This window comes from Microtus pennsylvanicus, chromosome 18, assembly GCF_037038515.1.
Source record: "Microtus pennsylvanicus isolate mMicPen1 chromosome 18, mMicPen1.hap1, whole genome shotgun sequence".
Lineage (NCBI taxonomy): Eukaryota > Metazoa > Chordata > Mammalia > Rodentia > Cricetidae > Microtus > Microtus pennsylvanicus.
The window spans coordinates 32,022,976-32,167,154 of NC_134596.1; the positions used below are offsets into that span (position 1 = coordinate 32,022,976).

At 44.5% G+C, this 144,179-nt stretch overlaps 3 protein-coding genes and 1 long non-coding RNA gene across 14 annotated transcripts in view; 2 read left to right on the plus strand and 2 right to left on the minus strand.

Moving 5' to 3' along the window:
* The first annotated feature begins 1,055 nt into the window (after window positions 1–1,055).
* Ctxnd1 (cortexin domain containing 1) lies at window positions 1,056–49,506 on the plus strand. Of its 2 annotated transcripts, XR_012908247.1 has the most exons (3): window positions 1,056–1,261; window positions 42,594–42,726; window positions 44,069–49,506. XR_012908247.1 is itself a non-coding variant. In XM_075952351.1 (2 exons), exon 2 carries the CDS (start codon window positions 44,128–44,130, stop codon window positions 44,305–44,307), a length of 180 nt encoding a protein of 59 aa, XP_075808466.1. In that variant the 5' UTR covers window positions 42,595–42,726; window positions 44,069–44,127; the 3' UTR covers window positions 44,308–44,394. The 2 variants fall into 2 exon arrangements, 1 of the variants encoding a protein (XP_075808466.1); XM_075952351.1 differs by lacking the exon at window positions 1,056–1,261 and having other exon boundaries at window positions 42,595–42,726; window positions 44,069–44,394.
* A 1,681-nt stretch (window positions 49,507–51,187) lies between these two features.
* On the minus strand, window positions 51,188–73,322 carry Fah (fumarylacetoacetate hydrolase). Its single transcript, XM_075952352.1, has 14 exons — window positions 73,099–73,322; window positions 69,196–69,306; window positions 68,155–68,276; window positions 67,920–67,969; window positions 66,344–66,434; window positions 64,679–64,776; window positions 64,519–64,571; window positions 62,679–62,778; window positions 61,608–61,738; window positions 59,912–59,987; window positions 57,598–57,644; window positions 56,402–56,503; window positions 55,706–55,823; window positions 51,188–51,374 (listed from the first exon to the last, which is right to left on the minus strand). Exons 1-14 carry the CDS (start codon window positions 73,177–73,179, stop codon window positions 51,295–51,297), a joined length of 1,260 nt encoding a protein of 419 aa, XP_075808467.1. The 5' UTR covers window positions 73,180–73,322; the 3' UTR covers window positions 51,188–51,294.
* Window positions 73,323–78,787: 5,465 nt separating this feature from the next.
* Window positions 78,788–143,873, minus strand: Zfand6 (zinc finger AN1-type containing 6). Of its 10 annotated transcripts, none has more exons than XM_075952288.1 (9): window positions 143,742–143,873; window positions 111,886–112,046; window positions 101,401–101,555; window positions 93,458–93,628; window positions 93,009–93,117; window positions 91,746–91,846; window positions 85,376–85,420; window positions 81,910–82,017; window positions 78,788–79,716 (listed from the first exon to the last, which is right to left on the minus strand). In XM_075952288.1, exons 4-9 carry the CDS (start codon window positions 93,609–93,611, stop codon window positions 79,568–79,570), a joined length of 666 nt encoding a protein of 221 aa, XP_075808403.1. In that variant the 5' UTR covers window positions 93,612–93,628; window positions 101,401–101,555; window positions 111,886–112,046; window positions 143,742–143,873; the 3' UTR covers window positions 78,788–79,567. The 10 variants fall into 10 exon arrangements, with proteins under 10 accessions (XP_075808403.1, XP_075808405.1, XP_075808404.1 ...); XM_075952290.1 differs by lacking the exon at window positions 143,742–143,873 and adding an exon at window positions 132,397–132,449; XM_075952289.1 differs by lacking the exon at window positions 111,886–112,046.
* Window positions 143,874–144,137: 264 nt separating this feature from the next.
* Window positions 144,138–144,179, plus strand: part of LOC142837705 (uncharacterized) — a 4,252-nt gene continuing 4,210 nt past the window's right edge. The window contains exon 1 of the long non-coding RNA XR_012908312.1: window positions 144,138–144,179. This exon is cut by the window's right edge and continues 143 nt beyond it. This is a non-coding gene — a long non-coding RNA (uncharacterized LOC142837705).

The window sequence follows — 144,179 nt, forward strand, 5'->3', positions numbered from 1 at the left end:
ACCGTCAGCTGCCTTAGAGAAGGAAGATGGAGACGAGGAAGAGAGAAAGTTCTGTTATTTGTTAGAGGCCAAATGGCGGACAAGCAGCCGCATGGCAAGGGGTTACAGCATACCCCAGCTTTGTCCAGTACCAAGTAGAAAGAGTGTGAGAGAGGACGTGTTGAAAATGAGGGTTTCTGACCTTAGCAGAGCCACAGGGCACAGCTATGACTGTGAGCAACTCCCTGGGAATGCTCTCTAGGAAGGAAAAGCATACTATCTCCTTAAAGGGATGATTATTCCTCCCATGTCTTTAGCACGCCTTAAGGCGAGTTAGCCTTCCTGAGTGGTGGTCCCTCTACCAGGCAACTGACTGGTACTGCCTCTGGATCAACTCTCCTGTTTTGGATAGCTTGGAATGTAAGGTCTCCACCCAAAGCCATAGGCAGAGTCCATCCTTTTTCCAGAGGGAAATAGCTTTCACTCAATAGGTCTCAACAGAGCCCTGAGCAAGACTACTGTAGCAGGGAATTCCCATCTCCAGATATTTACGATTACTCTATTAGTGAAAAGAGGATTTATTATCCCTACTACTGACAATAACGCTATGTGTTTATGTCATGCCTGCTCATTGTTGCCTTTATTTTGAATTTTCCTAAAGCAATCATGTCCCAGCAAACCACAATTGTTTTCCACCTGGCTCCCAGCTTAAACTCATGGCATCCACCAAGACACGGTAATTTATACTTCATTGCTTTCTTTCGTCTTCTTCTTTCTTGTGCCCAATTGCATCCAGCAGACTTCCTAAACAGGCCTCCCAATCTCATCCCTAACTTTAATGGGCATGTCTGTGTAGGTACTGAGCATAAGGCAGAGAGAGATCCTCACAGAAAAGCTTCACAGTTTGGAGTTCTGGTTTTTGCTTTTTCTCCTTAGAGAGGAGGGACTTTTGCAAAACCGGTACGCCCTCCCCGAGTCGCGGCGCTGCACTGGGGGCCGAAGTTTCTCCCCGCGTTTCCGCTTGAACAGCGTCCAAGCTTCGCCTTTAAAATGCCAGGGCAGCCTCAGCTGGGCTCACAGCCGCTCTCGGCGGCTGCCCGGGGCTCACCGCGCCGCCGCTGGGCGCTGACTCAGCCGCAGTCGGGCTGCTCCGCGGATCAGGACCTGGAGAGCGCGCGCCCTGGAGCCGCCGGGAAAGCACCGCAGCGCTTGAGACTCAGGTTTCCGGAGCTGGGGGGCTGACCCTTTTGGGTCCCCGTGCGCACGGGACTCGCCTGGCCAGGTAGGACTGCGGGAACATTACCCTGAGCATCCTTCCAGCGGGGAGGGCGAACAGCACCGTCCGCCCTGCGGGAGATCAGTACCAGTCCCAGGTAGCAGGAGCGGAATCTTGCTAATGCAGTGGGGCCTGGCCAAGCACTGGCGACCAGGAGACCTGACAGGACTAAACAACAGGACCCCTTGGCAGTCCAGTGCCTATTACCTTAGCCATCGTCAACCTGGGGAGGGCCAGTCCGGAGCAGCCCATAAGTGCAGAGCTTGGGGTGAAATGGCTCAGGGCTATGCTTAGCAGCAGACAGCTGCCTTGTGGGGCTTGGGTCTCAACACCCAGAGAGCTGGTAATGCTGGGTTCAGATTCATCTCCTCCCAGCGGGAAGACCTCCACTCTGGGCCTTTAAGAAATTCAGAGTGTGTGTTGAAACTGAATCAAAGTTACCAATTCCCTCTGGTCAAGTTCAGCGCCTAAAATTCTGTGTGCTTGTGACTGCCAGCAGCAGAGAACAGATTCTCATCAGTGTAGTTGATGAAGGTCATGATTGACGGGACTTCTGGGGAAAGTTCTGTCGGTGACAGTCTTTCTAAAGAAATGTCAAGTCTCAGGATTTTTGTGGTGATCTGTGTGAAAAGCCCAACCCAAGTTTTCAATATTTTCCCCCATGTCAGTGAAGAATGGTTTGTGTAGTGCTGCGAGAAGTCTGTTATGGTGCTAAATTTGATAGTAGTGTCTTTGGTTGCCCGTGGGAAAAGTTCTGGAATGGGAACTCTGAGTCCAAGGCTATGCGTCTTCTCACTAGATGCACCCTGGGGTCCTGGTGTCATATGGATCTGTCAAGACAGGGCTGTGTACCCAGAAAAGAAGCCTCACGCAGCCTCCCTGCCACCTTCCTGGGAGAGGCTCCTTGTAATCATTTCCGTATCAGCTTGGAGGTTCTGTCCCCACATCCTCTGAGATTTCTCTGGTCTTCCAAATCTCATCTTCTGGTCTGACACTGGAAACACATGCAGTCTTGCTATTCCCCTCCAAGCATGCTGTCTAGTGAATCCTGGGTCCAGCACCACAGCCCCTAGGTTTCCCTCGGCCTCAGTAAGCTGCTTTCTGAGCAGGGCTGTAATAATCTGATTCGTTGCAGTTCATGGTCTTCTTCTGCAAGGTGGGTTTAGGTGATCAGAAAGCCAAACACCAAGCCTTGGTGTGATTTGTACATTGGGCTTTGGTTACGGTTATATTTTTGGAGGTAGCTCATGGTATGATATTGTGCCAACTTTGAGAACACATGGAGGGTGTCATGCAAGCAAACCCCCTCTTTAGGAAAGTACCCAGAAGCAAATGGCCTTACATTTACTCCGACAAGGGACGTGAGTTAGCTAGTCATCTATTTCTCTGTACCGTTGCATTAAGATACTCTGGTTCCCGGGAGTTAATTCCCTAATCACTCTTCCAGTTACGCCATTTATTATTTCTGAGCAAAGTGTAGATAACGCATGCACTACAATATGTTTCTGAGACCACCTACATGTGGAAAGTCATGGCAACTTTCAGGCTGTGAAAGGACAAACATAAGTCTGCAATGAACGAGGTCAGGGTGCAAAGGGGAGCTATATACACATTGGTGAAAAGCAGCCATGTATGTGCCTGGGGAAAAAAATAACCAGAAATTCACTAGCTGCTGATAAACTGACTTAGTGAATTGTGTATCTTTCCAGTCTGTTTCCTGGCTGAGTTAATGAAAGATGCAGTCATTCTGAATCTACTGCCTCCCTAGTTAATCTTCTCTTTGACAAATATTTACACAATGCGGGCCCCATATCATAGCACGGCCTCACAATCGGCAGCGCCGTGGCGATCCGCGGACGGTATGGCTCTGGCTCAACACTATTTCCAAGACTTAAATGGAAGCTGAAATGACATGAAGGAAAATGTCCTTACATTATCTCGCCTGGCCACAGTGGGAGGGACAGTGTTTATGAAGCTGACAGGGTTCCAAGTCTCTGAGGTTAATGCTTCTAATAAGTTCAGATGTAAAAAAGAGGTATAATGGCTCTGGACTCAGGCCCCGAAGGCTCTGGAACTACTCCATGCCTGGGAGGGTTTTAGGATACTGGAGTTTGCTTTTGGAAGTGACATTTTTGAGCATTAGTTTTTGGAAGGAAATATGCCCAGTGTGCCGTACTTGCCTCCTCCCGTCAGAGGGCTGGCAACTGGGAATCTGGGGTTCCTGCTGACTCAGAGTGGCTGTCGTGAAAATCAGTCATCCTGGGCCCCTTGGGGAGAAAGCTCATGGGTGTGTGTATCAGAAAGAGTGGCCAGAGTTTTGTTTGGGGGGTCTCTAACTAATCACATGACCTCAAACAAGTGACCTTTCTGGTTCCCTTGTTTATTAAGCCCTAGGATAATCAATACCAAGTCAGGTGCTCTTACTAAGGACCTGCCGCACACTAAGTATTTTGTCTATGCGTTCATGTAACTCTCATGGTCCCATTTTTATGTCTGTGTATGAGTAGCGTAGCATATGTGTGCATGTGTCCGTGTGTGTGCAGGTGTGCCCATACATCGTGGAGTGCATACAGAGCCCAGAACTCCGCATCAGGTGTCTCTCTCCACCACTCCCCACCTCACTTACTGGGGCAGAATCTTTCACCGAACCTGGCGTTCATTGATTCCGCGAGACCAGAAGGCCAGTGAGACCCAGAGATTCTCCCGCCTCTGCTTTACGTCCTAGGATGAGCTCTTATATTGGTTCTTTACCAACAGATCCATCTCCCTGGCCCTTGGCATCCGATTTTTAGCTCCATTTTCTGATGAGGGTTCCAATCTGGGATGCCTTCCTCCCTGAACTGGACTCATTGCATGAAGTTGCTTAAAGGGAAAAAAAAAACCCTCTGATAAAAAAAAATCAGCACTCAAAAATTATGGAGCTACTGTTAGTGGTGATAACCAGTTCCACTTTCTGAAGACTGAATGGCATGAGATTTTCCAGGTTTGGGTCCTATGGAAGAGCCCCTTTGTTACGGACTGTGACTTACCCATTGTCTCCTGAGCTGCGCTCTGCCTCTAGGGTTCAGTTTCTATATTTACAGACTACTGGGGAAATGTGGGAACCGGAACTGGTGATTTATGTGAGTAAGTCTAGCACACAGCAGGTGTTTAACACACAGTGTTTGGAACCGGTTCTTCCTGCTTGGCCCCTCCCATAGTCTGCTCCTATCACTGCATAATGGAGACGGTACTCAGTAGACTTCCGGGGCACGTCCTTCAACACAGACTTGTGTAGATAGATGTTCCTCGGAGGGTCCCCTGATGTGCTCCCTGTTTACAGTGCGTCAAGCCTTCGCAGGTAAAGTGTCCTTGTCGAGTTCATCCCTAGAATCATGCAGGGAAGTAGTGTCACTGAGTAGAAGGACTAAGGTTGGGATACCTAGTCCCAGAATCCGCCTAGAGCCCCAGGTTTAGAAGAGGTCCCTATAGCTCACAGAGACTGCGCAAACAAGCATCCTCCAGCGCTCATGTAACGTTGGACTGCGCCCCCTTTCATGGTACCCCATCTGGTTGCTTGCCTAGGATTGCTTTTGAACCACACTCCCGAGTGGAGAGCAGAGGAAGCCCTGAGTGGGTGAGTGATATTGACATGGGCGGGGCATCAGACCCGTGGGAAAACGCAAAGCTTCCCAGCCCCTGGGATGAGGTCCGTAGAGAAACCGCAAAGCTTTCCTCCGATCCACGTGTGAATGCTAATAATGGGTGCAGAAAATGGCCACCATAGCTTCCCCGCCGCCACCAGCTGGATGTTTATAGCCCGAAGACTGCTTCTCTATGGAGACTGCTCCTACCAAAAATAGTTAAACCTGTCTCCTTGGTCCAATTGTATACCATAAGCCTTGCCTCCTTGTTCAGTCCGGATCATAAAGATGCTGCATTTCTGTAGTACCACAGTGTCTCTAGCACAGAGCTGAGCCCACCTCCCCCACGAAGCCCACTTTCTGTCTGTGTCTGTCTGTCTGTCCTTTCTTCATTCCCTCACCAACCCAGTCAGGTCAAATCCTGGAGTAATGCTAACCTAAGTAAGACACCCCAGGTTTAGATTAAGAACAGTCCAAGTGCCTCCCTGGCCCTCTCCTCGGGGTCGAACCCCAACCTTGGCACTCAAGACTTTTTTAGAATTTTTAAAGTCTATTCTTTTGTTTTGCTTTTAAGTGACTCATAATAGCTCCACATATTTATAGAGAGACTTCCTAATGTTTACCATTGACGTGGCAAGGACAGGCCCAGGCAGAAGAACGAAAGGAAAGGGCACCTTAACCACTTAGACTCGAACCTCTCAGATGTCTCTACTGAAACCTACTCGTGACAGGAGACGCGACCCTGGGTAGTCGGAAAATGGCCTCAACAGCATTTTGCTTCCGTGTGGAGCTTTTGCTCTGACCTTTGGGAAATTGTGTATTCTGTCTCTAGCAGAGCTGACTCCTAGGGCTTGGCCCCATTAGAATCCCAAGGACTTCATCCCTGCCCTTGGGACAGAATGATGGGAGGTTGAAACAAGTCAGGATTGTGCCCCTGCTCCTGCAGTCCCGGCCGGAACAGACAAGGTGAATGAAGTGGGCAATCCTTCCCATGGGCGTGAATTCCCTGCTCTGTAGGCATGATGTCGTGTGTTTGTCATCTGGAGATTGACAGCTGCCAAGTGACCTGATCCTGCATGTAACCATCACACCTCTCTCTCTCTGACAATGTGGGTTCTCCTTGGCACAAGTAGAACTTCTGGCATTCTAGAAGACCGTAAATAAATGGCTTGTGTTTGCCACACCTTCATGTGCCCAGAACAAACATTGCTGGTTGATCGTGGTGCTGAATAACACCTTGGCATCCTCCTTAAGAGTTACTTAGAGTTGACTTGAGAAATGATCCCTAGTGGGGTTCCATGGCTGATGGGAAGCTGTGAGGAGTTTGAAGCCAGGGGAGCAACATGAAAGTGAAATTTCTGAAATGTTTTGCCCTTCCTGACATCCTTGCCTCTTCCAAGCCGAATGAGCATCCTACAAAATCTGCCCCTCCACAGTCCAGCATGTCCCAAGTGTCCACAGACAGACACATCCCTGCTAGGTTATTTGATGCTTTTCTGCTTGGCTTGATAGGCGACTGTGTCTGCCATGAGCTGTTTTAAATTACATGTGACTTATACATCTAAGATATCTGAGAGGATGAGACTTAAGGCTCAGAATGTTTACCCTTGTGAGGAGGTCTGTATGCAGGCATAACAAGAAGGCTTCATGTACGAGAACAGGGACTTCTGGATCTCTGAAGGGCTAGGTGGTCCTGCCAGCCAGACCCTCATTAGCAGCATGGCCCTTATCTTCCAAGATGACCCCACTCCTGGAAAACTGTGTTGCCCTCTCTTATTAACTGAAGTCTCAGAGGGGCCCTTGTCTTCCCCGGGCCAATTGATTTGACAAATAGATATTCTGGGCCCAACTCCCAGGAAGGGAGTTCAATTCCATTGGCACCAGCCCGATAGCAGCGTTGTTCAGTCGGCAGCAAAGCCGATGTCCCCTTCCCTGTGTCCCAGTTACAATATTAACATATTCATTCTCAGCTCTGCGGAAGAATGGAGGGAAGCTGCCACTTTCAGCAAGCAGAGCAATGAAAGTCGTGCTCTCCCCGGCGGCCACATCTTCAAGTGAACAAGGACATTATTGTTAATCAATATACACGCTCAGTGAAATCCAGCACTCTGAGAATTCATGTTCTTCTTTAGCAATTCCCCTGATTTCCAGGAGAGCTGGAAGATTTTTACGCCATTGTGGAAAGGGGGGATGTGAGTACTGCTATTCCCACGCTGTCCCCAGGATCCCTGCACTTCAACAAGTCAAAGGATGCCTTCCAAACCGCGATGCCAGCCTCCCTGAGAAACCAGCAGTCAAAGCCTAACTTAACCCTTTATCTCTTCCAAAAGAGATGAGGTGTGCTTCTTAGAGGTCCCTCATGAGTTCCAGTCGCGAGGGGATAAGGGAGGGTCTAAGAGAACTTCCTACATGGGCACTGCTCTAAGATGGAAGGATCTATTGCAAAGACCCATCTTGGCATATTGCCCAAGTTCAGACTCCTGTGAGTAATTATCTTGGAGATGCCGGGGAACTTCTGTCGTCGAACTCTCCTGCTGTGACTTCAAGTCCTAACTCCACTTCCAAGTGAGTGGCCACACACACATCCCCCCTGATGCTCTGAGCACCTCTTCCCCCAGGATGAAATGGAGGTAGGGACATGGTCTCCTAAGCTTTAAGAGAAGCTTACAGAGAACAAGGTCTGGCTAATCTAGCACCATGCCCAAGGAAATGTGTTTGGCAAACTAGCTTGATCGTGAGATAAAGATAAGGCAGGAGAAGTGGTACCCAAAGAACCACCCAGAAGGCTCATTGTAAAATACAGTGAGGAGCCCAATCCCTATTCCCTAGACCAGAACTTCCTGGCACAGAAGCAGCAATGCACTTTTTAAACAAACTGATAGAATTTAAGAGTCAAGTACGAGAGTCACTGACCCAGCTTGGGCACCCGCATCAGGATGTCACGCTCTTGATGTCTGCAGTTCAACATCTGGACAGAAAATCAAGTGCCCCATTCCCCCCTTCTACATGCACACATGCACATTAGTTCCCACCGCAGGCTTTGAAAGGGCATTTGTTAATTTTCTGCTTTCTACAGAAGTCACGACACCATCAGTTGTCAGCTGTGCCGGGACTCAGAGTTTCCCGCTCCAGCTGATGCAGCCCCAATCTTCATTGCCCCTGCCTGGAAACAAAATCACAGGACCAAGACAAGACCTGGATCTGGAGAGAAACCACGGGGCTCTTAGCTTTGATGCTATTGTCTCTTTTAACAGTAGCTACTGTGCAGCAAAAGCCCAGGGTTGCTCCAGATTCAATGTCCAAGTAGGGAGTCTGTCTTCATTCTAGGACTGGTGTGTGTGTGTGTGTTCATCTTTATATAAAATGAATTTTGGAGTTATAGACAGACAGCATGCTCCTTTGGGAGAACAGGTATTCGAGTAGCTGAGTTCTGTGGATTCACATAGGAAGCATTTACCAGTTATATTTTGTGGCAGTCACGGTTAGGTTATGATGCTGGGGACTGAGCCCAGCGTCTTGTGAGGCTAAATGTGTACTCTATCCCTAAGTACATAACCAGTTCCCCGCTAGAATATTTTCTGAAATTTTTTTTTGGGAATATACAAGATGAGCCATGTGGTGCCTTCAAAATATTCTGGAGACTCTAAAAAGAGGAAATGACTACCTGTTATCCCAGACCCATGATTAGTATCTCTCATTATTTCCTTTTTGCCTTCTCGCCTTTCTGTATCTTTGTGATGTTTTCATATTAAAAAGATCGTATGATTGGGTTATGTAAAAAGGAAGCAGAGTAGACTGTGTTCCTAAGTGCTGAGACCCATGTGTCCTGCAGCCACATGGGGCAAGGACAGGCAGGACCCTGGAGAAGGGTCTATGCAGGGGGTGGGATATGAGCCACAGGGCCGGGCACAGTGTTTCAGGTGGAGAGACCAGAGGTGAAAGGGACTAAGCTCAGTGTGGCTTCTTTCTAGTCACTCACCATGAGGTAGAGGAGTCTATCCCCCTCCCCCAGACACTGGGAGGAATCACTGAGGCCGCCTCAATGGGCAAACAGGAATGAAAAAAATGCTACGTGACTTTCAGGGCTGCGGAGGCAAAGGCCATGCCACTGTTTTGCGGGTCTCTCTTGGGACATCCACTCTGTGATCTTTGATCTGCCGTATCAGCTGCCCTGAAGTCCCCAGGTGGGGCCACATAGAGAAAGTGAAACCTGAAGGACCCCAGCTATGAATGTCCCCAGGACAGGGACTGGCACTGTGAGTAAAGACCCTAACCTCAACCACCATATGACAAAACACAAAGAACCACCCCCCTAGCAGAGTCCAGTCACCTTCCAGATTCATGAGCAAAGTAATGATTGCCACTATTTTTAAAAATAAATAGCCAGGACAACGTCTTTGGAAATGGCTCTTATTTTAGACTTGAGGTAAACAGACTGCCAAGGACAACAGGCCTGGCGAGGCTGTCTGGGGACAGGGTAGAGTGGCCTTGGGGCTGTAGCATGGCAAGGTGACAGTGGCTCTCCTGCGGGAGTAATTTGATGACATCTGGTAGGAATAATCCTCTCTGGTGGGTTCTGTCCACAGTGCCACCTTGCCATCCCTGTCATCCTGACTTTAGGAGGTGGACATTCTGATCACCCACCCATGAGCATCCTGGAATCTGAAGGCAAACATACAGAAGGAGCCACTTAAGTCCTGCTGCTCATACATGGTGGGACCATTTCTTAAAACCCAAGACGTGGCTCTGTCTCCACTGCCCACTTTTATATTTGTTTCAAGTTGGGTAGAGGCTTTTCTGGTACACTGATGGAACACCACGTGAGAGACTTGATAAAGTATAAGGTGCCTGGATGACTTGGCAGGGGCTGAACTTTTTCTTCCCCTTGGGAAAGATCCAACTGACAGGCTTTGGGACCCATGGCCACGGCACTGCCAGGAAACTGAGTTCTCAGAGAGCAATTTCTAGGCATTTGAATTTCCTTGGCTCCAGCCTCAGAGAGTGACATCTGGGCTGGACCCATGCCTGCTGCCAGAACTGTCCAAATCCCAGTCCCGCACTTTTGATTTGGTCAGAACAGCTGACTATAAGGAAAAACTACCACCAGCTTTGCCATTCCCCAAACTAAGGCCTCTCCAACGCCCGCACGCATGTGCAGTCTCCTGCATTGCCTGACTAGTGACTTTCCTGAGAAATAAGTGGTTACTGACCCAGGCTTCTTCGACCAACCTGGATTCAGTGTGTAGAGAACACCGTAAGGATCCCTGCAGCTCCTGCTGATTCTGACACATCCTGCCACTACACAGCCCTCACTGCCGTGAGCCTGGATATTCCATACGTTCTCGGACTTCCTCTAGCCCCCGGAGGCTTGCTTGCTGGGCTCAAAAGGAAGAAAGCATTGGTAGAGGCTGAGCACAACTACTTGATGTTCATCCACACCTAGGCAGGCGTCTCCAAGGACTCCCGCAGCGGACGGTAAATAAGTAGACGCTGGATTGATCTTTCCACGTCTCACACCCTCAGTGACTAAGAGGTGGAAACAGATGGATGAGGATCAGATAGCTGGAGGCAGACACGGGGGAACCTTGGCAAAGCCACACTCCTTTACCCTCTGGATGGTACTTGAGTGTTAGGCTCCTCTGCCAGCCACTACTCTGCCCCTGGACGCTGGCAAACAGCCCTTTCCACTTAGACAAGACACACATTGGGCTACGTATTCCCATCAGGCTGTCAGTGGCAGAGATGGAGTGTCACAATATTCATGAGAAGGTTTGAGAGGACTCTCTGACCGGCGATGGGTGGGCCCAGCCTACAGCCCTCCGTCCCCAGCCCAATACAGGGCAGTGTCAACAGCAAAAGGGGAGAGGGCTCTGTTTCTAAATTTTGTAGAAAAGCTGGTAAGGAAGATGAGAATGGCAAAGAACCCCACTGAGTTACCCCATTATTTGCCCTGGAGAGTAACTCTGACCACGTGTGTAAGGCGTGTGTGTATGTGTGTGCATCCTGGGCGTACCAGCCTGTGAAAGACACTGCCTGCTACAGGACTCAACCCCACCCCTTACCCTCAAATGGTCACCCTTCTTCGCCTTCAAGAGTTCTTTGGCTTATGTCAGAGATCATACTAAGCTGAAAGTTGGCAAATGGAATCCCCAGGTTTCCCTGCACACATCGGCATCTTTACCATCTGATGTGCGCCTTGAACCCCAGGCTCAGGTAACATAACTTCAGCTTGCCAACCTGGAGTGGTTTCTAACATCCCCTTCTTCTGTAGGCCACATAGGAGTTCCTGGAACCCCTTCCCCACAGACAGGCCTTGCTGGCAGTACTGACTGGCATCTGTTCTGGGTGTCAGGTTAGGGGAGAACGACAGGCATCCTTGGCGTCATCTTCCTGAGTGAAGAGGACTCTGGCAAGTGGCAGGTAGAAGCCACTATGCCTGTGGCTGTCCAATAAATCTCTTATGAATCCCAAGATTCCTGAGCTCTCAGAACAGCAAAGCTTGAAGGCTCTCATTCCAAGGTTGCTCCTTGATGTCAACACATTCCTGAGATGGCAAGACCAGATGCCTGAGGAAGCCAGGCAGACGCCATGATGACTAAAGCAGATGAGTCTAAGGGACAGGGAATGGTGGATGATCTTGGAGAAGTCTGAAGGGTGCTGGTGACTCAGCTTCAGCCTTGTGTTGCTGCTTCAAACTGTAGCCCAAGCATAGCCGGACTATCATCCAAAAACAACGAGTATCATGTGACATCTCCCAGGGGTCAGCACCTTCAAATGAAAACATTACCTAACTTTGTTCAAAGCAACGTGACGGCCGCCATGTTGCGGCCTTTGGTTTAAGTGCTCTGTGGAAATTGGCTAGTGAGCTGCAGTGGCTGCAGAGTTTTGATCTCGGGGGTACCCCCATACAGAGACAAACCAGAACTGTTCTGGTGGGTGAGGACTCAGACGGAGCTTTAGGTTGGCTTCTCAGGGCTCTCCACTAGCCTCTGCTCTCAGACGGAGATGGTACATGCCTGTATTCACAACACTTCAGAGGTAAGTTAAAGGCCAGCCTGGGATACTTGCCAAGTTCAAAGCCAGTTTAAAGGGTATAGCAAGACCCAGTCTACCTTCAAAACGGAGGGTTGAGGATGTAGCTCGGTTGTGATTGTATAGCATACACAAGGCCTAGATTCAATTCACTGCATCATGAGGAGGAAAGAAATAGAGAAAGAAAAATCTGATTGCCCTGGCTCAGTGAACCCTCCTTCCCATTGTGGACCAGGAGTTGCTGCAGGCTTCAGAGATTCGAAATCGCTGCCAAGTCCTGTAAGCACAAGGAAGGACTCCTGGGTTGCAGCAACTCCTTTTAGACAATCTCTCGGAGCTGCCATCATGCAGGTACAGGGGCATTGCCTGTTTCTTTACATGCCCGCACAGCATAAAACACAAATAGATGTGGTGACCCGCCCCTGTCTCATTCCTGCCCTGCTCACCTTACCAGAGTGCTACTGAAATGAGAAAGTGAGATATGGACTGTCTTCATTAAGGTTTCAATTGCCGAGATGAAACACCATGACCAAAAAGCAGGTTGTGTAGAAAGAGGTTTATCTGGCTTCCACTTCCACATTGCTGTTCATCCCTGAAGGAAGTCGGGACAGGAATTCAAACAGCAGGATCCTGGAGGCACAGACCGTGGAGGGAAGCTGCTTACTGACTTGCTCATGGGTTGCCCAGCCTGCTTTCTTATAGAACCCAGGACCAGGGATGACATCACCCACCATGGACTGGGCTCTCCCCCATTGATCACTAATTGAGAACATGCTTTATAGCTGAGCTAGCTCTCATAGGGGCGTTTCCTCAACTGAGGAGCCTTCCTCTCTGATGACTCTAGCTTGTGTCAAGTTAACACACAAAATCAGCCAGCACATGGACATCATAGTGTTTCCAACAGGGCAGCCTGGCAGGACAAAGGATATGCTATCATTCTGCTCAATTATCTTCCTTACTTGTGGGAAGAGAAGACAGTGACTTTGACATTTCTGCTCCTCCTTCTCCAATCTGCTTTAGACAGATTTCCTGGAGGAGGCCTGGCCTCCTTGTTCAGAGTGCACTGACCATCAGAACTCACAGCCTTGGCTCACAGTGTGTTACCATTGTGGTGTGGTGGGTACAAGGGGAAAGACGGCAAGCTCTCCTTCGAGACATGTACACCCAGGACCAGCGGTGCTGGGCACCTGTGACTCTACAGCCGCTTCGGCCCTGCCATGGGGGAGGGTGGGAGGCAGAATGTCCTTATCCCGCATAGTGACAAGAGCCCATTAATACCAAAGTGGAGAGGATGAAGTGCAGGGTCCCTGCCCTCACAGCTATCAAAGCCTTTACGTGTTTGATCATGAGTAACCCAAGAGAGAGCCTTCTGTTTTGGCTTCCGCTCATCAAGATTTCCTGAGGTCTTTAGCCAGAATGGTCTGTTGAGCAAGACATAAAAGTGGGAAAACCCATATTGTAAACGTTTAGACATGTAGGGGTTAGAGAATATCATGTGAGAAGAAGAGGTGGAGGAGGGAGGAGAGGGGCAAAGATAAGGCAGCTCTCCACACCTAGAGGCACACTGCTCTTAGGAAATTTCGATTTGGAAAACTGGGATGCATCTTCTTCCACCTCCTTTCCGAACCGCACTCATTCTCAAGAGTGGGGTCACTTTTTCATGGGTTGCCTCCTCCAGTGATGGCCTTCTGGAGTTCCTCTGTCCCCGACTCTGGGGAGGGGCCAAGATTATCAGTCACCCCATAGGAATGTTTGGCCCTAGCTCCATCTCCTAATCCTTGGTAGCTAGCACCAGCCTTCTTCCTCTCTTTCTGCATGAGGACCACACAGCTTTCTTCCTAAGTCTTCTCCAGAAAGACTTGGTGAGAGCAGTTTTACAGGAGTTACAGTGAACAGGTCACAGCCAGGTTGGTTTAGGGGTTCAGCATCTTTAGGGTATCTAGTTGTCTCTGTAAGATGTGTGTCCCTAGTGGACTACTTCAAAGCCTGATAGAACAAGATGAGAAGACAAAGGAAGCCGAGCTTTTTCAGGGGAAGCTCTGGACCCCTAGAGACCCAAGAGCCTGGAAGGAGAGTCACATTGCTACCCTGTTATCTCCAAGTGACAGCAACTGTTGTGTGTGCCTTTATTAATCGTGCTTATTTTCTTGAAGTGGCATTTGCTCCTGATCTTGGTGTCTTGTACAGAGTGTCCCCAATAAGCAGATGCATCTTCAAGGGTGCTTATCAATGAATCAGCGAGATGAATTAGCTTCGAAGATCCTGTTCCCCTTAACAGCATGTCTGGAAAGTTCTCAGGACTTCCAGATGGGAGAGACTCGACTTTACAGGATGAATTAGAATTGACACAGCAACTAAGAGTTGGGGTTTGGGGAGGGGGCGGAGCACCAGCAGTAATGAGACGAAGCTGTAACTGAACAAGTAGTGCATTCTTGCATAGCAGGTGTGAGCCATGTCCCCAAACGGTGCACTGATTAAGACAGGCAAATGAGAGATCAAGGGAGATGAAGCGGGGGGGGGGGGGAGAGAAAGAGAGAGAGAGGATCTCTCTAGGACACAAAGGACAGAGGCAGATGCAGGGTTTATGACTCCTGAAGGTTAAGCAATTTGGGAAGTCCTTTATAATAACTGAACAAAAAAAAAGCAAACATTTGGAATGAGAAAAATCACAGCAAATTGCAAATAATAAAATGATTTATTTTTATTCTTTTCTGTAAAAGGAAAAGACTATCTATGAAAATGAATAGTCACAACAGAATCTATGAAAAATGAACACCCTTTTTAATGTCTCATTATTTATGTGTGTGTCTGCACGTGCGTGTGCATGCATGCAAGTGGGTGCCTGTGGAAGCCAGTTAGAGGGTTTCAGATATCCTGGAAGTGGAGTTACAGATGGTTGTGAGCTGCCTGACATGGGTTCTGCAAACTTACAAACTTTACAAAATCAGGACACACTCATAACCACTGAGCCATCACTCCAGCGCCCAAGAATCTTTTTTTAAACAAGTAGCTGTTGAATAATTCCATGATATTGTCAGAATCTCACGCTCTACATACACTTCACTTCCATGGCCTTTAAAAGCATGTTTTGGCTGATCTTTGTTCTACTATTTATATTTTAATAATTTTATATAACCATTTCTGTAGAAAATATAAATACTGTCAGTCTTCCTAAAGAGTTGATCATATTTTATTGGCTTAGCTCAGAAAAAAATAAGTTCATAGCTCACAATGCCAGATGGAAACTCCTATCAATGTTCTTTCATGATCAAACTGAGCCTTTTAGGCATTTCCAATTTTCTCAGGCACCGGGAATCTCGACGACTCTGGGAATTGGTGCGATTCATTAGCGGGTCATCTTCAGTGTCCACACTAGTGTGAGGATTGGGTGAACTGTATCTTGTCTTCCTGGGAGTCAGTATTTCATGTAAAATAAACATGAAGTTCCTAAAAGTTCACAGATGACTGAGCCACTTCAGCTCAAGGGACGAGAGTGGGGAGAGGTGACGCGTCCATGCGGGGTATCCCAGCAAACATGGGGATGCGGGCACGGGGGAGGGAATCCGTGGGAACAGGTGAGGGTGGGAAACCTCGTTAGACACTGGTAAGCCTCTAAACCCAAACTAGCCTGCCTTTAATTAAGGAATCAGGGCCTGTCGATAAGCTGCTGAGCATGCAACAGCAACGAAAATGTTTTCCTAAAACAGTTAGCTAGCAGAAACGCCAGAACTCAAATCCTCCTTGCCACCAAATACCCTTTGAAACCTTGCTACGTATGAGCTCATTATGCAAAGTCCATCTTGAACTAAATATGTGGCTTTAGGTCAACGTGAAGTACAGTCCAAACTCAACTTCTCCACACCCAGGTCCCAATACTGTAGATTCTCAAGGGTCTGCAGATGGGAGCTCAGAGTCCGGCACAATGACTATGCTTCTCATCAGCTGCAGTCACTGTATCTAACTTCAGGAAAATTTTCTAAAACAGGGGATCACGTGAATGTACTCTTTCAGCGTGTGGCCCCTCAGCCTTTATGAAAGACTCATGCGCATAGGGACTCTGGGTTTTAAGCTCCGCTACCCCAACAGTAAAGTGTACCTCTGTAGGGGAATCCAGAGAGGAAGGCTTTGGAAGGCAAGAGGCCTGAGGCCTGGCATGAGACTGGTAAGAAAGAGGGTCCAACATGCTCCGGCAGGCATGAGGGCAGTGACCCGCAGTGGATTTGACATGGACAGAAGTCAGAAGGCTCAGTCAGAGAGCCCCGGACCGGGCTCTGTGAAGAAAGCTGCCGGTAATTCTGCCACGTGAGATATTTGTCTGGTATTGGACATAGGATAGAGAAGCGAGCAAGAAGAGCACAAAGAGGAAGCCCAGGTACAGAGGACTCTAGACTCAGGAGAGAAGTGGAACACAAAAGCTGATCCGGAAGGCAGAGCACAGGGCTTGGAGGCAGAGGTGATAAGGATTAAGGGAGAGATGGAGGAGGAACCTCGGCAGCTTTCCCTGGCACCGCTGTCTGTGCAGAGTGCCAACTTAGGACTTGGAAGATAAGAAAGATACGCTCACTCATTAGGAAATGCTTATTGTAACACGCTATATTGGATCTCTCAGAACCTATCCAAGGAATCGGCATAGTGCGCTATAAAGGACCAGAATGGGAATTCTTACTGCCTCTTTCGCAGCTACTCAGCAGTTAAGAGAGCATCCCAGATGTGTGTGGGTGTAGATATACGGCTGTATCCAACCACCTATGGACATAGAAATGGAATTTTTTAATATTCATACGTTTCCTGGCTTTCATTTTCTAATCGTTTGTTTGTTTTAAAATGCAGAAGCGGTTCCTATTTCCTAGACTGTAAATCAGACTTGGCTGCCAGCAGTTCTCTATGATATTACCATGTTTTGGGGATCCCCACTGCCGAGGGCATGATCTAAGTGACCCCTCACAGGGCTCTCCATGCCCCACCATGGAGCATGCGTGCTGTTGTGGGGCACGTATCTAAATCTGTGGAATTCTGGACCGTTAGTTCCCAGCCAGAAGTGGGCCGCGGCCTGAGTGTGCAGGGCCGTGTTCACTCTGAGCCAGGTACCCAGCTACCGGCCTGAGAAAGCATCAACCCAGACTGCTCCATCTCATGAGCATGTTACGGCGTGTTCCATTTTTCAGAAAAGCAAACTGAGGTTCGGAGGAGCCAGGGGATGTGCTCCAGGCTGCCCAGTTGGCAAGGAGCAGAGCCACACACGAGCCAGTTGGAGAGAGGAAATGGGAGAAGGCAGGGGTAGGGTCCTTGACTTGGCCACACAGCAAGGAGTTTGCGGAGCCAGGGCAATACCCAGGAACACCCCACTGAAGACCCACAGCTGCTGAGCCTCCTCAGGAGGGAGGCCAGGCTGAAAATGGAAACTGGGACTCGATTTCCCCTGAAGCTTTCCAGTCTGGTTAGGCCACTCCCAGCATGCCTTCTGCCCCAGTCAGTCAAACCCACAACTAGGTTATGCAAATGAGTGTGATGTAGGGTAAGTGTCTGCTGTGACGCTGAACCGAGGAGGTCAGCCTCCTGACCAGTAGCGCTTTAGCCCTCGGCCTGGGGGACACCTCTCCTGGACACTTTCCACAGTTTGCTTAAATGATGCTTTGCTTACTAAGAGGAAGAAATTTGTTACCTAGGCTTGTAGGTCTTGGGAACCTCCCGGGTGCTAGCACCCAGTGGGGTGAGGAGATCCACACACCGGCTCTTTATCTATTTAGCCGAGCTCAGAGAGAGGTACCTTGTGCCAACCTGGCCAACCAGTTCAATAGTTTCTTCCTTTTCTCCAGTTGGAATCCAAGAGCAGCCGGGCATAGGAGAAGAGCCCTATCAGAATAGCACAGAGAGATCATGAAATCTATCCAAAGTCACACAGTCACCCAAGGGCAAAGCCATTGCTCACACCCTGAGAACTGGCCCCAGTCTAAGGCTCTTGGCATCTCACGGTTGCTCCCTCTTGGTCCATGGCTAAGAAGGAAAGGGCCTTAGCAGGTGTGTGCTCAGAAGTGGCCAGAGCAAAGGGGCACTGTGGAACACCGAGGAGCAGCCCTGGCTTTATGTGATATGGAGATATTTGACATCAGAGATTTTCCGAAGCATCCCAGGGTGGATTTTTTTTTTTTTTGCTTTTCAATATTGTGTGTGAAGCACAGCCCCTTCTCCCTGTATCCCTGACTCTGCTTCCACTCCGAGTCTCTGCACCCTTGACTCAACTGTCTCGCTGACTGAGTGCCTTTCTCAGATTAAGACAGAGCATGAGTAATTTGTTCTCAAAGTCTCTTCTTAAATGCTCCCATCTCAGAGGAGCAGCCACTCAAATGTCAGTTTTCCATAATCCATATATGCATCCCCAAAGCCTCCCCGTATGAGGTGTGCAGGCACACTCTAATGAGGCGACTGTGTTCTTTGTTTCTCGGCTTCTGCCTCAACCCTGTATACAAGGACCCTGCCCCCCATATTACACCGCAGCTGATACCAGAGAGGATCTGGTCCATGACTTGGGGTCACTCGGCTTGTCCCCAGAAAGACCACCATGTTCTGAGGATGCGTTTTCCTCTGTTGGTGGGAATGGAGGAGGTGGCAAGAAGCTGTGATGGAGACTTGATTGCTGGCCACTTAGAAGCTGTGAACTAGCCGCGTGGGTGCTCGGGTGTCCAGTGTGTGGGTGGACAAAAAAAAACCCTCTACAGATGCAATGAATCCTGCTTTATGGATGCTCACAGCCTCTGTGGCTGCTGCCTTTAAGGGACCATTGATTGCAGGGAGATTAATCACTGCCTGAGACAGCCGAGCTGGTGGCTTGCAGCTCCCTACAGTTGCCGTGAGCCATTGTGCAGGGTGTGGATTTGAGACCTTTTTCCCAGAATCTTCACCACCATCGTCTGAGCTGGCACCCTCTGGGCCTTTCCACCTCCGTGCAGCCCCAGCTCCAAGCTCACTTTGAGCAGGGCGGATGTGTCTTAGAGGACTTGGTCCTTGTACAATGTCGCCTCGTTAGAGGAGAGCAGTGGCCATGCTGTGAGCAAGCCTCCATAGCTTGGAAGATGGGGACATCTGGTATACCTGCAACCTGCTTGGATAACTGGACATCTACAGAAGGAGACAATTAAAAAAAACACACACACAAACTGCAGATTTATATTGTCTTTTTCAGACACCACTTCTTCCGGTTCAGTAGCTTGCGTTTATTATGATTTTTCTTGTTGAGCATGGCTGGATTTTTACGGAAGTGCTTTAGAGCTATGTTTTCATCTGTTCTTCTCAGAGACCCAGCGATCCAGGGGGCTATCACTAGCTCATTGTGAAGGTAAGGAAGCTGAGACTTAGCATTGCATGGCTGGTCTAAGGCCACGTGGCTGGCAGTCAGGCAGCCGACAGTCGGAGCTGAGACTTTACGTCACAGGACATGTCTACGAGGGCCTGGTTTCCAGCTTCCCTTGCAAAGGCCTTTGGGGTTTGAACTGTGGTGTTGAGACTTTACTACTGAGTGCCTCTGGCTGTCTTTAGGGAGAGAGAAATTCACTGCTGCAGCATGGCTGGGGATGGGGATGTTACTTCGGAGCGCTGTGAAGTGTTTGGAAATTTTTCATGAAGGGAAACCTTGGTCAAGAGCTGCTACGTCATGCTGCCAAGAGGATTCTCACCGCCCATTCATGCCATCCAATTCAGTTTCTTGGTTTGAAGAAAAAAGCTGATTTTTTAAAAATCCATCATGGCCAAGTGTGGTCACTCACACCTGTCATCCCAGCACTCAGAAGACCGAGACAGGAGGATTGCAAGTTGGAGTCCAGACTGGGCTGCCAAGTGAGACAGTCTCATGAAGAAGAAAAATCAATTGAGAGCTCGTTGCCAGGGTTTAGCAATGCAAATGGTAAATAATCACATAAAGGGCAGCAGATTAAATGGCAATCAGATTAGAAATGGAAATCTAATTTCCTCAAGATGCTTTTGGCCACTGGTTTAACATATCTGGAGACTGCCAAGATCGCAGGCAATTCCTCGGAGACTCAGGGGAGGCAGCTACAGAAGCCAGGGCTGTTATTCCTGGGTTCCCATTCCTGCAATACCGTGCTGCCTCGCCTGGTTCTCAGCCCACTATCTTTCCTGCCTCGTAGCCTTCACAGCCAGGGTTCACCTTATCCTGGCAACCAGGTTCCCCTTCATTCATCCACCTTTCTTTCCAGTCACAATTGGGGATACTGCTGATCCCATAGCCCATCCTGACCTCAGAAGCTTCATGCCACCCAAGGTGCATGAGCTTCCCACAGTTATGGCTGAAAAACAAGACTTCACTTGCTTGATAACATCATGACTGGAAATCCTATTCCAAAATGTCAATTATGGGCAAATAGCAGCAGCTGCTGTTCTCAGGGCACATGTAATTTTTCTGTGTGCTAAGACAGTGTTGCAAAAGCTAATGTGCTCTTTATCAATACACAATGTTAAGTACAGGTCTTGCAGGGAGGTGATGAGAATGTGACAGAGGTATTCAGGGAAAAAAAACCACAGGGATAGTTAGGGACCAACAATCAAAATACCATGATGCAGCAGAAAAGCCACCCTGGCCGTCAGGCTTTCTCCTGGGGAATCAATGTTCCAAACTCCTGTATTTCCTCCCTGGTTTAGCAGATCACAGAACAATGTATAGGACGTGGCTCATACATCTCTCGCACGGTGCTCACCATCTTCACGCTCTGCCATCTTCACGTGGCTGCGTTCAGGAAGGGGACACTGACAGGAGAAATGGCACTGAAATGTAGCAGGGCAAAGCAAGACGTGCCGGGGGAGTGGGGAGAGGAGGTCAGAGGACTGTCTCCTAGTCTTTCTTATTAGTCCGATGTGGCGGGGCACCGTGCGGGGGTGGGGGACGAGAAGAGAAGTCAGGAATAGTGAGTTCTTTGGCCATTGGGACTACTGGAAAGACATCTTTAAACCCCCCCCCATATAAACGGGGAGCAAGAGGACAGGCAAAGCAGAAGCAGGAAGAGAGCTAGAAAAGTTCTAACTGGCAGGGGAGGGGGGCTGGAGAGATGGCTCAGCGGTTAAGAGCACTGACTCTTCTTCCAGAGGTCCTGAGTTCATATTCCCAGCAACTACATGGTAGCTCAGAACCATCTGTAATGAGATCTGGTGCCCTCTTCAGGAGTGCAGGTACACATGCAGGCAGAGTATTGTATTCATAATAAATGAATGAATAAATCTTTAGAAAAGAAAAGTTCTAACTGAGAATCAAGCAACATCCTTCAGCAACTTACCCATTGAAGGAAATAATTGAGAGCAGAAAACATTTGGAGTTTGTGGGTTACTGCTAAGTCATTGCTTAGAGAAACGTTTACAACTCCAAATGAGGACTTAAAAAAAAAAGAGAAAAAGTCAAAAATCAATAACGAAAGTTCCCAACTCAGCAAGGTAGAAAAAGAAAAGTAAATTAGACTCAAAGAAAATCAAAGGCGGGAGATAAAATAATGAAAAGAACTAAGCCAACGAAACAGAAAGCAAAAAGCCAAGAGCTTCTGGCCCAGGGACTAGAAAAGCTATCAACTGATAGAAGAGCCAGGAGGAAGGTGTGAACGGCCAGTATCAGGGATGCAAAAGAGGCATCACTGCAGATGCGACTATCATCTTAAAACAGCAAGAGGGTTTATGAATAACTCCATAGCACTAATGATTTAGGAAAATGGACATATTTCTTCTAAAACACAAGATATTGAAAGCAGTGGTTAAAATGGCTGCAACCCAGGTCTACCTCCTCTAGCGAACGCGTAAACCAGAAATGGGGAGAAAGTCCATTATGGACCTGGGGTCAGGCACTGGGTGTAGAAGAGACGAGGGCTCAGGTTCTAAGCACACGAGAGCTGCTGAGAATCTACTTCAGTCAAGCAGCAGACAGCAAGGCCTGAGTTGCTACAGCCGATGGCTAAAGCAATGGAAGCCAACAGGGCAAAATTCAGACAGACCGGAACTGTATCCAGAACCCCCATGGGCACAGCCCACAAGCACTGAAGGACACCGTCCTCAAGTGTCACAGGCCACCACGCTCTTGCTCTCTCTAGTCCTCACCGCTAGACCCCAAGTAGGCAGACCACCTGCAAGGCTTCTCACGTTCCCAGGAGATCCTGGAAGCTGCCTTCAGCTACCAAGCATCGTACCATTGTCTGCTAGGAAGAACGTGAAACCGGGTTACCCACCTGGAAAGAGTCTACCTCCTTTACAGGCAAAATAAAGCCGTTATGTTGTCTGTGTGTATGATAAAATGAGTCTCAGTTTTGACACAGTCTTGTTTCCCAGGACACAATAGAAGGATCAAAGCCTAATTTTTGACAACCTTAAATTACAACTCTCACACAAGTGTGGAATGAGCAATTGACAGTGATTAATTTAGTTCATTAATGAGAGAACAACAAGACTGTAGAGCTGGAACTGTGGGCTGAAGGTGTCCTGTGAAATTTGAAGACTGACAAGTAAGCTCAAAAGCAATAGCATTAAGAGCCGCTGCTGGGACTGGGTAGACCATGAGGTGGAGCTCAGAAAAATGGGATTAGTGGCCCGCTAAAAGACTAGTGGTCTCTCATCACAGCTACTTGGGATGCTGAGGCAAGAGGATTGCAAGTTAAAGACCTGCCTGGGATATAAAGCAAGATCAAGGTCAGTCCAGGAAATTTAGCACATATCACATGACCCTCCTTGTATTAAGGTTGGGCAAGGCATCCCAATTATGAAGAATAGATTCCCCAAAGCCAGCCAAAGCATTAGGGAGATCCCCTGTACCCACTGTTGAAGTCCCACAAGCAGACCAAGCTACACAACTGTCCCACATGTGTAGAGGGCCTAGGTCAGTTCCATGCAGGCCTCCTGGCTGTCAGTTCAGACTTTGTGAGCTCCTATGAGCCCAGGTTAGTTGTTTCTGTGGATTTTTCTTGTGATGTCCTTGACCCCTCTGGCTCCTACAATCCTTCCTCCCTCTCTTGAACAGTTCTTGAGCTATGCCCAATGCTTGGCTGTGGATCTCTGCATCAGTTTCAGTTACTAGATGAAGCCTCTCTGACGGCTTTTGGGGTAGGCACCAATCTATGTGTATAGGAGAATATGGTTAGGCATTATTACATTGATATCCCCTCCCCATCATGTTTAGTTCTATCCTACATCTCTGAGTCACACAGCCTCCGTGTCCTGGTACTCCAGACAATAAGGGCTGGGCTCACTCTCATGGCATGGGTCTCAGGCTAGGCCAGTCATTGGTTGGCCACTCCCATCATCTGCACCATCCTTGCCCAGCACATCCTATAGCAAGGACAGAATGTAGGGCGAAGGTTACATGGCTGGGTGGGTGCCCCAATCCCTCCCTGCACTGAAAATCTTTCTTGACCACAGGAGATGGCCAGTTCAGGCTATGTTTCCTCTATTGCTAGACTTCTTAGCTGGAGTCATTCTTGGAGATTTCTGCTTAAATGCAGAAATCTCTTTCCAGTCATTTCTTTCAATACTTTCTCCCCCATCCACCCCTCAACCTGGCCCTCCATGTTCCCATTCCCACCCGCCCCAATGCACCCATGAGGTCTCTTCTAATTTCCCCTTCCCATGGAAATCTATGCTTCTCCCCCACACCCAAGTCCTTCTTGTTACCTAGTCTCTCTGGGGCTGTGGACTGCAGCATGGTTGCCCTTTATCTAAGACCCACTTAGAAGTGAGTACCTACTATGTTTGTCTTTCCGGGTCTGGGTTAATTCACACAGGATTTTTTTTTCTAGTTCCTTCCATTAATGCCTTCAGATTTCATGATGTCATTGTTTTTATCAGCTTAGTCTTATTCCATTGCATAAATGTATCACATTTTCTTTACCTAGTCTTTGGTTGAGGGACATTCAGGTTATTTGCAGGTTCTAGATATGGTGAATAAAGCTTTTATGAGCACAACTAAGCAAGTGTCCTTGGGGTATGATTGAACATCTTTTAGGTAGATGCCCAAAAGTGGTATAACTGGGACTTCTTTTTGTCCTTTTTCGTTATTAAGTTTATTCATTTATTTTTACATCCCAACCCCAGGTTTGCCTTTCTCCCCTTCTTCCATTCCCTCCCCATCAAGACATCTCTTTCATTATCCCCACCCCCACCCATGTCCCCAACCCAATCCCTCATGTTCCCATCCCCCCAGTCTACCCAGGAGATCAGTTTCTCCTTCCCAGGGAAATCCATGTGCTCTCAACCCTCCTTGGTCCCTCCTTATTACCTAGCCTCTCCAGAACTATAGACTGTAACATGGTTACCCTTTACTTTACAGCTAATATTCACTTAGAAGTGAAAACCTACTGTGTCTATCTTTTTGGGTTTGCGTTACCTAGCACAGGATGATTTTTTCTAGTTCCATCCATTTGCTTGCAAATTTCATATTGTTTTTAACAGCTGAGTAATACTCCACTGTGTAAGTGTACCACATTTTCTTTATCCATCCTACAGTTGAGGGGCATCTAGGTTGTTTCCAGGTTCTGCCTGTTATGAATAATGCTGCTAGGAACATAGATACCATTCTTGGGCATATACCCTAAGGATGCACAGTCATCCCACAAGGACACTTGCTCAACGATGCTCAAAACTGAGTCCCAGGTAGATCAATGCCTAATTTTCTGAGAAACTGCCATATTGATTTTCAAAGTGGTTGAACAATTTGCACTCCCACCAGCAGTGGAGGAGAGGTCCTCTTACTCCACAACATTTCCAGCATAAGCTGTCCTTAGAGGATTTTATCTTAGCCATTCTGACAGGTATACGATGGGATCTCAGAGTCGTTTTTATTTGCATTTCCTGATGGCTAAGGATGCTGAACATTGTTTTAAGTGTTTTGGCCATTTGAGATTCTTCTGTTGAAAATTCTGTTATGATCTGTACCCCATTTTTAATTGGATTTTTTGTTTTGCTTTGGGTTTTTTGATGTCTAGTTTCTTGAGTTCCTTATATGTTTGGAAATCAGTCCTTTGTCTGGTGTTGGTTTGGTGAATATATTTTCCCCTTCTGTAGGCTGCCGTTATATCCTATTGATAGCATCCTTTGCCTTACAGAAGCTTTTCAGTTTCATGAGGTCCCATTTATTAATTGTTGATCTCAGTGTCTGGGCTACTGGTATTCTCCTCAGGAAGTTGTCCCCTGTGCCAATATGTTCAAGGCTATTCCCCACTTCCTCTTCTGTCAGGTTCAGTGTAACTGGATTTATGTTGAGGTCTTTGATCCACTTGGACTTGAGTTTTGTGCAGGGAGATAGATGTGGGTCTATTTGCATTCTTCTACATGCTAATATCCACTTAGGCCAGTATCATTTGTTAAAGATATTTTCTTTTTTTCCATTGTATAATTTTGGCTTTGTAAAAAATCAGGGGTCCATAGGTGTGTTGCTTTATATCTGGGTTTTTTATTCCATCTCACCGGTCTACCTGTCTATTTTTATGCCAGTACCATGCTGTTTTTATTACTACAGCTCTGTAGTAGCACTAGAAATTAGGGATGGTGATACCTGCGGAAGTACACCTTTTATTGTAGAGAATTGTTTTAGTTATTCTGGGTTTTTGTTTGTTTGCTTGTTTATCCATGCTGAGTTGACTATTGTTCTTTCAAGGTCTGTACATACCTGTACTGGGATTTTAATAGGGCTTGTGTTAAATGTGTAGATTGCATTTGGTAAGATGACTATTTCTTTTTACTATCTTAATCCTACCGACCCACATTCTGATGCAGTCCAGTGAAGAGCTCTTACCTATGTTGCATAGACCCTAGGTTCATCCCCAGGAAAGAAAGAGAGAGAGAGAGAGAGAGAGAGAGAGAGAGAGAGAGAGAGAGAGAGAGAGAGAGAGGAAGGAAGGAAGATAGAAAGGAGGGAGGGAGGATGGGAGGGAGGGAAGGAAGGAAGAAAGGAAGGAGGATGGAAAGAAAGTAAGAGAGAGAGAGAAAAGAATCCCGGAAAGCTTTGTTTCTGTTTCCTTTACACAAGGTCACAGCGAAAATTCCTGCCTGTGAACAACAGGTCCTCATCAGACAACAAACCTGTCTTTTCTGACCTTGGATTTCCCAGCCTCCAGAACAGGAAGCTCTACCTGGTGGTTGTTTACACACTATTCATTATGTCTTTGTTCCAGCAACTCAGATTGACCAAAACAGTGTCCAACAAAAGGTGCAGAAAGTGAGTCTGTACAAATACTGAAAGAAAGGCCAATCAGATCTGTAATTTACAGTGCGACTGCATTACTGTCCCAAGGATAACAATAGCCAGACAAAATTCTTTGGGTTGCACTCAGGTGATAATCACGTGATGCCTATAAGCATTCTCCAAGTTACCTCTTCCCCTCGGAGTTACGTAATATTCTAATCAATAATGAATAGCAAGTTAAACAAAGGAACAGGACAGAAACTCAAATGACCTCAAAGCCACTAGTCACAGCAGCACCCAGCTAGACACAGGAAGACCTGTAGGGACCCTTTGGTTCCATGAAAAACTTGGACATCTTTTTCTCAGCAGAAGTGTGTGAGCATGTGTTCACGCCTGTGACATTTAAGAGGTTATGAATATTTAAGAAATAGGAACTGAAAGTCCTCCTGCTTGCTAATAGAGGCGACACCCACATCAAGAGAGGCTTTTAGCGACACTCATCAGGCCCGCCAGCCCAGCAGGATACAATCTGCAATTACTTCCCCGCAGATCTGGAAACAGAATTGATTTTGCCTTACGTAATCCTACTGACCCTACAGCTCTAGAAAGCCATTGTGGAAATGAGTCAACAGATTTGGGGCCTATTCAGGAAATAACTCCCAAGCCCAAAAGTTCAAGTCCTTAAAACAATTCTAAATATGATTGTGCACTTCTAGCGTGCTTTGGCGGGATTGGCCTCACAAAAATGCATAAGATACATGCCACAGAGTTTCTAAAATATCCACCTTCACTTATGTCAAACAAAAATTCTATATTTCTATCTATGTCAGCAGTATTTTCTTACTACATGAAGATTTGCAGTCAAGACAAAATATTGCCTTTAAAATCCCAAATAAAGAGAACCAATGATGCTTTTACATCCACGAGTTGCCACTGCAGTATCTAGACCACAGTTTCTTCGTTCACTCTAGTCCTCACTAAGGACTTTTGAAACACCCAGGCTCATATGGAGAGTTCAAGGGCATAAGACCAGGGCTCATCCACTGAGCATGACCCAACCATAGTTAGCATGTATGTATGAGAAGAATGGAATGGCGGGAATGAGTCAAACACACACAAACTCATGTTCTTAGTTCCATCTGCCTGTTTACAGTAGGCAGGGCACCCTGATATCTCATGCAGTCATCCTCCAACAAGCAATGGCAGGACAGCAAATCTTCAATGTTAGACGAAAGGGAGAGCATTAGTGAGGACTTAGCTACAGGGGCAATTGTTCCACTTCTCCCAAAAGGCCGGATGGACCAGGCACATCCAACAGTCCCCCTACCAGGGAGCAGAAGCCAGCATGGGTCCAGAACACTCTGTATGAATCTCAAAATCCTCAGCACCCCACCACAGGGGCATAATGACCCTCTATACACCCACATGTCAGCTGGAGGAGAAGTAAAGAGAGGAGGCGGGGCTTAGAATGCCTGAACTCTTCCTGGGTCAAAAACAAAATAATAATAATAACAACAACCTGAAAAGGGCAGTTAGACTAATGCAGGAAGTACAGGCACATTTTCCTCATGCATCACAGGACCATGGACATACTTCTTGCACGCCAGTTTCTTGCTTTTTTGCTTCATAACATTAAGGAAGAAACAAGAATTTAGGAGTCAAAAGAAACACTGAGAAAATGATGGATTTCCCCAAACTGAAGTAAAATTTTAAAAGCATCTGCTGTGCGCATGCAATGAAACTCAGTAAGCTCCATGAATAAGATATGAGGAGCAGGCTAGTTAGCAGGCAGAGGAGCCAAAAGAGGGGGGCATCCTGCTTATCACAAAAGGGTGATTGATTACTCATTCCTCTCTCTTTCTTTACATCCCGGGGAAACTGGCAAATTAAGAAAATAATAGATGAAAACGCTGGAGCAATATTGGCAAACAAGTTAGGATGCTCTCTGAGAAGCTGCAGAGTCAGGGGAGCAGACGGGGGCACCCCCATATCAAAGGGAGACCTCCATCAGGAAAAGAGCAGAGTTCTGCCCCCAGTAGACGAGCCACCGAGCCTTGGGTCAGAGTGAAAGATATTTCAGTAAAGAGGACCAGGAGCACTCTGCCCTGGCGATAGGAGAAACGGAGGCAGTCCAGAGTTGGAACTGGTTCCTCTCATACACAAAAGTCTTACTATGCACTCCAGGCTCATGCATCATGCTGCTTCCTGTCTGAACTAAGGAGCATGCTCTAGGAGTCTCCTAACGCAGCCAGGAGAACTGCAGGATAGGAAGGACAGCGGTTTGAGTGACCACAGGAAACATGGCGTGGGGAGTCATTTATCAGAAAGAAAATGTCCAGGACTTATTATCTTATTTCCTGCTAAAATATGTCCTAGTTAATATTAGATTCCCTCTCCAGACTTCAACATCTGGGTCTAGGGAAGAGCAGGCACAGGAGCGATGCACAGCAGGGAAGACCTAAGAAAGTTGATGAAGCTCTTCCCTGAGCCAACCAGGCTGCTAACATGTCAAGGAATCACTCTCATCTCTTTTCTAAAGTAATTTTTATTGCACATGTGCTCGCGTGGACATGCATGCGTGGGGCATGAGTGCACCCACACCAAGGTGCATGTCTGGAGGTCAGAGGAAAACTTGGAAGAGCTGAGTTTCTCCTTCCATCATATAAACTCTAGGGATTGAATTTGGGTTGCCAAGCTTGATGACAAGCTCCCTTCCCCATTGAGCCATCTAGCAAGCCCCATCTTTCTACTTAATAAATCTGTATTGTTCTACATACCAAAACAGTCTGAAGATATAAAGAGAAAAGGATATTACTGATTATATCAATGCTAAAACCACAAAAATATCTTGAAATAAACAGAAAAATAGCTTTCTTATTAATAAAATTATAGAACACAACTAATTGACATGATTGAGAGTCTAAATAACTTCCCACGAATACAAAGGCTTGATATATTGTACATAATAATTCAGCACAAATTCAATTATAGTTTCAATGCAAATCCAGTCAACATCTCTATAGAGTTCTTCATTGACTTAACAAGATCCCCCTACCCTGTATGCAGTGAGGAGTTAGGATATTCTTGAATGGGAATTACAAGGGGAACCAGCAGCAGCGTCCTGCAAGATGCATGATAATGCTATTTTAATGCAACTCCAGACAGTGTGGAGTTGGCTCAGATATGGACAGTAAACAAATTCAAAGTGATAAAGCATCCAGAAATGGACGCCTGTGGAGATATGCGTTGGGAATGGCATTATAAATCCTGAAGGAAAGGACAGAGTAGTCAATAACCAGAATAGGAAATTGCTGATGTATATAGGAAGATGCATAGCTAAAGTTCTACATGGAAATCAATTTCAGATGCACTATAAACCTGAATGTAAAAGATCATTCTAGAATATGCAAGTAGAACACGCAAAATATCAGGGCAAGAAAGAAGCTTAAGAGTCACACAAAGCATAAACAATTTATAAAGGAATAGGTTAATTAAGCTTGCTGCATAAAAGCTGTGAATAGAAGCAACCGTAACTTTACCAAAATTATTTACAGAAACAGACACACAACATGATGAATTTAACAAGGATTCTCCATGGGCTTTGTCTGGGCCTGATCTTGGGAGACTTGTTTCAATTTCATAGACTTTTCTTTCATGGTAGAAGCTTGATTTGTTGCTATTCTACCCACAATGATAGAGAGTCTCAGATTTTGACTGATGTGCAGGTGTGTGTGGGGGGGAGAGAGGTGGGGGGAAGAAGGAGGAGGAGGGAGGACAAGTTTTGTCTGTTGTGTCCTAGTGGTACAAACTACCTTCTGTGTAGCTGGAACCAAGTCAAGGAAACAAAACATTGACTGAGTTGTCAATGTTGTGGAGAGCTGCTGCATCAGCAACCAGAGTCCCAGGGTTCTGTTCCCTGTGGGGGACATATGGGGATCTCTCGCCCTGCCTGAGCCTGGTTCTCTTAAACTCTGAGACGGCATCCCTAGGTTGAATGATCTCACTGCTTCCAGCTCTATGGGAAAAGAAGGATGATCCACTGTCAAGGCCCACATCCTTCTGGGATGACAGTGCAGGATTGCTCACCTGGTTTCCCCCGCTGCCATTTAGCAGCTGTGAAGTTTCTAAGGAGGAATGTGAAGAACTCAGTGCATGGAGGCACGAGAGAGATGATCTTGGAGTAAGAAACAGCTCTTCCCTAATCCGCAGAACTCGGGGCTTTTGTCCACGTACAGGAATTCAGAATCTCAATTTAGTTCTGCAGAGGGAAATCTGCATCAGTTTAAGGAAAGTACTACTGAAAGACAGTGTGCTTTTGCCCTGTGTCTATTAGGAGCAAAGCCAGAAAATACATGCTCAAGAATGGAGACACTGTACTAAGAATTTTTTTTTCAATGAAACCCGAGATAAAGACAGACTTTTAAAAATATCACCTTGGTTCTACATTGCTGAATATACAAAGAGATATAATTTACCATTTCTTTCTGAGACATAAACTTTACTGATCAGATCTTGGAAGATGCCAGAAAGATCCAGACACATACACCAAAGGTGCCAAGGACCCTTGAAAGTGAAGACTTAACTAATGGTCCTCTCCTTTCTCTGAAGGACTGGAGATATAGAAGTTTGCTTCTATATCTTTGGTAGCCAACAGTTCCTTAAACAAACAAAAAATCCAGAGGGAGGAAAGAGCCATGAAACCCCAGAAATGAAGTCACCACAGGGAGAAGAGGCGCTCTTTGCGTTAGGTTATGGAGAACTAGTTCTGAGTTCCTAATGCTATGGGTTCTGGGGCAGGTCTGAATTCAGCCATCCTGAAAGCCAGCTACTGCTCCAGCAATGTAGCCCAACTGGGAAGGCAGATTGATGGTACCATGGCATTAGGACTTGTGGAAGAGGGTTAAAGAAAACCAAGAGCTCAAATCACACACTGTAAAACTACGGGGATGAGACTGGAGACAACTCTTCCTAGCCGTTTCGTGAGTTTTTTCAAGCCAGCCTTTGACTGTAGGGTTACTCCATTCGGAAGTGTCCTGTCTTTTGTTTATAAACAAGCATGTTTGTGGTGCTTTAATCATAAGCCAAATATGCAAAATGGGAGCCCTAGCAGAGCCACTCTGGGACTACTAACAGGAAATACGTTGCTGGTGCTTTAGAATCCACAATGGTGAGGAGGAGCGTGTGGATATACAATTCCAGTGTTATCAGAACAAGAATAAGTGACCTTGATCCAGATTGCTCCAAGGGCAGCCTATGATCCTTGCAGGATGATGGTCAGCTTTGTGGACTTGGACTTGACTCACCTGCTGGGACCTGATTCATTTCAAGAAAACACTCAAGCATTCCATATAGTTGTTTAATTTGGGATTTTCATTCGATTTTGACCATTTAGGTTTTTTGGTTTTTTTGTTTTTTGTTTTTTTAAAAAAAGCATCATCGTTGAAGTTTTCCTAAGTCTTGGTGGGGTTTTCCAGAGAATCAGGTCATTAAGGTTTCTGTCACCCCAGGATCTATGGTCCTAGCTCACTTCCTTCCTAAGGGTATGCATTTGTTTTTTTTCTCTTCTAAAGTTAATGTAGCACAAGTTTGTCTAGGGCAAGCTTTAAGCAAGAGCCTGCTCTAGGGCTTGTTTTTAATTCTGCTGGTTTGCTTTGTCAATTATTAACGACCACTCTTAACTCAGCTAACCTCCTCCTCCAGCTGTCCTTGATGCTGACTGCACAACTTCTTTGCCTGGGTCTTTGTTTCGCTGCGTTTGCTTCCTCTTGCTCTGTGACAAGCAACATGGTTTTGCCTCTGGGTATAGTCAACAGCTGCCACCCATAGGTTTTACTATATCCTGTTCTCATAGGAAGTTTTTCTAAACATTCTATAATTGCACTTTGCTATTAACGCGATCATTATTTTAATGTTATTTAAATCACAAAGCTGTTGGTTTGTTCTGTCGTTTAATCCTTTGTGCTTAGAACGGCTGCCATAAAATTTCAACTTCTTAGAATTTATGGGTAGTTTTATGTATATTCCTATATTAAATCATTGCTCTTTGGGCATCTAAGCAGAATGAGTACTATCTCCCGGCAATGAGAATGTCCTTTAGAGAGAAAAGATGGCCCAGGAGACAACCAGCACATCTCTCCATCTCTAAGGAACTAAGAAAAGGCACAGATATGGGCAGAAAGAGGTGGTGTGGAAAGACGCTGGGGAGCGCTGGATAGACAAAGATCAGGTGAACCCCACAGCAGATGTTCAAGTTTTCAAAGAAACAATCAACTCTAACACAGAGCGTTTGGCAGCACTCAGGGAAAGGATGAGATCCCCTCAATAGGACTTTAAGCCAAAGAGTGTCCCAAGGTATGCAGTCCTGCGCGCTGCAAGAATAGTTTAATACAAGAGACCAGGTAGCTGCACAGCAGGCAGATGCAATCGGGATAATTGCCCTTATCTTCTGGTTTGTTCAGTGATGCTGGAGCAAAGAGCCATCCTAAGAGGGTCTTACCATCAAACCGAGTCCGCTTAAATGAGCAATGAACCCCGTGTCTCTGATATTTAAATGCATGGTCCTCTGCGTGGTTGGTAGCACAGTTTGGGTAGGTTATAGGAATTTTAGTCAATGGAGCCTCGTTGGAGGAATAGGTCACTGAGGATGGGCTTTGGGAGTGTACATCCTCACCCACTCCCAGCTCATTCTCTCTCCCTCACGTTTCTTGCTAAAAGTGTGATCTCTCTGCGGCCAGCTCCAGCTGCCTGCTGCCGTATCTATTCAACCATTACAGACTCTCCCCCCTGGAAACAGAAGCCGAAATAAACTCTTGCTGCCCAAGTTGCCAAAGTCATGGTATTTGATCACAAAACCAAGGAGTAACTAACACAACCTAATAGAGATGACACCTAACAAACTGGCCAGTAACATTAAATGGAGTAGGAGTGAACTGGGGGGTGGGGACAGAGGGAGGGAGGGGGAGAGGGACTGGGAGGAGGGGCAAGAGGGAAAATTGTGGCCAGAATGTAAAATTAATTAATTAATTTTTAAAAGCCATTGTACTCAGCAGGGAGAAAACAGAAACCACTTCTTCTAAAACTGGAAATAATACAAGAATGTTCTCTGCTGCCGCTCCTAGAAGTGCTTGAAATCTTGGCCAGAACAACACAGGAAAGAGAAACAACTAAATGGAACGCATTAAGGAAAAGGACCCCTGGGTATCCCTGTGTGCCGATTATGATTCTCTCCCCTATAGAGCCCACCTGAAAATGCCAGCATTGGAATACAATGTTTCAGCAGTGTGTCAGAATAAAAGCAACCATCCCAGCAGCAGTGGCTTTCCAACACACCACAGCTGCCTTGCTAAAACAGAAAGAGGGGAAGCAACTGTAGCCACAGCAGTCACAACAAGTGAGAGGCCTAGCAATTACTACCATCAACCGGGATAAAGACTACGGCAACAATGGAAACTTTCTAGCCCGGACTGGAGGAAGAAGCTGGTAAAGACTCTAGAACAATGGTTCTCAATCGCCCTAATAATGTTTCGACCCTTTCATAGTTTCTCAGGTTGTGGTGACTCCCCCTCAACCATAAAATTATTTTTGTCTCCACTTTATAACTGTAATTTCATTACTGTTTTTTGTTTTGTTTTGTTTTTGTTTTTTTTTTGTTTGTTTTTCGAGACAGGGTTTCTCTGTGACTTTGGAGCCTGTCCTGGAACTAGCTCTGTAGACCAGGCTGGTCTCGAACTCACAGAGATCCGCCTGCCTCTGCCTCCCGAGTGCTGGGATTAAAGGCGTGCGCCACCATCGCCCAGCTTCATTACTGTTAAGAATAGTAATGTAACTATTTTTTGGAGAGAGAGAGGTTTGCCAAAGGGGTCACGACCCACAGGTTGAAAACCACTGCTCTAGAAGCTCAAAATAGACCCCAGTGAAATTAATACCATTAAAACAGCCACATCACTGAAAGAGATTTAGGGCTTCATTACAACCTCTTAAAATCCCAATGACATGCAGGGCTGGGGAGATAGCTCAGAATAAAAGATTATGAACTGCTCTTCCCAACACCCTCTGCAGGTGGCTCACAACTACCTGCACCTCCGGTTACAGGGGACCTGACACCCCCGTTTTTTGCCTCCCAGGCACCTGAATGCACAGACACTTTCTTCAACTCAGGGAACCATTCACTTACTTTTTAATGTCCCTTCTGTTTTTCTTTCTCCTTTTACCAGCATAATTGAATTATTGGGCAGCATTTGCATTGGGTTTTCTCAACTTCAGGGGCAGCAAAGCTCTCCTTGATATTAAAGGTTGACGGTATCAGACAGGAGCCAATCATGGACAGGAGTCAGCCTCCTCCTGCGTCATCAAAGGCTAGATGTAGAGTGTGGTTTTGTGGTGTCCTCTCCCTTTCAGTGGGTAACACCAGAGGGAGTCACTATGGGCCAGATACCAGAAGGATGTTCTTAGTAAGGCAACATGTAGGCCAAGCTGGAGCCAAGACTGAGTATCAAACAAGACAAAATGGCATAGGGCTCTGGCCACGTATGGCCAACAAGAGAATCCAGATCCGTGGTTATGTGAACCAAGTAGAGCAAGGGGGCCCCACAACAAAGCAAATCTAAGAAACAGAGATCCATACTTGGTGTCAGCCCAGCTCAAAAGGAAAGCAGGCTCAGAGGTGGCCAGCATGGGGCATCCTGTTCCCTTGCTAGTGGAAGACTGAGAAAATGTAGGCTCCGGAAAGTTAGCTCTTGCCTTCTGTCTCCGTGAAAACCCCTTAAGATAGACTCGCCTTATTTGACAGACAGGGAGAGATTCAGTCTTGCTCAAAGTCCTCCAGTGATGCACACAAGATTCGCACTCACACAGAGGTGTCTCCACAGTGTGTGTTTATCTCACGTGACACTCTGGTACAATTGTGGAGAATACTCTTTCCATTGGTTTATGCCCTTCGCAAACAGTGCGAGGCAGTGTCCACCTGTGGGTCGTGCCCCATCAATTACAAATGAATGTGTTATCTGTGAGAGCGATTGTACAAGGGACAAGAACTCTCCAAAACTGCTTGGAGGAGAGGGTCTTTTAGCGCAAGGCCAAGCAAGATCATTGCCTCGCTTTTCTCTCATAGCCTTTCAGGGCTGTTCCCCGTGTTCTTACTTTAGCGTGCCAATGTAAGGTAGAAGTATACCGCCACACCCTGATGGGTCAGTGGTTCAGAAGACAGGCCGTGTAAAGCTGCACTAGTAAACATCCCTACCTTCACCTTGGTGCTACAGCCTCTGGATTCCATAGTGAAGGCTCTCCTTGGCTTTGCGTAACTTCTTTCTCCCCCTTTCTCCAGTTGTATGACTGACATTGTCTCATGTGGTCCATGCCCAAAGTTGGTGCGCACTTCCCTCCCTCATTTTGGTCCTTGGTTCGATTTTAAGGTGCGGTGTTTCTGACAACATGCCAGTGTGTTGTGCTTCATCTGGTCGGTAAACATCATGCTCTTGTGTGTCCTTGGCTGATTTGTTCCCATTCCTCTGAGCTTAGGGGAATAGTGCAATGAAGCTTGTGTCTTTTATAGACTGGACATAAAGAGCTAAGGGATTAGCCAGGCTTAGTTGTGTGGTGAGACCCTGTCCCGAAACAAAGCAGAACCAAAGCAGATAGTGGTTGCTTATTGTAACCAAACAAAAACAGTGGCAAATGGGCAGGGATGTCCTTAAAACTGCTGACAAATGACTGCCACTTCCATAAGGAAAAAGATCTCAAAGACAAATTATTAAGGATTATGAATAAAAGTGCATTATTCTGAAAAATTTAAAGATTCCCTTATGAGTTTCCCATTGACCCTATGATAAGTTAGCATGAGTCTGGTGACTTAAAATACTATGAAAGTATTTATTTATTGTTATGGGAATGAGGCTTCTAGAATGCACTTTAAGGGACAAAATTCAAAGTATTAAATTAGTTCTGGAGGCTCCAGGGAAAAAAAATCCATCCCTTTTCTCTTCTACTTCTAGAAGCTGCCAGGATTTATTGGCTCCTGGCCACATCAGTCCTGGCTTGTGATCACCTTGCCTTCTCCCCTACTATAGCTAAACTCCCCCTGCCTCCTATATATCACGATAGTTGTGATTACTTAGAGCAAAGATAACTCAGAATAATACATCCTCGATACGATCAAATCTTCAAAACCCCCTTCATCCATCCTAAAACATCCACACTTTCCAAGGATTATGGTGTGCATTTGTGGTAAGTAATTTTCAACCTACCATAGCCCACTCTCTAGCCCCAAAGACTCATGCTGTTCCTACTTCCATTTTCATTCCAACATCCCCCAAACTTTCAGCTCATTACAGAAGCAAACGCAGGTCCTAGATCTCATCATCACGGTGAAACAAGGGTGAGGCATGAGCATGAGTCACCCCAGGGAAAATTCCTCTATCTACAGACCTGGAAAACAAATTATCTTCTCCAAAAATACAGCGGTGCAACGGGCACCAAACAGCTATTCAATGCTTTCTCATTTCAAAAGAGGAAACACAGAGGGGAGGAGGAAAGAAGTCAGGAGTCCCAAGAAATTTCGAAACCGTATCAGAAACTCCAAAGTCCGAAAGTCTGCTCCTGTCTAGCTAGGGTGCTCTCCTTTGCACCCAGCCTGTCTACTGTGCTCCTGGGCCCATCCTTTTTCTCTTGGCAGCAGCAAATCTCTCATCAGAATGAGCCTTCCAGGAGCCAACAGCCTCTTCTCATTCTATTCTGTCCAGTTTGGTCTAAGCTGGCTATGCGTCTGTTGCCATGGTGACTCTGTCATGACTGTCATGGGGATTCACTCCACTAGACCAAAGGGTCTGCCAAGCCTCTATTCTAGACACTCTCCTCTCTAACCCTGACTCCTGCTGAGATGACTCAGGGGACCCACGAGTAATATGAAGACTCATGAGTGGCACGTCTATCAAAAGGTTGTCTAATCCCATCCTTGGCCTTTTCTCTAGAGCATGATTTCCTGGTGTCAATGTCATAATTCTTGCATTTTCTGCGACTTGGTGTGGTAGGCTGAAATATTTCGGGACAAGGACGAGGTCTGATTAAAACCTGATATCACAAACGCATCATGTTCCTCCTCTGGCTTTCCGTGAGCATTTGACATCTCAGTACAGGATAAATACGAGGAATGGATGCCTGTCTGTTTGGGGTTGGCTGACTGCCAAAGCAGGCTCTGAGATGATAACTATTGTACAGGGATTAATCTGAGAGTGCTCCAGGAGAAACCATGATGGGGTCAGGGGAAGCTGAGCTTGCCCAGTAAACATGCAGTTTTCGGGAAAAAGGCGTTCTCGCCTCCTGGTGCCAAGATGCTCTGATGTCTAGATTATATAACAAAATTTGTTTCCACCCAAGACTAGCAATCTGGATTCCCCAAATTTACAGCATCCATCTTTAAGCCATGGGCCACCCCAGGGTAACTCCCAGGTACTCTCAGCTCTGTACATGGAGTATGTACATATGTCTTAGAAGCCCAATGGTAGGGGCTGGAGAGATGGCTCTGAGGTTAAGAGCATTGCCTGCTCTTCCAAAGGTCCTGAGTTCAATTCCCAGCACCACATGGTGGCTAACAACCATCTGTAATGAGGTCTGGTGCCCTCTTCAGGCCTGCACACAGACAGAATATTGTATACATAATAAATTAAAAAAAACGTGGTACAATGGCTTACTACATGTGCTCCTAGCAGAAATACTGTTTTCTCTTACCTGAAGCAGTGCTGTGGCATGTTGCATTCTTGCCTGGGAAGCTTCTAAACAAGAAATGCTCAGATGTTGGAAGTTAAGCCTTGACCACAGTACTGAGTTCCCCTAGTTCCTCTGCCAATGCTCCGCTGGGCCCTAATGGTCGTCATGGTTTCCATCATCAGCTACCATGCACTCATCACCTTCCTCTGAGAGCCCAACTAGATGCCCTGACAGAAGAGTTAAGGGGCCTGGTACACTCCCACCAGGCTTGCGATGGGTTCCCTATGGCCTGAGAGAGTGTCATCTGCTTAACCATTTTCTTCAGCTGGGGAGGTGATGCAGACAGGTCACCTTCTATAATGGCTCTGCTTCTATTTATAGAACAAACTGATGGATGCTTATGGTCAGCCCCGATTCGTGTTCCCCTGCATGAATTCACAATGCCGCTGCAGCCTGCTGCTCGTGCCTTCGGTGGCATGTTCCCCCAACACCTTCACTTTCTGCCCTTGGTGTCTGGAGGGAAGATGCCAGACATGAGTTCTTCTGGTCTATGGTGACTCAGGAGGCAGAGGTAGGCAGATCTCTGTGAGTTCGAGGCCAGCCTGGTCTAGAAGAGCTAGTTCCAGGACAACGAGGGCTGTTACACAGAGAAACCCTGTCTCGAAAAACCAACGAACCAAACAAACAAAAGAATAAGAAGGCTGACAGGAGGGGATCAGAAGCAGTCAGAAATACAGATGGCACATGATTAAAAAAAAAATTCTGGGGGAGGAGTTACAAGGAGGAATCAGGGTATCAGGGGTGGGAGAGATGGGAAGGAGAATCACTGAAACACACTTGGTTTGAAAATGTCATAATACCTTATATGCTAATTTTCTTTTTTTTTTTTTGGCTTTTTGAGACAGTCCTTAACTGTCCTGGAACTAGCTCTTATAGACCAGGCTGGCCTCGAACTCACAAAGATCCACCTGCCTCTGCCTCCAAGTGCTGGCATCAAAGGTGTGCGCCACCACTGCCCAGATTATAGGCTAATTTTAAAAATAAAAAATATACAGAAATATTAAGTATGCCACAGTAGTGGCATCTCAATCTAACAACAGCATTAGCGGCCTTGAGAGAAGGTACACATACCAGTTGTGCCTGGTGGTTTGTATGCATAATCCCAGTTAAGGAGCAGAACAAACTCCATTTTGAGAAAGAACTCCCATTTTAGACAGGACCTAACTAGGGGAGTGAATCCAGCCCAGAAAAGTCATAAACACTTCTAAGGAACTGTGCCTACCTTGGTCCAAGTGACCCACCAGGGTGTCCAAACAACATCTGCTTGCTTCAAACATCCTTGTAGGTATCTGATTAACCGCTGCTTCGAAATTCTTGTCTGCTGACAGTCACTATTTTGAAATTCCTCTATACCCCAACCAACAAATTCAAAAGTTGTGTAAGTTTTACCCAATCCCGAAACGCCAAGGCTTGTGTCAACCTGCTTTGCGGTTTCTTTCTTTAAAAACCCCTTCCCTGAAGGCTCAGGGCTGTTGTCCCCACACGCTGCATTGGTGTGTTGGATTATAGTCTAAGCTGTCTTGTATTCAATAAACCCCAGTGTGTCTGCATTAGATAGTGGCTCTGGGGTGGCGTAGGACATCAGGTGTCATTTCTCAAGACCTGTCTCCCTTTTATTTCTTCTCTTCTCCTTCATTGTTCTGGAACTCAAATAGGCTTGCATGCCACCAAGCTTCACATCTGGGTCTTCCTAAAGTGGGGTTCTGGAGATCAAACTCAGACCCTTCCTTGTGCTTCTGGGGATCTTACTGACTGAGCCATCTTTATAACGTTTCAATCAAGCACATTTTGACTCTACAACTTTTTGCTGAGTTTGGATTCATACTTACATGACTAAATACAAACAAACAGATAAGGTCTCACTTCAGGGGTATAAATGACTGTGGTTGGCATGTTAGCAAATATTACCAATGCTGTTATGAGTTCAACTGAGGTTCCTCCAAGGCAAAGTCAAAGAGACGAGGATGGGCCGACAGCCTGCCCTGGGCATCTCCGATTTGGCCTGGTGTGGTACACAAATTTGCACACAAACCCTGTGTCTGTTCACTAACTCAGTTGGGATTACCTTATCCCTAGGTTTTTCTACATTTCCAACTCAGACTTTGGTCCCAGATGCTACATTTTGGTTTATCTCACCCCCTAGCTTTCCATAGCATGTGGCAGGACTCTTTCCTGCTTGGCTCTCCTTCGCCCCAACCACGCATGAAACTACAGACTTTGACCAGTATGCAGGGTCAACCCAGAAGACACTTCTCACCTAAATGTCACTTGTTCACCATGGTCAGAATCACCAACACTGACCTTTCTACCGGCAGCTGGAGGTTGGAGGACAAGCGCCGGCTTAGAACACACAGTGAGAGAAGAGGGTGCAGTTATGTCAGCACCAACTGAGCAGGTGACTGTGACGGCCTCCAGATCAGTTCCCAGGATACAGCAGCTGAGTGCCAAGTTGAGTTCCCTCCCAGGTGTCATGTCCTCACTTTGAAACAGAGCTGGCTGGGTCAGGTGCCCTCCTAGTCATTAAGGCTAATGGTATTTCCCCTCTGGGAGCAGTGTGGGGGAGTCTGCTCTTGGAGGCCACATTCCTGATTGACACGTGCCCCTGGGCCAGGAGACACTGATCATATTCCCCTGGGGTGAATCTCCACGATCTAGAGCCAGACAAGATAGGAGAGGGCCACAGGTGAGTCTGCTGAGGTCTGACCCACACAATGTACAAACTATCTGATACTAACCTGAGGCCACTTGCCTAGGACGTTGTCAGTCGGCTCTTGAAAGACCAGAGGGCTTAGCTCTGCTCTGCAACCCAGGAGCAGAAAGCTCAGCGTTTCTTCCTCTCAGAAAGGCACTCGGTGACCCCATGGAGACGACATTGGCTGCAGGGCCTGAAGCCTAGGGAGGGGTGACAGAATCCTGGGCTTGCCACAAGTGCCACTGTGGCAACATTCTGCATTCCGAAACCACAAACAAGCCCCGTCCTTTCCCTGCCTCCCAAGTCTCTTCATCTCTGAAATTCTCAACTTATAAAAACAGCATACTTTTTAAAAAAAGAAAACTCTAATGGGGCCCAGTGAGATGACTGCCCAGCCTGATGATCTGAAATAAGGCACACACTCACATGGCGGAGAGACAAGCTTACACAGGTTGTCCTCTGACCTGCACCATACATGAGCCATGGGGGATGTGTGAGTGAGGAGACACACTCGCACCGAAAGCGTGATTTGAAAAAAAAAAAGAGAGACAAGGAACAAAGAGTGAGTTCCAGTTACCGGGGTAAATGCTGCAGTCTCTGGGGGGAGATGCGCCTATGTCTGCATCTTACCTAACGCACCGCACGCTCGACAGAGAGAGAGCAGAGAGACAGGCAGCTCACATCTGCATCTCACCTAGTGCACACTCGACAGAGAGAGAGCAGACAGGCCGCTCACTGGCTCTGAGTGTTACAACTCATTCAGCTTTCCTGCATGTTTGAGAATACTGATAAATATACCTCTAGACGATGTCATCCCCAAAATTGGCAAAAAATTAAAAGTTTAAAAAGCCCTGGGCATGTAAGGAAGGATGCCACAAAGACTTGTGCATCCATATTTATTATTATGCCATTCGCAATAACTAAGAAATGGGACCAACTTAGATGTCCGTCAACAAATGAAGGAACAACAAAAAAGGGACACATATGTAGTGATATCTTATTTGTATTTTCAATAAATAAAGTTTGCCTGAACTTCAGAGAGTAAAACAGCTGCATGATCATCCTTACAGACCAGGCAGTGGTAGCACACACCTTTAATCCCAGTAGCCACACTAGTTTGCGATAGAAACAGGGCAGTAGTGATGCATGCCTTTAATCCCAGCCCCAGAGAGGAATGGGGGATGGGAGGAGACAGCTCTCAGACTCAGTCTCATTCTGAGATTCCTGGAGGCAGGATCTTCATTTCAGACTGAGGTAGAGGTAAGAATCAATGGTTGGCTCTTTTGCTTTTCTGACTTTCAGATTGAACCCCGATTTTTGTCTCTGGGTTTTTATTAAATCGTGCTACATACGTACACAAAGGATTTTATGTGGCCATAAAGAAAAATGAAATCATCTTTGCAGGAAAATGGCTATGACTGGAAGCCATTATGTTAAGTGAAGTAGCTCAGATGTCTCTCCTCTGAGAACTTTAATTTCATAACTGTGTATAGACATAGGGAGCTTTGGGTATAGGGCTTGAAACTAAGAGGGGGCAATGGGAAGGGGAGGCGAGAGATCATAAAGAAGGGCTGGGGAGGGGAAGGAAAAAAGGAGATAGAATGAATGTGACATCAAATCACGATAGGAGCATCTCACCAGGGATCAGCGAGAGCGGGAGGGGAGGGGGGAAATCAGTGAAACAAAATAAAGCGTGTATGAAAATTCCATAACGAAACCCATTTCTTTGTATGCAATTTTTTTGTTTCTTTGTTTTTCGAGACAGGGTTTCTCTGTGTAACAGTCCTGGCTGTCCTGGAACTTGCTTTGTAGCTCAGTCTAGCCTCTAACTCACTGAGATCCACCTGCCTCTGCCTCCCAAGTGCTGAAATTAAAGGTGTGCGCCTCCACCGCCCAGCTTTGTATGCAATGTTTAAAAACTAAAACTAATTGGAACAAAAAAAAAAGAAAGAAAATCCATCATGAGCCGGAAAGTGTGTGGAGGGGCTGCGGGGCACCCTTCCTTCCTGTCCAGTCATGGTCTCACTTGGGGTAGAAGTCTCCAGAAGCAACCACTCCTCTGTTCTGTTCCAGTCACCTACGGCTCTGCTCTCTGAGAAGTCACGCTGACTCGTTGGCTCTGGCTGTGATGTTCTGCGGTCCATCTTGGCTGCCGGAACAGCTCAACCCAGGGTCTTCCTGAAGTGGTGACCACTCCAGCTGGCAGGTCAGTGGTCCAGGAATGGTTGAGGACAAAGGGGGCCTAAGGGGAAATGAGGATGCTTTGAGGCTGAGGTTGGGACGTTGGCTGTCAATTACCTGCTTTGTAGCTAAGCTTCCGTATTTACCAAACGATCCTCTGTGAAGTGCTGGGCAGGCCTCTCATTCTTGCCGCGCATCTGCGCTCTGTGCGCTGGCACCCAGTACGCGAGCTTTGGGCAAGGGGGCTGGAGGTTAAAATACAGACAGACACAGACAGAGAGACAGCGACACGGGCCATCCTTGAATTCCCCAAGAATGCCCCCTTTATTGTGTTCAGGGGCAGATTATATAGAGATAGCCACGCCCCAGCCAAACCCACCAGAAACCACTCTCCTGCCATCAGGAACTCCTGAAGGTCTCGTGCTCAGAGCAGCTGTAGGCACTCAGATCAGGGGAAAACAAGTTGTTTACAAGAAATTCAGGATCTGGGGTCTCACTGCTCCCAACACATTCTCATGTTCTTTGCCCTGCCATTGGCCTCTCTGGGAACAAGCTAAACCTCCTCGCCTGTCCCGCCCCAGTCCTATGTCAGCCCACCTATTTGTCAACTGGCCAATCCCAGGCCAGAGGCTGCGCTGGACTTTTGAACACCGGATCAATTTTATTTAACGCACAGGTCCCCATAAGGCAGGTAGGGTTGGTTGTCTGCACTCAGCAGGGACAGCATTGGGCCTGAAAGTCTGGAAGGCACCCCCAGGTGTTTGAGGGATGGCCCAGACCCGTTACAACAGCAGAACTGCAGACCAGGGCTGGGGTCTGCCTGACAGCTCCAACCTTGCACCTTCTGTCCCCAACACATCTTTCAAGACAGGCTGAGCCCCTGATAGTCCTGGGGAGCCTGGGAAGAATGTGCTTCCCACTCCTCTACGGCAGCAGCTCTTATCTGCCTTGGAATACTGGTTGGTCGGCCCTCCACTTCTTTAGAAGTGTTCTATTGAATACTTTAAAAATATTCTCCGCCCATTTTTTTAAAAGTGTTTTGATTATGGTCTGCCCCTGCATTTGCTGAGTGGAGCGTGTTGCGCTCATGACTTCCTGAAGGGCTTTAGAATTGGAGGTAACCACAGGGCACTGCCCTCAAGGTGGTCCCTCAGCCCATTCCACCATGTCCTGCTGAGAGTCACTGGCACTTCATCGCCACCATCCTGGGGTGTGTAATGCTGGAAATAAAGATTGCCTACCAGGTAGAGGGCTGTGACCATCAGCGCCCCTAAATGGGGGTATCTTTAGCAGTAAGCTCTTGACCTTGGGGATGAATTACACAGACAAGTGAGCCTGACTTCCTCACTGACTGGTTCTCTCCACAGGGGTAGAAAATGGTTCCAGTCAGGCCGGAGCCCTGGGAGCCCACAGTCACAGCTGCAGGATGGAGGAACCCACTCCCGAGCCAGTCTATGTGGATGTGGACAAGGGGCTGACCTTGGCTTGCTTCGTTTTCCTCTGCCTCTTCCTCGTCGTCATGATCATCCGCTGTGCCAAGGTCATTATGGATCCTTACAGTGCCATTCCCACGTCTACCTGGGAGGAGCAGCACCTGGATGACTGAGGCACAGGACGTGTCATGGGACCCTGGGATGCGCCTCTTTCTACCCTGGCCGAGACCCGACAAGCACTTGGAGGCTGGGAGTGACTAGAAGGACCACTCTGGGATGGAGAAGGCTCGCCTTCACCTTATTGGTTCTCGCATGACCGCCGGAGGGAAATGCCAGCATGCTGGAGGCGAGGCAGTTTGGAGAAACCTGGGAAGGATGCTTAGCCATGACTCGGGCAGGTGGGGTCTATTCTGGGACTCCACTGGGAGACTGCAGGGTGATGGCCCCCTGTCTAGGCTCCTGCGCATCTTTGGAAAATGAACAAAGAACAGATACTCTGGTCTGCAAACAGTGATCAGGAGGAGACTGCCCTTCAAATACACAGCACAGAGAGGCTGCTGAGAGCCCAGGATCTTATCCACAACCTAGCAGCAGAGGGGCAGGAAGAACGGAAAATTCAGGGGGCTTCTCCTGCAAATTCTCACAAGGCACACACAGCTACTTCCAAACAGTGTTTCTTTTTTTTAACTAAAATAGAGAGGGGATATATTTTTCCTGTTAAGAATGAGATGTGCATTTTAGACACTTGGGAAAATATAGAAGAAATATAAATATAATAAAAGAAAATTACAACTAGAAGGAAGGGATGTGAAAAGCACTTATAACCCAACTTCCCAGAAGCCATCATTTTGATATACTTCTCCAAGTCTTTTTTACAAGAAATTTTTTTAGTAATTCACACCGTATGCATGATGCTACATTGATCCATTCGATAGCTCAAATACCTTCTGCCTCTCAATATACCATGGCTGGTTTCACTCACTGAAGAGTGTACTGTCTAGGTCATGACTGAATATCGTCTTTTTCTTTCTCTTTAACATTTGCACAATGTTCTCACCCAAATTACTTCACCCAGAAACCTTCAGAAGCTCTGCATCCCTGGAGCTCCAGGCAAGATTTGGGTTCTAGCCCTGCTTCAGCTACTCAAAGGTTGTACGATCTTGAGAAAGTCACCTCCCCTCCAGGTACCTCAGTTTCACCATTGTAAGATGAGTCGGGGGAGTCTGCCTGTCTGTCAGGGAAAGCAGCCATGCTACTGTGGGAGCTGAGCTAGGCTGCTGGTGATCACTCTTCTCTGGTCTTTCCTTCACCCTCTTCTCCCACACACTGTCACCAACATCTATGACCTTGCTGCAAGGGTTCTAGGTCAGAGCCCACATCCCCTTCCCAGCCTCCAATCCCTTGTTTTTGTTATATGACCCCTCAATAAATCAGCACCTGTGAGCGCCAATTTCCTCATCTATAAAACAGGGGATCACATCTACCTCACACGGTTGTTGTGGAGAGAAGATGGAGAACGTGAGCAAACAGGGGTATCCTTTCCTGAATCTCTCACTCTAGGGAAAGAACACAGCCTTCCAAGAGCCAGAGCTCCCAGACAGCGTCACTGGTCTGCAGGACATTCATAGCCACCTCCTCAACACATGACACCCCCGGGGGTCTCCCGACTCCCATAGTTGTCGCTACTGTCTGTTATTGCATATGTGAGGTGTGTCTATTGTGTCCTTCCAGGGTAGGACCTGCTGCCCTATCAAAAGAGACCTGTGCTGTGGACCTTAGACCTCCCCCATCACCTACACTCAAGCCATGGATCTCCATGCACCTCAGGCTATCCGGAAAAAGGTTTCCAAAGCACCATCACTGCTAGGTAATCCCTAAAGGTGGACAGATGCTGTTGAGGTGGCTTTCCAGGGCATGCCCAGCCTCTCTCTCTCTCTCTCTCTCTCTCTCTCTCTCTCTCTCTCTCTCCACACACACACACACACACACACACACACACACACACACACACACACACACACACAATGGGATGCACAAAGAGACAGTTGGCACAGGCTCCAAACATGGCTATGAGGCATCACCTTCAGCCAAGCCCTTCCTCAGAAACCTACCTCACAGATGGGCAGGCATTTCTGCAGGAACCTGTTAGGATGGGTTTGCAAAGTCAGCCAAGGCCTGTTCCCAGCTATTAATGACAGAGCAGCAGGAATTGAGAAGACATCTGAAGAGAGCTCTGAAAACTTGCTCTGGACCTTTTCCTTTCGGAGGGAAAAAAATGGGATGCCCCAGGCTGTGTTCCTCAGACTGCCTGCTGAGGGAAAACCACACCTTCTCAGGAGGAGCCGGCTAGAAGCCCCTCTTTCCTCCTCAGGCCTACAGACTTGGTAGACTAGAATCAGACTAGGCAGCCTGGGCCAGACCCCAGGATGACAGCACATTCCTGTTTGAGAAGCACTGCCAGGACTCCTGGTTTCTGACAACGTCCCAAACCTAGACGTCCTAGTACTTTTCACCTTATCTCTTTGTGCTGTTTTCACGGCGGCACGGGGAAAGAACGTTTGAGAAAAGAGAGGTGATTTTAAAATCCACTCCGCCCCTCCAGAAGCTTCCGACAAGCCAACAAAGCACTCTCCCTTCTCCTGTCCATCCTCTTGCCAGCTTCCCTTGTTTGAGACAGTCTCTTCTTTGTTCACCACTTTAGAGCCCAGGTTAGGCAGCCCACGAGCTTTCAGGGATTCTCCTTTCTCCACCTGCCACCCCCCACGGGAGTTCTGAAATCACAGCTGTGCACTGCTGGCCCCACCCACTTTTGCACATACGTTCTAGGGATTCAAACTCAGGCCCTCACACTTACACAGCAAGCACTTGGCTTCCTGAGCCAATCTCCCAGCTTCCCCGGCTTTCATCATGTTTAAGGTCTGTTTGTAAATGGATCCCCTCGTCATGTGCATAGCAGTGCAGACCACGACAGCAAATACGTTGCTTTCCTTTTTCTCCTTGTACGTGTGCTGAGAAGATAGATGGAAGTGGCTGGGCTGAGCCTGGGGTTGGCTCAGGAAGACTGAGAGCCCACTTCGGGCAAGAGCGAAAGGGAGGTCCCTATCTCTGTCGCTGGGTCACGCGCAGGCAAGAGAGAGGTGGAGAATTTCAAGGTTTTCTTCTCCTGTGCTTTCTGTTCTGAAGGATGGAGGAAGTGGTCCTTTAGTGACCAGAGCACCTGCATCCGTTTCTGCTAGCTGAACAAAAGTCTGTAGCTGTGGGTAGAGAAGGACACACTGCAGCAAACTATCAGGCTGCTGGCTGGAAGCTGGCAGAAAGGAAATGAAGAGAGGCTGGGGAAAGGGATAGCTGTGGAGTCAGCTACAAGCCAGAGAAGAAGGCAAACTCTCTGGCAGGGAATGGATGACAACATCTCCCGACAAAGGCATCTCGAGGCTGGGTTCTGGTTGCTGCCTGTGATGTGCTGTGTGGAAGTCCCTAGGTGTCACCTCAAGCTCTCGGCAAAGGCAGGCACACGGTCCTTTCACACCCATGTAACCTCAACAGTGGGTCCATCTCCGTAGACGGCCACAGAGAGGGCCCAGGTGGCCCAGAGACAAATGGGGTAATAGAAATATTCAGAAGCAGGAAGTTGGTCCCTGGGTTGCTTAGAGGATGGGCGTGATGGGTGTGAGTGGCGGGACCCAGCTGCCCGAGCAAGGCATATAAATTGCCATCAGGCCATTTTACTTTTCCAATTAATTTTCTTTTTTCCTTTTTTTTATTTATTTAAAAAAAAACAAACTATCTTTTTTTTATTATACATACCAATCCAAGTTCTCACTCTCCCCCTTCCTCCCACTCCCTCCACATACCTCCCACCCCACTAATTAATTTTCAAATGTCTACATTTGTTTTGTTTCGGTGGAGTGGTTGCATCGTTGGGTATGGAACTCACGGCCTTGTACTTATAAGGCCAGCGTTGTGTTGTTAGTATTTGCCCCTAGCCCCACATGTCCTTGCTGGAATGAAAACAAATGGCTCTTCGCCCCCATAACTGCCTCCCAAGACCCCAGAGGTTCTCAAAAGAGGCCAGTTCTGCTTTCAAGCACCAAGTGGAGATAATTGCAAAGTCTTTTGTCCATGAGACCGGGTCCCTGTCCCATGGTCTTGTTGTTGAGGATTGGACCTGCTGTGCCTGCTGTGTAGGATTGATAATGGCCATAGTAGTCCCTGCAGCTGATGGCCCAGGCTACTGGGAAGTGATCACACCGAACCTCCCACATCAGTTCTGGCACAGATATAGACAGGCAGCCTCAGTTAGATACCTGCTCCTGTCCTTCGGCGCTGACTCCATAAGTCCTTGACAGTCATCTCCAGAGACCACAGAACTAATTAGGAATTTGAACCCTAGATTTACAGATGTATCAAGTGTCCCAGTGACCCCTTGGGCTCTAGCGGGAGCTCCTTTGCCCCTGTGGGATATATCAGTAATCCCATAGCTTGTAGGCTATGGGAAAATGTTGCCGGACAGTGTGGCCATCCCCTTTTCTGTACACTGGTTCACCTAATAAGCCCCAAATGGCACAAAAGCCATCTTCCAAGTTACCAGACTCCCACCATGTTCGCTGGTGGAAGCATTCATTCTGAGTCACCACAGATTCCCAACCCAGAACATCTACGGTTATTATAAGGGTGGAAAAGTCAATTTCATGAGTCACAACCCCCACCCCCTAGCTGGAAGATACGTTAACATAGCCATGATAGAAACAGCATGGGGTTCCTTATGATCTTAAAACTAGACATGCCACATGATCCCCCATTGGGGTTTATCTAAAGGAAATGAAACCAGAGTTTCTAAGGACTCCAATCCCACATTGATGGCAGCACCAATCACAAGAGCCAAGAGCTGGGAAGCTTATAAATATTCATCAGTGGATGAGCGGATGAAGAAAATGTGGTACCTAAGCACAGCGGGATCTGATTCATCCACAGGAAGGATGAAGTCTTGCCATTGGCACATGGATGGAACCGGAGCCAAGTACAGAAAGGCAAGCACTCGTGATGTCACGGATGGAGTCAAAACTGTTGTTTACCCAGAAACTGAGGGGAAAATGGTGGTTACCAGAAACTGGGGGAGGAGTGGGGACCCTGGTCACTGGGTCCTAAGGAAATAAGTTCTATTGTATTTCTATGCTGTGGATTCGAAGGAGCTGGGAGAAAGGATTTTGAATGTTTCTACCACAACGAAGTAATGCTTGGGGTGATATATAGGGTTGCCCGGACTTGGCTCTGCACAATATACACACATATCAACACACCCTATGATATGCTATAAATATGTACAATTTGTGTATCAGTTTTAAAAAAATAAATAAAATATAAAAGGCGTAGATATTGCTTTTTTTTGTATGTCAGTCACTGAAATGAAGTCTTTCAAAAAAAACCCATTCTATACTACAGTTTTGCCAGCCCTTTCTGGGGGTGGGAGGCAAGGTAGATGGAGAAACAGTGTCCCCTGGGGGGAAGGCTGCAGCTTTTGCACTCCCTACACATTGCTGCCCAGAGCGGTGACTAGGGCACTGTAACCCATAAAATCTATTGCCTCTGGGTAGGTTGCATGCCGGAAGTAGACGTTCAGTCTGTATTTCTGAAAGCACACATGCTTTGGCTAAAGGATCTGTAGGAATCAAGCTGAGACTGACCTGGAGGCTCCCTCTCTGAGTGGGTTCTGCAGAACCCAGAGGTGCTATGCGGGCTTCAGAGGGAACTTTGTCACCGATAGTCCTTGGTTTTCGACCTAGTGTCTACTGTACCATGCTGCCAGCATGCCAGGCAAGATGCGCCTGCTGGCACCGTAGTGGAATGGCTGTTAGAAACTCAACCACGTTCTGAATAGAGTCAAGGTCTGTTCTATGTTTGGAATGAGAGGTATCCTATGTCTGAAACTGTAAGCCAGGGCATAACTCAGCAGTTGGGGACGTGACTCCTGTTTGTTAAATAGAAATATGCGCCTATCTTATGATCTCCTAAACATTTGCACACATACCCTGCCATGACTGTGACTATCAGGGGAACTCTTCTTTGTAGCGGGCAGGGGTTACTATGGAGTTTCATGAGGGGTCGAACTGGAGAATAAGTGGCCGTTGCCGTGGCACAGTGGCCCCACGCTAAGCTATAAATGGGAGGAAATAAGCAGACGTCTATAGCATCCTCTCTAAGGCTCAAGGAACACTCCAGAAGAGAGAGGGGAAGGCTGGAGGAAAGGGCGGAGTGCTGTGTAGATATTTCCTCTAAAAGGAAGGTGGGAGTAAGGGTTAAGAGACACATCAACAAACAAAACAAGGAGCTCAGGAAACTCCCAAGACTCAGGAAGGTCAGCAAGGTACAAAGCTCATGAATGAATAATGAAAGGCATGAATTATTAGCAGGCCTGGATTCTCACTCATTCAGCCCAAGAAGTGTCATGGTTATCTTATCCTCTTCCATCTCTCAGAAACTAGGCCAAGGCTACTGTGTAGATTGGGTGGGGACAGAGGCTGGGCAGCATCTGAGCTCCAATGGGTATGAAGGAAAAAGATGGGCACCAGGACCCTCGTCCATTCTGTCCTTGGCTCAGGTATACACGCTGGACTTGGTTACATGGTGACAGCCACAAGAGAAAAGAGAATTTTGCCAGATAACCTGCACTACAGATTTGGAGCTTTAAGTCTCTATAATAATCGTCCTTCTGTGTGTGTGTGTGTGTGTGCGCGCGCGCGCGCGCGCGTGTGCATGCATGCGTGTGTCTGTTTAATGTGTCTTTCTTTCCATCCATACGCATGTGTATGTGTATATGCATGCATGCTGTGCATACACACACACACACACACACGCGCGCGCGGGTTGTATCTCTCTGGGGAGTACTGAACACTTTAGGGGCCATTCTCTTCCCACATTCCAGGGAGTCCTAAAGGCCTGAGGCATCTGACGAAGAACCCCTACCAAGGCCTTCAGCCCTACGCCTGGAAGAGATGAACTAATGACCGTTACCATGGGAGCAGCGACCCACTGTACAAAACCAGGGACAGAGAATTCTGTGGCCCTTCCCACAAGCCAAAGAACTTTATTTGTTCCCGGATGAAGAGCAGCCGCAGCAGGGTCCGCAGTAGGCAAGGCTGTGGTCTGTGGTTTCCGGAACCTCAGGCTGGCGAGAGGGCAGGCAGCACCTTTCCAGCACACTGGCCGAAACCAACGCGGTAGCCATCTCCCTGGCAGTAACCTGAAACACAGTGGGGCAGGATCAGCCACGGAACTGCGGACCTCCTGGGCTCAGGTGCTTCAGAGCACGGGCTGGGGCAACATAAAGACAAAGGCGGCCGTTGCTCAGGATGGAAGGCGACCCGTGGCTTTGCACACCCCCACCCTGGAGACAGGTCCCCTGCTATTCAGTGGAAGAAGGAAAAAATGGAGAAAAATGAGAACCCAGCTGCCAGTGGAAGAAAACACAAACAATCCTGAAAAGACAGGAGGTCAAAAAGTCCAATGGTTCTGTGGACCAGATGGGCAGCAGATCTGTGCCGTGAAGGATAGCAGACACAGAGGCAGGTGGGAGAGATGTCGCTGTCACATGACCGCACGGAGGGACATGGGCTTGTGTCACAGTGTTTCAGATGCTGAGACAGAAGTCTCGACTAACTGTGAGCTGAAGGGCAGTGGGCAGGGAAGTGCCAGTCTCCGGGAACAGATCCCCGCGGGTCCAAAGCAGAATGCCCAGAGAGGACAGAAGGCAAGGCTTGGGATTGATGCCTGAAGCCACTTGCTCAAACGGATGGTGTTTGGTTTCTTTCTTCTCCTGTGTGACTCCCTGCAGGGGCCCAGATTCAAATCCTGACCCTGTGCGATGCTGAATAAGGATGCGGATTTCCGTTGTGGTCTCCATGCGTGAAGGATGAGGACTGAGTACACATGGACACATTTTGTACCGTGTTTCATATGAACTACATGAGAAGCTACCGCATACTCGGTCAGCAGGGAGTGACGTAGGGACTTGTCTCTTCAAGGACAGCAGAAAGCAGGGAAATGACAAGATGAAGGAAAGTCAGAGGAAGTCAGTAGGAAAGAGCCAAGGAGAGCCAGAGTACGTGAAGCCAGAAGGCGGTATACGGCTCCTGGTGCCCTATGCCCCGTGGCCAAGGCAGAACAAATCAGGGCTCCTGTGGATCCTGCTTCCCACAACCACACAGAAAAGGACTTTTCCTGCCTTCTGTGGTACAAACATCAAGAACACCATGGGGCTTGCTGCCTCAGCCCTGGGGCCCTCTTTTCCAGGCCTGACAGCTGCAGAGACAATTCTGCATTGTTTGAGGCAGCTTATTCAGTCTCTCTCTCTCTCTCTCTCTCTCTCTCTCTCTCTCTCTCTCTCTCTCTCTCTCTCCTCTCTTTTCCATATCAGCACTGTAAAAAGCACTCTCAATCCACAGGACCCCACAGCAAGACCTGAGACTGGCTGGTGGGCACTGGAGCAGCACCAGACACAAAGCTGGCATACAGCAGTTGGCGTCCTTGCTGGACAGGCAGAGGTCTAGCCTTGGAGAGCAGCTCACAACGGGAACTGTATCCTGACCTTGCCGTCTGTGCGATCTGCCATGAGTCACCTCCCTTATACGCCGCTAGGTTTTTTTACTTTGCAGAACTGGGGCAACGACACATTTCCAAAAGGCTCGGGTGAGTAGGAAGAGAAAGCATGGAAGCAGACACACCTCCAACACCGCTGGGCACTGCAGACATTTAGTAAGCACAGACGGCCCTCGGCGTCTCCAGGGTAAGCCCCTGGGCAGTCTGCATAGAACCTACACACAAACGGTCCCTACACACTTCAAATCATCTAAGGGTGGCTTACGGTGCCTAAGACAATACAAATGCCATGTCAAGAGTTACACTGTATGGTAGGAAAGAATGACAAGAAGACTGGCCATTTTCAGTACAGACACAATGTTTCTCAATATTTTCCCTCTGTAACTGGTTGGGTACATGGACATTGAAGCACAGACACCATGAGGCTCTACATAGTTAACCAGAATTAGGATTAGTGGGAGCAAAGTAGGTAGTGATCAACTCTGGGGTGCTGCTTGCTGTTTTGAGCCCTGCCTGTACCTTTCTCCTTGGTTCAGCCCACTAAACAGTATGCCTAGCTTGTCACTATGCACTTCAGATTGAGCTACGAACTCCAAGGATACCAGAGTAAAGGCTTTCAGGTGTGACTATGGAAAGAATCCTCAAATAAGGCTATCTGCGTGGGTTCGGAAACCTACACAAGTACGTCATAGGAGGCAAGGAGGGAGGTTCAAGGGACAGAACAAAACTGTGTGTTGATGGGAACAGGGACTCGATCTCTGCTGGTGGCGCTGTAGCTGGAAGGCCAAGAATAGGCCTTTCCCCCAGACATCTGTAAGGAGCGCAGCCCCCCATCAGCTGCACAGCAGACTTCTGCCTTCCAGAGCTGTGAGAGAAGATCATCAAGCTCACGAGCTCTTAGCACAGCACAGGAAAGGAACAGGAGACCTTGGCTGGGTACGGAAGCTGACAGTCATGCTGCCACCATGAATGACATCGAGCTGTTGGCAGACGACAGAGGTGGCAGGGAAGGCTGTGCCAGGCTGTGCCAGGCTGAGGTTGGGGGTCCACCGGCTCTAAGAAAAGCGATACTGTGCTAGCAGAGGGTCTGCAGGAGAAGGACGCTGAGTGAGCCAGGCAGAATCCCATGCTAAGAGGTGATAGATTGCATGGGGCATCAGATGGGTACCAGGAGGGGATCTTGGACAGAATAGGAGCGTTGTGGAGCAAGCAGGAGGACCCCGTGACTGACTGAAAGGTCTATTGTTGAAGCCCTGTGAGGGCTTCAGCTGTGGGTCTGTAGGTGATCTAGGGCACACCGGCTGTACAGAGGGAACAGGGCACCTTAAAAATATGTTCAGCAGACTACGATGAGGAAATGGGTCCAAGGTTCCAGTCCACAGGACAGACTGTTGGTACCAGGGCAGCATCAAAGAACTACGGGTCAGCAGAAGATACCCAAAAGGAAACCAGTGGCTGATGAGAGCAGACCAGGCAGGAAGGTAGGAGATAGTTATAGGTTTCCTCAAAGAAAGGTCAAGATTCTCATCTCTCTAGAGACAGCCATGTAAAACAGCAGAGGGCAAGAAGACCTGAATATGCATCAGCACTAGTTCAAGTACTTTAGCTGTAACATACACTCTAGGCTTTAGATGCCCCAAGGTGACAAGAATTGGGACTGGACAGATCCACTGCCTGGAGGGGAAACCAGACTTCCTTATTCACAGTCTGCAAGGCCTCCACGGAGTGCCAACCTCACTGTGTAACCTGTGCAATAGTGCACAGCCAACACCGCAGCGTGAGCCAATGAGAGTCACCGCAGCATGAGCCAATGAGAGTCACCTCAGCGTGAGCCAATGAGAGTCACCGCGGCGTGAGCCAATGAGAGTCACCGCGGCGTGAGCCAATGAGAGTCACCTCAGCGTGAGCCAATGAGAGTCACCGCGGGGTGAGCCAATGAGAGTCACCGCAGCGTGAGCCAATGAGAGTCACCGCAGCGTGAGCCAATGAGAGTCACCGCAGCGTGAGCCAATGAGAGTCACTGCAGTGTGAGCCAATGAGAGTCACCACAGCGTGAGCCAATGAGAGTCACCGCAGCGTGAGCCAATGAGAGTCACCGCAGCGTGAGCCAATGAGAGTCACCTCAGCGTGAGCCAATGAGAGTCACCGCAGCGTGAGTCAATGAGAGTCACCGCGGCGTGAGCCAATGAGAGTCACCGCGGCGTGAGCCAATGAGAGTCACCGCGGGGTGAGCCAATGAGAGTCACCGCGGGGTGAGCCAATGAGAGTCACCGCGGGGTGAGCCAATGAGAGTCACCGCGGGGTGAGCCAATGAGAGTCACTGCGGTGTGAGCTACTCCTCATCTCTAGAGTTCCAGAATGTCCTCCAGGGAACTCCGCAGGGGCCCAGCACACTTCTACCAAGGGCACAGCTGTTGGTATAATCCCAGAGCTCTGTTATCAAATTGTAAAGATGAGGCCAATCGAGTCTCAGAATGTTGAGTGCCTCAATTGTCACACTGTTGGTGAGTCCCTGGGAGGTCACCGAATGGAATGGTGATGACTCCAAGTAGTCTTATAATCATGGACCATGCCTTTCTTGCTATTAATAAACAGGTGAAAAACAGAATGGCAACCAAAGATATGGAGCCTCCAACTTCCTGGAAGGGGCTGGTAAGAATTTTAGGTACTACCATAGTCATGCCCTCTGACCCCAGTTTCAGATCAGCCCCTGCCCGTGGTTTGATACATCGTCCAGAAAGCAAGGGCCCCACCATTACTGGGTAATTTGCTGTGTGTATGTGGTGGAAGGATGCAAAATGAGCTCTCACTGTGTTTCCTGTGTGGACACTAACACATGAAGTTTCCAGAAGCCCAGGCGATAGCCCAGGGCATACAGTGCAAACACAGAATCCAGAAACTCCAGGAAATGCACAGCAGACAGACTGCTCCATTGCCAGGTGGGTATTCTCAGCCTGAGGGGTTTGTGGGCCGCACCTGTTATGATGACTTCATCACCGTCCAGCAGGAAGGTCCTGGTCTGCCCCTGGCCCAGATCGATGGCCTTTGTTCCCCTCCAGGACAGTTCTAGCATAGAGCCAAAGCTTCCAGGTTCCTTTATAAGAGAAAAGGCGGGGAGAGGGCATGCATTTATATCTTGGTGATATAATAGATCAGCTCTGTTGTGGACAGTATAATGAGACACAGGGGCCCATAAAACCTCTGAGACCACTGCAGATGCGTCCTGGTGTCTCCATCCTTCCTGTAAGCATGTTGTCTATTACAGGCCCTGTGCCTATAGCATGCTCAGGGGCCTGCTTTACTGTGCCTTCTCTTCCCACTGACTGCAGCTCACAACCTCCATGCAGTACCATGCCCAGCACTATACCTCTGGCGAGAGACTGTCACCTCCCAGTCACCATGGCCAGGATCTCACAGAGTGAAGTTAACTTATTCACCACCCCACCTCACCATTTCCAAATTGTGCACCCCTGTCCCCAGGCCCACGGTGGTGCGGGGGCAGATGAGAAGCCTGCAGCCGTGAGGTCACCTCCTTCTGTATTAGATGGAGTGATTGCTGCTTTCTGGGGAGACAGAGTCAAGCTCTGGTTCTCACGCAGGTCTCCTTTACGCCCAACTTGTTCAACTGGCCTATCTTTGGCTTGGGGACCCAGCAGGTATTTTGAAACTCACGGATCCACTGATGGTTCCAGAAGCCAGGAGGTCCCCGGGTCTCAGGTTGCATCCATTAACGGAGTGGTGCGTGAGCTGCTGCAGCATGGTCCAGTACATATGCTGAGGGTACAGACACAGGGGGACATGTGTGGGCAGCCTGCTTCCTGGGCAGGATGTCGTTTGCTTGCTCCATGCCCATGCCTTCCCTGCCCCCAACACTCCATGTATCCTTACAATGTCTGTCTCATTTCAGTTGAGATTCTGCCTTCCTCTAGTCCCTCTCCAGATGACCTGCTGTCCACCCGCTAAGGTTCTGGGCCCCCTTGTCCCTCAGCTTCCACATGACTTCCTCTGGAACCTCATCTCTCCCAACACCCTTTTCTAAGTTGCCTGAAAGCTGCATCTTCTTAGCCTTTTCTGTCTGCTCAGGTCTACATGTTCATGAGCACCTCAGGCCTGGGAGTTCCTGGAGCCATTCCTAGTGGACTGTCTCTCCTGCAGTAAGGCCTGGCTGACCACCCCCCCCTCCAGGACTTGGATCTGACACTATCCCTGGAGCTGAAGTAATTTTAACACAATGTCAGAGCAGGATGGCAATGACAGGGTGGGATGTGAGGTTTTATTTTTAAAGGTTTGATTAGAAATAAGTGGGCTGCTGAGATGTCTCAATAAGTAAAGCTTGCTGCATAGGCATGAGGGCCCAAGTTTGACTGAGTCCCCATGGCCCACTGAGTGTGGTATGAGCCTGGGTGTGATGTGTGCCTGTAATCTCCGCACTAAGGTGGAAGAGAAAGCAGGATCCCTGAGATTGCTGGCCAGCAGGCCTAGCCCATCCATGAGCTTCAGGTTCAAGGAGAAACCTTGTCTCAAAAATAAAATGGAGAAAGACTAAGGGAGACAGCCACTGTCAGCCTCAGGCCCCTTCATGTGTGCGCACACACAGCACTTCCAATCAATCCAGCCTGTGAGGACTCGGGATCCAGAGGCTGGACCTTCCAGGATGCAAAATGCACCCAGAAAACTTTGGTCACATCCAGACAGCAGCCACTATCTTGACAGGACTCTGTGATGCCACACATGTCTAGAAAGGACCAGGGTCATGGGGACTTCAGGCTTTCACGATGACTGTCATCTCATCCCTAGGTGGCTGCTATTCTCCTGTTCCTGTGCCCTTCTTTCCCTCCACACAGCAGTCCAGCAGCCCCCAAACTCACCTTGAAGTTGGACCTGCAGATGGTAGCTGCCTGGCTCATTCCTTCTCCTGTCAGAGATTGAGTAAAGACACTCATAAGATTTAGTCCACTGATCGTAAAGGAAAGCTTTCAACTTGGCTCCACTTTTCTGCTAGGATTTCACTTAGTCTGTGGAACAATAAGCTTAGAGGGTGTCAGAGCTTGGATATGCCCACTGAGGCCACCTAGTCCGGGGAGGGCAGAGACATGCACCTAAGCTATCATTTTTTTCTCCTATCCAGAGCAAGCACTGTGTGCTGCTGGGTTTAGACACAGCTTCAGAGCACCCCTTCCTACAGTGTTCCTAACATCCACTATATAGGCTGAAACTTACATATGACCTTGATCAAACACAGCCTGAGACTCTCTGGACAACTGGTCTACCTGCTACACTTCTGTAATAACGGATAGTGTAGTCATTCAGCATTAATGTCAGCAGTCCTTACTAAGCACCTACTTCATTCAAGAGCACTGCCATCTTCTGATAGTATGAACCCCTAGAATGTGCTTTCTCCCCTCAAATCCAGCCCCTCTATCACAGGAGGTATGCTCTGCAGCCCCATGGGAAGTCAGGGTGCCGACAGTGCAGCTTTGCCTCCCTGTTATTCTGATGTCAGCTTGGAACCTCAAAACTGTGACTTGAGCTCTGTACCTCCAGATGTTGTGGTTTCACTCCCATCCCGTCCCTCTCCATCAGTGCCCTTCACTGACACAGGGAAATGACCAGAACAGGAGCAAGATAGGAAGGCACTGCAAGGATGTGTCTGGGAGTGGAAGCACGATCTTGGAGTTTACAGCACTGGCACTTAGATCCAGTATGGGCCTAGCCAGCCCTGTTGGGAGCAGTGAGACCCCAGATCCTGAATTTCTTGTAATCCCCTGATCTGAGTGCCTACAGCTGCTCTGAGCACGAGACCTTCAGGAGTTCCTGATGGCAGGAGAGTGGTTTCTGGTGGGTTTGGCTGGGGCGTGGCTATCTCTATATAATCTGCCTCTGAACACAATAAAGGGGGGCATTCTTGGGGAATTCAAGGATGACCCGTGTCGCTGTCTCTCTGTGTGTATCTGTGTATTTTAACCTCCAGCCCCCTTGCCCGAAGCTCGCGAACTGGGTGCCAGCGCACAGAGCGCAGACACGGGGGCGCAGTGCGAGGCACAGTCCCATGACTCAGGGTGATCCTTCCTCTCTGGGCCTCAGTTTCCTGACTTGAAACATGAAAGTATGGGGCCAGCAGATTCCCAGAGGAGGGTGCTGCTGTGGCTCTTAGATCTTTCCTAGATGGAGCATCCTGACACTTGATCCTTAAGAAACTGAGTCCAAAGACAGACAGAGAGAGAGAGAGAGAGAGAGAGAGAGAGAGAGAGAGAGAGAGAGAGAGAGAGAGAGAATATTCAAGTTTCCTGCCTCTCATGAGGACTGAAACCCAGGAATTGGCCTTAAGGACACAGAACAGAATGTGTGTAATCACAGACCAAAGGAGAGAAATTGAGGGAACAAGGATCTGGCTAGAGTTTGGCCTTGAGGAACTAGATGTCTCCAAATGTGTCCCCAGGCAAGCTCTCTTCCACCCCTGACATAAAGATGACACCTGCCCTTCCTAGTGAAGGTTCTGTTCTCGGTCTAGGTTTGGGTCTATGGATTCGTTTCCTTGGTCATCACCACTGTACCATAAACCAAGGCTATAATTCCCCTCTATCACAGACGACAAACTAGGGGATTGCCTGGTAACTTGCCCAAGCCCCAAAGCTGGACAGGAGTGGTGCCGAGTCCAGACCTCCACCACAGCCTGCACAGCAGCCCCTCCCACCATAGCCTGGTCTGTAGAGCCAGCCACTCACTCCACAGTTCAGTCTGTGGAGAGGCTTGGTGGAGCCAGGTCATCAGCACCGGATCTCTGGGCTGCCCAACCTGCAGTTCAGGGCTGAGCCCTGCTTCCCACAGTCCCATGAGCCTCTGAGATCAGGCTTCCCAACAGGCACTTGATGAAATGCGCCACACCTCTGGGGTGCAGGGTAAGGTTGGTGGCAGGGACAGATGTGACCAGAGACTAGGTAGACTCTTGCTGGAAGAGCAGGCAGACACAGAATGAAGGACCAGGGTTCCCATGTGGGACAATGCCTCTAACCTGGAGGATGGCCCTCACATTCTTCTTTTCTTTACAAGAGCCCCATATAGCTCCAGACTGGAGCAGGTGCCTCTAGAGTCACCCAGCAAAGCTCAGAATCCATTGGGGCAACGACACCTGCTCATGCCTGCCTGCTGAACAAGGGTAACACCGCTCACCCTGAAACATACCTTTCAAGGCAACAGACAGGTTGATATCAAATGTGTAGGGCTGGCTGTGGCAGAGATACGGCAAAGGCTTGGGGTCCTAGAGGGAAGAGTACATCAGAGAGAAGGGCTGAGTTCCATCAGCCTCTGCACCCCAGCACAGAGTGTGCCAAGTGGCAGCAATGTTTCTTCTCCAGAGACTCAATCCCTGCATACTGTTCATAGATAGGACAGGAGGTCACATGTGCTAGATTTGAGAAAGTAAGCAGAGGAGGGGGTGTATCTGCAGGTTAGAGGTCACAGGGCCAAAGGAGAAATGCTGTAGTGATCTCAGGGAGGACAGACTCGGGAAGGGGACCATGGGAAGCAAGATGGTCCATAGAGCCTGTAAGGAAAGACCAGGACAATAGAAAGGGAAGGCAGATGCCCTAGAAAGCAGAGTGCCTAGCAACAGTGAATCTGGCAGACTGAATTTGGTGCTGGGACACCTGGGGAGGCAGCTGATGGCCAGGCAGAGATGCTGCCCATTGAGGAAAAAGAGCATTTCCCCAAAAGACAATACAAATATCATTTAGTGGGACATAAGATCACACTGGGTGATTTGAACGGTTGTGTTTCTAATGGTCAGTGTGACCAGTGCATGAAGGTGGGAATACAGCTCTTTCCCAGTGCATGAAGGGTTAAACTCGAAGCTGTTTTTGAAGAGAAGCAAACAAACAAAGATTATGATTCGTTGGGAAGGGGCCAAAGTGGTGACAGATGTATATAAATGGTACTGGGGAAGGACAGAGGCAGCTGGGGTCCAGACAGATCTGTGAAGATGGACATGGAAGGAGGACGATGAGGGAGGATGTGGGCCATTGAAGGCAGGGGTCCAACAGGTCCTGCGAAGGCAGAAAAGAAGAGGGAGGGTGGAGGGAGACAGGCAAATGGGAAGGAGACCAGCAGAGGGGAGAGGTGGGTGCTATGACGGGGACAGCGAGGGAAGATCCAAGGAGACAGAGTGAAAGTCTTGCAGGGTCTTTTATGAAGGGCCGATTTGCAGAGTAAGTCCCCCCAGGTTGTGGAAGCAGAAAGATACATGGATGAGTGAGGGAGAAAAGCGGCAGCACACAGGCTCAGGAGACAATGCCAGGGAGAAAGCAGAGAGCCCTGAGCAGAACCTTCTGGACGAGAGTTGGACCCAGAGACAAGGGAGAACCAGAGAGGTCATCTGACAGAGCTACGTTTAAGAGAACATCCATGAAAGCTGGGGCCTACACGGTGGTGGCCTTAAGGCCATAAAGGCAGGGTGACTGCAGTGAAGGGATGAGACAGAGCATACTGTGACAAAGTGGGGGATGGGAGCAAGGACACTGGCCTGGCCCTGGGCAAGGGGGCTGGGAAGAGTGACAGAGACAACGCACTTTTCCCTATACCCTCTACTCCGATGCATTCTACAAATTAGACTCCAGAGGGAGCCATTGCACAAAGCAAAATTGAGCTATGGAGCAGCCATTCAGTTTTGCCAGGCAGTTTCCTGAGTGCAGAGAACTCTAAAAGCTACAAAAGTATGTTTTCCCTATGAACTGTTAGAGGGACAGAAAGCCCTGACGTCACGGCTGTCTGTCCTGCACCACGATCCTGCAAGCACCGCACTGTCTCTGTATTTGCTCAGAGGGCAGCAGAAAAGGGCAGAAACAGGAACTTAGAGCAGGGCTTTCGGCAGAAGGGTGTTTACCTGCTCCGGGTTGGACACCACAAAGGGCATGAGGGCATCCATGGGCACCACCCATGGGGAGATGGTGGTTCCAAAGCTCTTCCCCAGGAACGGCCCGAGAGGGACGTATTCCCATTGCTGGATGTCTCGGGCTACAGGAGAAGAGGAAGCTTAGGGTTCATGATGGTGTACAGGCTCACTCCAAGCTGCTTCTTGTCCTGCATGGACCTCTCCACAGGACTCTGGCAAGCCAGACCTCCCAGGGAATGATGTGTGGGGTGTCCTTCTGTATATGTGTTGCTTTTATTGGCTAATGAATAAAGCTGCTTTAGCCTATGGCAGGGCAGAATATAGCCAGGAGATATATATATATGAGAGAGAGAGAGAGAGAAAGAGAGAGTAGGCAGAGTCAGAGAGATGCCATGCAGCTGCCCAAGGAGAAAGATACCAGAATGCCCGAAACCTTACCAGTAGGCCACAGTATCGTGGTGATAACAGATTAACAAAAATGGGTTATAAGAGTTATCCAGGAATATGCCTAAGCTATTGGCCAAGCAGCATTGTAATTAATATAGCTTCTGTGTGATTATTCAGGTCTGGGCAGCCAGGAATGATAGAGCAGTCTCCATTTACAGAGGAATGAAAAGAAGAACGTTGTGTGAAGACAGAGGTCCTTGGAGGCACTGTCCAGGGTAACAGGACAATCCCTGAGTGGGCGAGGCCCACTTCCTTTTACACATGGTATCGGGGTGGAGGGCTGGGGCTCAGATGCTAGGCTGCTGAGCTTGAAGTGTCAGCTCAGTCACTGGCTAAAATCTCTCCACACTTAGCTCTTCATCAGCAGAATGGGATGCCGGTGCTGGCAACAGGGAGTGGAGATAGGCGGGGCTTGACAAAGGTTTAGGTACTTTCAGCACCGTCCTTCCACCTATGAGGAAGCCCCTAGGGGGAGCTGCGACTGGCCCACATCCTCAGAGCCACACGTCAGTGCCGCAGCCCCCTTGCTTGCAGTCCTTGGGCTTCCAGTCCCACAGTCAACCCCCGTGTGCCCATGCGCAGAGCAGCGGAGGAAGCTGAGCCGCCAGGCATTACCACTCCAGTCGTTCATGAGGACCATCCCAAAAATGTGCTCGTGGGCTTTGGAGATAGGGATCGGCTCTCCGTATCTGTTCCCAGGGCCTACAAAGAAAGCCTGTCACAGGCAAAGTCGGTTAGAATCAAGACGGCCTGTAAACCGGGCGGTGGTGGCGCACGCCTTTAATCCCAGCACTAGGGAGGGAGAGGCAGGCGGATCTCTGTGAGTTCGAGGCCAGCCTTGTCTACAAGAGCTAGTTCCAGGACAGGCTCTAAAGCTACAGAGAAACCCTGTCTCGAAAAACAAAAAATAAAACAAACAAACAAACAAAAAGACGGCCTGTCCTTCGGGGTCACTGCCGGCTGCAGAGCCTGGGGACCAGGTGCTAATTCACTGGGTCTCTAAGACAAGAACTGCACTCACGCGTGCTCTGCTTTCCTAGCAGCCCCATGACCGTTTCCTCCTGACCCTCAGGGCACCTCAGGCCTTTCTGCCCCTTTCTTTGTTCCCTATACTGCAGAACCTAATGTCTGACAGCTCCATGACGCTGGCGAAGAACTGAAGCATCAGGTAGACGACTCAGGCCACAGCACCTGACACAGTGGCTCACAGTCCAACCTGTCCCCAGAGGAATGAGATGCGTGTGCCAGCCATGAACCAACACAACCTCCCGTCATGTCCATGGGAAACTAAAAAGAGCAGGCAGGGTAGGGTGGGGGTGGGGGCGGCTCCTTCAACAGCACAGAATCAGCTACATTCATGACGTCAGCGTCAGTTTTATTTGTTCGGTGACAGGGCCAAGTTTTCATCAAGATAAAAAAAAAAGAGAGAGAGAGATTCAAGGGCAGCGAGGCATGAAGGATGCCATCACGTTCAAGACCAGAGGATCTCCGCCTCATTTCTCATAGCTGCACGTGGGTCTTTGGCACTCCCATAATAAAATGCGTAATTTAAATAAAAAGCGGAGCCTGACTGGGAGGGGAAACTTTTGGGGAAAAAAATGATTTTAAATTATAAATAAATTTACATTATAAATAAATGTTTTTTAAACATTTGGTGGAAGCGTGTTTCTGAAATGGTGCAGGCCATGCCACAGGTGTAACAAGGTGGCGAGGGCTGCTTGATGCTTGTTGCTCACATATGAACATACAAAATCACCATGAATGCCTACAGAACAGGTGAGACGCTGCTCCCCCCAGAAGCAAAGAAATGGTTTTTTGCAGCCTCCGACTGCAGCACTCATCAACAGAACAGTCAGCCGTTTTATCTAACCACACTTTAGTCCTTTTTTGTTAATGGCATCTGCTATAGCGTCAACTCATCAACACTGAATTCCCCGTCGAGAGCTGCAGCTCAGGGGTGAAGGAGGGCTTTCCAGCAAGGGTCTATAAGGGACCTCTGACCTCTTGCAGTTAGGAGCGCACAAGGGCTCTCCACTCAGAGGACACAATAAATAACAAGATCAACTCAAAGCACATAAGTGTGTGGGAAATACAGGGGTGGGGGGGCAGACCAGAAAAATAACACATGTTTATAGAATGAGATCTGAAACAGGAAGACAGGGAGCCCGGTGTGACCTCCACTGGGGACAAGTGTATGCATCAAGGAGACTCAAATTTTCCACTTCTCCCTGTGGCAATGACTTGTGTTACTATTTGGGTTGCAAATAAGTTTAGCGAGTAGGTGAATTCACGAACACAGGACCTGAAGGGCGAGCATCAGCTGCCCTCAATGGTCCCATGGGGTCATGGGGCTGCTGTCTGTGGCTGGACAGGTGTGAACTGCTGCCCCAGAAAGAGAGCTCGCCCACTGCAGGCCTGTGTGGATCCCACTCAGTAAGGCTCGACATGTACTCACCATCTCCAACTCCATGTCCAGGAGTTTGCAGGCACCATACACGGGAGGCTTTGCTGGGGAAGAGAGCAGATAAAAGAAGCCATCAACACCAGACTACAGAGCTCATAGCAACAGGGCAGGGTTGGGCGTTGCCAGGGCCTGGATATTTGGAGTCCCTTACTGTTATCAGGTCTCATCTGTCCCACGGGTCTTCGGATTGGGGTGCCAGATACCACGATAGAGGAAGCCCGGCCATGGTATCCCACAGGTAAGTGGAGCCTAACAAAGGAGGGAGAGAGGGGTGTGGGTGCCAGAGATGTTACATGTGGTATAAAATAAACTTCAGAAAGAAACAGAGTCAGTTCACACTTATTATTCAAAAGTTCAAACATGTGCCCAAGTGTCCACGGAAAGAGGAATGGAGAAACCAAATGCAGTACATCACAGGGAGGGGAGGGGGGAGGGGTCAGGTTTAATAAGAAAAGGTGGCAGGGTATGCTTGCAATCCCAGCACTGAATAGGCAGAGGCGGGAAGAGGACCACAAGCCTGTAGCAGCCTGGTGTACATGGTGGGTTCTAGGCCAGCTAGGGCTAGCTCCACCGTGAGGAGGAGAAGGAGAAGGAGGAGGAAAAATAAAGAACCTGGGTTTCTTTGACTACAGACAAGAGTTCTGCTGCCTCCTTTGTGGGCCCTGCTTGGAACAATAGCTATCCAAGGCTAGGGAACACTTTCAGAGGATGCCTGGAAGACAAGACTATGGAGAGGAAATAAAAGAGCTTTCCCAAATATCAAAGCACTATGGAGCAAGGTGGGGCCCGGGTGCTCTTAGATGAACACACGGAACTGCATGTAGCGTAGGATACACACTGGTGGTTATTTTGAATAAAGCAAGAGGTTATGCCTGCAGAGCAGTGAGTGGCGGCTCCCTCAAAAGCTCTGCCTACCTATACCCCAAACCCCCAGGAAGATGTAGGAATAATCTTTTTTTTAAAAAAAGATTTTTTATGGTCTATTTAACTTTATTTTATATGCATTGGTGTGAAGGTGTCAGATCCCCTACAACTGGATCTTCAGACAGTTGTGAGCTGCCATGTGGGTACTGGGAATTGAACCTTGGTCCTCTGGAAGAGCAGTCAGTGCTCTTAACCACTGAGCCATCTCTCCAGTCCCTAGGAATAATCTTTTTAGACATAACTAACAACCTTGGATCATCTGAGAGTCCCTAGATCCCAGAGGGCCTTTGTACAAGGTAGAAGACACGGAGAAGACAGGGGCAGCTAAGAGCGATATAGCCACAAGGACTGTCCACAGCAGCAGGGACATGGACAATAAGGGTCAGTCTTGCAGGACACAGCAGGCTGGGCCCGGTCTCCAGACTCCTACTTCAGGTGTGTAGATACGACAGACTGCCATCCTGCACAGCGCCAGGCTGCACTTATCAGTCATAAACCGTGTGTTCTCATGACCTCAGGGAAAATGATCCACAGACTCTCTAGCCCCCAATGGAAATATTTTAGATTTCTGATTTTTTTTTACCCAGAATTCTCATGGGCTAGAACATAGGCAGTTGGCCAATGAAAGAATCTAGAGATCAAGCATCGCAGGGGATTCATCCCCATGTCTGTTCTCCAGAGCGGAGCTGAAGGGACAGACCCACAGGCTCTTGACAGTCCCCCAGCCCTAAAGTCTGAGGGGACCAGGAGCTAGGTCTGCTGTTTCCAGAGGCAGGGACGTCATCCCTTCTAGTTTTCCTCCTAGACTGCTTTGACCAAAGAGGGTCTTTGCAGCTCCTGGGGAAGGGAGAGATGATTTTGAATTCATCCCAACGTCTGGTCTAGGACATACCAATTGGGCATCAGCGCGTTCTCCTTGCCCCTGAACATAATGCCAACGTTAGTGGCGTGCTGCCGAGAAGAGTAGAAGTCTGTGTAGTCTCCTGCAGAAGGAAGACCCAAAACAGCCAGTGACCCAAGAGGAGGGACTCATACCCCTCTTCAAGATTCAAGGACCCCTTCAGGAAAAAGTTACCCACACTTCCTGATTCAGACAGTGAGATTTAAATATGAAATGGCTGCCCCCACTCCCTCCCACCTGGACCACATAGAGCTGCTATGGCCCTCATTGGGCAACCTTTGGCGCGCCTTTGTTTAACGTATGCCTGCTCCCTAGCCTCGCTTCTCCCTCCCCTCTGTCGGTTTAAGTCCTGGCAAGGCCTAGGCCCCACTTCTGAACCCTTCTTTGGGGTGGTCTTCACTGAGCTCCAGTCCCATGCAGGCAGATCTTCAGGAAACTGTCACCATTCAGGCCGGTCCCAGCTCGGCTCTTCTTATTTCACGTGACTGGCCCTCGGCACCAAGATCAAGGCATCTTGTCTCTGTATTTGAACTTGTATATCAGTGCCTAATGATTGTGATGAACGTGGAGGTTCCTGAGCTCCACGGGCCCCTCTCTCACACGTGAATGAATTACCGAGATGCCAGGAAGCCCACTTACGGTACTTTGCTTACCCATCTTCCTGGACCTTGTACCACCACCACCCCCACAGCAAAGCTGAGTACCCCAATCCAAGCAGCTTGGATGAGAAGTGGAGGTGGAAAGGGAAGGAGAGGGCACAGTCTAAGCAAGGGGCGGCCAGCCTGAGCCCTGCTCACTACTTCCCACCTTCAGTCCTGGGCACAGAAGCAAGAGCGAGTGTGTTTGTCAGAAAATAATCAGGTCCATGACCGTAGAAACAGGAAGTGACAGCATCCATTAACTAGAAAGGATGAAGGACCCCGAGAAGAGAACAGTTTGCCTTGAAAGTAGAGCACAGTCCTGAAGGGAAGCAGGAGATGAGCCCATCCTCAAGCCCGTCTTCTACCTAGCTGTGGGCATTAGAACCTCTGCAAGACTTTGCCGAGCGGAGGAACGGGTTCAGGAAATCCCATCCTTCCAGGCAGAACTGTGCAGCATTCAGACCACAGGTGTCCAGGTAAAAGCAGAGGCTCCCTCTCTTGGCTGACATAGAAGGATGCAGCCTACACCTGGCCTCAGGCTGATGGGCCCATCTCATTTTCAGCGAGCAACTTGCTGACTCGGTCAAATCAGACGCCAAGTACACATGGCTTTCCTCAAAACTCTCTCCTGACAGCTCACAGTGCTTCCCCCACAACCTTCCGGGAAGAAGGAGCAAATTGCTGTTGAGGGAGACATGTCGCTAGTCACACACTTAGACAGGCTGCTGTTTCTTTGGGAGAGCAGGCTTGAGACAACCTGAGCAGAGGCTAACCGTCTGCTGAGCTTGGTCATGATGGGATCAGCAGGCAATCCTAACGTCCTCACTCTGTTTTCTTCTCACCAAGATACAGGGATCCAAGCATCTGCCCAGCCAGCCAGGCCCACTAAACTACTCTGGATGACCTAACAGGGAAGCAGGACTCACCTATGGTCGCGGGAAGGTGCATTGTGGCAGCAGCCTGGGAGACGAAGGCGCTGAAATACAGAATCAGGGGTTCCATCCGGTCTTCCAGGTTCAGAGTCCCCCCCCCCCCAGCATGCAACCCAGAACAGGGCTGGGTGAAGCGGCCAGGCAGCCAAGCAACGATGCATAAGGGCACTGCCAACTACCCCGGGCTCATCCCCCCTGCCACGTCCCTCTTTCCCCGTGTGTTCCTCACCGCTGCCGAAGCTTATTGTCATCTCGGAGCCTGGCTTGGCTGGCAGACAGCAAGTCCTGCAAGGATGCTCTTGCCTCCTTCCAGGCAGCTTGGCCCAGGCCCATAAAGCTGTTGAGAGTTGTCTAAGGCCAAAACAGGATTAGAGATGGTTTATGCCTGAGAAAATCCTCGAGCCATCTCTCCTGCCAGAGTCCGAGTTCTCTCCACGCAGTCACAAGCTGGGACCCTTGTTCATATGTTTGTCCTTCCTGCATAGAGCTAGAGAAAGCTGGTCATCTTTCTTGATGCCCCATCTGTTCCTGGATGTGCACCTCACAATGCCAAATAGGTATTATGTGGACAGCCACCCCAGAACTGCACAAGTCCCACTTGTCTAGTGACAAGACTGACTCCGGGCCAGAGGGTGGCCAGGAGGACCGATGGGGAAGATGTGTGCAAAGCTCCTGTACAAAAGAGGTCCTCAGGGAACACCACGAGCACCCCTGCCTGTGTGTCAGGAAAAAGCGGACCCTACAAACCGACCAGTGATGAGGGAGGAAAGTTAGACCCATCCCCCATAGACATGGAGGCCAAACCGGCTGTCCCCAGGCACAACTGCACACCTAGGGGGCAGGACAGTCACTCTATGTAGGTACAAGCAAGGATGGATGCTCCAGGACTGTTCTCTTGAAGGACTGGACAGCCATCCCCCATGAACAAGAAAGCCAGGATGACTGTATCAAGCTGTACCCCAAATCTGGACTGTAACAGTTATGGTTCCTTATCTCAAGGTTTTCCTGGGCCTTAGAACACCAAAGCGTGAATAGCCCAGGATAAAAAGAAACCAGAGTTATATACTATCCTCATCTCATAGGAGAGACCCACTGGAGTCAGGAGCTCACATTCTGCTGAGAGACCACCCTAAGGTGTCAAGGCTACCTCCTGTCACCTCTATGTGTCAGAACAGCTCCCACTTAGCCAGGGATAAGCTGTGACTAAGGAAACACTATCTCATTCACCGTAGGTAGTAAAATGGGCACAATTCATGACACAGCGTCCTACCTCATCGAAGACATGCTGGTGTTTGGAAAGGACAGGCCCGGTGAAGAGGTGTTTAATGACACTGAGGTCTAAGATCTGGTCACCGATGGCCACACCAATCCGTGGCTTTGGCTGGGAGGAGAAAGACACAGTCAGTTCTGATAGGCCAGTTCATTCACTGTAACAGAAACCCAATACTTAGGGACTCGTAGGTTCCTTTGGGACAACCCTCATAAGGATAGGATAAGAAAGATCCCGGATAAGTAAGAAAGCAAAGTTGTGATCTCTTGATGGAAAATTAATCAAACACCCCTCCCCCCCATAGACTAGAGGAAGACCAGGTAGCTTGTGGAGGCAAAGTTCCCAGCATTGCTTGCCTGCACCAAGTGATGAGCTGCTCACCACCTTACCAAGAATCTGAATTCCTTTTCATACTGGTCCTAGGACTTTGCTCGGGGCCTTTCTCTTATGAAGCAGAGTAGTGAGTGTTCCACATGTCGTAACTTGGAGCAACAGCTCTGTGGTAGCCTGAACTCAACAGAACTCAGGTAGCAGGGTGCTGAAGAAGCAACGGTGCTCTGACCACAAGGATGAATTCTGCTTATGCCCCCAATAAACGCTCTGCAGGAGTTCAGATGGATACAGTGGACCAAATATTTTGTCAAGGCTGGACCCTGGCCCCACAACACTAAGCACATCAGAAGACTTCACTTTCTGGAATTCTGTCCTAAGTCAGGCTTCCTTGGCACCTGAACCAACAGTCCAGCCATTCTAGGGATTTCATGGGAGTTGAAAGGCGGACTTCTTGGCTGACCCTGTCTCCAGTGCCTGCTCCTTTCAGTGGGCAAAGAAAAGTACCTGCAAGGCACACCCTAAGTGTTAAGGATAGACCAAGGCCACACGGCCCTGAGAAGCTTCACCAGAGAACCCATATGTCCTCAGCTCTGTAACTCTGTGGGCCTCAGTCTCCCCACTCTGCTTCAAAAAACACGGATCTGAGCTACACAGATCCTGGTGACAGTCCGCTCAGGTGATATATAGGATGGTGTTACAAGGAGAGGGTCCCTTGTTTGTCCCAACTGCCTGGCTAGCTTACATCTGAAATAACCACACAGAAACTGTATTAGTTAAAACACTGCTTGGCCATTAGCTCTAACTTCTTATTGGCTAACTCTTACATATTAGTTTAACCCATCTCCATTAATCTGTGTATCGCCACGCGGCTGTGGCTTACCGGAGATTCTAACCGGTGCCCATCTCAGGCAGAGGATCCATGGCTTCTCTGACTCTGCCCTTCTTCCCAGCATTCAGTTCTGTCTTTTCCACCTACCTAAGTTCTGCCCTATCAGGCCCAAAGCAGTTTCTTTATTCATTAACCAATGAAAGCAACACATGAACAGAAGGACCTCCTACACCAGGACAGACCATGGGGCAATCATCCTATGTCTTGCTGAAGGCAAGCATCACCTCTGTGATTTAATCATAGGCATTACCTGCCTGGTCATACATAAACCAAGCCTATAAATTGTGCTGAGTCACTTTGGTGCTATAACAGCTGTCGAAGGAGAGGAGTAATCGGTAGTCCTATCCAGACCTAATGCCCATGACCACAACTACCACTGCAATAGCAAACTATCCACAATGCGGCAATAACGGCACTTCTATATTTCCCAAGGCTAACCAATAGCTATCTAATTGGACTTAAAACCTGCTCAACATGAGGGAATCCATGCCTATTGCTATAAACCAAGCCAACTGCCCATGGCTGGAGAGGTCACAGACCCAAGAGAACCTACTATTGTCATTTTTCTAAACCAGTGCAGTACCTAAGTGTGTTCTAAATATGTATCTTTATACTCACAGGTAAGTGTAATTCTCACCTCTTGGTCAAAGCAGCTTCTTTTTGCAATAGATAGAAACCATTAGGTAGATCTCTAATGGTCAAAATGTAGAGGACCACTAACTCATCATGGGTGCCCAATCCCATGCTATATCTGCAATGCAATCCCAACTCCGACGGCTCAGGGAAAATCACCCAAGAGGGAGCAGAGAGACAGTAAGAGTCAGTGGCCCAGGACACCTGTTGACAGATCATTTCCCCTAGACATAACCAGGGAACTCCTCCTAGGAATTCTCAACAATATAGTTGCCTAAACAAGACCAGCACAACGACACCAGTTGGCCTGCCAATCCTGATGGGAAATTCTCCATGTTCCCACCCCTAGATGAAGAGCTACAGGAGGTCAATCAATAGTTAGTTGCCACCAGGAACAAACTCCTATATAGATGGACCAATTCCAAGCAGTCAGCCCTGGACACAGGTACATACGAACAAAGCTAAATGCATCCAAGGGGTTATATATACATATGGATATACATGTAACAACAATAAAGAAGGGATCATGAATTTGGGAGGGGGAAGAGAAAAGTTGGAGGGAGGAGCTTCCAGGAATGATGTAGTGCTTACATAAGAAATTCTCAAAAAATTAAAATTTAAAATTAATTTTTTATTACTACTAAAAAAAAAAGAAGCTGGGCATAGTGGCACATGCCTTTAATCTCACACTCAGGAAGCAGAAGCAGAAGCAGGCGGATTTCTGAGTTTGAGGTCAGTCTGGTCTACAGATCTAGTTCCAGAAGAGGCACGGCTATTCCAGAAAACCCTGTCTCAAAACAACCAAAATGATGATGATGATGATGATAAAGAAACAGCAGAGTATAGTGTCTGGAAAGCCTCTAGTCGCATATAAAAGAACAGTAACTCCAGATTCCCCTGGGAGAGCAAGCCAGAGCCCCTTACTACCCAACCAAGTGCTGAGGATGGGCTTGCATGCACAAACCTTCCTGCCTGACCCATCTGGTGCTCCCAGTAAAGACTGAGAGCATCTCTGCTGAGGGCACAGTACTGTCTAGGGGAGGCCAGAGGGAGTATTCTGCACCCAGAAGGTGGTTGGCTGGCACAGGTTAAGGCTCCACACACCTCCTATGTGGACAGGATGACCTATTAACTTTGTGTCCTTGCAACATCTACTCATGCCTGGTGGTTGTGAAACCACCAGTTAGCTCTTGTGACCAAGGCATTCAGCACAGGCAGGATACAAAAGGGCAGTCCTCTGAGCAAGAGATGTGGAGAACCCGACCAATTGCCAGGAATCCTTTTCTTCCTTCCTTCTGTTGGTGCTTGCTAGCCAGGCACTCTGTTACCTGTCAATCCTGGCAAAAAAAAAAAAATATTCTGACTCCTATTAGGTGCAAGCAGTTCCCATAGCTCTATGGCTTACAAAACTGAACCAACAGTGCGAGCAAAAAGCAAGCAGAAAACGCCACAAACATTTCGAAAGGATGTGCTTTGCCTATCTGAGGATCCCTTTATGTATTTGCTGATAACTCAGCTCCACTAAAACCGTTTTTAAAGATTTCTTTCTAATCAAACTATGTGTACAAGTCAAAGTTCGTTTCTCTTGCCCCACTGAGCTTGTGATCAGTTCAGGGAATGCCCAACAGGTCACACTAGAGCAGAAAGAATTTAGGCTAGAGGTAAAAGAACCTGGTGTCTTAGACTGCACAGTTTCTAGGCCAGGAAGTGCTTGCTCAAAAATTATGGGAGTCAGCTGGTACTTTCCAGCTTGCAGGGTCAAGGACTAGCAGTAAAGTGAACGACCACCCAGCTTCTTGGAAGGAAACGGCCAGCAGGACTACACGTCCGTTTTGGGGTCACAATAATCGCACAGGACTGCTGTCTAGGCGAGGGGTGATAGCTCCCCTTTCTCTTTGCAACTGGTTCTCGCACAACCCCACAGAAGCTGAGACTGAATTTCAACATCCTGCACAGCCGCATTCGAGCCGAGCCACAGGCGCCTTCCACCGAGGCTCGGGAGGAACCAACCGGAGCTACCACCTCCCCGTGCCCGAGCCCAAGCTCACGTGGCTTTGAGTGGAGAAAACGCCATAGGGCAGGTTTTGGATGGGAAAGTCCGAGTCCTCGGCCACCGGAATAAAGGACATGCTGACGAGCACCCAGCAGGAAAACCCGTGGCGGGCAGGGTTTGGTTAGCGGGGCTGTGTTTAGGGCGAGCGGAGCACTCAGACGCAGAGACCGCCCCAATCCAGGGACTGCTCTTCCCTAAGGCCCGTACCCAGTACTGCCTGGCAACACCCCTAACCCGCCCCTCGGGACCGCCTCCCCCTCCCCCCCCCCCACTTTGCACCTCCCTTACCCCCGGGTCTACCCTCTGTACCACCCAGCACCCGGCCCGGGACCACCCTATTCCCATGCCCCTCGACCGCCTCGCCTCTATAGCAGCCCCCTTCCACCCAGAAACCGGCCAGCACCCACCCCGGGACGACCCCATTTCGCTCTTCTGTGACCTCCCCTCACCCAGGACCACCTCACCCAATCGTACACGTAAAGCAGTCCTCCTTATTCGGCCCAGAGATGATCGGAACCCCGGAAACGCCCCGCCCCCGGCCTTCCCCCAGGACCCGTCTACGCCCCGCCTTGGTCCTGCCCCCTCTCCATCCCGGAACCCAGGACCGTTCCGCCCCTGTGTCCATAGGGCCATCTATCTATCTGGTCCAACCCCTGGGTCCAAGTATTCGTTCTCACCTAGAACGCCCTAGCCCTAAGGCCCTGCCCCTGTAGGCGCCTCATTTCCAGGCCCCGCAGTGCTTCAAAGCGGCCCGCCTCCCTAGGAGTCCTGCTTTTTCTCTGACCCCACCTCCAGTTTGCACTTGGGGATCCACCTGGTGACCCCATTCTTCTGTCCAGAGTTGCCTCCAGCTCCTCCGGCGTCACTGGATACTACAGACACCCCAGCTCATCCGCCTGCAGTAGCTTCACTCGGGGTCCGCAGAGATGCTTTCTAGAGCTTTTGTTGGTGAAGGGTGGAGTTGGAGCCAAGATCAGGAAAAGTGTGACACGCCTGTTTAACCTCTCAGGGTTCTTCTGTCTCACCTTTTTTCCCCCTTATAAAACTAGCGGGAGGTCCGCTTCTGAGTAGATAAAAGAATTCAATTAGTTAATGTTGGTAGACTGCCTAGAATCGTACCTGGCACACGCGCCGTGAGCGTGCGCGTGTGTATGTGTGTGTAATAAGAGGGAGGGAGAAAAGACTATGGACTCTGGATCCAAAATATTAGAAGTAGGATTAATCACTGACTAGAAATTTGGGCGTGCACGTTAGTTCAAGTAAGGTCTATAGGGGTACCCCTCAGATTATGGCTCTGTTGGTGAAAATGCTTCAGGAACGCATTCTGTTAAAATACAAAGGATTATTTGAATTCTTTTGTATTTGTGAAGACGTGCTTTATGGCTTAAACTGTGGTCTATTTTTGAGAAAAGTTCTATGGGCTTCTGAGAATTTGTATACTCTCTAGCTGTTGGAGGGTTTAATGTTTAATATTGTCAACTTGACTATCGGATTTAGAATCACAATGGAAACACCTACGCGTGTCTGTGTTTCGCAAAGGTTAACTGAATGTGGACAGCACCACTCTTTGGGCTGGAGGCCTTGAATAAGTGAAGGAGAAATGGAGCTAGATGCCAGCATTCATCTTTCTCTGGTTGTGGATGCAATGTGATCAACCTCTCCCCTCACCGGGCCATACCTTCTCAGGTTCCTTCCCCACTGCATCTCCTCAAACTGTAAACCTAAATAAACTCTTCCACCCTTAAGTACCCCTGCCAAGTATCTGGTCACATCAGTGAGAAATTAATACAGATGGAATATTCTGTAGATGTTAAGTCGGCTTCATCTAAATTGACCTGTTTTTTTTTAAATCAATTTTTAGTCTGTATGTATGACCTGCCTACGGATGAGAGTGAAATATTAAAGTCACTTAAGATTATTATATCAGAATCTCTGTTCTTTTCAAGTCCATTAGTGTTTGCTTTATGAAACTGGGACTCCATTCAAACTTTTAGTGCATGTGTTTATGATTGTTGAATCTTTTCAGTGGATTTTTACTAATATGTAGTGACTTTGTTTTGGTTTGATGTCTGCTTTTTCAGTTATTAGAATAGCTATGTCAGCTTCTATTCACTTGGTGAACTGAGTGATTTCACACAGATATGTTTCTTAGAGACAAGACACAGTTGGATCTTGCTCTTTAATCCAATCAACCAGTTGGCCTCTTTGAATTGAGTGTTGAAGATAGTTTGCTTTAGGCTATTGTTTTTAACATTTTTTTCTTTTGAGTCAAAGTTCTCATTCTGGTACTAAGGCTGATCTAAGTAGTCCAGGCTAGCCTCAAAGTTGTAGCTACCTGAGCCTCTTGAGTACTGGGAGTTTGGCGTCACCATGCCCAGCAATTCAGGCTATTATTGTCAATTCCTACACATTTTGTTGGTTTTTCTGGTTGGTCGGGATGTTCATTCTTTTCTTCCCTATTTTGATTAGAAGTTTGCTTATTAGTTGTGTTGGACACGTGATTGTTCCTTAGTTCTCCTTTGCTTGTGTATATTCCTCTGATGAAATTTATCCTTTCCATGTTCTTGGCTGAGCCTATCCTTTCCTCTCTAAGATTCTCCAAGTACACTCTGTAGACCAAGACTAAATCCTGCCTGATTGTTGTGTGTAGTTTTTAAAAGAATACATCTTTAGGTTCTACTTGCCACGTTTTTGTTAAGGACTTTTGCATTGACATTTATGAAAAGCACTGATCTACTATCTCATAATGTATTTAGTAGAAAACATTAGAAAGCATTCTCTCAGGGCTGGAGGGGTGGCTCCGTGGTTAAGAACACTTGCTGCTCTTACACAGAATCTGAATTCAGTTCAGCACCCACATAGTGACTCACGACCACCCGTAGTTCCAGCTCCAGAGGACCTGATGCCCTCTTCTGACCTTTGCAGGTACCAGGCAGGCATGAGATGCATATATATGTGCAGGCAAAATACACATACAGAAATCTTAAAAAAAAAAAAGCACTCCCTTTGCCACTGCATTTTACATGAGATTGCAGACAACCTAATTTGTTTAGATTCACTAGCTTACCTACCAGGGGATTTCTTTTTTACTTCCCCTTGAAAGATTATATATTCTTTTTAATGTATAAACCCTGTTCTCTCTGTGGATTTAGAAGTTTGTTCCTGTGGCTAATTTTTCATCAACTTGACACACACTAGCATCATCTTGGGAGAGGGAAGCTCAGCCGAGAAAGTGCCTCCATCAGATTAGCTAGGAGGAAAGTTCATGACATTCTCTTAATAATGTAGGAGAGTCTAGCACCTATCCAGTTGTGGGCAGTGCCACCCTTGGGCAGGTGGTCCTGGGCTGTATAAGAAAAGCAAACTGAGCAATTCATGGGGAACAAGGCAAGAAACAGCGTCTGTGACTGAGCGGTTCATAGGGAACAAGGGAGGAAGCAGCATCAGCTGTTTCTGCTTCAGTTCCTGACGTCCTCAATCATTGATGGACTAGGACCCTTTCCTACCCAAATTGCTTCAGGTTACAGTGTTTATCACAACAGGAAGAACACCAAGGCTGGACTTTTTAAGGAACTGGGCAGTCATCTAAATTACCCAGTTTGTGGGTATAGAACAGTCCATAGGATTCTTTGAACGCTGGGGCCTTAGGTTTCTAGTTGTAGAAGTCTTTCATTGGTTATATTCTGTTCATCTCATCTCCACGTTCCTCGCTTACTCCCACTGCCCACTTAATTCACCATTTAAAAACATCTTCTTTTAGATTTGTGTATGAATGTGTACAATACACACAGCCAGCCCAGGAATTGCAGATCCACCATGTGAGAGCTGGGAATTGAACCCAGATGTGTAAAAGCAACAAGAACTCAACAGCTGAGTCATCTCTCCAAGCCCCTGAGTTAATCTTAATGATTACATACCAAAAAAAAAAAGCATAAAGCTAAGAAGCCAGTATGAAAAAGCAACAAGCTACATAGATCCTTTCCTAAATTCCCAAAAATATTCAGTTAAATGTTCTATTCAGTCAAGAGCTGACCTTATCTTAAGGTCTGGGATGGCCTATGCATTAATCTTATTCTCTTGGAGTTCTAGAGTGCTGCTTTCCCTCTCTCCCTTTTAACATTCTTCTCTACTATGTGAAAGGATTAACCTCCTTTTTCTGAACCAACTCTTCCCTGCAGCTCTGTCTCCTATCTTCCCCTGAAACCAGAGCTCACTTAGGTCCTTTGCGAGGCAATCGAGTGGACCCCAAAGCAATCTCAAGATATCATACTGGTGATGCACGCATGCTGCCGGGCGGAAGGTCGTCTGGCTTTTCAGTTAAGTACTGGGATTAAAGGCATGCACCACACTGCCAGGCCGTTTTGTTTTATAAATTTACTATTTTGTGTGTGTGTCCCCGCCCATGATAGTAGTTAAGGTCTCCGGAATTTGGTTCTAACAACAGGCTTTTCACTGGCCTCAGGAAATCCTTGCCTAGCATGCGGTCTGGACCCCATCCCAGCATTACATACATACGCCTGCATAAATTAAGCATGGTGGGAAATGTCCTAAACTACATATTAAATCTAAGGCTGGGATATCGCAAACTTTTTTTTAAATATTTGTTTATTATGTATACAATATTCTGTGTGTATGCCTGCTGGCCAGAAGAAGGCACCAGACCAGGTGGTTGTGAGCCATCATGTGGTTGCTGGGAATTGAACTCAGGACCTTTGGAAGAGTAGGCAATGCTCTTAACCTCTGAGCCATCTCTCCAGCCCTATAGCAAACTTTTAACTAATCAACCAATCCCTTTCTAATGCTGTCATTTTGTTAACTATGAAAGGAATTCCCCCCCCAAGACATATTACCCAGGTCTGATATTTATTATAGAGACCAAATTAGTCTTGAATTTACAGTAATCATTCTGGTAAGTGCTGGAATTACAGACACATATCACCATACCTGGGTTACTTTATCTGAATCTGCTGAGATAGTACAGTAGTTAATTTAAACTTTTTTGCATGATCAGCTAAATATATAATTTTAATATTAAACCACAGTATATACACTAGTCAGTAATTAATATTAAGAAATTGTACATTAGCCGGGCGGTGGTGGCGCACGCCTTTAATCCCAGCACTTGGGAGGCAGAGGCAGGCGGAGCTCCGTGAGTTCGAGACCAGCCTGGTCTACAGAGCTAGTTCCAGGACAGGCTCCAAAACCACAGAGAAACCCTGTCTCAAAAAACAAAAACAAAAAAACAAACAAACAAAAAAAAATTGTACGTTAAAAATTATATTATAAAACAAACCATCATCTGTTTTTTAAACAGGTTAACTTCCAGAAAAGTTTGGAAACCAGAGGACAAATGGGTCTTAGGAGGTCTTACAATTTCTATTTTAAAATTCTACTGATGCACAGTTTTAATGTCTTTAATCCTATGGAGTACAAAAGCCCCCATTAGATATTAATTTGGTGTGCCGCAGTGCAGGACAGTCAGATGAGGGCCAGAATATATGATATCTCCGCAACCTGGTTTTGAAAAAAATGCTAAGGTCTTCAATTCATAATATAATTTGTCATAACAAATTAGCATGAATAGATATAAGACAAACAGTGGTACTCTTAACAAATTAGGAAAGCAAAATTGTAAAAGGTTTAAAAAGACAAAATTAACTACCAGAAAGAAGAAAAAGAAGCAGTAATTTTTCTCGTTTTCCTTTTTATTTAATCAAAGACTGGTGAATAAACATAAATACAGCACAATGACTTCAGATCATTCTTTATACTGTGCACACACAGACCAATCAACAGTAATCTGAAAGAAATTTGCAGTCAGCAGTGAAATGCATTCAGCTTTTCTTTCCCTTGCAAAATAAAAAGAAAAAAACTAAAAAGAAAAAAAAACATAAATTTAGAATCTCAACAGCACATATTCTCCTGTGACAAATGATTCAGACATAAATAGTGGTGCAAAGAAACTATATGCTAACAACACATGTATAACCTTTGTTAATGAGAAAACAAACAGAAGCAGCCATAATGATTAAGATACATTCAGTTACTGATAACTAGTTGTGCCCAGAAGGGCATTATCAAAAGGGAATCGTGCTGCAGAGAAAAGCTATATATACATACACAATGAGAAATAAACTGCAAGATCAACACATGCATGTTTAATACTGGAAAAATCACAGCCCTCCAGAATTTCTCCACATTTGTTATAAAAGCCCTCTGCACTCAACTAAAATTAAAATGATCTTAAAAGGATAATACTTCTTTTTCAGCCACAGAAACTGCAATGGAAATAAATGTTCAGAGTCATTTTCAAAACAAAAACAAAAATCTATTCTTCTGATGACATGCATGATTCAAAGGTCTATGCAAGATACGGTGCTCTACATTCCCAAGGACTAGGAAAAAAACCTCAAGTCAATTTTTAGTTTGCAGATGGTCAAAGGGTTTTGTATTCCAGCAGGAGCTCAAATCTTCTGGATCTTTTCACCAACAACTACTGGATTTTCTTTTCTGATTTTTTCAGCAGCATCAGCTTTGTAATTGTAAGAGCAATTGTGCACATCTGAGTAGCGGTGCACACCACAGTAAACATTTCCACACCGGCATTCAAACCCTGCAAGTGGAGGAACATGTGTACAGCATGGGTTAGACGGGAGGGCGAGACTAGTTCGTCGCACAGCTAATGCTAAGCAACACTGTCTTCAAGTCTAGGAGGAATCACCGCAACGTTCCAGAGCCACACTCTCAGCTCCCTAGCAGAGCTCCTCTTTCTTTTTCTTTCTCCTATCCTCAAATATGTTTGTATTTCTGAGTCGGTTTCACTGCTAAACTGAAAATGGGTCATTTTTCTTTTTAAACTGAGAAAGTGTAATATGAAAACAAGTGCTGCTGTCAGAAGGCAACTGCGACACTTATTAAGGCCAGACTAGTGAGCCCTGAGGAGCTGCTGTTGTGTGATAATGTAACTCCTCCTCCTCCAACTTCTCAGGCGATGTGAACTTTGGGGAGACCAAGAAGGTGGACTCCGGCCGGGGTCAGGTTTCTGTGCATCAATGGCCTCATTATCAGAGGCAAATCACTAAGCTTCCCTGAGACTCACATGTGCACTTTTTATGGAATCATGAATTACTATATGGATCAAGTGACTGTCCAATATACAATAAACACCCAATAAAAGCTACTTAACTAGCCAAGCAGTGGTGGCGGTACACACCTTTAATCCCAGCACTCAGAAGGCAGAGGCAGGTGGGTCTCTGAGTTTAAGGCCAACCTGGTCTACAGAGCGAGTGTCAGAACATCCAGGGCTACACAGAGAAACCCTGTCTGGAAAAACCAAAACGACAACAACAATAAACAAACAAAAAACTAAAAAGCTACTTTAGGGATAAGCTCTATGGGCTGAAACCCAAATACAGCCACAAACAAAGTGGCAGTCTTTTCCATCCAAATCAGAATTAGGTTATTATGGATTTGGGGAAACGTGGCTCAGGAAAAATCAATATTTTAACCAATAATTGACAATCACTTTTTAAACCACATTTTAACTGTAAATACATATTCTGAATCTTTATGTAATAAAAAATTAAAGCAAACAATAGACAAATTAGATAAAAAGTTAAAGTCCTAGACCTGTGGTCAGGAAGCCTAAGACTCTATGAATATATCAAGTATGCATTTGATATTAAATTTGTGTTTTAAATTAAATATATATTGGAGAAGTGGGACAGTTTAGATTAACTTTAATCTCCTTCCTTAGTGACAATATATTCTGAAGTATGAAGTGATCCTAAGGTATTATTTTCTTTTCCATTTTTATGAGGCAAGATCTGATGTAGTTTATGGCCTGTGATCCTTCTGTCCCCACTTCCCAAGTGCTGGAATTACAGGCCATGTGCTACCATACTCCCATTTGAAGCACAATTTTCACTCAAAATCCTAACTGTTCTCTATCCATATTTCTAATTTTTATACAAGTGTTTGTCATGATGCCTAAGTAAGCAATCAGCAAAACTATTTGTAGCTGCATCACTCTCCAGAAGCCAAGTACAAAGCTTGCCGTGCTCTTAGCACACAGCTCCCTTGTCAGAGAAGAGACAGCACTTTTTCCTTTACAGGCTTCCACCCCCCTTTGTTATCTGATTACAGAACTCCTGTCCCTGAATGCTCAGGGCAGTCTGACTGTACTTAACATACATTCTTTTCTAAATTCTTTTTGAATAGTTCCCCTTTAACAATTTTGACAACTGACTTTAGCAGCAGGCATGCACCAGTAAGGTCTTCTACATTGCACCAAGCTGGATTGCTTTTAGCTCACTGACCATGCATGGTCCATGATCAGCACCGTTTCACCTAAAGCACTTTACAGCTTACCAAAGTCCCTCCCAAATACCTTCTCCTTGAAGGTAGGAGACATTTCTGCCCTTCACCAGCATTTGCTACACTGACCTTACTTATTAGCAAATACTCTCAAACCCAGTTGACATTTTTTCTTTTGGAGGGGGGTGGTCTTTGAAATAGGGTTTCACTGTAGCTTTGGAGCCTGTCCTGGAACTCACTCTGTAGACCAAGCTGGCCTCGAACTCACAGAGAGATCCTCCTGTCTCTTGCTAGGGTTAAAGGCATGTGCCACCACTGCTTGACCGACGTTAATTTTTTAAATGCTGAAGAAAAAAAAAGAAACCCAGAAGCTGACCATGTATGTACACCAATGCTCACAAAGGCAGTAAAAATCTTATTTGGCCAGTAACAGCGAGCATATGTTTTCAAAACATGATCTTAACTTTAAACCGTCCAAGGAGGCCCTTACCAGTAAGTCCCACTTTCTTCCTGCACATGAAACAGCGATTCTTTTTTTGTTTTGGTTTTTCAAGAGACTTGCTTTGCTCTTCAGATGGCTGCTGCGTTGTATCTGATACTGAAGTTGAAAAAAAACAAGAGGGTGGCAAATTTAACTATTCAGTAAGAGTTGGTGTTTGGGAGCTGGTTGACCCTCACACCCCATACTATCTCATGGATTTGTAATTTAAAAACCAGCTAAGGAACAGACTTACAGGTCAGGAAAGATTTTCATAAATTTGTGTTATTATAAAACATGACCCTCCTTTCATTACATGCATGTATACACATAACAGAATACATGTGATTCTAAACGGTGGCTTACAAATTTTCTTTTCTAATCTAAAGTGGGCAAGGAGAGAGAGAGAGACAGAGATAGACACTACCTATGAAAGTCTAAGTTAGAAAACAGCCTAAGAAGAAAATAGCCGTACGAAAGCATAACATTGTTCACTGTCTGGTCTACATGGACTTCTCAGAAAGCAGAAATTTCAATGTTCTCAGAACATGTCACATAAAACCACTTAAGCCAAGTGTTGTGGCACATGCCTATAATCCAGTACCCAAAGGATTGCTGTTTACAGAGTAAAAGGCGAGAGAATGAGACTCTTTCTCAACCTTACCCCTACAAGATGCTAGGAAAAATAATCAGACACAAGGAAACTTTAAAATGACACAATTAAGACCGAAACTAACAAACAATGCATTTTCATACTAAAATCAAGAGCAGATGCACTGCAACTCAGAGTCAGTGTTACTAAACTCTGTTAATGTGTCCTTTCCTGTCACTTGTCACCCTGGCCCTCCTGGGTGCCCCAGAGACAGCTGGAACCTTGCCTGGTACACATGACATCTAGCTAGGAAACAGTTAAGTAGCCTATCATGGTTCAAACTCCAACTTGCCCATTTTGTCACAACCAGGGACTTTCCCAGGAGTCTGGGCTCACTTCTACAAGCTACCCCAAGAGGCTTTCCCATTCCAACCAAGGGTGTTCTGACTTCAGAGTCAAGATCCAATAGCTTTCCCTCGTCAACACTTTGTGGCTTTCCACCCAATTACCCAGGCTTCATGTGTTGTAGGTGAAAAGTAAATAGTTTAAAACATTCTGATGGTTCCCCACTATTCCCCAGGCTAATGTCCAGGGATCTTCACCATTCCTGCCACCCTCTCCCTGGCCATATTATATCACTCCTTAAGCTGACACATGCTTGTGCCACACTGCAGTGCCTGACTTTGACACATCTCTCTCACACCTGTGTGTGCTCATTAGAGGCCCTTGTTGTGCCTGATCTTTAGCAACTAACTCCATCTTGTCTTTCCTGTTTATACTAATGGGGCCACCCCTACAGTCTCCGAGCAGGAACCCCTCCCTATCCTGTGCTCCTATGCAGGTACTTCCTAGGTGCCTAGAACTGTCCATTTAACCTGGCCTACGTGAATTCTTTGATGACAGGAACCTGTCCCATCACCCCTGTTACCAGAGACTATCATGATTCCTCTACACTCAAGGAATCAATCTGTGTGGACCTGCATTAAGTCACTTACCCACTGTATCTACAGCCAGAGTAGAGCACCCCTTATAACCGTCTACTTGCAGAAGACACTCACACACTTGTTTTAGTGGATCATAACTTATGTTAATTCATCTAGTATTTTAAAAAGCATGATGTCAGACAAAACACCAAACATTATGAGTGAGATATGGTAATGAAAAATTCTGCAGCGCAACTTCTCTACCAGAAAAGTTAAACCCAGGCCAGAGTAACTTCTACTAATATACAGCCTTATTTCTTATGGCTTTTGAGACAGGGTCTTAGTCTGTAGCCCAGGCTGGCCTCAAACTCAGTCTTCCTGCCTCGAAACAAGTGCTGGGATTACAGGTATAAGTCACCGCACCTGGCCACATTGTAGTTTTAAAAACAAAACAGAGACACAAAGCTTTTTATTTCTATAAAAAGTGTCCTTAGACATGTCTTTAACAATGTTCATAGCCAGAACCTGGAAACAACCTAAATACCCCTCAACCGAAGAACGGACAATGAAAATGTGGTACATTTACACAATGGAGTACTACACAGCAGAAAAAAATAACGACAGCTTGAAACTTGCAAATGGATGGAGTTAGAAAACATCATTTTGAGTGAGGTAACCCAGACCCAGAAAGACAATTATCACATGTACTCACTCATAAGTGGTTTTTAAACATAAAGCAAAGAAAAGCCAGCCTACAAATCACAATTCTTAAGAACCTAGATAACAATGAGGACCCTAAGAGAGACTTACATAGATCTAATCTACATGGGAAATAGAAAAAGACAAGATCTCCTGAGTAAACTGGGAGCATGGGGACCATGGGAGAGGGTAGACGAGGAGGGGAGCAGAGAAAAATGTATAGCTCAATAAAATCAATTTTTAAAAAAAGTGCCCTTAGAATGTGAGATCATTATGGACAAGGGTGCCTTTTTCTGTCTCTAAAACAGAATTAGGTAAGGCTTGGGTGTATAAACGAACTCAAAAATAATTTAAACTGCAACCAGAAATGAGCCTGTATATTTATTTTTTTAAATTTGTAAGCCATTACAGCTAACCTTCTCAAAAAATATAGTAGTCAAACAAATTAATACTTAAATGTCAGTAACACTATCCCCGATTTCTTTTCGAAACAGAATTGGTTTAACTACTGATAAATTTTGAGTAGTATCTGGAAATGGAGAAGCATAAAATTTCACGTCCTTCCTTTGAACACAAGCAGTGTTACATACTTCAAAGTGAAACTCGATTAGCCCTAAAGACCTAACACAAACTACTGATGGCAGATGCAACTTTGAAGTTAAAAGACTGGTCAGCTGTCTGAAAAGGCCCATAAGCCAGAGCTTGCATTTGGCTTGCTGAGTATCAGATATAGCAGAGAGATGATGGGAACATCTGCTCACCCCAAACTATCAGCACAGCCTCAGTTCACAAGTGATATGTGAGTATTCTGTGAAAGACTGATTCTAAGAAAATACTGTTTCCTTGGGTAATATATGTAAGATATGAAGACCACAGAATGCCCTATCCAATTCTGTTTATAAAAGAACTATTGAATCCCAACTAGAGCAATCTAGTAGCAAAGAAGCCAAAGAACCACAGTCTTACCGACTTCAAAGTTAAGAACAGTTTCTTTAGAACTAGACAGGTTTTCATACAGGGAAATGAGAGCTAGAAATACACCGTATATTGTTAGTATTTATAAACTGGCGACTCTCTGTCATACCCACTGATCATACAGATATGTGGTGAGGTCGACAGGACAGCATAAAGGCAGCAAGATCATTAAGAATATGCTGGCCAGCTGAACTGCTAACTGGAACCCTGACTAGACATGGTCTACTGGCCATTATTGTTAAGAGACTTCAGAAAGCACTGGACAGGTAAGAGTGGTTTAACTACCCACATGGAGGATCACATTCAAGAGGAACAAGGCCCTCTGCTCTGGGTCCTGCAAAAAGAAAAAGAATACAAATGTAACAGGAAGTACACAACATGATTCAAATACTACCTATTGGGGCATATTCATAAACACAGTGAAAAACCAAACTAAACTTAAGATGACATGATAGGTAACCCCAAACTCTCACTTTCTCTTGGTGGGGGATACAATATCCCTATCTCTCAATTTTTTCCTCAGAGTCTCGACAATTCCCAAGAACTAGACAAGGCATTTTTGGTGTGCAGCCTTTGCAGGCCCAAGCACGTAAGACAAGCACTCTACCACAGACTTCCAGCCCAGTGAAGGATCAAAACTAAGGAACTTAATTGTTCTGCTTACTGCTGCTCTGAACCCAGTGCTAACACAGAACAAATGCTCTTTAGATACTCATGGTGGTTAAACCACCAACTGGGAAATTTTTCTTTTCAAAAGAGACCTCATTTTCTTTTTTTTAAAATTAATTTATTTATTATGTATACAACATTCCTTCCATGTATGCTTGCCAGAAGAGGGCACCAGATCTCATTATAGATGGCTGTGAGCCACCATGTGGTTGCTGGGAATTGAACTCAGGACCTCTGGAAGAGCAGTCAGTGCTCTTAACCTCTGAGCCATCTCTCCAGCCCCCATTTTCTTATATGGAGATTTAAATTAAATAAAATTTAGACTCTTCCCAGTTTTAAAATTCTATGTAAAATGAGAAAAAAAATTAACTTCCAAGAGAAAAATCAGACTAGCTCTGGTACTAGCATCCAAAAGAAACAAGTCCAATTTTTATTATTTTCTAGGACTCATATTCAGTAGAAACAGGCCTGTCTGACAAGATGGCTCAGCAGGTAAAGCTGTTTGCTGCCACACCTGACACCCTGAGTCCAATCCCCAGAAGCTACACGGCGGAAGGCAAGAACAACTCCAGTGAGTTCCAGCACCAAGGAAGGACATGCTTTTATTCTCTTCAGAATTAAGACTGAGGATATTAAGTCACCTGATAATTATCCTTAACTTTTTGAGAACACCAGATTGCTTTCCCAAGCATCTATACGATTCTGAATTTCCACAATGAGCAAGTGTTTCAGTTTACACAGAGCAAACCAACACTTGTTATTACTAGTGTTTGCAGCACCCTGCAGAGGGGTCACATGACAATTCATCATGGGATGCTTTTCCAGTTCCCTGGTGACGACTGATGCAGAGCATCCTCTCACTTGCTGACTGTCAGTTTGTACATCTTCTCTGGGAAAGAAACTACTCAGACCCTTTGCCCATTTTTCTTTCTTTTAAAAACATCTTATTAATCCTTTGAGAACTTCCCACACTGCATTTAATTTTTTATTAGACATATTTTATGTGAGAGTGTTCTGACTGAACATATGTATGGGCACCACATGCATATTTATGCCCTTGGAGTTAGAACTGGTTGCAAGGCCCTACATATGAGCCCTGGGACTAGAACTCAGTTCTTTGCAAGATTAGCAAATGCTCTTGGTCACCTAGCACGGTTCTACCTATTTTCACTGAATTGTCATATTTCCCTCTTTCTTTCCTTATTTTTATAGCTACTGAAGATTTAAACTAGGATCCCATGCATGCTGCCCAAGTGCACTACCTCTGAACTATATGCTTCAACAGGAAATTTTTCTTTATGCATTATGAGATAGATGGTGTAAAACATTTTTTATGCTGCTTTTCTATTCTCTTCATGAAAACAAAAGTCATCAATCTTTGGTTGCTATTGCTTTAGGTGTCTTATCCAAAGGCACAAAATTTACACTTGCTTTAAAAGTTATTACAGTCTCAGCTCTTATAATTGTGAATTTTTACATCTTTTATGAAATAGGGATCCAATTCATTCTTTTGATTAGACTTTCATTTTCTGACTGGATGACCTTAAGACCTTTAAGTTCAACTGCCCTTAAGCTTCTGGGTATTATTTCTGTGATGTGGGAGTCTTCTGTTTTGTGTTGATTTCATTGGTTAAATAAAGAAACTGCCTTAGCCCTTTAATAGGACAGAAAATTAGGTAGGCGGAGTAAACAGAACAGAATGCTGGGAGAAAGAAGCTGAGTCAAGCAGTCGCCATGATTCTCCCACTCCAGACAGCCGCAGGTTAAGATCTTTCCTGGTAAGCCACCTTGTGGTGTTACACAGACTATTAGAAATGGGTTAGATCGATATGTAAGAGCTAGCCAATAAGAGGGTGTAACTAATGGGCCAGGCAGTGTTTAAAAGAATACAGTTTCCGTGTAATTATTTCAGGTAAAGCTAGCCGGGTGGCGGGAAGCAGCTCAGCTGCTCCAAATACTACATTTCTGGACTATCAATACTATCCCAATGATCTATGTGAGTATCCTTATGACAGCACTTCAGTTAGGATTACTATTATCTTCTAATAAAGTCTGAAACTGGGAACTATTAAGTCTTGTATTTTTTTTTCAAGAGTGTCTTGGCTGTTTTTACCCATTCTTCAAAATCTGATAAAATTCCTGACTCATTTCTTTTTTCTTTTTTGGTGTTTCGAGACAGGGTTTCTCTGTACCTTTGGGGCCTGCCCTGGAACTTGTTCTGTAGACCAGGCTGGCCTCAAACTCAGAGATCTGCCTGTCTCTGCCTCCTAAGAGCTGGGATTAAAGGCCACCACCTTCCGACATGAGATCCCTGATTTCTCCACTATGTAAGCTTTCCTAAATAATAGTCCCAAGTTAGCCCAAGAGTTCCTCTACTATGAACTACTGACTTAACAACTCTCCTAAGAGTCCAAACTCTCTCTGCTTTGTCCTTGACAGCCCAGCCCTCCAAAAAGCTGATTCATTCTACATTGGAAAGCTTTACAGTCATCTTTTATTCTAAGTCTCTAACTCTCAAATCATTTGGGTAATATACAAAACAAGAATATCCTTCACTGCTTGTACAGCTCATTTTGCCTCTGCAGTCTGAATTATTTTAAATTTCCTGTAGGGTGGACTTGATTAAAAGATAATGAAAACACAGTGCAAAAATGTTGTCAGTGGCATATGAAGATATGAAACCAGAAGTTCTACATCTAAACCCCATCTTCTTTTCAGTCTGCACCACCCAAGACCTGGAGGGCTGGGAGGGTAACCAAAGTTCAGCTCTATCTTCAACAGGGCAGTCAATCTAGTCTAGTAGCACAGAATAACTGATGCGTCTGTATTTTGTCTTTAAACTAGTTTTTGTGAACTGATAAGTATGATTTAGATTTTTAAGAAGAGTTTGAGATACAGCTATCTTTTTTAATTAAAGAGGGGAATGAAATAACCAATATAAAGCAATAGGCTAGCTTTTCATTTTAACATGAGAAAAGTTCTTTAGAGCCATCATGCCAAAATAAAAGCATCACCTACTTGGTGGTACCATATTCTAATTATAAGAGGATACCTGCAGAGGAAATGCTATTCTGAAAGACCCAGTGACACTGGAATACACACGGATATCAGTCAGCTTGCCTAACCAATCGATCTGACCTACTAGGGGAACAAAGGAGGCTGGGCACACCAGACAGTTGCATACAGTGAATCCCAGTCCATATGCACCACAGTGTCTAGTGAAGGGAACAGAGCCACAGTGGATGCCAGGTCCCAGCTCCCCATGTGTGCTGCAGGAGCCTTTCTGTTTTTATTCATTCAATAGATGAAGACATCATTTCTCTGATTTGGTCAGCAAGGAAATTATGTACAAAGTGTGTGTACATATAAGTAGATATATATACAAAGAAGCATATAACATTTGTTGACAAAAAGAAAAATACATTTTAGATTTAAAAATAAAAGAAATTTAAAGACAGTTGTTCTGGATAAGGTCTGTAAAGTGCTTTGTTCTGCAAGCATGAGGACCTGCGTTTAGCCCCACAGAACCTATGCGTATAAAACAACAGGTGGGCCCAGTGATATGTGTCTGTAATCACTCCAGCTCCAGTCTCTTTACACAACGTGGTCAATTCTGGCCAGTAAGAGGATGTCTGAAAATAAGAAAAGCAGATGGCAGCATAGGACAGACACCCTATGCTCTAGCCTCCACATGCAAACACACACACACACACACACACACACACACACACACACACACACACACACACACACACGAGGCTGTTAAGAGACTTTAGGAGTTGAAGACTAATCCCTTCCTAAACTTAGGTAAAAGTGAAACATATCTGACTTGTCAAAGAGTCTGTGTGCTGAAGTTATGAATGCTAGGTCTTTAGGGAACTTAATACTGACCCTAAATGTCATTCAAAACATACTTGTAAAAAAGAAACTCTAACTTTCAAAATCGTTCCACAATCTCTCCTAATACGACATCTCAATCACTTTCTCAGTTAATACACTCAAGGTGGGCTGGAGGGAACTAATATGTTCTCCATATATAAGAATGAGATGAAGCACCTACAATAAATATTACTGAACTATTAATTCACCTACCAATAATCTTTATCTTTTGTCAAACTGTTCAAGTCTTACTGCACCTCTAATCTTATTTGTTGGTTCTGGTTCATTTTATCAGGACAGGGTCTTACTATGTAGCTCTGGCTGTTGTCCTGTTGTCCATGTAGACCGGGCTGGACTTGAACTCAGAAATAAAAAGGTATTCTGTTCTAACTCCTGGGTGAGCAGCAGCCTTTCTCCTCCTTCTCTGCTAGCCTCCCTCTCAAAACCATTTGCTCCTTGGAACTCCCCTTTGGTGGTGTCTACGGCCTGAAGCTAATCAGGACCCAGATAAGTGACCTTGTTTTCTGCTCCACTGCTGGCTCACCTTCCTGCTTTGCTTTCAAACTCTCACTTCAGCCGCCTATACCAGATCACCCAAGCTTCAGGTTCAATCCTCATCACCTTTCTTCTACCTAACTACATATTCCAAATAAGCTCTCTCAAATTCTAAATTTATCACTTCTTCCTCACTCATTAACATTTTCTGTAGCAGACTAGAGAGATGGCTCAATGGTTAAGAGCACATACTGCTCTTGCAGGGAACCCAAGTTCAATTTCAGGGTCCACAATGAGCAGCTCACAATTACCTGCAACCTCAGCTCCATCAGATGCCTCTAGCATCTGCCCTCACATGCACATGAGCACACACACAATTAAAAATAAAAATAAATATTTAAAACCCTTGCTGTGACCAGTATCTTCCTCAGCTTCCCTGCCTAGGTAATCACATCACTGTCACTCTTATAAAGCTAAGCTTTGATACCACCTATTTTAGTTTATGTTACTAGTGGGTAACTTAACATTTTTTATTTTATGCATCTAAAATAACCCACACATCCCTACTTTTCCTTAAACTTTTCTATTTACAAAAAAATTGTACACTATACTTTATAAATTTATATATAGTGCTATGTGGGGGTAGGTTAAAATATTTATGTTGGTCACACAGCAAAATTCACTTCCTGTAGCAAAATCTGCAAATAGGTAAATCTGCTTAAGCAATGACTGGGCAAAAAATAAACCATGGATAACTATCTATATTTTTTAATATAAAATTCAACAAACTTCAAATGAATAGCATGTCACCAGGCTACCCATGCCATACAGGATGCAAACAGAGGTCAGTGTGCTCTCTCCTTAAACCCTGCCATGGTGTCAAACATCCCTGAACTTGTTTTTGCACAGTACACTCCCTTGCTGGAGCCAGGGGGAAAGGGCATGGGGTGCCACACTAGGATTGCAAGCAGCTGGACATGTCTGCTGCACTGCAGGTCACATGGGGAGAGGAGTGCCTGGCCACCCAGAAGAAAGGCCTCAAAGAAGCAGTCAAAACTAGAGACAGCTGGGCGGTGGTGGCGCACGCCTTTAATCCCAGCACTCGAGAGGCAGAGGCAGACGGATCTCTGAGTTCGAGACCAGCCTGGTCTACAAGAGCTAGTTCCAGGACAGGCTCCAAAAAACCCACAGAGAAACCCTGTCTTGAAAAACCAAAAAAAAAAAAAAAAAAAAAAAAAAAAACCACACAAACCAAAAAAAAAAACCAGAGACAGCCAGCTTCCCCCAAGCCAGTAATCCCAGTGCTTGGAGAACAAAGGTTTTTTTTTTTTTATACTTAACTGGAGAAAACAACAGAACATAATAGTTTAATGCCTTTACTGGTCATTCTAATTATATTTTCAAACAGATTTGAGTCTTCTCTTTATGCTGATCTCATTAATTTAAGTGGGAAGTGGATCCCAACATTCTAGTCAATTAAATATCTGAGACTATGAAATATTCTTCTCAAAACTATCAAAGCATGTACTTTTCTAATACCCACGTCTATGCTAACCTCTGGCCCCGAGAACTCAAGTGTTAATAAACAACAAACATATGCTCTATCATATGCAAACCTTGCAGGTCTTCTGTCTCGGATACTGCTTTGTCCACAGATGTACTGTCCACTTGGGAAGGTGCTACAGATTCTGATAAAAGTGACTGATTTGATACAGGGCTAGAAAAGCAAAAGATATTTTTATTTTTTTAACATAAAATTTTAAAAATTATTTTTCTTCTTTGATTCTGAAATAGGGACTTATTCTGTTTCCCAGGATGGTTTAAAACCCCTGGGCTCAAGAGAACCTCCTGCTTCCTTCAGTTGAGTTTCACTGTTCCCAGTAATAGCTCAATTTGAAAAGGTCACCTTCCAAATATCCATAATAACTGAAGGAATGTAGTAAGTACCACTTACTATAGAACACAAAGACACTCATAACCTAACATAATCATGACGGCTTGGAAACCACAGGCTAATTTGGGTCTTAAGTTCATGCTTTGGAAACCAAAGCAACAGCATATATATATATAATAATAACCACAGGAACACTAAATGAAAACTAGAAAGATGCAGTCTTGCTTCAGAAATTCTAAAACAGAATTAGAGTGGTGAGTGTCTACTTTAGATTTTTAAAAAGGAACCATAGTGAAAAATTAACAGCCTGATTTGTAAGAGAACAAACAGACAAGTCTTTCCGGCCCTCCCCCTTCTTTCTCTTGTCTAGAAGGGCCTCAAATTGGCAGTGTAGTTGAGCCTGGCCTTGATCTTGATCCTCTTGCCTCCATTTCTTAAGCCTGAGATTACAGGCATGCACCAGGATGCTCAGAGGCTAAAACATGTACTTCTGTATGCATTCCTCTATCTCTGACTTCAGAGCTAAAAACAAAGTGTGTGTGTGTGTGTGTGTGTGTGTGTGTGTGTGTGTGTGTGTGTGTGTATAAAACACTGAGTATTACCTCATGATAAAAACAAAAAGAAACAGAGACAAGGTTCTTCTGATTCAAGGCACTAATACGTGTAGACCATGGACTGCAATGTGAAGAACTAACCCGACACTGGGCTAGATTAAAGGGACTGCAGCACCAGGTCAGGATGTAGTTGAAGAATAAAGAGAAAGATGTCTCAAAGGGGGATTAAAGACTTGGAAGATCTCTCCCTTGACATAAAAACAGCAAAAAGCATCTTGTAACTAGTGAGCAGCAAGCAATGAGATACAGTTTTAGATCAATAGACCCTGCAGTGGCTTTAAAGTGCTCCTTAACGAAGTGATCAGGAACAAAAGACCAATACTCTAGTTTTCATCAGTCTTCGAGTTACCTTTCAGACGGTATAACCTTACCCTGGTTGCAGAGATGAAGACGTAGACTCTAGTGCTGACTGAGCGTCTGGGACACTGCCGTCTGTGCACTGTACTGGTAACGATTCAGACAGACTGCTGACAGAAGCTGCTGCAACACAACCACACTGCACGTTAGTAATTCCAACAGCCCGAGACCTGATCCAAAAGCAAGATCAACTGGCCACAAAACATAGTATACACATTTTCCTTCTTTAATTTACAACTTTGTAATAATTTGCTGATGGGGAGAAAACTTGGGGGGAGTGTACTAGTGGTTAAACTTAGGGCCTTGTGCTCTACCACTGAGCAATACCTGTATCCCCCACCTCTTTAAATGTGATTCAGTGATAGGAGTGTAGCACTGCACACATGAAGAACGTGAAAGGAGGTATTGCACATATCCCATGTGCTTGTCACCAACACTGCTGGGCTTTAGCTGGATCACTTACCAGGAGGGCTTATTCTACCACTGCTACTGTTCTGTCTTTGAAGGTGTTCTTTATAGCATACTGAACACATGCCATTTGTACGAGGGTTGCCATAAAATCCGCAGCCAGTGGAACAAAGCATAGGTGCTTGGCTGTGATTAGTTTCTTGAGCCATGTTCTTCTGTTGTACCCCTGAAATTTGCAAAGAATAAGAACTTAATACACGACTTCAGTCTTATATCATCCAAATATCTTTTTATAATGAAAGGGAAACCACATATGTGCCCTTTCCCTAAGTACTCTATGGTTGTTCCTAAAAACAACAAAAGTAAAGAGCAAAGGATACTTGGTAACTTCTACTTCAAGCTACCCTATATAAGCAAGTCTGTGCTGGCTCAGAAACAATAAAACTTCTCTAGAGCAAGGGGCCTCTTTCCGAAGAGACTGCACCAGTCAAAGATTAACTTCATTTTGGACTCTTACAATAACCAGCAATCACTGAGTTTTGCTGTAAGTTATACTATTTAATTTCTAGCTATTTGAATTTTGTTCCAAGTCCACATTAACTTGTGACTCATTCTGTTTAAAAATTACAGCTGAATGTAATATTCATTCTGGTAACAGTATGTAGAACTGGGCAGAGTGCTGGTGAAATAAGAAATGAATTCAATCATTTTGGAAGGCAATTTAGCAATTCACCTCAAGAGCCCTGCTAAATTGCTCTCTGAATCAATCACTGTTTTTCCTTAAGGGTCATCTATAGAAAAACATCTAACATATAATTCAAAACAGAACAACGAATGCAGATATGCTTCGTGGGCTATCGTGATGTTCATAAACTGACAACACCTCAAATGCCTAACATTAGAATAAAGGACTAATGACAAAAAATATTAATGAAGAAAAATTCCAGAACCAGTAACATTATGACTTTCTCAGAGAAAAAAAAATGTTGCTAGTGAAAATGTACAGTGAACTTTATATACAGTTTGCTGCTGACCGCTGCTAAAGGAGCAGCTACGAACTATAAAAGAGCAACAGAAAGCATATTCAAGAATAGCAATGCTAATTTTTTTCTGATATGTTCCTTTTTGCGTTAGACTTTTTTTTTTTTCAAATGAAGATACCACTTGCCTAATTAGGGAAAACTTTTTTACTTTTTAAGTATTGGTAATTTTCAAGAGTGAAATTAAAATCTACTGAGACAGAAACATTAATTCCAGCAGCTGGGACTCAGAACTGTTGGGAAGCACATGGAGCTGACCGTCAACCCAGAAAGACAGAAGGACTTCACTGCTACCTCTCCCAGGAAGCACCTGGCTATCTGGCACAATCAACCCTTCGGAGCAAACACTATAACAGGCTATTAAAAAGAACCCCTTACTACAGGCACATCCTTGTGCATTACATACCAAGAATATTAAGACACACAAAACAGAAAACACTTTGTCATTGAAACTGCCTTAATTTGGTAAACACCTAAGGAAAGCATTCACTGTTCACAGGAACCAGAGTTTGCTCTATCTCAGTATTTTGTAGATTGTTGACAGAAGATGTACCAAATTTAAGAACCAAGAATCCTTTATCTGGACTATAAAAGGAAGCTGCAGGCCTAGCATCTACCATTAAAAGTACTGTCCTAGCCCGCATGTCAGAGTACTCCTTTAGTCCAGCACCTGGAGACAGAAGCAGGCACATTTCTATGAGATCCAGTCCAGCCTGGTCTAAAAGGCAAGTTCTAGGCCAGCCAGTGTTACACAGTGAGACCCTGTCTCAAAATAAACAAATGAATAAAGAAAAAAATGTCCTAGCTGTGTGTGGTAATGCATACCTGTAATTACAGTTGAATCAAGACAATCCCTAGTCACCAATCTGAACTACATGAAGTTTCAGGCCAGCCTGGGCTACCTATACCTAGAGTGACCATGCCTAAAAACAGGAAACCACAAACAACAGACTATGTCTCAGGCTGTTGATAGTATTCAGACCTTTAGCTAGAAATACGACCTGAAGTTCTAATAAGCTCCCTTTTCACTGCATGACAAGTTCTTTCGGGATCTCATCCTTGCCAGAGTGTATGTGTGAAGCACATACTGCATCAGTCATCTCTCTTCTGTAGATTCACACGTCAACTAAAAGACAATTCGAATGGAAAGAAGCTAATATAAAAGTCTGATGGCAAGATGTTCCAGAGGGACGCTAATCTATTGCATTTTCTTTTGTGTTTGTTACTGTGTGTGTGCAGGTGTGCTGAGGCCAGAGGTTAAAACTAAAACTGGGAGACTTTCTTGGTCACTTTCTACCTTGTGTTTAAAAACATATGTCTCACTGAATCTGGACTTCACCAATACAGCTAGGCCGTCTGTCTGGCCGGTGCCAGGGATCCTTCGGTCTGCACTTTCACAGCACTGGAATTACAAAAGTATGCTGCAGTGCTTGGCTTTTTATGTGACTGTGGGGGATTTGAACTCAGACCCTTAGGCTTGTGTATCAAACACTTTATCCACTGAACCATCTCCCTAGCCCTGTACTCTTTTTTTCATGTTTGTCTAGTTTTCTTATCAGGATGACTACTCATCATTATAATGCAGCTGGGATTCATCCAGGTTGCCTGGCTATACCAAGTCCAGGTTTTAAGCTGGCCGTTTTAAAAGTATGGTGCGTGAGACCCTATGGAGGTCAGTATCTATCACCTGAAGATCAGCATTAACCAGTTATCTGCCCTAAAACAAACATCCTGCCAATGATCCTTAACAGTGCAAAAGTAGCGGTGTATTAACATCCAAAGCCTTTCAATGAGCCAAACAGGCGGTGGAATAAACCATACTAGCAGACATCATCAAGCTACACCCAGAGCAAAAAGCAATTTATTCATTAAATTTTGCCTAGGCACTCGTATCTTATTTTCTTTGAGACTGAGTTTTCTGAGGCCACAGGCATGTGCCACTACATAATTTTAATATTTTGTGTGATCAACTGAGGAGGTCACCTATGAAGCATTTCTACATTCTGGAGAAATATAAAAGAAAAAAATGGTTGTGCAACTATTTCAATTGTGAAGTGACTGAATTACCCTTTTAATGAACAATTTTATTTGAAAGAATGATGAACTGGTGATTCAGATATGACTATATGGCCAACATTTCCTTAAAAATAAAATAAATGCACCTGTTACACCAAAACAACCAAACAAAAGTAGTCTCTGCCAAGGACAGCATTCATGCGTTCAGACAGAAAAGTGCTTGACAAATCTCTAATATTCTGAGTATTTTAGTAAAATTGTTGGTACTATTAATAAAATGATTAAATGATACTGAACCGATCTTTAAAAAGCTCTGTAAATCAGTGAATCAAGTACCCAATGTATGACAGTACAAAAGATCCATTCAAACTGAAAGACAGGCCAACAGAAGACAAAGAGGTTTTATATGACAAAGAGGTCTTAGCTGCAACCATCCCTGAAGAAACTTTGGGATACTACTAAAGAACACCACCTTTTATCATCTAGAAAGGTTTAAGACATTCTTTTCTCAACTACAAGAGCACAGATTTTCTTTACAGACCTGTATTATGTTAAATCCTCAGCCAATTATGAGAATCTTGTTTTATTAAGCCTCCTATTACTAAAAAAAAGTGTACAAAGGAGTAGATGCAATTTTCCATTAAAACATTTTAAATGAATTAGTATTACATTTTCTCCTCAGTTTTACTTGTCATATGAAAAATAGCACAACACATAATATTCATTAGAAAAGCTTTTCATGGTACTCATCAGTTTGAGAAAGCCTAAGATTCTGGACCTAACACTGAGAATCCACTGTTGCAGAATGCACATTTCTCAACACAGGCCACAGCACTTCAAGATGGCTGACACGGATTCTTTTGGGAAGAGGAACAAAGCTGACTTACTCTTTTGTGTACAAACAGACACACAGTATTACCTCTGGATGTAAAATTTTATCAGTGGAGACTACATGGGACACCTAACAAGGCCCTGAGGATAGGTAACGGAGTAAAGACAACTTAGAAACAATCAGGTTCAAATGTTACTATGCCATATTTCTAAGCAACAGGTTAAAAAAAGATAAAACGAAAGGCGCTTCCCCCACAATAGATAAGCATTTCAGTGTGACTGAAAAATCACAAAAACCCCAAAGAGAGAAGGACGTACTTCTACGAACACGCAGGTAAACAGACACTGACAAAAGAGAGAGGGATGCATTGCTATGAACACTCAGGTAAACAGACAGACAAAAGCATGACCATCAAGCTTTCCTACCACAACATTTAACTTCAAGACAAACATTAAAATTCTATACCATCTAATTCTAGCTATTTCCTAAGCCAAACTATACCCTGCACAATAGCAAACTGACAATAATTTTTCAGAATTCAAAAGATACAAGGTATTACACAGGTATATAAAAACCTTCCGCCGGGCGGTGGTGGCGCACGCCTTTAATCCCAGCACTCGGGAGGCAGAGGCAGGCGGATCTCTGTGAGTTCGAGACCAGCCTGGTCTACAAGAGCTAGTTCCAGGACAGGCTCCAAAACCACAGAGAAACCCTGTTTCGAAAAAAAAAAAAAAAAAAAAAAAAAAACCCTTCCATCTTATTTATTCATTTTCAAAACATTGAAAAAGTAACTTTTGTAAAGATTCAAAATTATCAAAAAAATAAGTCACAAAAGTTAACAATTTATTTGAAGGCAATGGCACAGCAAGAGTACCATGGGAAAACCACAGTCTGCCCTCACACCACACTGTGCTTTTTCTGGCAGGTGAGTTTGCAAGGCATCAATCTAGCACTGAAACGAGCAGGGAGCAAAACAGGTAGGGGAAAAGAAGAGGGCAGATAGATTCTTCCTGTTGCACTGTGGGACTCCACAGCTGAAAATCCAGGAGGAGAAAATGCCAGGCATAAGCTCGAGCACTGGCTAGCACGTACAGTAATAAAACAGCCCATGAAAGTGTTGAAGCAGTTCTTCAGAGTCAAACACAGCCCATCCATCACTCCTTCTGCTCGCTAATGCTTCAGTCATTCGGAACTTACTGTGGGACTATTGTTTTATCCTTATGCCATTTATCTCTAAACAACTCTCCAAGACGGTGCTATGAGACCCCCAGTTTAAAAATGAGGAAAATAATACTCAAAAAACTCAGTAACTAGTCCAAAGTCACATATCTGGCAAACAGACAGATCAGTCTTTTTATGTAAAAAAAAAAAAAAGGCAATCTATAGTATCTAAAAATAAATCTAATTTTGAAATATTCATGAATTTTTATTATCTGCATTTAAAGACTAGCTTAAATTTATGCAATTGTTCAGGCTTAAGATAATATGCAATTTTAACTAGCTGTAAACAACTGTACTCAAAAAGTTAATTTTTTCCTTTATGTATTTTCCCTAACGAAGTCCTTATCTGTATAAAAATTCAAAATTACATCATCTGAAAATGCCAAAAAAAATTCATTACTATTAAAATGTCTATAAAAATCAGCAATGAATGAAGACAAGGATGTAATTATAAGGGCATGCCTTTATTTCATTTCTTATAGTCAAATCACCAACCAGTTCTAGTGATTTCATCTGGGAATCTCTCATGTTACTTTACTTTCCATCCGAATGGTGATTCTCTTCCCTTCACACTGGAGAGCAAGGGTGGGGGTGTTTTTAGGTGTCTCATGGGCACAATAGCGGCACTATTTTTAATATTTCTGTTTTACTACCCTGCTTTCAGTCCATTGACTTTAAGTGTTCTTTGAACTCTTAGTCTGAGTTACTATATAGTAACTGTCCTTGAAGAATACTCAACCAAGCATTCATGTTCCACATAATGTACCTAGCTCAGTCTACTTTCCACGCAAAGTATACCATGTCAAATGAGAACAGCCTTGGAGTCAGTCAGCAACAATGCAGTTCCGTGTTTGCCATTTCCCAACTTTGCCATTTCCGTGTTTGGAAGAGCCTGAATAAGTCAGTAATCTACCCTAGTGTTGATGCTCTAGAATACACACATTACCTATGCAGGAGATTAAATTATACACATAGCCCACCACACAGCTAAAGCTCCATCTTCTCCAACTCTACCAGTCCCTTGCTTTATGTAGACTGCTCACTGAGAGCTCTTGCTGCTCCTTCCCTGTAGATGCTGTCTGCTATGCCCCAACAGTCCTATTTCAAGAGGTCAGTCTTTCTTGAATTCCTCAGAAAGCTGCATATGGCACTCTTTATGATGCTTCAATCTTACCATAGGGCAATCTAATAACTCACTTTCCATCTGTACAAAGAGTCTTCAAATCCCTTTTATGCCCACATGAACCCTACATAGTATTTGCTGACTAACCACATCTCATTATTGTTGAAAGTAATATGGAAATGTGACTTAGAACAGAGCAGTTAAAAGATGCATGCCCCATTGTTTTCCTGCCTTGATCTAAAGGAAACTAGATAGAAAATTTACAGTCACTCAGAGAGCTGTAAAATACCAACTTAATCTTACGCAGCCATGTTTGGTTGGCCAGCACATATTAAAATTACCTACTTGTTAGTCTTCAGAACTTGGGGAATGTTACATAGAAGTTTCAGACTTCCAAGAAAAATAGGAAGACCTCATACAAAGTGAGCTCATGTTCTCAACACTGAAGCTCAGCTAGGCAGGCCTGAACTCTAGAATGCCCTCTGTGCCTGCCCACTTGGTCCAGTCTTCTTGTTATTTTTCAGATTTAAAATATAGTTTTTATTAATTCTTTGCGAATTTTGTACAGAGTGTTTTGACCATGTTCACCCTCCTTCCCCCAACTCTTCTGAAGTCCACCCCACTCAACTTTGTGTCACTCCCCCAACCCTATTAAGGCCAATTTGTGCTGGCCAATAAATATTCATGGATGTGTGGCCGTCCACTTCATGGTCAACTTCTCAGAGGCTATATACTCTTTGGGCCCTTCATCTCCTAGCAGTAGTAAAAAATACACACACACACGCGCGTGCCTAAATATAAGTACATGTACTTCATGTATGCCTGGGGCTGGCAAAGGCCAAAATAAGACATCGGATCCCCTGGAACTGGGATTACAGATGACTATGGGTGCTAGGAACCAAATCTGAGGTTTTGGAACCACTGAGTCATCTCCCCAGCCCCTGACCAGAGTTTAGGACCTTACTAGTAATTTCCAAAGGAGTTGAGTAGTGTGGACACACATAATGTAGCAAGCAATTAAACTGTTAATCATTGCTATAGTACAAACTCCTTAATGTCCCTCCACTCTTTTTCTGATTTTTTTTTTTTTTACGAGAGTATCACTTTGTAGCTCTGGCTGGCCTGGAACTCATTACATAGAGGAGGCTGGCCTCAAGTTCAGAGAGATCATTTCCTTCTACCTCCTGAGTCCTGGGACTGCCCAGCTCTCTTTCATTAGTCACCAGAAAGCTTAGCACCCAGACATGGCTAGTTCTCTATTACTGTATAAAAGGAAATGGAATCTCAGAAGGCTGCAAAGAATAAAGGTACCCCCTACTATAATTTTTAATACACGAACCAAAGATCAATTAATGGCCAATCTGACACAAAGTAATTTCTCAGAGTTCTGAACATCAGGATCTTTTTTTAAAGATTTATTTATTTGTTTGTTTGTTTATTTATTGTGTATACAACATTCTGCCTCCATGTATGCCCACACGCTAGAAGAGGGCGCCAGATCTCATTACAGATGGTTGTGAGCCATCATGTGGTTTCTGGGAATTGAACTCATGACCTCTGGAAGAGTAGTCAGGGCTCTTAACCACTGAGCCACCTCTCCAACCCAAACAACAGGATCTTTAATTGAAGATCTCTCTCTCTCTCTCTCTCTCTCTCTCTCTCACACACACACACACACACAAACACACACACACACATACACACACACAGTTGGGGGGGGTAAGTTGTATGCAGAGATAAATAGGAAGGTCACAAAGAAAACACACCTTGACAGAAAACTCTTGGGAAGAAAGCTGCTCACTCTGATGAAAGAACAGGGACTTAGGTTAAAGTTCCTACTGTACTTGTAGGCTTGGTAACTCTCTGCATAGCAGTCCCCAGATCCCTATATGTCGAGTTTTCTTTCCTGCTGTTGCTTGCACTGAAAGACAAAAAGGCCATTGAGTCCTCCTACATATGGGTAAAATCTTTAAAAATATTTTCCTAGAAAACATACATCACATCATTCCTACATGCTAACCACATCAACATAAGAAGTATATTATAAACCCCACTTGCCTAGCTACTGCTGCTGAAAGTTTCCACAGGCCTGAACAATAAATCTCATCAAAAGGGTCTGTAACAGCTAGACAGGGACACATGCCCTCTGCAAGTTCAAAGTCAACAAATGGGGCAAGGTGCAAGTGGTCAGTGTATGTGTGTTCATGCCTGAGTACTATACTCAGTAGTATTTCTTAAACTTTTGTAAAGAAATTAATAACATCTAACATTGTGGGACTCAGCTATGTTCTTTATGTAACTGTTTATTCTCATCCCTATGTAGTATGCTCCATGACATAAAAGATTATCTCATGTTGATGGGGGTTTTGGAATTTTCTTATCTATGACTTCTACAAATACAGTTGTTGGGAATATTATGTAACTTTTGGTTAACATGCATTCATACTTTGGCTCAGTACATACCTAAGAGTAGAAAAATTGGATCATGGTATGTGGATATTCAACTTCAGCAGAGACCACCAGTTTCCCAAAGCAAATACAAATGCTTACATGTTCCTAGCAGCATACATCTCAGGCTATTCTTTGATTCTCCCTACACTGGGCTAAATGATGGCTCCAAAGATACCCATACCCTAACCTCTGAAACCCTATTTCCCAAATAGAGTAAGAATCTGAGGCCATCTCATCCTTGATTAACCAGGTAAGACTTAAAAGAGAGAGACACAGCAAGCTCTAAGATGTTCAGCAGCACTTTCATTTCTGATTTCTGGACTCTAAAATCAAGAGAATTATTTTTCTTTGCTTTTTACTACTTTCCTTCTATTTAATGTCCTTGTGCCCCCATGCCTTACTGCTTCACCATCACTGGCACTAGCACAGCAGAGGGCATCAGCATGCTGACTGGCTACTGGGCATCCTCTTCTGTCTTCATTGTCTTTTCTGTTGGATGATTCCCCGCCCCCGATTTTGCCTACTATGTGCCCTGTCTTTTCCATTTTTAATGCAGCTTAATTCTATTGAATGTGTGTTCCCTGGCTGGTGGCAGTGGTTTAGGATGTTGTGGAACCTTTAGGAAGCTGGGCCTGTGGAACAGATTTCTGGGGGCAAGCCTTTGAAGGTGATACGAAGTCCCTCATCCTGGGCTTGCACTCTTTGCTTCCTGGTTTGCTGTGAAACAAGGGGCCTATAACACCCTCTTTAATAACATGGACTTCCCTACCAGGCTGGACTGAGTCATCTGAAACTGTGAGCCAAAACAGATTTTTCTTCCTGAAACTTCTTCCTGTCAGATCTCATCACAGTGAGGTAAGTTAACAATGCCCTCGTATTGTTAGGTGCTATTTAATAAGCTATTGTCTATTTCAAGATCATGGAGATATTCCATACTTTTCTTCTAGATTTTGTTATTTTATCTCTTATTGATGATTTATATGGACTCAACTTTTAAAATGTAAAATAAGGCAGGACTGAGATTCATGCTTTAGGCATACATAACTACCTCAAAGACACTACTAAAAAGACCGATCATTCCTTGCTGCGAGGCACTATCAGCCTGTCCATATGCTCGTCACTTTGGGGAAGCTGGCTGCCACATCATCAAGACAGACCTATGTGGTAATCAGTTGGACCTCCAGCTAACATGCTCTCAAAACTGATATTGACTCTACTACTTTTCTTCAAAAAATAAGTCAGTACTTACATACATAAAATCACTCAATACCCCCTTTATACAAAAGGCAGGAAAATCCACTCAGAGCTCTCCAGTGGTTGCCTCATTTAGACTTTCATATGCTTTTCAAAACAACACACACACATACACACACAAAACCCCAAATATAAAATGTGATCTGTAATACACAAGATCCATGCCTATAAGTCCTCTCATTTCCTCTTCTTTGACCTTCAAGTTTTTAAGCCATCCAACTACTTCTTCCAGGCAGTCAGAGCAAGGAGTGGCTTTATCTCTTCCCTCCACATCTTTATCTCCTTCATTTCTCACAGCCAACGTAGTTTACAGTCTTTGTGAATGACTGGCTTGCTTAAATTCTTCAGTAACATCTTTTTCTAAACCTCTTGGAATTTTGTACAATGACTTTATTATAGATGCAGATACTTTAGGATTCAACCTAACCATTCTGGCCACTACTAACTACAGTCTACCCTCTAAACCAAGCGTGCAAAGCCAACCTGGTTTCCCTGAGACCTTTTCTGAGTTTAGGAGATCAAAACTACTTTCATGATAATAACAACTTATAGCCCTAGGTAGTATCATGTACCTGTACTTCTTGGTACTGAAAAGCTGGAGCAATAGGATCACTTCCACTTAAATTCAAAGGCAGCCTACACAACATAGAGAAAACCCCATTTCAAAAAAAAAAATACCAAGTGTAGCACAGAGACAGTATAACAGTACTGGGAAGGCTGAGGCAAGATCAGACAGCAAGTTCCAGCACAGGCAGGCTGCCTTGTCTCAAACAATAAAACAAAGCGTGCGTCTTTTTCTGTGTCTGCATCTGCGCCAGCAGTAGAAGAGAGATGAAACAGCTGACACCTTAGCAGTGGCACTGAGCTGTGTCAGAAGTGAGTAAACATTTTCTCCCTAACCCTTAACATAAAAAAACAGCTCTCTTTAAAACATTCTTCATTTTATGTTCTGTAGGCTCTCCTAGCCCAGGCAGGCCTATGCAACAATTTAGCTTCACATTTAATCTTGCTACCATCTGCCTCCGAAAAGTGTTAGAATTGCAGGCATGTGCTACTACTCCAAAACTGTTGCTGGAGATGGAACCCTGGGCTTCGTGCATACTGGGCAATCACTCTTCCAACTTCACTATATCCAGAACCTTTCCAGGGGGAAAGGTCTTATCTCTTCTTAAAAGTTGATCTTGTAGTGGCTAGAGAGAAGGCTAGCTGTTTGGGCATGTTTCTCTGATGGAAACCATTACAGAAAACCATAACCAATCGAAATGCAGAATTGTGAAGTCCCAGTGGGTACACCTATAAAACCTTCCTGCCCCTAAAAACTCAAGGAACATTGTAGAAGACAGAGCAGAAAGACTGAAGAGCTAGAATAGTTCTATCGGCTGTGAACCCCCACAGGGATCACACACCAGATATTTACATTACAATTCATAACAGCAGCAAAATTATGGTTATGGAATAGCAACAGATAATTTTATGGCTGGCAGTCACCACAACGTGAGGAACTGTATTAGAGGGTCTCAGGATTAGAAAGTTGAAAACCACTAAATTAAAAAACCAGAGAGTTTGCCGTGATCCCTAGTAATGTCAAAAGCTAAACCCATAAAGTCTTCATGACTCCCCAGATAAGAACTGAAAAGGATGACAACAATGGACATGCCAGGATGCCTCAACCCTACACAAAGAACTGCGGGCAACTAAGAAATGGCGAGAGTAGGACAAACAGGCTTCCCTGGCCAGCTCTGAAACCATAAATAAAAGAAATACCATAGACACCAAACAGGCGTTATTTAGGAATGAGTAAGTGTGTGTGTGTGTGTGTGTGTGTGTGTAGAAAACAACTATCAATGAAGAGGCCATAAATTTGAAAAAGCAAGGTGAGGAGTAATATGGGAGGGTTTGAAGGAAAAGACAAGGAGAAATGATGTAATTATATCACAGTCTGAAAAATAAAAGGGAAAAAATGCATATCTGGTGCTTGTAAAGATCAGGAGAGGATGTTGAATCTCCTGTAACTTAGAGTTCAGTATGGCTGTGAGCCACTGTAGTGGTCTGAGTGACAGAGTATGGCCCATAGTCTCATACTTGGATGCTTAATCACCAGGAACTGACACTATTTGAAAGGGTTAGAAAGACTAAGAAGTGCGTCATTGGGGGTGGGCTTTGAGGCTTAAAAAGCGCATGCCAGGCCCAGTTTGTCCGTCTCTGCCTCTTTCTTGGCCTTTGGATCAGCTACTGTTCTAGTACCATGTTTGCCTCTATGCTTCCATGCGGCCCACCAAGATGACAATGCACTAAACCTCACAAACTGTGCGGCACCCACTTAAATGTTTTCTTTTACAAGAGTTGCATTGGTCATGGCGTCTCTTCACAGAAGAACAGGGACTAGATTAGCCAACATATGGGACTGCTAGGAACTGAATCTGAATAGTTTGCAAGAGCAGCAAGTGATTTTAACCACTGAGCTATCTCTCCATCCCAAAACAGGAGTTCCTAATAAAACAGTAAAATTATTGACTTTATTAAATCTTTGTACAGATTCTGCTTTACTTCCCTTTAACCCTTCCTTTATAAGATTTCTGGGATAATGGCACATTGGAATAAAGCCTTCCTCATAGTTTCCTGCCCATATGACACAGATAAAAGTCACCTTTGGACAGAGTTAAGTTTCATGACTCCTTTTTTAGAGAACAGGCCTGCTGGGGAACAGACACCTATAAACCCAGAGGGATTGTTACAGCACAGATGCCTATAATCAGCAGTGGTGCCCTTCAGATCAACTGACAGATGAAGGATACACAAATAACCTGTTAGTGAGGACAGAAAGAATGAAGACAGAAAAGGGAAACACCAAATTCAATACACAAACCACTTTCCGCTAGAGTTATATCTGAAAATACACTAGACTGATGTTGGCAAACTTTTCCTCTAATCACTAACAATAAATATCAGGCTTTGTGGGCCATATGGTCCCTACTGCAACTCTCAAGTTCTACTTTGGTATTACAAAGAAGTCACACACAAAAGTTAATTAATGAGTGTGTTAACAATAAAAGTTAACTGAGAAGTATTTAGTTAGTGGACCACGGTCTGCCAATTCCTGACCCAGGTACAGTGTATCCAGCAGGCACTCAAGAAAAACCCAGAATACTTTCGAAACTTGTTTGGTTAGAAATGTTACTAGGAAAGACACAGCAAGACTCCTTGACAGCAAACCACTTTTTCTTTTTTGTTACAGCTTTATTCAAGAATGATATACTGACCAGTGAGTGCTGCCTACTCTTCTGCTGGTCATTATAATGGAAATTTTATGCCACAGCTTCTACTTGCAAGATCAATGTAGAAAGATGAGAATGTGGCTCTATGGTAGGTCACTGGTAAGCATGGGTTCAATCAACAAGGGCAGATATTAATGTTTGATGTTCATGCACCTAAAAAGACAATCTACCTTCAAAATTAAAACATCCACAAAAACCACAAAGTCCTAACAAGTAACCAAAAACTTTAGGAATATAATCATTTTACCTTCACAGAGGTAAGACAAAGAAGAAGAGCACAGAGGCTGAGAAGAATGGCAGAGCTCCTGCTGACATGCACAGGCTCTAGATCTGGTCCCCAGCACCACAAAACAAGCAAGTAAGTAACAACATGCCTGGCATTTCCAGAGGCTGTTTTTTTTTTTTCAGCAATCATGCAGTCAATTGAAGTAAGGCTAACAAATATCCAGAGAAGACGCCTGACTACAATTCACTGCAGAACAATTAGATAAGCAAGGGCAACTTCATATACAGGGCAACGGTAAAAGAACAGACTGTCTTAATTTTAACGCCAGCTTTGATTATGAACCCAGACTCCTCACATGGAGGTAGGTGTAATACCTATTTTTTTTCTACAGGGAATTATTTCATCTTACAATTAGAAGGAGCCTTAATGAGCACTGCTCACCACATACTGCCATTCTCTTATGTATTTCATGTTGCTTTGAAAAGAATTCAGTGATAAAAACGGATGCTGCATGACATCACAGAGGTAAAAGTGGCTGTTAAAGGAAAACAGTAGGGAAAAAAACAAGTCAGATGGTATCTGTGGTTGCTAATCTTCACTGTCAACTTGACTGGATTTAGAATCACCCCACATATACCTCTCAGAGTATCTATTTCAAGGGTATTTTAGTGGAAGAAAAACCTACCCTGAAAGTGGGTGGAGCCACTGCATGGAGCCCAGATTGCATAAAAAGGAAAAGAAGCAAACAGAGCTCCAGCCCTTAAAGCTTTCTGCTTCCTGTCTATGGACACAATCTGACAGCTGCTCCACAGATCTGTCATCATAACTGTACCCTTGAACTGTCAGTCAACACAAGCCCCTCCTTAACTAACTTGCTTTTGTCAATTTTTACAGATCATAAAACAAAGCATTCATCCATTCCTTCATTGATTCAATGTGTATTGACGCAGAGGCTAGCCCTGCTCCAGTAGATGGCCCTAAACCCTTGCACATACTGGTGGTACTAGCAGACTGAGGTGAGTTTATGAAAATAAAAGACACATGGGTGAGATAGTTGGTTCATCAAGTACTGTTTTTCAGTTTGGTTCCCAACAGCCACATCAGATAGCTCACTACTGCCTGTAACTCCAAAGTTCTCTTCTGGTATCTATGGGCATCTGTGAGCCTGTGCACATATCCATACAATGACAAGCAACACACACTTGATAAATAAAATAAGCTACTGATGGTGAGGTTCATGAAACTAGAAGGGAACAGCTGTGTAGAATGGAAGGAGTTGGAAGGGAGGGAGTATAAGCAGATTGATAATTTACTTTCTCTTTTTGGAAGATGGGATTTTGAGACAGGGTTTCTCTGTGTAACAGTCCTGGCTGTCCTGGAACTCCTTTTGTAGAAGAGGCTGGCCTCAAACTCACTGAAATCTGTCTGCCTCCCAAGTAAAGGTGTACATCACCACTGCCCGGCAATAATTTTTTTCTTAAAATATTAAAGTTAAATAAAAACCTAAACTTATATATGCGGTGGTTTGGCACTATGACAGCACGTGTGACCCGTGTGAAAGAAGTATGTCAAGTGGGAGTGGGCTTTAGGGTTTCAAATGTGTAAGCCAGGCCCCGTGTGTCTCTCTTCCCGCTGCCTGCCAATCCAGATGTAGAACTCTCAGCTACTCTCCAGCACCATGTGTGCTTGTGTGCTTCCATGCTTCCTGCTATGATAATGGACTACCCCACTGAATGTATTCAAGCCCCAATTCAATGCCTTCTTTTAGAAGACTTTTTCATGGTCTTGGTGTCTCATCACAGCAATAGTAGCCCTAAGACTATATTACCTTTATTTGTATTTTCTGAGTGACCTGAATTGGCATGTGTGTATGGTGGTGGTGGTGGGGACGACAGTGTATGGAAATCAGAAAACAACTCATAGGATCAGTTTTTTCCTTGCACCATGTGGGTCCTGGGGATCAAATTGAAGCTGTCAGACTTGGCAGCAAGCTGAGCAATCAATCACCACTGCACAGGGATTCCCTCCCACCTCAGAAATGAGAAATTAAAATACAGTAAGCCTATAGGATCTATCTGCCAGTCTGAAGCTAATTGATGCTATTCCTCCTAACAGTTTCTATAATGAGTATTTAAGAGGCACAGTATTCTAAAGAAAAACAAATTACTCAGGAGAAACAATTTAACCTTCACCCAGATAACACGAGAGCACTCCATACTTCTTATACATAGAAAACAATGGTATGGTCAACAATGCCTATTAAATAAAACACAGGACTCTAGGCTTGTTTTCAGGCATTATTTTCCCAACTACACATCTCTAAGATCATAACTAACTTCAGACAACAGCCAATCTATCAGGAGCCAGAATTATAAAAATTTTTAAAATACAAACAATGTGCAGTTTCTGTGAACCTCATCACTTAGGTAATTATCTATCAGGTTTATGTGGTCAAAATACGCTTTGTTCCACCAAGTATGCAGCAGGAGGGGGCCAGAATGCACCACAAAACTGCTCCAAGTTCAAAAGTGCCTTTTTGGTACTTTTACAAATGTCTGATTTCAACCAAAGATTTTATTTGAACAAAGGAGTTCAAATAGCTAAAAATGCATTTGGCAGCACTATTCTACGTCCCTAAGAGTCAACCCATAACAACAACAGGTCAAGCAAAGGGAAGGTCAGTCATCAACAGCTTAGAGCATAATAACACCATCAGACCAATTAGACAGCCACCCTAAGTTTCTCATGGAGATGTTTTTCATTTAACAGTTTACCAATCCATCCTACAATTTTCAAACTTTACCCCCAAATTAAAAACTGGAGCCAGGCTTGGTTGTGCAAGTCTATAAACTCAGCACTTAGGTGGCTAATAGGCTAACAGGAAAGTCAGGGCTCGTGAACCTGCTACCCCTTGAAAGAAAAATGACCAGGGACATAAAACTCTTGCCTAAAAGGTCCAAAGTCCAAATCTTTTGTGTGTGCATGTGTGTGTGTGGGGGGGGGGGGGGTAGGAATTACCAAAAACTGAAAAATCGAAATTATATCACTAACCAAATACTGTAGGACACAACATCACATATCCCTTTCTCAATCATCTAGCAGTTACACATTGCTCAATGTGCTCCTACTAACATTCTGATAGTCTGCATTACCTACAGTGCTTAGGTCTTGCCAAATTTCTGATAACAGAGGAAATGCCTACGAACAAGCTACCTATAACCCAGGCAGAGGAGACAGGACAGCAGATACAGAAAGTTATCACTGCACTGTATAGAGGCATGGAAAGAAGGGGTAAAACCATCTGGCAGACATTTATTTATTTGTTTGTTTGTTTGTTTTTCAAGACAGGGTTTCTCTATGTAGCTTTGGTACCTGTCCTGGCACTTGCTCTGTAGACCAGGCTGGCCTCAAACTCAGAGATTCATCTGGCTCTGCCTCCCAGGTCCTGGGATTAAAGATGTGCACCACCACCACCTGGCTCGTCTGACTATTAATAGTAATTCCTAGGGTGTGAAACCAGGACAGACTGACTCTAATAGTGTTGGCACTTAACCATGGCCACTGGCTCTCCCCGTAGGCAAGAAGTTCATTTTAATCATGCTGTATAATAAATGCAGAAGCCAAAGAGGCCAAAATAATGTATACCTCTGGGTAAGAGAGTGCCTCAACAAGTATACAGCCTTCCTGGTAAGGTAATCGGGCCAGGCAGCCAAAGAAGAACGTGCACATCCCCCACAAAGACCTGCTGTTGAAGTAGACAGCTAGGCTACTGCACTGCCCTGCACACTCTTGACAAGAGTACTACAGAGCAGAGATTCACTTCAGAGTGGCAGAAGCCAGAACTAAACCTGCCACCCATTTGCCTAGTTACTTGGCTCCCACAGCCTTCTCGTTATCAGGCATCCCTTTCCTACAGTCTCCTTTCTGCCTAATCTGACCGTGAGTTCATCCCAAAGACTTCTTTCAAGTTGTCTTTATTTCTGACTCTAAAAAGAGAAGAAATTGTTGGATTCCTGTGTGTGTCTGTGTGTTTAAAGACCAGTGCCAAACTGATCTTGGCTTCACAAGCCAGTGGCAAACATTTGGTTAGAGAGTAAAAATACCCGTTCAATAACCCAGAGCACCAGTTAAGTGAGGCCTGTCATCCTTAACCAAAGAATCACAGCATCAGCCCTCTGAGCTCCTTAGACTCCACGCTGTGTATCGCCTGACCAGAGTGGGCACACAGAAGTCTTCACCTTTCAAAAAAATATCTATATTCAATGTGCATCTCCTTGTTCCCAGCTTTGAAGTATAGTCCATTTGTGACAGCAAAGAGAAAGTGACTCATATTAAATGCAAATACACCAAGCAAACAGCCTGTCCCGCTCTATGTCTCACCACAGCTAACTGTAACCACCCTGCTCCATCTCACGCTTCCAGTCATTCACACACACCACACATTCTTCTAAAGAGAAGAGAATCCAAGTTAGAGTCTCATTCTAAAAACCACCACCAACAACAACAACAAAAACAACACACCAGAGAAAGGTGACTTCCTAAGAGCAAAAGAGAATCCCTTTTTTACCGTCACTATGAATTGATTCTGCCGAGTACTTTAACAGTAAAGTATGTTAAAACATTTCAAACTTCATTTATGAAATAAGCATTCCTTTACTTTCAAGCAATGCTCTTTCTACATTATTAAATTATCAGGGACCATTTTCCATACTAATATCAAATTCCTAAAAAAAATTTATGGTTGGCTGGAATTAACTCTAAAATAAATAGCAATCTCAAAGATCATAATCTCTTTCTCCACAAGAAAATTAGTCATGCAGAGTATAACTTAAAGATGTGTGGTCACCAGCATTGTGTTACTGCGGACAGTATTTTATGACTAAATACCTACTATCCACTCCACCCTCAAATCCTACCCACCAGAAAAACGAGGCTTTAAAGTCTTAGCATGCTGACTTAAGTGTATCTTCATGTTCTTTAGAGTTTTTTAAAAGTTAATTTCTATGTCCACTTACATAAAATTACAGGCTTAAGTCTCTACTCACACAGTTGAGGTTGATGAGCAAACAGCTGTCTTGTGTCTTGAGACAGACATTAGCTTCCTGCCTTCCCTATCCTCATAAGCAGCTACTTAAAGTTTGAGTTTTATGCAAGAAAACATTTTAAAGCCTCCAGTGTTTGACTGCAGCAGACTTCAGACTCATTCCTGTAACACATTTAACATGAAACAGAGTTGAGAGAGTTAAAACTTATCATGTCATTTCATTACATTTTAATCATCTAAAAGTTTGAGGAATGCTTTCATTATTTCATGGACACAAAAAAAGGGGTGTTGAGACTAATAAATATACAAATATTAACCATAACGTACCAATTCTACACAGGGAGATAGGCTTAGATGAGCAAGAGTTACTTTTTATAATCATTTAACCCAAAGTTAAACTAGATATTCTTCAATTTTTCTGAAGCTTGGCAATTTATTTAGAATAACTGCCACATCTTTACAAGTGGTGGATGAAAGGCCTTCAGTTCTCCAGAGACAGAGGTCCTAGTTCTGTTCTGACAGCAGGAGGTGCTACCTATACTTCTGACATTGCTGTAAAACCTGCAGAACAGGTCCCCAGCCCCTACAGTAAGTACACACCACAGCTATAGGCTAAACAAATGAGAGAAGGCTTCTCTGGAAAATAAGACTACATTTCTGCAAGAATTATGTAATCATACTCAAACTAAACTTTGAAAGCAAAACACAAAACCAAAATGTTTAGAAATTAGAAAGTAATTACAATTATGATAAACTCCTATCTCCATTTCATTAATGTATACTTAAGACAGCCATGATGACATTTTACACTGCAGAAACAAATAAAGATTTTAGTTAGCAGATTCCATTTATTTAAAACAATTATATTCCTAGATAAAAATGATGTATTATTTGAAATTCTGAAGCAGGGACTAATAAGATGAGTCAGCCGGTAAGGGCCCTTGCAGCCAAGCCTGAAGACTTGAGTTTGTTTCCTAGAATCTTCTGATGGAAAAAGAGCTGACTCAGGTTGTTCTTGGACCTCCACGTGCATGTCATGGCACATATGTACCCTCTTCCACCTGCGCCCTCCATAATAAATAAATTATTGTAAGAAAACTGATGCAGAGTACTGTTAACAGTATTATTGCCCATACATTTATCCAATCTATTTAAAATTCTGGACTCATTGCTGTGACAGACAGCTACATACAGGGACAGATTTTAGGCTTAGATGGCTCAATGTTTTTCTTTCTTATTGGCAATAAAAGATAAATAAATTTCAATAAATTTCAGACAAAATAAATTTCAATAAAATTGTCCTTGAAAATCCAGATAACTATCTCCCTTCTATATGCACATGGCTTCAATGCATCTATTCTGCTCTCATTAGCTATAGTAAAGTTTAGGACAAGCTTTACTACTTCATGAATACAGGATAAATACTTAACATGACTTTTAAAAGTACAAGAAACAACTTTACAAGAATTATAGTAACTAATGCTAAAATACTGCATATGCTATTCTATAAAGATAACTAAATGAGTTCATTCAAAGCAAATGCTTCTTTATAATCTACTTATATAAACACAAATGATCTGAGAAATAACATTTCACAAAGTTGGTAACTTCCTAGAAAACCTTCCACACAAGTTTTACAGACATGCACTATCCTCCTTCCAACAAGTCTCTGGTACAATGCACACTCTTCACAGACTATGGAACTAGGCCTGGATCTTTCTCCTCAACTCAGTGCTTTTCAGCCTCAGGTGAGATTAGATAACAGGCCACAGTGATCCACTCTATTTATAGCAAGCCAGTCTGGAACTGTCTCTCGTATAGTCAAATTCAACACTACTAAATTAGCTTTATCAGGAAGATGGCAGGATGGCTATAAATTTAGGAAAGCCATCTCTTCAAAGGAAGCAATTATGGGAAACTAGAGGGAACATCCTCAAGGGGAAAAAAAGAAACACAACTGAAATGCTGTCAATAGAGAGGAAAGAAGCAGAGGGTTAAAGCTGCTGGCTGAAGGCTACCTGAAGGTTGCTATACACTCAATCTCAAGGTGCATTCCACAGGTGACTTAGCACACCTGGAAATTAACTGACGAGGAGGACCCGAGCGGATCTCATACTAATCAAATTATCAAAATTTATCCCTAACAAAGACACAGGGGAACACATGCCTCCTGATGTGGAACGCCAAGAAGCTCATACCACAGACTGACATTCCTGACACATGAATGAGCCTGATTTGACGGATAGTCTATCTATAGTCTACAATAAAGTTTGCCACCCACTTCAATAGCATCAAAGTCTGTAAATAAAAGAAAATTAAGAAAAGTCCCTAATAACATGAATAAGAAAAAAAGAGATGTGGCAGGAAATGGCAACGAGTGGTCCAGATCAGATTTCATGGACATTACTGGAGCTGGATATGGTGGTCCATGCCTAAACACCTAGCACCTAGGAGACTAATGCAGGAAGACTGTCATGATTTTGAAGCCAGTCTCGGTTTCAGAGTGAGACCTGGTCTCAAAAGACTAAGTGAAAAAATAAAGTACCTCAAACAATCATTAAGAAAACTAGTGAAAATTTAATATACAGTATATAGCAGACAATTAGACAATATTGATGTCATATTATATTAATCTGGTAACAGTAATGTCCTTAGGAAGAACATATGCGGTCCATATGCTAAAAGAACACAAGGTCACGTTGTAATGCACACAAGTCAGTTCTCGAGCATCAGGAAAACACTAATTGCTCTGCAAAAACAGGACTTGAGTTAGATGCCCAGAACCCATGTAAACAAACAAACAGAATACAGTGAAACACAATGCCAGGGAGTCAGGCAGGAGGTTCCCTGGGATTCTCTGGCCAGGCAGCCTCATCTAATGGGCTGACCCCAAGTCAGAGAAATCAACCCTGCTTCAAAATACAAGGTAGACGTCTCCTAAGGAATGCCATCTGAACTTGTCCCCTGGCCTCCAAAACATGTGCATATAACCACAAAAACCACCAACAACCAAAGAACATTCTGACTAGAATACAATAATACTTTGGATAAAGTACTAATGGAGCTCGGACCCTCCTAAGAAGCACACAAGGAATTTATAAGGTTGCAGTAGCTTTCTATAAGCTTAGGTTTACAATATTTAAAAAATACTTGAAGCTGACATTCTGATGGTCCCCAGTGTTGAGCTGTGGAGGCCCAAAAGTGTGAGCTTATTTTCACCTTGTTCACAGTTGTTGACAAGTAAGGCTACACACCCTGACCTAGGGTGTGGTTACTTGGTGTTTTGTACGTTAAGATGGCCCATACAGGTAGATCCACTCCACCCTGACCAATGGTTAGGATATTCAAGCATACTTTTGCTCTTTCTTTTAAATTAAGAGGTTTGACCTAGCGAGGAGCTGCCTTCGGGGATACTTGGTCTAGGGTGGGTTCACTGCCTAAACAATAGAATGCTTTTCTCAAGAATTAATGACTTGATGGTTCCAAGTATTGAAGCAAATAACTGTTCTAGTTGTCCTTTGTATCACGTTAAAGCCGTCTTTTGTCTTCTCCCCCTGTTGTTTTGGGGTACAAAAGTGTACGGAAAATTAAACTTAGAAGGATTTCAGTATCCACTGAAACTCCCTCCCAGTACTATCCTATGCTTCTGTTGTATTATTTTCATTCGCGTCTTTGTTCTCTTTACTTATTTTTCTAATCCCCATGCTCCTACCCTGCTAAGTGGTATCCTTTTCGAAGCTGGTCTCCGACATCTAGTAAAACAAAATGAGACTTCCTACCTTACAGCTGTATCCCTACTCCAGTATAAGTAGGGTTGACATGTGGTCAGCACCCACAGTGAGTTACAGGAAACAGGGCCTGACACAACACCACAAAATAAGTGCTCCCTGACACATGCCATGCAATGGTAACAAGTTCTGATGCTCACATTTGAAATTCCCTCCCTTCCTTCCTTATTGTACTGATATAACCTTCCCCATCTCTCTTAAGAGTTGAAGAAGCAAACCTTTCTACCAGCACCGCCTTTCCTAATCTGCAAACATGTTTTCTTGCTAGAAACCCAAATTACACTAATTTCTGGTTATGCCAGGTAGCAAGGCAGAAGCAAAGCAACAGCTAATGAGCAATCAAGAGCAGCAACTGAAAATATCAAGACACGCCTTAAACCTAACAATGTTCTGTAATGCCAACACGGGCTGAGGAGCAAATGCACTCACTACACAGCATCCTGCACTTGGAGAAGATAAAGAATGTTAACATCAAAACACCAGGGACAAACCACAATTATTTCAGTGACACACACAGAAGTGAGAGTAAAAAAGGAGAGGAGGTGGGTGGTGTTGCCCAGTGGTAGAGCGCCATTTTGCAGTTTGCAGATTCTATCCTCAGCAAAGGCATTATGACCACCCTGTTCCTAATTCCTTTTCCTTAAAATTTGTGGATCACTAAGACAGCAGTCTCTGCACTAGATTCTCACAAAGAACACGGTAGGAAGGAGAGTGGTAAAATGTGTACTCTGGTCTCACAGAGGGGGAGAGGCAAGATTGGAGCCCCAATGGAGCCGAATCGGATATTAATTAATTAATCCACATACTTTCGAACACCTAATTTGACAAAAAAGCAAAAAATATCATATGGAAAAAAGAAAGCATATTTGACAAATTGTGCTGGCATAACTGGATATCAACATATAGAAGAATGAGGAAAATAGATGCAAACCTATCACCATGCACAAAACTCAAGTCCAAATGAATCAAAGACCTCAACATAAAACCTGCACCTGATTAGAAAAGTACACTCGAACACATTGGCACAGGGAACCACTTCCTAAATAAAACCCCAGTAGCACAGATACTGAGAGAAACAATAAATGGGACCTCCTGAAACTGAAAAGCTTCTGTGAAGCAAAGGACACGGTCAACAAGACAAAACGACAGCCTACAAAATGGGAAAAGATCTTCACCAACCCCACATTAGACAAGGGTCTGATCTCCAAAATATACAAAGAACTCAAGGAATTGATCATCAAAAGAACAAATAATTCAATTAAAAAAAATAGAGTACAGACCTAAACAGAGAACTCTCAACAAAGGAATCTAAAATGGCTGAAAAACACTTAAGGAAATGCTCAACATCCTTAGTCAGAGAAATGCAAATCAAAACACCTGTAAGAATGGCCAAGATCAAAAACACTGATGACAACTTATGCTGGAGAGGTTGTGGGGTAAAGGGAACACTCCTGCATTGCTGGTGGGAGTGCAAACTGGTACAGCCGCTGTGGATTTCAATGTGGTGATTTCTCAGAAAATTAGGAAATGACCTTTCTCAAGACCAGTAATACCACTTTTGGGTATATATCCAAAGGATGCTCAATCATGACACAAGGACATGTGCTCAACTATGTTTATAGCAGCTTTGTTTGTCATAGCTAGAACCTGGAAACAACCTAAATGTTCCTTGACTGAAGAATGGATAAGGAAAATGTGGTACATTTATACAATGGAGCAGAAAAAAATAACGACACCTTGAAATTTGCAGGCAAATGGATGCACCTAGAAAACATCCTATCAAGTGAGATAACCCAGACCCAGAAAGACAATTGTCATATGTACTACTCATAAGTGGTTTTTAAACATAAAGCAAAGAACACCAACCCACAAATCACAATCCCAGAAAACCTAGACAACAATGAGGACCCTAAGAGACCCATATATGGATCTAATTTACATGGGAAATAGAAAAAGAGAAGATCTCCTGAGTAAATTAGGAGCAACTTGTGCTGCATAGTGAAATTCTGCCTCAAAAGCAACACAAGAAAGAATAGTGGAAGGAAAGAATCCACACTTAATGATTCAGGAAAGCTCCAAATTTTCACTGTCATTATTTTCTTGTAATATGTCTCACTAAGTAGCATAGGGTGGCCTTGAACTACTAAGCCACCTGCCTAAGCCTTTGGAGTGCTGAGATAGGCATGCAAACACTATGCTTAGCTAATGCCAGCTCTTAAAACTTGTCTCTTTTGAGTTACTGCATTCCCAAAAGAATTCTCCTAAGGGTGAACAAACAAAACAAAACCTCCATTGTAAAGTTTAAGAAAGAGGACTTGTGATTTTAGTATTAATAAATGCTTTTGGTTAGCTAGGATAAGAATGTGCTGGGGCTGGGATGTAGCTAAACAGGTAAAGTGTTCTACCAGCACAAATGAAATCCTGAGCTCAACCCCAAGCACAACATAAACTGGGCACAGTGGCACACACTTGAAATACCAGTATTTAGGAGGGAGGGTCAGAAGCTCAAAGTCATTCTGGACAGCAAGTTCGAGGGCATCCATCTAAGACACCACCTTTAGAAAATGTGATTTTTACTAACCATAAGTAGCTGGTAGGGGCCAAGTTGTATTTATCACCATCTTACTATTTAAAAGAAGGATACCTAAATCTTTATGTGAATGCTCAAATTAACAATACTCCAATTTTAGGGGAAATTAGGTAAAAAATTTCAGAGGTGGAGATTAAAGCATATATGGAAGCTATCTAGATGGTCCACCTTGAACTAATGCATAAGTATTCTCTTGCTATGGTCCACTTCATATTCTCTGTTCTGAACTACCGGACAGACATTAAAAGAGGCATAAGGACTTCCAAATTCAACACTGCAGAGAAAAATGCTGCTCTCAAAACTGCCAGAAACAAGATGAGAAAAGGTAAAAGGGAGAAATGGTTTCCTGCAAATAGCACCACTGTGAAATCAGCTGCCCAGTAAGTTAAGTGGTGTTTGGATGGTAATATACAAGAGCCCCTCTCTGAGAGCTTCCTCTGAAAAGTCGGCATTGACTAGACAGCTGACAGAATTCTCAAAATCACCTTAAGTCACATATGGCTCGTATTTAGTCCACTGGACTTAGAAAAAACGTCTAATTTGTAAACTAACCAGCAAAGCCAGTGCTCTCCAGTTTGGGTACCACAGATGAGGTTAAGCTGGAAAAGCTGTGGCACACAGGAAAACTCTCTTGGGGAGAAAAACTCCCAGCTTCATTTGCTCTCTCTACCCCAACTATTTCCAGAGAGTGATAGCCTGCTCCACATGAGAATGCTTCTCTCCTACAGTGGGAGGAGACAGAAAGGTCTGCTACATCAAGAGGGCAGTCAGAGGTCTGAGTGCTCCGTGGGTGCTCCACTCTCCCAGCTCTTTCTTTCTTTGGTTGGCATAATGCATCAGAATTTCACAAAACGCATTACAAAAGACCCGTGTTTGAATTATTTCAAAACATTCACAGTTTGCAGGAATGAGAACGTCTATCTTTAAGTCAGTTCTTTTTTTTGCCTTTCTCTCTCGAAACTATAAAGCAAATTCTACGAAGTCCATCAGAAGGGTGGATTGTCCAGTCAGAAAACGACATAGCTCAAGTAAATGACGTGTCTCAGCTAGGCTATCTACTGCTATAACACCATGGCCAATGGCAAGTTGAAGGGTGTTTATTTGGCTTATGAGTTCACATCACACTATTTATCACTGAAGAAAGTCAGGGCAGGAACTCAAACAGGACAGGAACCTGGACACAGGAACTGATTCAGAGGCCACAGAGGGGTACTGCTCCTCACGGCTTGTTCAACCTGCTTTCTTTTAGCACCCAGCCAGGGGTGGCATCACCCACAAAGGGTGCAGTGCTGTGGGACAATGTAAAGATTTGTCACTTGTATTTTAATAAAACGCTGACTGGCCTGTAGCCAAGCAGGAAATAGAGGCAGGGCAATAAAAATAGGAGAATTCTGAAAAGAGGAAAGATTCAGCTGCAGTAGAAGTAGAGGAAGCAAGATGAGAATGCCTCGCGCTAATAAAGGTACAGAGCCACGTGGCTAACACAGACAAGTATTACAGGTTAAGATTTAGAAATTAGTGAATAAGAAGCCAGAGCTAATAGGCCAACCAGTTTATAATTATTAACAACTGCGGGATCAGATGGGACAGAAACCACCATCAACAATGAGGCGCTCCCACATCAATCACTAGTTAAAGAGAATATCCTACAGGCTTTCCTACAGAATGAATTTATGGAAAGCCTTTTCTCAGCTGAAGCTCCCTCCTCTCCGATGACTCTGGATGTGTCGATTCGACATAAAAACTATCTAGCACATGATGAAATGACCAGATTTCTTGAGATCATAATTTTAGAAAAATTCTCAGCTTTGCTGGAGAGGTGAATCAGTAGCACAGAATTTCCTCAGCATACACAAGTCCCTGGGTTCCATCCACAAATATAAAAGAAAAAAGTGGAATAAAAATGCTGCACTGTAACACCTTACCCATGGGTATAAGTATCTTACCTACCTGGAACATTATTTAATAATCGTTCATCTCTTTTACTCTGCTTAAGGTCCTAAGAAACAAAGTATTTACTTGAAATATAAGATCTTCCTTCCTCTCCTATCAATCAATATTACCCTTTCTCACGACATTAACATGCAAAGTTCTAGTCAGAATGAAATATTCTTCCTACAGTTACTCATAAGACACGATAAGCCTAGATCAAATGACCACATACTAGTGAACTGGATTGTCATTCTTTCTGTACTGACAAACACTCAAGTTTTTCAGTGCTCTCTTGCTCTAAAAAAAGGTACTGAAAATGCAAAACAGCTCTTAATCTGTCAACTAAATAGTCATTGTAAATCATTTGCTTGTAGTCTGAGATGTAAGATTTCTGCATTATCAGGAACAAACATTCAAACTCAGGAACATAATCAGTTGCTAATACAAATGGTTATATCAAGGATGAAATTAAATATCTATTAAAATTAGAATGTTTATTAAAAAGAATGAATCAAGAACATTTGATCAAGGAATATTGAGGACAAATCAGTAACCTTAAGTGATTTTTTAAAAATCTTTTTATCTAAGATATTTCACTTGATTTTCACCGTTAACACTGTATTATTAAAATACTGTTTTATCTCAATGGAACTCTCTATAAAAATGAACAAAAAGGTCCTGGTAACCCATTCCTTTTAAGGGACATTTGATTGCTCTAAGAAAACCATTCAAATTGTTAGAATACAATGTGGCTTGGAGTGTCACATGGAACGGCCAGTTACTCGGCATCCTGAAGGGCCTTCGCTCCCTAGTTCCCATGTGGTACCTTTCTTCACCCTTCTCCGACATAAAAATCACCTAACACTGACAACAGAACATTAACGAAATCTTCCTGAACCCATTCCCAACCCCTGAAACAGGGTCTCCTACACTGCCCAGCTCAGCCCTGAACTCCTGGGCTCAAGTAAACTTCCCCGCTTCACTTCCCCAATCACTGGGTCTAAAGAACCACCCTGACTCACTGATGAAATTCTTTTTTGACAGTATTTCCTTTTGGTGACTTCTGTTTGCAGAATGGAGTCAGAGATATGATAAGAAAACCTTCTAAATCAAAACCTACTGAAGTGTGACCCAACATCAAGGAATATTTTAGTAGAAACCCCAAAACTTTTGGTGACAGGTTTAAGACGGGGCAGGTGAGGGTAAGTTATGAGGATATGCAAAATAAGAGGAGTCTCTCACACAAGAGACTATGAGAAGCTAGCTGAGAATCAAGAATTCCAACACAAAAAATATCAAAATTTGCTGTGACAACCCTCGTTCACTATCGTTTTAGAGAGAAGTATGTTCCAATAATGTTAAAACAGTAATCAACAAAGCTGGGCTTTGGGTTACACGTGTGGTCTTATTCCATTCTTGGATTATTTCTGGGACTCACACAAAAGACTTTTGTTTACAGTGACGATACCTACCTTTTAGCATCCCTGTGATCTAGAGTTTGACTTTATCCACTGTAATCCTGTCATTTCCCTCAGGAATTCTCCAGTAACTTATTTACATTTTTTAAAAAGTATTACATTTATTTGGTATGTGAACACACACAAGACTCTTAGCGAAGTCAGAGGGAGTCAGTTCACTTCTACCATGTGGGTCCTGGGAAACAAACCCAGATCATCAGCCTTGGCAGGAAGCACCAACACCATCTAGCCCCTCATTTACATTTCTCAGCAACCCTTTGAAGTTCATAGCTCTGAAACCCACAAAGTCACATATATGACTACTGTGAACACAATAAAGCACAGCTCTACCTCGAGAAGCTCGTACATACACTTGGGTGTGCCGTGTACGTTCCCTCAATGTCTCTCTTTCTAACCCCTGCACTTAAAACCACATTTATGAAACATCCTTTTAATAAGCTCCATGTTGGGTTCATATTTGTCCACTCTGATATTTCCTATTGTAGTCAAGGATTCAGTTTATCTGAATGGAGGTGTATGAAAAGAATTCAGACTGCTATAGGCAGGAGCATAGAACTGTGTCTACCTCTGCCACCACTGGCAGGTCTAGTAAAGCAGCATTTAAATTTTCAGTGCTGCTTCAGGTACATGGTCTTATATTTTATGAATGCCAAAAAAAAGTATTTCTAAATGTTCTTAAAAATTAAAAAGTAAAAAGAAAATTAAGACTCTACTTCCTGGGACTGGAGATAGGGCTCAGAGGTTAAGAGCACATGAGGGACCAAGCTCAATTCTCAGCACTCACATGGCAGATACAGGAGAAGTGATGGCCTCTTCTGACCTCAAAGGCAGGTTTGCACCTGCTGCATAGACATGTATTTGAGCAAAACACTCATACACATAAATACACAATAAGACTCTGCTGCCCAAAGAGATACAATTCCTAGTATTAAAAATCACAATACCCACCACCTGCTACTTGTCACTTTTTGTTCCCATGCTCCAGTTTCAGAAGTTCTAGCTAGTAGCAGGGAACAGATCTCTCTCCAATACAACTCTCTTAATACCTTTCTCCTGGTTCTTTTCTGTGGTGGGGGAGGGGAGTTGAGGGAGATGTTAAGTTGGGGGTGTAGCCCCAGCCCCTGGCCTGAGCAAACCAAATCAAAATGCCCATCGTTTTATTAAGTAAGATGCTCTCGGGTGGCCGAGTGCATGCATGGCGGGGAGACAGGACAGCAAGGAGCCCATGCAGACCCGAAAACCACGTGTTCCTCCTCTAGGAGGCCCCTTAAATACCCTGTGGGACTGGTCCTGATCCCCCACTCCCAGGGAGGGGTCAGAACCTTGCATGCTGGGATTTGGAGTCCAGAGCAAAGCAGCTCTCAGGCCAGGGGCTGGGGCTATGCCCCCAACTTAACAAGAGGGTCTCACACTACATAACATTAGTACCAGAATTACAGGCGTGTCTCCACGCCTGGCTATCTGGGTTTTCTCTACTAAACTGTCTACTGGAAATTCACTTAGGTAACTTCCTGCCTCTGCCAGTAAAAAGACAATGGGGTAGTACAGACTAAATAAACTGCCAGTGAGCTCACAGCAAGACAAGGTAAGAACAGAAGAGGACTTCCAATGTTTTGTCTGCACTGTCCCCTCCAATCTTCACAATGTCCTTGGGAGGTAGAAACAGATGAGGAAATTAGAGAAATCATGGAACTGGCTCAAGTCACACTGCTGGCAAGTATTAGTCTGTTTTCTGTCCCTGTAACAAAATACACGAACATTTATAAAGAGGTTACTTAGCTTGTTGTTTTGAGTCTGACAGTCCAAGACTGGGTAGCCCCAGAGGTTTGACCTCTAGTGAGGGCCTCATGGCAGAGGACATACCACTGGGCAGGAGTCACGCAGAAGAACACATGATGAGACAGGAAGCCAGATTATGAAGCCATGCCTCTCTTTTATAAATATCATTCTCAGAGGAATTCACTCCTGTGGACCAATTTATTCTCTTCTGACCCAATTACTTTGTACAAATCCTTTACTACTAAAAGAATCTAACACTTCTCAGTATTGGTACATTTAAGCTTCTCTCCTCTGTAGGACTCAAGCAATAGCCAAACCACTGTAGGGGTAAAGCAATGATCTGAACCAAGAAATTCCATCTAAAAGGCCAAGCAAGTGCAGAATGAGACATGGATTCTGATACACGAGTCAAGGTCACTAATCAATCATTTCAAGAGGCATTTCCATGAAGATCAAGTATTAAGTATATCTGGGTTGAGAATACAAAACACACACACACACACACACACACACACACTTTAAAGAATGTGTATACACACAAGTACCTGGTTCTAATTCTTGTTCTAAGAGTAATAGATATGCAACCTGGAAAAGTTCCAGAGCTACATATTTGAATAAGGAACGGCCACTAGTATCAGAAAGATAAGAAAGCTAGCAAATCACAAAACCATATGAAAAACAAAAGCAGACCAAACAAACAGTAAACCTAACCAAGGAAGGGAAGCTACAGAACAGTGACTTGCTATGTCACAAGAGGGGATTGCTTTGTTTATGACGTTGCCTGGTTAGTATTTTATAACAGGACGAATATTCTGGGTTAAAGAAAATAGATTCAACTTAGTGTGAGCAAAGCCACAGTGGCCTACTATCCCTGATGTATAATACCTACAGGCTGGATTCGAGAAGGACAGTAGAATAATAAAACACAGTTCCAGCATTTACACAGATGTCAAGGTCTAGAGCCCAAACTAGTCTAAAGGAGACTAGGGAGAAAGAATGTATTTAATTCCTTGACCAAAACATAATATACACACAACTGTTTGACACATGAAGACAAATAGATAAAAAGCTAAAGACAATGGAGGGCCTCTAAGAAAATCCTTCAAATGTTAGGGTATAAAGGAATCTAAACATGTGCTATCCAATGAGTATCAATGAGCCACATGGAGTTTTCCAGCCTTTTAATTTCACTTAATTTAAATTTAAAAATTTACCATTACCTACCATGTTAAACAGAACTGGCCTACTGTACATGTCAAGAGAATTTCCTTACCCAGGAGGAATGTGTATTTCTCATCATGAAAGAAATGAAGATGAAGGTACAGGTATTTGTGATTAGGAGGCAGAAACAGGAAGCTGAGAAAATCTCATGACAATCTGGATGGTAACTATGAGATGAAATGCTATGGAAGTCCAAGTCCTGTAAAGCGACAACAGTTTAAACCAACCACACAGTTAGATGGGAAAAGGCTATTATTACCTAAAAGGACATCCAAGAAGGGGTTGTAAATTATAAAGTTCATACGGAAACTTCTATTTATTCTTTGGCCATCTCAAACATGTATACATACCTTTTGGTTAGAACGTCCGTCCCCACGTCTCTGGTCCCTGTTTTATTCCCATATTTACATCCTCATTCCCAATACATCTCTCTGCTACTTTCAGATCAGTGGTAAAAAAAATAAATTATGATAAAAGATATTGTTGGGATCTTTGACAAAGCTGAATACAGACACAAGATTATGTCATACTATCCCCAAACATCAACTCCTGGAATCTGGTGGTTTAATCTCTGTTAAGGAAGTACAAAGTCCTTGGGGTCCATGTCTCCAGCTTGCTGACACACAATTCTCATGTACACACACACTGAGTATAGCACAGCAAGTCAAACTGGAATGGACGACAGAATGTAAGGGCAGAGTAGGGTCAGCAGAGCTACTGATCGTTTCACACAACTTCTGCATAAAAGCCTGAAATAAAGCCAGGAGGCACAGGCAGACAGACCTATGTGAGTTTGAGGCCAGTCTAGAGAGCCAGTTCCAGGATAGCCAGGGCTGTTAGAGAAACCCTGTCTCAAAACAGAACCAAAAAAGTTTAAAATAAAATAAAAACAAAGTTTTACCTTGAATAAAATATTTTAAAATTGCAGAAAAATGGTAGCTGTGTCAAAAAACACAAATATAATGTGCTTTTTTCTTCTGGTAGCTGAGGTTCAGAAGCAGAGTAGATGGAAAAACTGATCACCAGCTTTATAAGCCTTGAGTATTGGGAAGGAAGAAATGTGATTCAAGAGAGAATCAGAGGCTAAAGGAAAAGATGAGACAAGAAATTGAGTCTTGGTAGAATGAGAACTGGAAAGACTATATCCACATAGAGGTAGGGTATTAGCATTAACTATGAACAACTATAAACATTATTAATAGTTAGAAAATGCGAATTGGCATCAGTGAGGTATCTGCTCTATATCCACAGGATGATTAAAAATTTCAATCTGATCATACCAAGTACTATGAGAGGAAACAATTTCAAAGTATTACTAATACAAGTGAAAGACAAACTGTTTAACAGTTTCTTACTGAGTTATTATACACATGACAAAGCATTTCCACTTATATAAAAAACAAAGAACAAGCCATACACATAAAGATTTAATACAAGTAGCTAAAGAGAATGCTTTCCACACTGCGGCTCACAACCATGTACAACTCCAGTTTCAGGGAATGCGATGCTATCTTCCGACCTCCTCAGGCAACAGGCATACACGTGGGTGCACATACATGCAAGGAAAACACTCATGCACCAACTCAAAGAGAATTAAAAGGACAGGTTCAGGGGCAGGCTAGTCACATAACTAGTGGTAGGGAACTTCCCTAGAAGGTTCAAAGCCCTCTGGTTACATTCTCAGCCCTGTAAAAACAGAGCAAATGTGACTGGGGGTTCAGTAGGAGCTGCTATCACGGAACCAATCCTCCTAAGCAGTTCTCACTACTCTGTAAAGAAAGAAGCTTTCACAGCTCAGTGTGGCTCACACTCACACCATTCTGTCACCCCAGTTCCCTAGGAGCCTCTTCCCTTGCCAAGAACTGCTTGACTGAGGCCAAGCTACTGGACAAGTAGAATATAGGTAGCATCTGCTAACCAGCATGACTTTGGTTGCAAAAAGCTAAAACAAGCTTTTTTTCCTAACACAATATTTTTTCTCCATTTGACGACTTTTTGGTCACATCATTAAAGGTGAATTATGCTTTTGATTTATAACTGAAATTTTAAAAAGGAGGAGGCTCTCTGCTACAATGCAGTAGCAAATATATATAACAAATCATTAAGGCTTGTAGGTTACCCCTTTTCTAATTTCCTGGTCACCTTGGCTTAAAAATCATCAGTCTTCTCTGTTGAGATGCTACAGCAGTCACTTAAAACCACACTTTGGCATATTTAATTTTCTTAATAAAATATTTATTTTAAATCAGGAGGTGGTGGCACATGCCTTTAATTCCAGCACTTGGGAGGCAAAGGCAGGTGGATCTCTGTGAGTTCAAGGCCAGTCTGGTGTACAGGAGCTAGTTCCAGGGCAGGCTCCAAAGCTACAGAGAAACCCTGTCTCGAAAAGCCTACACACACATACACACACACAAAATGCTACAGCTACTGAATATATGCTATATACTTGAAGCAACTGGCTAAAAGGTTCTGCACTCCACATAAAATTCTTTCTAAATTACCTACGTTATATAACATGAAAATCTATTACAGCATAAATTGTCACATTGCTATAACACATATATTGCTATTTTTCACTATCAAAAACTAGCTAGACATTATTTTGGATATTAAATATGCTACCTTAAAATTCTTTACAGCAGTTTAGTAGTTTCTGTTTCACAAAAATTTAAGGTAAAAACAAACCCTTTAGTTTTCAAACAACCTATGAAATATTTACTCTACCTTTATTTCCAACGGTGATTAAGTATGTTAATACTTCTTTAAAGAAATTAAATCCTAGCTCATTACCCCTTTCTTCAAAACTAAGATGGAAAGCTGTATTTTGCTAGTTTTCAACGAAGGACCTTTTGCTTTAAACACATACATTGTAGGGTAGATAACAGAGGACAGTAAAAGGGAAAGAAATATTTGAAATGAAAATTAATCCGAGCCAATGATTTTTTTTTTATCTCACCATCCTTTTTATTGACATCATCTGTGGCAAAGTCTCATCTGATATAGAAGAACTGGTAAGCAGCCTCATCTGGCATGCAATATGGTTTACCCAGGAAGCCTGTTTGCCCTGTGCTCCCAAGCAGACACTTCACACACCTGGATGCAGGATAGACCTTTACCCAGGGCCCAGTCTATCAGCTACAGAAGCAATCATTAGCATTTCCACAGCTCAGATACAGCGCTTTCACACTCTGCCTAATCTTCCACTAACACAGCCTGGTCTCAAGCTTTTATTAAATGTGAGGAATTCAACAGTTTAGAAATTCAAAACAGGCCACATATGGAAAACTACCTTTACACTTTTCCTATGTCTCATTCTTTTTTCTTCTTATATCATGAAGATGCACACTAAAGTGTCATGTCTTTTTTTGGAAAGTTCCTCCAAAAAATGTCAAAAAATTGAGTCTGTCCTGAAGAGAACTGTAAACAGCTGGTTAAAGAATAAAGTAGAGTAGTGTGAGAAAAAAAAGCAGTAAAAATCTAGACAAGTACTCTTCTTACACTCAAGTTTAGAAAGACACACTCAGCAAGGCATGGTGTCATCTGTAACCACTGCTCCAAGTTCAAAGACACCCGGGTTACAATGAGACCCTATCTCAAAACGGAACATAGCTTAGCAGTGGGAAAGGACTTTGGTTTCAATCTCATTGTGTTAGCTACACACGAAGGCAATTTTGGACAAATTAGCTAGCCTTTCTAAATGTCCCATGACTTATAAGGTTGTTTAGAGACTACCAGAGAGAATGCTTAGTCCAGAATGACTAATTAATTTACTAATGACTAATTACTACCCCTAGGTAGTTACAGCTCCAGAGGCAGGAGTCCCCAGCTAGACAACACTGTACAGTCAACATTCTCTCTGCAAAGAATGGGGCAGAGGTCAGCGAGGTAGCTGTTCTAATAATTTTAAGCAAAAATCAGTGTGGCTCATGCTAAGGAGGTGAGGAAATGAAATGGACAGATCCTAGATATAACTACTGATTTAGAGTTAAAACTTTGTGGTTACCTGGGGAACAGAAATCATCAGAATGACACCCAAGTCCGAACCCCCTGATCCCCCCATCCCCCACCCACAGTTTGGTAAGCAGGATGACTACAGGTCTCAAGTACCACACCCATGCACACACAGGCACACTCAGGTGCCTGCGTCCGTGTCCCCCCACCCACGTTAAAGAATCCAGTCCTGGAACCAATAACAGTAAGGACACATGGCTGGAATGAGGAAAGGGTTAAGAATCCTATCGAGTTCTATTACACACTTACAAAGGACACAAAGGTTTACAAATAGGAGCACAGATAGTGTCACTGAACTCATGAGAAGGTTTTCAAAGCTGTCAAGAGTACTAAATGTTACTGAGGAAATCAGTGCAGGACAAAAATCCATGAAGGGAAGAGATCCAGGTGCCTGCACAGGGCAGAACTGAAATGTACAAAGATGGATCTGCTCTCATCTTCCCCACACCACTAACCACAACCTGCTTCAAGTGAACATCCAAACCAAGAAGACCAAATTCACCCAACAGAGTCAGATTATCAGCTCATAAATGAGTACTTCCTATGTTACCAATAGAAGTCACCTCATAAAACACGTAGAAGCCAATACAGGTCAGATATTTCAAAACTCTAAAATCTGTTATTATACAGAACAAAGAAACCTCATAAAAATCAAGCTTCAAGGTTGCCTCAAGTTTTATCAACTTACTGCCCATTAAAATTTTTCCTCATATGAGCCATGTGATGGTGGCTTTAATCGCAGCACTCAGCAGGCAGAGACAGGCGGATCTTTGTGAGTTTGAAGTCAGCCTGGTCTACAGAGCTAGTTGCAGGACAGACAGACTCCTTAGCTACTGAGAAATCCTGTCTTGAAAATAAACAAAACAAAAAAACAAAAAAAATTTTCTCATATGACTGAGGGGGAAAAATCATTACATCCTACTGTTATCCGTGATAACAGCAGGGACTTTGATTGTTTCACTTCTCACATCTTTCCCCAACATCTAGGTAAATTTACAAATTCTCTTCTCCCTATACTCACAGACATTTACTCTTCCACTAAGCCAATGAACTGAGAGGACAGTTCCTACTTGTCAACCAGAGACCAATAGAGCAGAGAAGCAGGAGAGAAACTGGTCAGGGTAATCATTTCTCCAAGTGTTAGTGCTCCCCAGAGCACACAAACAGGTAAATCTTTACCTCAGTAACTATTAAAACTTAATCAACAGGCATCGCTTAAGTGGCTGCTACTAAAATTACTACGTATATAATTATTTTCATCTCTACTTGATGTGGTAAGGTTAAATTGTAAGAAAATCAGACATTTTTTTCTAAGAATAAGGGACATATTTATGATGGAAATACAAATAATTTATTTGTTTTCTTCTTTTCCAAATATGAAGAAATAAAAATGTCTGGAAAAGAAAACCATTCATCAACCATAACAAAAAAATTGGCATTAAACAGCCCCCCCCCCAAAAAAAAACTTCTACTGCCCTGGAAACAAACATCAAGACAAGCACAGCACTAACAGCTAGGAAAATAATGATACTAAGTCATCAGTAAATTATAAGAAAAATTTACAGGAAACAAACTCATTTACAATGCAAAATGAGATCAACTAAGTCAAGATTATATGTGCTCATTATGAGTAACAAAACAGTCCATGCTTATCATTATCCCTATTAAAAGTTAGTAATTTCAAATTTTGCCTTAAAACAACTGTCAAATTTATTCTGCAACATCAGTCCACCAGCTCTAACTCAGCTACAGCCTATCACACCTAGAGACCAGTTCCTGACAGCACGGATCAGCACTCTTGGAAAACAAAGCCTGTCCCTAAGCACAGACATGGGTGGAAACACTGTGTATAACTAAAAACCTGCAAATACTGGCAAAGTATTGATATTTTAAAACACAGAACTATATAAATTTTGCCTTTTAGTACAGAAACACAATTAACAATGGCTGTTTAATTATTACATGTTCAGAAAGAGGTAACAAGTGCTCTCACTGGGACTCTCTAAAAAAAGTTCCTGATATATTTTCTTTGGAAAAAACATGTTTGTTATGGTATAAGCCTACAGAAGCAGCACATACTCAGGAGAGCTGGCTTCAACAAAGCCAGTGTAAAATGTTAAGCCCTGAACATGCTGAGCGCAATCGCATAATAAATAAATAAAACAGCCAACAGACACACAATTGCTTACTAAAGTGGGTAAGCTAATTTTAATAACCAGAAAATGCATTTAGATCCATCTGTATCTTGGAAAATGAAGTTTAAGATAGAATATTTGTTTAGACAAAAACTAATCAACAATGCGGAGCTCAAAAGGTACAAAGTTAACAGAAAATTAAGGGGTTATTCTCAGGGAACTCTGAAGCTGCCCTGTGGGCAGCGATAGAAAAGGGGAAAATCTTCCTGGAAAGCAACCTAGCCAGTGAGGGTTGACATCCTCTTATCTAGGTAAGCCTATTCAACAGGCGACTTTTTTCCTGAATAAATTAGTATTTTGCAAAAAGTACTATAGTAGATACAGACAGTCACTGCAATACCATTTAAAATAATGAAAAATGAAGAACAACCTAAAGATGAAAAACTAAAACTAGATCAGTTGCGAGGACTAAACAACTACCAGAAGTAAGGCTGTTTTAACACAAGACGTCCAATGCACAATTTTACAACTATTGTAAAATGCAGAAATATAAGCTACAGATGTAGAGGGAAAAAGAGGCCATGCAATTGTACTGTGAGCACGCATGTGACTTACTGACTGTACTACAGTATTGTTTAAGCAATAGTCACAGGAGAAAAGCATTCATTTTAAATGCTTCGAGTGCTCTGGAACAATCAGACAGCAAACACAAACACACACACACACACACACACACACACACACACACACACACACACACTGGCTGGGAGGGCTGGGCTGGCAACTGTGTTGATATGAAAAGGAACTTTTTATACCTCGATTCCTGAGAGCAAAGGGCACAAGAGAAAAAAAAAATACTGACGCATACTTGCAATTACTTAGGTAAAAAAATGTTAACAGATCCATACTTTTTTCAAGTTTTGGTAGCCCACATATAGCTATTAAAAATATAAACCCACTTTTTCCTGTTTTAAAGAGATAACCACTATCTTTGCCTTTCAAAAAAATGAATTCTAAAGAAAGCAGTTTTATTTTGTTATATGTACTATCTATCTATCAATAACGTTTGTACCGAGATACTAAAAATGTCAACATATTCCTAAATTTAAAATACACTGGAGTTAAAGGGGGAGTGGTACACTAAGAGGAAAAAAAAATCAAACAGTAGCATTTCTATTTTTTAAAAAGAACAAATTTCTCATTCTTTTAGCAAGTTAACAGTTTACATTTAAAGAAAATGATATCAAACAGACCTCAAGATGTCATATATAAAAACTGACAAATGGCTGCTTCAATACCCGATTCAAGAGAAAAGCCTGCTAGTAAGGATGATTTTGACTGAAAGGTTTTTAATGGCAGTTGCATTCTAAAATAAAAATAATAATAATAATAATAAAGTCAGGCTTTGAGCACCTATTTCCTGTTCAAACAGCCCTTTTGTTCTGCTTCCCTGCTTAATTTTAATGTTCAGTTTGCATCAGAAAATACAAACAATGACAAAGCCTAGTATACAGAAAAGCATAAAGAAGCAAAAGTATAAAATATAAGATCATTAAAAGATTAGAACAAAAATCCTACCAACAAAACCTCCACAATTTTCTGTTTGCTTCACCTCAGATTAACTTCACTTGGAGCTGAACTCCAAAGCAACCAAACCTGAATACCAAGCTCCACCTCCCGCAATGCTAGTGGCTGAAGAGCCAAACCTCCTCCCTGTTAGTGAGGCTGACAGCTGTGATTGGACGCGACTAATATCCATTATTTTAAAGAACTTTTCCTCGCTAGCAGGTTAGGTTAAACACACTAAACCCCTGGATAAGCTGGTTTCTTAAAGAAACAGGCTGCAATGTTTCAGTTTTCCCATCATAAGCGATTTGCTTTCTTTTGTCTGGGCTAAAGTACAATGAAAATTCACAGAAGCAACTTTCACTTCCTTGGTGAAAAGCTATGAAGATACATGCTTTTTAACATTAACAACGTGGCATTTTTACGAAGCCACGAGTGTAGTTATTCTTTTAACAGACTCTTTTAACAGAGTTCAGGTTTTTTTCAGAGTTCATATTTTATCTAAAAAATTTTAAACATCTACACAAAATCCATAGTAAAATCTCGCTAAGAACAAAGCAGTGTGTTCGCTAAGATTTAGTAAGGGGACCATTAACTTAAGAAAAAAAAAACAGCATTTAAAAAAACAAACCCTCAATGCTAGAGATTCATTTCTAAGCTAAACCCTAAATGCTAAACAGTGGCTTCTAAGCTATCTATCAAGTTCACTGACACAGTCTTGGTATCACAACACACTGAAATTCTTAATGAATTGCTATTTCCAGTTAAAACTGCTTATTCACTGCAAAAGGAGATCTAAAGACACAAGGTAATTTGTCTGATGGCACATTCAGAACAAAGTTAATTTGGTTACTTCACAGTGCAAAGGGCTCTAACCCAGAACCTCAACCATACTAGACAGCATCCTGCCATGACTTCCAGGTAGAAAGTTCAGGGAGGATTATGTCATTTTCCCCCCAGGTTTTTTTGTTTGTTTGAAATAGAGTTTGTACTCTATATAGCTGAGACTGTCCCACAACACACTATGCTGTCTTCTAAGCAAGAGGCTGCCTTAAGACTCCTAAGTGCTGAGAAGGAAGGAAATCATTATTACCAAATGTAAAGTGTATTCCCTTTAAACAATCCAAGAAACTGCGCAGGATGGTATTTTTCCTGGACTCTGACTTAGGAGAAAGGACCTGCTGTCACTTACAGCCGCATCCGCTGTATTTTATGCTTTAATCAGAACTGCGTACATTTTAGTAACTTACCCCAAACTTTGACGTTTTTGCATTACCTGATTGACTAGCATTTAAGATGTTTAGTAAGATGCACTTTTCAATTCTACCAATACTTTAATATATAAAATTAAGTCAAATTAGGATCTTCTGATTATTTTCTTTGCCTGTTTTATGAGACAAAGTGAAGCTGGCCTTGAAACCTCTACCTCCTGAGTTCCACTACTACAAGCGAGTGGCACCATGCTTGCTATTTATAGTGGGTTCTTAATATGTTTTCAATACCCTTATGGATTACAGAATTTTAGATTTAAAGTTTTCAAAGTTCAAAATCTCACAACAATCTTTCTCAGAAAAGAATTGTATGTTAGAACAGAAAGCCACCAAAATTGTGTTGAAGACAGAAGTCTTTTAACAAACTGAAAATTCACATAATTGCAACTAGACATGAATATGGAGCAATACCCTGTTGAAGCCCAAACAGCTGCATATTCTACTATGCCCTTTAAGTGGACAAACTGAAAGAGCCAATTCACAGAGGCCTCGGCCCAAGATCCCTTGCAACAACTCATTGCTTTGAATGCCCAGCACTTCTTGAGTCAAGTTCAGGTTTTCTTGCTAGTGTGTGATACTTGTGCAAAGCAACATTGGAAGACAAGAACCAGAGCAATTGGCAAAAAGAACACATCTAACTTAAAGTGCAGACTTGAGGAAGACAGATTGTGGATAACCAAAATGTTTACAACTTAGAGAAAAACAAAGTGAAAAACTGGCAAGTAGGATCAGATTGGTAAGATGGCTCAGTGGGTAAAGGCACCTGCATCTAAATGTGCCCACCAGAGTTCAACCCAACTCGATCCCTAGAACCCATGTGGTGGAAGGAAAGAACTGACTCCTGCCAAGTTGTCTTCTTCCTCCAGAAGTGCTCAAAGACATGAACTCAAAAGAACACACAAAAAAAATAAAAAATTAGCCTAATAAAAAATGGCAATAATATACTGGTAGACAGAGCACCGAAGAAACTGCTGCTCCGGGTGCAATTTCCCCTTCCAAGTGAATTATTTGTAAGGAATAGATACTAATCATGCTAACATAGCACTAACACTAAAACCAGTCTACTACCAAGACGAAAGGGGAGATGTGAGCCAACTGTGTTGGTACACGCCTGTAATCCCAACCCCAGGGAGGCTGAGGCAAGAGGATGACCACAAGTTTAAGGTCAGTCTGGAGTACATATCAAGAGGCCAGCTTTGACTACACTTTTCGAGATTCTCTCAAAAAGACAAAAACAAAAAGGGCAGTTGTGGACTTAGAGACCAAGAAGTGAAAGAACTTCCAGGAGATAATCATGATTTTAGGTGGCACATATTAAAATTACAGTATTTTATTCTTTTTCTAACAGTAGAAAAGAGCATCAAAATCAAGTGCCCAGAAGCAGTATCAAACCCAGGAAGTATGCACCTAAATTCCATGACAACATACTGTGTGGTAAGAACAAGGAGCCTGCATGACGCTGAGAAGCTCTGTATGTGAAACTGCAGAGGACAGACTGCATGTTCTTTATGGGAACCTAGGTTTCCCCCAAACAATTCACAAAACAGTAAGTCACTACTCAACAACTTGGCCGACCAGGTTTGATTAAAAAAAAAAAAAATTCCTGGATAGAGCTGGGGGATGGGGGTGGGGGTGTCGAGCAGTTGGAGAATGCTTGTCCACCACTACACACAAAGCCCTAGGATTGAACCCTAGAAGGGCGTGGGTATGACCTCCAGCACTGCACACAAGGCGTGCCAAAAAATCTAGCAATCAGTAGGTGGCTGCAGGAAGATCAGAAGTTCAAGGTCATCCTTGGCTATTAATACAGTGTTAGGCCTGCCCACCCCACAGAAGACACTGTCACAAAACAAAACAAAAAAATAGAAACAAAATCTAAAAAGAATAGCATCCATTGTTGTTTTTACAAAAGCAATTCATCCTGGCACTTTACCTGGAAAGAACAGGCGATGTGCAAAGTCACCAATGAAAAGACCACCCTGACTTCAGCACAACATGCTGGGACCAGCGAGAATAAGGTCTGAAATCAACTATCTATGGGGTAAGGGAAACAATTTTCAAAACATATTTCCCTGGCAGACACGCATTACCTCCAGCAGCCAGGGATGTGCTTTAGTTTGCCAGCCCTGGTGTGGCTTATCTTCTGACTGGGGGTGCAGGAGAATACAAAGCCTATGTGCTCAGAGGTTGGCCATGCCCATTCAATCACACACTGCACACAAAGTAAACATTAAGAAAATTAAAGACAGGCCAGGCAATGGTGGCACACACCTTTAATTCCAGCACTCTGGAGGCAGATCTCTGAGTTCGAGGACAGCCTGGTCTACAAGAGCTAGTTCCAGGACAGGCTCCAAAGCCACAGAGAAACCCTGCCTCAAAAAACCAAAAAAGAAAAAGAAAAAAAGAAAGGAAGAAAGGAAGGAAAAGAAAAGGAAAATTAAGACAAACTACAGATAGGAGAGAATTTATAATACAAGAGTCAGTAAGCTGCTCTGTTTAAGGTATGTAAATAGATTAAACAAAGTCACCAATAAGCACAAATTAAATGGGGATCAAAACAAAATGTAAGGAAAAGAAAGGCATTCATAATCCCATGTATTGTTGGGCTGTAGGCAAACAATACTGTTTAATAACAGGAGTACGAACAATACAAATATTCCACGGGTCTAGATCAAACTGCTAGATGGAGAAAAACATACTACAGATTGGTAAGGTTTTTTTCCTCCCTACTTTGTTGCCTAAACCAGAAAAAAAAATATTTTTTTCAACAATAATTTATTTTCTATCATCTAAAAAAAAGATGATTAAAAAAAATCATTTTAGGTGTTATGACAAAAGCCAAAGACTAGTTATTAGATAGCTATCAAAAGACTATCGTGGCCGGGCAGTGGTGGCGCACGCCTTTAATCCCAGCTCTAGGGAAGCAGAGGCAGGCGTATCTCTGTGAGTTCAAGGCCAGCCTGGTCTACAAGAGCTAGTTCCAGGACAGGAACCAAAAGCTACAGAGAAACCCTGTCTCGGGGAAAAGAAAAAAAAAAAAGACTATCGTGGTTTTTTTTTTTTTTTTCAGACAGGGTTTCTTGGTGTGACAGCCAAGACTCTCCCAGAATGAGCTTTGTGGACCAGGCTGGCCTTGAATTCAAAGAGGCTGAAAGGCAGGCGCCACCACACCCAGCTTTGTTTTGTTTTTTAGTCACTGATGCAAACAAAGCAATCTTACCACTTTTGAAAGCAGAAATTGAGCAGATAAGTCTCCTGTCACATGTCCTGCTCCTGGAGAGGACCCCACCTCCAGTTCCCAGTACCCACAATTGGGTGGCTCACAACTTCCTCCAGGGGATCTGATATCCCCTCTTCAGAATTCCAGGGGCACCTGCACTCACACATACACATAATTAGACAATGAAATAAATCTTCACAAAAGAATCTTGTATTTAAGTTAACCACCTCACCACACCTTCTGAACACTGCTTGGGTCTCTGAACATGGTCTCTACCTCTTTAGCAACTGTGTTAAGAGTAAGACCATGTCCAGATAAAAGTAACCAAAGCACACACGTCCAATTCTCTTTGAGTCAGAGTAAAACATTAAAATTGTAACTATAGGCCGGGCGATGGTGGCGCACGCCTTTAATCCCAGCACTCGGGAGGCAGAGGCAGGCGGATCTCTGTGAGTTCGAGACCAGCCTGGTCTACAGAGCTAGTTCCAGGACAGGCTCGAAAGCCACAGAGAAACCCTGTCTCGAAAAAAAAAATTGTAACTATATAATATACACCAATATCATTATTCAATATATACTTTTTTTTTTTGGACAGGTCTTTCTATGTAGCCCTGGCTGTTTTGGAACTCGCTATGTAGATGAGGCTGCCCTTGCCTGCCTAGGCCTTGAGTGCAGGGATTGAAGTCATGTGCCACCACACCTGACTACATATTATTTTTAAACTTTCATTCTTGTTTTAAAACAAATGTCAAGTTTGTATTTCAATTCTCACTTATTAGGCATGGCTATTTTAATTACAATAACACAGCCATTAGCCACATGATTCTAAATCAAGATTAATTTTTATTACTGCAAAAGACTTCATATCTCTCCTATCCAATATATGTCAATAACTACACATGGATACTGAGTTCCTAAAATGTGACTAATATAAACAAAGAACTGTTGTTTAATATCACACCATTTTAACTACTTAAACAGAAAGAAAAGGCTGGTGGTAGTTACCAAACCAAACACGTCACTGGTGGAAGAAACAGACATTAGAACCATGCTTGATTAATGGACTCCCATTGCTAACCGATTACAAAAGAACTGCGTACAACCAACAGAAAGATAAGGCCTATTTTGTAGTAATGGTAAAGAATTCTCGAGGAAATCACAAGGATGCAAAAACCTTATAGGTTGAGGTGGGGAGATGGGTACGTTTGAGGGGCTCAGGGGGGACAAAAGTAAAAAATCGTCCAAACAGACAATGCATTAGGAATGGTGAAGAAAAGCACCCAGGGTCAAAGAACACAGAGAACAGAGGTCTCCAAAGTCAGAGTTGAGCACGTCCCACTCTGCCCTCACTCAGCAGACCCCTGGTGTGCTTCCCCCGCACTAGCCACTCCTCCCCTGGGCGATTCCAGTAACTCCTCCTCACCTCAGACCACAACCACAGGACTAGCTTTAGGGAAGGCACGGCAGGATGACAGTGGATTCAAAAAGTACGCTTGACCTTAGGTTTAAAGATTTTGCCAGGTACAATGGCACACACTCAGTGCTCAAGAGGCTGAGGCAGGGGGATTGCAAGAGCAGCCAGGGGTCCACAGTGGGAAGCAATTCTCAAAAATGAAAGGGAAAAAAGGTTCCCCTAGGTTGGAGAAACTAAGAAACAACCAACGACCCAGGGTCAACTGTCAATCCTTAGAGATAGATACATGCTAAAAGCACCCAGTTAGCACTTACCATGTATTTCCAAACACTTTAAAATCTGAAAAGATGTCTGTGGCTTTAGTTGCCTCCCTTTCTTACACTTACAAACTCCACAAAAAAACAAGCACAACTTGGTTATTACTGTCTCCTCAACACTAACACAAAGGCTGGGTGAATCAGGTGCTCAGAGTACGGGAAGGAGAAAAACACAGCCAAGCGAACTTGCCAAACTCATTACATAGCAGGGCTCAAGGCAGGCCCAGGGAAAAGTACTTGCCCAGGGTCAGAGACCCAGCAACCAAGTTTTGGGAGTGAAGGGAGTATTAATACCAAACCACTGAATTAATCAGAATTAATTAAATTAATAAAGAGAATCAAGTATATATTCATTTCAGTATGTAAATAAAGGTGGTGGGTTTCGTTTTGTCAGTTTTTTTAAGACAGGGTTTCTCTATGTTAACGGTCTGTAGACCAGGCTGAGATCCACCTGCCTCTGCCCCCCAAGTGCTGGGATTAAAGGTGTGCGCCGCCACCTCCTGAGTGTTTTTATTATAGAGAAACAAGGGGGTTGTAGGTAAATTTACATTTATTTAGTGTTTGTGTGCAAAAGTATACATGATGATGTGAGGATGGAGGGTGCACGTGCCACAGGTATGTCTGGAGGCCAGAGGACACCTCTGACATTAGTTCTTTCCTTCTACCTGATGATGAACTCAGGTCACCAGACTTGGGCCTGACCCCAGTAATATTTTTGATAGAATTCTAATAACTGCTCAATCATCTAGTTATTTCAATTTACATTTATGTTAAAACACATCTCAGAGGAACACAAAAATACAGATAATGGAAAAAATGAAACTTTAAAGAACTAAGAGAGAAGCTGGAGAGATGACTGAGAAATCGAGAGTCAGTGCTGAACTTATAGATAAGTTTCCAGCATCCACACCCACCTTTAACTCCAGCTCCAGGGGAAGGCAAAGCCTCTGGCACTCATGTACACACTGCACCCCCCACAATTAAACAACAATAATAAAACTAAATATTGGAAGAGAATTAAAAGTTATCTTGGTAGGAGACTACTATAAATACAAAAGCAGTGTAAAGTTATAAAATATAACCGATGTGCTGGCAAGATGGCTCAGTGGGAAACTGCTTGCTATGTAAGCCTGATAGCCTGAATCCAAAGTTATATTCTGACTTCCATGTTTTGTTCCATGCATGCAAGCATTCACCTACCACCCATATCATATACACGGTAATAACTGAGATCCCAACACCCACATGAGAGAGCTTACAACCAACTATAACTCCAGCGTCAGGGGATCCAATATCCATTCCTGGACTACCAAGGGACCAGTGCTTCATGCATGTGTGTGTGGGCATGTGAGTACGTGTGCGCGTACACCCGCGCACAAACACACAACACACACAATTTTTAAACAAATCTTTAAAATATATTAACCAAGATATTTTAAAAATTCAAGGAGGGAAATAGGTTGGGAAAGAAGAGACAGGAGGATGGCCTGTAAGCAAATACAAGGCGAATGAAGAGCCAGGAAAAATATTTGCGACAGAGCAAAAGGCTGCTATCCGAGATAGATAAAAGGCTCCATAGGAAAGATCCTACAAGTATAAACCCTGAATCATGGCCAACCAGAATAGGACACACTACAAGTGAATGATGCACATAACCTCTGAAAGCACAAACTATCCTACAAAGAATCTCTCACAGTCACCACTGAGAGCACTATATATATATATTGGCTTTTTAAAAAATGTTTATTTATTTATTTATTATGTATACAACATTCTGTCTGTGTGTATGCCTGAAGGCCAGAAGAGGGAACCAGACTTCATTACAGATGATTGTGAGCCACCATGTGGTTGCTGGGAATTGAACTCAGGACCTTTGGAAGAGTAGGCAATGCTCTTAACCACTCCAGCCCTATATTGGCTTTTTGAGACTGGGTTTTTCGGTGGATCAGACTTAGCTATCCTGGAACTCACTCTGTTGATCAGGCTAGCCTTGAACTCAAAGAGATCCACCTTCCTCTGCCTCCCTAGTGCTGGGATTAAAGGCGTGCACCAGCACTGCCCACCTTGTGAAATATATTTTTATTTAACATAAGTCTCTTGTCATATGAGAAAATTTTAAATTACTTAACATGACTCTGATGTGAAATCTGCACTGGCACAACCACTGTATATAAAACACAGTAAAATTGAGTCTGAATTTTATCTCAAGGATTAAAGAGTCACTGAAGGACTTTGGGTCTGGGAGTACTCTAATCTATAAACGCATTTGGGACTGGCAAGTCGGCTAAAGTGGGTAAAAGTTCTTGCTGTACAAGCCTGATGACCTGAGTTAGATTCCAAGAACCCATGTAAACATGAAAGGGGAGAACTGACTCTCCAATCTGTCCTCTGACCTCCACACACACACACATCGCCACACTCACACAGGTTTTTTTTAATAAATATATTTAAATGGCCATATAATCTTGCCCCCGGAGCAGCCAGAGAAGACAGACTATAGGGATCAAAACCTGAAAAAAGGGTAATAATTAGATGACTACTGTTATCATCTTCTATAAAACAAAGGAGTTGAGACATCACATTTGGAGTAAGTTTTGAAAGCAGGGCCAGCCTATCTACATTTAGAACTCTTGAAATGCTCACACAATCCTGCCTCGTTCTCTAGAGTGGCTGGGACTTCAGTGGCATATTAACGCACACACACTTTGGTAAAAGTAGTAAGAAAGATTGGGCAACAGTTATCAAGACTTTAAAATGTTCATATGCTCTGACTCAGCGTCTGTACCTAGAATGAACTCTAAAGAAACATGTAATAACTTAGGAGATACAAAATACAAAGGCCAAAGGTATGCTTGACAAAATGTTAATTAACAATGCTTATATGAGGTAGTACTGTGAGTGGTTTTCTGCCCTTCCTATTCATTTTCAAACTGTGGGGGAAATCCCCAAACTCTCCACCACTGCCATTATAATGAAATACAAAGCTATTTTTTAAAAGCAGAGTCTATAGCCTATAAAAACAAAATGTTTGCAAGCTACAAACATTAAAAATGCTCCTTTCAGTTCGATGTGGTGGCATATGCCTTTAATCCTAGAACTGGAGGCAGTGACTGGGGGAATCTCTATGAGTTCCAGGCCAGCCTGGTCTACATAAAGAGGTCTAGGCCACACAGTGAGACCCTGTCTAAAAATACAAAAAATAAAAAAGCTGTTCTGTCATGCCTTCAACAAGTCCTTTAAAGCTACACAGTTATCTTACTTACACACACACACCATGTTTGAGAAATTAAGAAAATATTGCTCCATAATTTGTCTGGAGTATTAAGAATGTGACATTTTTTAAAAATCCCTAAAAAATACTTCAGCATGTGGTTGACAAGTCTTGAAATATCTACCACAGAGGCACACATCCTTCTCAAAAGCTGCAGAGACACGGGGGTCCTAATATTTCTCTGCCCTCTGACAGAAGCTCCCTTCCGCCAAAGCCTGTGCCAACTAGATAGAGAAAGCTTAGTACATTTCTTTTGCAAGAGTGTTTTAAGGCCATGAAGATTCCTCAGTAATCTGCCAAGGGCTGTGCGGAGGGGAGGAGAAAGGGTGGCTTTACAAAACAACAAGGGTTTTCTCCAACTTGCTCTTTTTGCACTGAAAGGGGACCAAACAGTGCCAGACTTTCCACAATCTGTTTGAAGGACTTCAGTGTAAAGAAATTAACAGGAATCTTAGCTCCCCGTGCAAATATAACCAGGAACCAATCACAAAGACAAGGAGTCTTACTGATTAAAGGAAGCAGAACCTCAACGTTTTCATTCACTTGACTTCTATTTTATTCCTGATTGCCTAAAACTTCGCCCATGAGCGACAGTATTTACTTTAGATGAGACAGCTTGTGCAAGGACAGCTGCAAGAAAGAAAGTTCGCAGAGTACATTTGTTAGAAGCAAAACAAGAAACACTATCGCAACACCGGGGTTAAAGATGAACACGTTATTAAAATAAAAAGCAATGAAACATGAACCACAACCATATACTATCTGCCCAAAGTTCAAAGGGAAAAGGGCACTAAAATGACATGGTTGGGAGATGATCATGTGACAAAACTATTAAAAAAAAAACAGAATGATAAACAAAATCCACAAGTCTAGAATGTTTACCTCACACAGAAACAGTAAACTGGGGTTGGACAGATAAGAAACTCATGAGGATATACAAGTCTGGGTAATGTTCTAGGTTCTTGCTTTGGTCTGTAATTTTTCACGTGTTATGTACTCCCCTGGCTATTAACCTTATTACTTTTAAAACTGCGATATAACTCACATATAATAAACTGCACAGACTTAAAAACTAGTGAGTTCTGACGTTAACTAACACAGGAAAGAATGGCTGCAGTCAAAATAAAAAAAAAACAAACCCGAATTTCTCCTACCTTACCCCACTTACAAAACAGGTTACCCCAAATTTTCTTTTAAAATCCCTTCGTACATCTAAACGTTCATGGCTTACAAAAATAGTGTCCTGGTAGGCCTGGAGACAATACATAAAACAACTACCATAAAATACTACATAAGTAATCTCAAAAGCCTACGTGGCATTTCACATTAGGAAAAAAGATAAATTTCGAATCTGGTTTCAAAGTGGCGTTTAATTTCGCTTTTTTTTCGGAGCCACCAGGTGCTGACGACCGAGTATGCACGGCTTGGAGGTGACCCCGAGGCCCCAGCTCCGCATACGGGTGACAACTCTGGCGGCTGAAAGCAAATCACGGAGCTTTGATAGAGTTAAATTGACTTCAGACACCACACACCGCGGAGCTCGTCTACGCATCCAACGGTGAGAAACTTGAAAACGCTCTCAGAGGGGCAGAGACTGGCAGCGAGCAGACTCCAACCGAGTCTTCCCCAGTCTCAGACGACAAAAGGGACGTGGCGGAGACACAGCTCGGCCGGCCTCAGCTGCTCCGAACCGGCCCCGGGAGCGCCCACCACGACCCCAGCGCGCGCCCGGGGGAGTCCGGGACCGCGCCCCGCCGGGACCGCGCCCTCCGCTCGCCGCCGCGGGGCCACCTGCTGCGCCGCCCGCCGCTTCCGGCTCCCAGGCCGCCCGGAGGCTGCGCCCGCCGCGGCCCGCGCTCCTCACCTGGCGGGCGGCCCTCTCCACCGGACGCGCTGCCGCCGCCGCCTCTCGCCGCCACCGACTGAGGACAGGTGAGGCCGCCGAACCCCCACTAGCTCCGGCCAGCCGTCACCGCCGCCGCCGCCGCCGGCCCTCGTCCGCTGTTTATTAAACTTTTCTGTTTGGCTGCTCGGCCTGTGACGCGGCCTCCGGGAAGCGCCCGCGATTGGTTCGCGACGCGCGCTGACGCGGCGGTCCCAGCCCCGCTGCCTAATTATGACCGGGCCGGGCGGGGCCGCGGGCCGGCGGCGGCGTGGGGGCGGGGCTGAGGCTCGGAGCGTGCGGCTATTGGTCAAGGCGTTGGAGGGGCGTGACGCGGAGGCGATGCCCCTTCCCCGGCCACGCCCCTGCCCTCTTGGAGGTCGGCTGGGCTGGGCTTACCTCCTCCATTGCAGCCTCGTG

Coding starts and splice junctions, on each gene's coding strand:
- Ctxnd1 (XM_075952351.1), top strand. CDS start 44,128: ATGGAGGAACCCACTCCCGAGCCAGTCTATGTGGATGTGGACAAGGGG.
- Fah (XM_075952352.1), bottom strand. CDS start 73,179: ATGTCCTTTATTCCGGTGGCCGAGGACTCGGACTTTCCCATCCAAAAC. Junction 64,572..64,678: donor ACAGATGAGACCTGATAACA/GTAAGGGACTCC, acceptor TCTCTTCCCCAG/CAAAGCCTCCCGTGTATGGT. Junction 57,645..59,911: donor CCTGTCTGTTGCCTTGAAAG/GTATGTTTCAGG, acceptor AATCTCTGACAG/GAGAAGGAATGAGCCAGGCA.
- Zfand6 (XM_075952287.1), bottom strand. CDS start 93,611: ATGGCTCAAGAAACTAATCACAGCCAAGCACCTATGCTTTGTTCCACT. Junction 85,421..91,745: donor CGAGACAGAAGACCTGCAAG/GTTTGCATATGA, acceptor TTCTTTTTGCAG/GACCCAGAGCAGAGGGCCTT. Junction 79,717..81,909: donor GAAGAAAGTGGGACTTACTG/GTAAGGGCCTCC, acceptor CTCCACTTGCAG/GGTTTGAATGCCGGTGTGGA.